The 144,179-nt window shown below is 31.7% G+C and overlaps 13 protein-coding genes and 1 long non-coding RNA gene across 25 annotated transcripts; 5 read left to right on the plus strand and 9 right to left on the minus strand.

The window, feature by feature from the left end:
• The first annotated feature begins 3,794 nt into the window (after window positions 1-3,794).
• On the plus strand, window positions 3,795-8,552 carry LOC114169718 (uncharacterized). Of its 6 annotated transcripts, none has more exons than XM_085669119.1 (6): window positions 3,795-4,033; window positions 4,138-4,255; window positions 4,466-4,583; window positions 5,042-5,107; window positions 5,238-6,433; window positions 6,482-8,156. In XM_085669119.1, the coding sequence occupies exons 5-6, from the start codon at window positions 6,149-6,151 to the stop codon at window positions 7,910-7,912; spliced, it is 1,716 nt and encodes a 571-aa protein (XP_085525245.1). In that variant the 5' UTR covers window positions 3,795-4,033; window positions 4,138-4,255; window positions 4,466-4,583; window positions 5,042-5,107; window positions 5,238-6,148; the 3' UTR covers window positions 7,913-8,156. The 6 variants fall into 6 exon arrangements, 2 of the variants coding, with proteins under 2 accessions (XP_085525245.1, XP_085525244.1); XR_014986568.1 differs by lacking the exon at window positions 6,482-8,156 and adding an exon at window positions 8,205-8,552 and having other exon boundaries at window positions 3,818-4,033; window positions 5,021-5,107; window positions 5,238-5,377; XR_003600996.2 differs by lacking the exon at window positions 6,482-8,156 and adding an exon at window positions 8,200-8,552 and having other exon boundaries at window positions 3,818-4,033; window positions 5,238-5,377.
• A 5,937-nt stretch (window positions 8,553-14,489) lies between these two features.
• On the minus strand, window positions 14,490-17,527 carry LOC114170407 (uncharacterized). Its single transcript, XM_085669396.1, has 11 exons — window positions 17,228-17,527; window positions 16,940-17,146; window positions 16,625-16,855; window positions 16,066-16,546; window positions 15,795-15,973; window positions 15,477-15,709; window positions 15,228-15,395; window positions 15,046-15,153; window positions 14,874-14,949; window positions 14,706-14,801; window positions 14,490-14,628 (listed from the first exon to the last, which is right to left on the minus strand). The coding sequence occupies exons 1-11, from the start codon at window positions 17,525-17,527 to the stop codon at window positions 14,536-14,538; spliced, it is 2,172 nt and encodes a 723-aa protein (XP_085525522.1). The 3' UTR covers window positions 14,490-14,535.
• Window positions 17,528-23,109: 5,582 nt separating this feature from the next.
• LOC114169616 (uncharacterized) lies at window positions 23,110-27,285 on the minus strand. Its single transcript, XM_085669113.1, has 6 exons — window positions 27,042-27,285; window positions 26,790-26,885; window positions 26,568-26,685; window positions 26,159-26,487; window positions 24,833-26,028; window positions 23,110-24,784 (listed from the first exon to the last, which is right to left on the minus strand). The coding sequence occupies exons 5-6, from the start codon at window positions 25,115-25,117 to the stop codon at window positions 23,354-23,356; spliced, it is 1,716 nt and encodes a 571-aa protein (XP_085525239.1). The 5' UTR covers window positions 25,118-26,028; window positions 26,159-26,487; window positions 26,568-26,685; window positions 26,790-26,885; window positions 27,042-27,285; the 3' UTR covers window positions 23,110-23,353.
• A 1,820-nt stretch (window positions 27,286-29,105) lies between these two features.
• LOC114168750 (uncharacterized) lies at window positions 29,106-30,125 on the minus strand. The gene has a single exon (XM_028053665.2). It carries the CDS (start codon window positions 30,078-30,080, stop codon window positions 29,424-29,426), a length of 657 nt encoding a protein of 218 aa, XP_027909466.1. The 5' UTR covers window positions 30,081-30,125; the 3' UTR covers window positions 29,106-29,423.
• Window positions 30,126-35,842: 5,717 nt separating this feature from the next.
• LOC114168131 (E3 ubiquitin-protein ligase BIG BROTHER-like) lies at window positions 35,843-40,448 on the minus strand. Of its 6 annotated transcripts, none has more exons than XM_085668499.1 (10): window positions 40,191-40,365; window positions 39,603-39,698; window positions 39,323-39,406; window positions 39,011-39,186; window positions 38,565-38,796; window positions 37,685-37,722; window positions 37,498-37,542; window positions 36,842-36,969; window positions 36,262-36,370; window positions 35,843-36,157 (listed from the first exon to the last, which is right to left on the minus strand). In XM_085668499.1, exons 4-10 carry the CDS (start codon window positions 39,149-39,151, stop codon window positions 36,104-36,106), a joined length of 747 nt encoding a protein of 248 aa, XP_085524625.1. In that variant the 5' UTR covers window positions 39,152-39,186; window positions 39,323-39,406; window positions 39,603-39,698; window positions 40,191-40,365; the 3' UTR covers window positions 35,843-36,103. The 6 variants fall into 6 exon arrangements, with proteins under 6 accessions (XP_085524625.1, XP_027908662.1, XP_085524624.1 ...); XM_028052861.2 differs by lacking the exon at window positions 39,603-39,698 and adding an exon at window positions 39,981-40,027; XM_085668498.1 differs by having other exon boundaries at window positions 39,286-39,406; window positions 40,191-40,363.
• A 5,792-nt stretch (window positions 40,449-46,240) lies between these two features.
• Window positions 46,241-48,831, plus strand: LOC114168847 (zinc finger protein WIP5-like). Of its 2 annotated transcripts, none has more exons than XM_028053808.2 (2): window positions 46,241-46,999; window positions 48,144-48,831. In XM_028053808.2, the coding sequence occupies exons 1-2, from the start codon at window positions 46,439-46,441 to the stop codon at window positions 48,585-48,587; spliced, it is 1,005 nt and encodes a 334-aa protein (XP_027909609.1). In that variant the 5' UTR covers window positions 46,241-46,438; the 3' UTR covers window positions 48,588-48,831. The 2 variants fall into 2 exon arrangements, with proteins under 2 accessions (XP_027909609.1, XP_027909611.1); XM_028053810.2 differs by having other exon boundaries at window positions 46,246-46,999; window positions 48,153-48,831.
• Window positions 48,832-56,061: 7,230 nt separating this feature from the next.
• LOC114170106 (zinc transporter ZTP29-like) lies at window positions 56,062-60,083 on the minus strand. Its single transcript, XM_028055592.2, has 12 exons — window positions 59,978-60,083; window positions 59,571-59,629; window positions 58,542-58,634; window positions 58,354-58,446; window positions 58,183-58,258; window positions 58,030-58,085; window positions 57,652-57,708; window positions 57,421-57,461; window positions 57,102-57,169; window positions 56,845-56,901; window positions 56,642-56,759; window positions 56,062-56,374 (listed from the first exon to the last, which is right to left on the minus strand). The coding sequence occupies exons 1-12, from the start codon at window positions 60,045-60,047 to the stop codon at window positions 56,335-56,337; spliced, it is 828 nt and encodes a 275-aa protein (XP_027911393.1). The 5' UTR covers window positions 60,048-60,083; the 3' UTR covers window positions 56,062-56,334.
• A 550-nt stretch (window positions 60,084-60,633) lies between these two features.
• Window positions 60,634-61,810, plus strand: G1 (transmembrane protein G1P-related 1). The gene has a single exon (XM_028053575.2). It carries the CDS (start codon window positions 60,817-60,819, stop codon window positions 61,549-61,551), a length of 735 nt encoding a protein of 244 aa, XP_027909376.1. The 5' UTR covers window positions 60,634-60,816; the 3' UTR covers window positions 61,552-61,810.
• Window positions 61,811-63,737: 1,927 nt separating this feature from the next.
• Window positions 63,738-68,072, minus strand: LOC114168483 (PI-PLC X domain-containing protein At5g67130-like). The gene is made up of 9 exons (XM_028053321.2): window positions 67,871-68,072; window positions 67,619-67,708; window positions 67,403-67,525; window positions 67,165-67,302; window positions 65,315-65,413; window positions 64,898-65,201; window positions 64,564-64,787; window positions 64,361-64,447; window positions 63,738-64,158 (listed from the first exon to the last, which is right to left on the minus strand). The coding sequence occupies exons 1-9, from the start codon at window positions 67,874-67,876 to the stop codon at window positions 63,967-63,969; spliced, it is 1,263 nt and encodes a 420-aa protein (XP_027909122.1). The 5' UTR covers window positions 67,877-68,072; the 3' UTR covers window positions 63,738-63,966.
• Window positions 68,073-77,456: 9,384 nt separating this feature from the next.
• Window positions 77,457-77,963, minus strand: LOC146881919 (uncharacterized). Its single transcript, XM_085668821.1, has one exon. The coding sequence runs from the start codon at window positions 77,873-77,875 to the stop codon at window positions 77,657-77,659; it is 219 nt and encodes a 72-aa protein (XP_085524947.1). The 5' UTR covers window positions 77,876-77,963; the 3' UTR covers window positions 77,457-77,656.
• Window positions 77,964-89,864: 11,901 nt separating this feature from the next.
• LOC114169568 (A20/AN1-like zinc finger family protein) lies at window positions 89,865-92,711 on the plus strand. Its single transcript, XM_028054792.2, has 3 exons — window positions 89,865-90,069; window positions 90,195-90,287; window positions 91,820-92,711. The coding sequence occupies exon 3, from the start codon at window positions 91,834-91,836 to the stop codon at window positions 92,350-92,352; it is 519 nt and encodes a 172-aa protein (XP_027910593.1). The 5' UTR covers window positions 89,865-90,069; window positions 90,195-90,287; window positions 91,820-91,833; the 3' UTR covers window positions 92,353-92,711.
• Window positions 92,712-97,942: 5,231 nt separating this feature from the next.
• LOC114168375 (uncharacterized) lies at window positions 97,943-99,680 on the minus strand. Its single transcript, XR_003600667.2, has 3 exons — window positions 99,572-99,680; window positions 99,388-99,457; window positions 97,943-98,197 (listed from the first exon to the last, which is right to left on the minus strand). It is a non-coding gene; the product is annotated as an uncharacterized LOC114168375 (long non-coding RNA).
• A 733-nt stretch (window positions 99,681-100,413) lies between these two features.
• On the minus strand, window positions 100,414-103,816 carry LOC114168923 (AP2-like ethylene-responsive transcription factor PLT2). The gene is made up of 10 exons (XM_028053901.2): window positions 103,623-103,816; window positions 103,341-103,507; window positions 102,859-103,225; window positions 102,670-102,752; window positions 102,525-102,533; window positions 102,318-102,406; window positions 102,162-102,235; window positions 101,761-101,811; window positions 101,553-101,629; window positions 100,414-101,447 (listed from the first exon to the last, which is right to left on the minus strand). The coding sequence occupies exons 2-10, from the start codon at window positions 103,480-103,482 to the stop codon at window positions 100,699-100,701; spliced, it is 1,641 nt and encodes a 546-aa protein (XP_027909702.1). The 5' UTR covers window positions 103,483-103,507; window positions 103,623-103,816; the 3' UTR covers window positions 100,414-100,698.
• A 21,438-nt stretch (window positions 103,817-125,254) lies between these two features.
• On the plus strand, window positions 125,255-126,842 carry UCNL (AGC (cAMP-dependent, cGMP-dependent and protein kinase C) kinase family protein). The gene has a single exon (XM_028053472.2). The coding sequence runs from the start codon at window positions 125,404-125,406 to the stop codon at window positions 126,679-126,681; it is 1,278 nt and encodes a 425-aa protein (XP_027909273.2). The 5' UTR covers window positions 125,255-125,403; the 3' UTR covers window positions 126,682-126,842.
• The last annotated feature ends 17,337 nt before the right edge of the window (window positions 126,843-144,179 follow it).

The following is a 144,179-nucleotide window of genomic DNA, read 5'->3' on the forward strand; positions in this document are numbered from 1 at the left end:
TGATGAATCTATAATAATAAACTTCCAGTGTGTGAAACAAGTCTTACTGCTAAACTTGCATTGCAAATGCGATTCTCTAATTAAATTGGTTGAAAGATTTAAGAGGGTAGAGATTAAATAAACTGCACAAGTTTCTTAGAAATTAAAAGAATATCAAAGGGAGAGTTATCTGGTAGGTAGAGAGACCATAATTGAAGTAAAGAAACATGTTAATATTTTGTACAGTATTATATTGGTCAATATGTTAGCAAGTTTGAGAAGCATGTCTTATAAGATGAATCAGTTTTCAAAGAGGATATAAGCATAAAATATGGTGATTGGGAAGAAAGAAACAAAACGAATTATAAAGAAAAGACATGTTAAATAAATCGGGCAAGTTTTGCATTTGACTTTATCACTTGTTTCACACTTATTATGCAATTCTCAAAAATGGCAAACGAAATAATCAGCTTTCTCTTCTTCACCGCCATCTCCTTCTCCTCCACAACCTTATGTCTACAAATTCCCACCACGCCATAATGGTATTATATGATTGCAGTAAAATACACAATAAAATAGAGTACTTTCAATTTTGTGCAATGAGAAAAGAATTTAAATGAAAATAATTGTCCACCAACAATGTCTAATAAATTCAATGCTGATTTGTTTAAATAACAGTTCTAAACAACTAACACATTCCTCCTTGTTTTAGGAATTGCAAACACCAAGTTTCAATCTCAGGATTTCAAATTGGTTTGTGGGTAAAGATTAGGTAAGTGTATCATCAATATACTTCTCTGTCTTGCAATGGGAAATGGTTATTGTAGCTTGATGGTCAACAAATATCTTAGTGTCTTTCTTCTGCTCAAGAATAAGATCACTCAATATCTTCCTAATCCATAAAGCTTGATTGATAGCAACAGTTGCAACAATAAACTCTGCTTCAGCAATCGATTGAACCCCTGTTTCTTGTTTCTTGGAACTCCATGAAAAGACTTCAGATACAAGATTAAAGCAATATCCTGAGGTGCTTTTCATATCATCAATAGACTCTGTCCAGTCACTATCAGAGAATTCCAATAACTTGAAATCCTTGTTTTTCTTGAACTTAATGTCAAAATTGGTTGTACCGTTGATGTATCTAAGCACTCTTCTAGCAACCTTCAGGTGCATTTCACTTGCACAATGCATGAATAGAGATAAAATACTTACAATAGTTAGATGCCTGGTCTAGTTGCTCTAAGATATATTAGACACCCAATCAAACTCTTAAAATATGCCTCATTTACTCTTTCAACTCCATCTTTCTTGCTCAACTTTTCTTTTATATTTATAGGAGTGTTCATAGACTTGCACCATTTCATATGAAACTTCTTGAGAATTTGCTTGAACTGTTTTTTATTTTTTATTTTTGACAAAAAGAAAAACTTCATATTGACATCACTTAATCTCCATTCCAAGAAAATAAGTCATCAATTAGCCATCTCAAACTCTTTCATCATTTCCATCATAAATTCATCAATTAAAACTGAATTAGTTTATTATCATAAATAATAACTATAATAATAATTTTATTATTTTATATTATCATAAATAAATTAAATATATATTAGTTGAATTTTTGCACACACACACACACACACACATATATATATATATATATATAGTTTTCGATAAAGATGAAAACTTTTAATTGAGTCCATACTAGAATTTTGTGGTCTATTAAGTCTTTAAAATAAGTTCAGATTGTCTACTGGTTCTTTTGATATTGTCCTCTGCTGAGCATTTAAAATACACTGTAAAATCTTAAAACTTTTCAATTGGATTCCTGTAATTAAATTTTAATATTAAATATGTATCACGTGACACAGTAATTCTGCTTAAATCGACACATAATACTTTATTATAGGAGAATTTAACGACGAGACAATGATCTCCCTCAAAGATTGACCGTAACGAAAATTATTCTCAAAATAAACAAAAATTAAAAAATATAAAAATATAAAATTAAAAGATAAAAAATAAATAAATTATTATTATTATTATTTAATTATATATATTTTATATTTTTAATTTGCTTTAAGAATATTTTTTTTAAAATACAGTATAGATTGTTGAAAGAGATCATCGTCATTAAAACATCTTGTAATAAAGTATTATGTGGCGACATTTAAGCAAAGCAAAACAACAGTCTAAGGTAGTTGTTGCATCATATCATAAATTTAATTAAATGTTACCAAATTTATCACGAACCCAAAATATAATTAAACCACACATATACTAAAAAACATATAGACATGAGTATATGCATTTTTAGATGTTTATAAATTGTTTAAATTTAAGATTTAAAAGTATTAATTAAAAGAGTAAAATTAGAAAAACAAAAATAGTATACAATTTATATATATATATATATATATATATATATATATATATATGTATATGTATAGTTATACACTAGAAAAAAAGAGTATTCTTTTCTTAGAAGTTATTTTGTAGAGGTTAAGAAAGATCATGAAAAAACATTTTTATTTTTGTTAGTTTTTTTAATTGTCACAAAATTTTTTATATTATTTTAAATTTAATCATTTTATTTTTGTAAATTTTTTATTGTAACTTTTATATTCAATGTTTCTTTTCCTTTTCTATGTATGCTTTGGCTTTATAGTTTTATCAATCATTCTTCTTTATTTTTCTATTTGTGAGGGTCCATTATGTTTTTCTTTTCTCGACCAATTTTTTCACTCAAATGAAGAAGAATGTAATACATAACTTTTTGCGAATCCTATATTCAAGCTCATTCGTCATGAAAATTTTTTATCTATATTCATCATGAATATAACATGTTTGTTAGTTGTTTTTTGTTTTACCACATTCAATTAACTCTATAAATATTGGAACCTTATAAGGTTGTCTTGACTTCAAATGAAGGTGACAATTTTTTATCTATTCTGTAAATTCTTGATGGGAAAGAACTATGATCATTTGATGATAATAAAATATGATCATTTGTCATGAATATAACATGTTTGTTACTTGTTGTTTTGTTTGACCATATTCAGTTGACTCTATAAATACTGAAATCTTGCAAGGTTGTCGTGGCTTCAAATGAAAGGTTAATTTTCTATCTATTCTGTCAATTCTTGATGGGAAAGAACTATAATCATTTGATGATAAGAATGGACACTATTTTTGATTATCAATAAATGTTTGTAACAATAAAAAAAGACATTCTAGAGAAAGATGATGCTCTAGCCAATAATAAAGATTTTAAAATTTATTATCTTTTCCATCTTTGTGTAGATTTTGTAAACTTTGAGAAGACTTTCAAAGCCAAGACAACTAAAGAAGCATGAAGGTGATTAAAAGATCAAGAAAATGAAGTTGCCATTTCTTAAAAGGATATATGAATTGTTATCCATTGCAAAGTACTTCAATCAACTCCAGCTATCGATGAATTCAACGAGAACTTCTGAAGAATAGGTGACAAACGAGAACTTCGGAAGAATAGGTGACAAATCATAATGGGTGAAGAAAATCCAAATAACACTTTCCTCTAACAAGGAAAGAAATATACATTTAAATACTTTATATATATATAATATTGTTAATTGTGTTTTATTTTTTGTTATTTTATTGTATATTAAAAATATCTACTAATTTATTGTATATTAAAAACATTATACTACGCATAGTATTTAGTTTATTAATCCACTGTATATTTGTCACTATTTCTTGAATACTTGTAAGAACATTATCTTATTTCTTTATTATTATTTGTTGTTTAATTATAATCGAAAACTCGCGTACATGTGTACGCGTGGAGAGAGGGAGAAGAACCTGTGAATGAGCAAATTTTCGTCATTGTTTTTAAATTAATTGTTTTATCTTAAAAAAATAAGTTTCACAATGCCATCACCAACAAAATCCAGCAGAGAAACTGAACATCATCGTACGTAGCTTTCAAATGCAAACAGGAAAATGAAAACCGAGAATAAAGTATGATATTAAAAGTATATTGGAGAAAGAGATTAAGGCCACGGATAAGTCTCAGGTTCAGAATTTGCTTTTCGATTCTTGCTTTTCTCGGTTTAGGGTTTTGGATTCCGATGTTCGAGCTTGCAATTAGGGTTTTGGATTGTTTTGTGGTATTCGCAGAATGTGCAGGATTACCAGGGGATCATTGATGCGGCGAAGACGAGTGCGAAGGCAAAACATTTTTCGCATTGGTAATTGCTATAACGAAAGATCTTCCTGATGTTGAAGGAGATTGCAAGTAAGTTTTCGTATCCAGTTGTATGCACATTGCAGGTTCTTTGATCTAATTTTCCTGAACTATTAATTTTTCTATTCACCTCTATTCCAATAAATATGTATTTTTCAATGTCTCTGTGTCTAATATAGATATGTGTATGTATATGATATGTATAAAGCATAATTTGCTCTAACACTTTAATATGGTGTTGCATATCTTAACTAACTTCAGGTCTCAAATATCAACCTCTGCTACAAAATTAGGAGTTCGGAACATTGCTTTCCTTGGTTATGGAATTTTGCTGATGAACTATATTGTTTCAGTATTGGCAGCGGTTTACATGCCTCAGGTGAATATCTACTTGCATCAAGTAGATAAAAGCAGTTTAGTGAAGTCATGCAAGTAGTTTTATAGTGCATATCTAACATGCACCCTTACGCAAGAGCCCTTTAGGCTTGAAGGGTGGATAGGATCTCTACCCATTTAATTCAATATTAGAAGAATCAGGGTGGCAAATATTGAGCTCAAAACCATCTAATCATAGAGACTTTGGTACCATGTTGTGAACCATCCTAAAATGTTTTAACTGTTGGGTGAAGGCAGGGGGATGCTTTTATATTATATATGTAACAATCTGCTTTTCTTCCACCTCAAAAAATAAATATATTGAATTGATGATGTTGAATATATTAAATGTGACCTGTATTTACACATTTTGATCAATTAAAACTACAACCTCCATGTATTTATCTATTTTGATGATATTGCCTGATGAAGTATTGACAGAGGATTATCTTATGATTGCAGGGAAAGAAGGGGATTTGGCTTAGATTGCCTTTAGAGAAGTCTGACCTTGTTCCAATAGCTAATAAGGTAACATAACTTCTTGATTAATTACTCAAAAGATAACTAATTGGCTATAAAAGTGTTTTTGTCATATATTCAGTTCTTCCTGTGCTATTAATTATAGAAGAGTTGTTTAATCTATGATTCCTGCTCTCAGGAAGGCTTTGGATACCACCATGCGGAACCAGGGTATGTCATGTTAACATACTGGATTTCTGAAGGACCTTCCATGCTTCAAGTCAATGGTTCACACATCATGTAGGAGTTGGGTGATCTGTCATCAATTACAGAAATGAGGTACTAACATCAAAGTCATGTAAGATGATACTGAATGGAAAACATAGAAAACAAACTTGAGTTGATTTTTTCCTTCTCTCTCCCCGCCCCAAAAAGAAATGATATCCTTATTCTGCATTTCTAAACAAAAAATGATCATTTTACTCATGCTGCTTAATTTTTTTCGCTTCTGTTATATGATTTCAAACTTATAGCGAAGTTAATTTATTTAAACACTTGTATTGATATGATTTCATGTTAGACATTTTGGAGACGTATACAAATTATATCTTGGAATTTTTTAAATTGATCTAATATTATTATAAATTGATGTTTGTTGGGTCTATTGTTCCACCCGCTATCAGTCGGCTATTAGAACACTCATTAATGTCTAGTCTCACGCACGAGATATATATACCTCGGCGTGAGGAAAGTGTGTTGGAAATGTCACATCGACTAGAGATAAAAAGCCCAACACCCGACAAATCTAACAAAAAATCTGAACTCCATCATAACATCAAAGTGCAAAGAGGAAAATGAAAACCAAAAATAAAGTATGATATTAAATGAATACTGGAGAAAGAGATTTAATACACATTTCTGAATTGACAACAATAAACAAGCATGGCTACAATATATCCAAAAGAAGGATTACTTTGGTGCATGCCTTATTATGAAGAAATTCTTCGCATTACAAATTAATGGCAACAATGTTGAACATAATGAAAAAATTGATATTGATTTAGCCGCAAGCTTAGTACACAGTAGGCGGGGGTGGAGACTTGTAGTAATATGGTGGTGGTGGTGAAGGAGAAGGAGGCGATGGTGACTTGTAATAGTATGGTGGAGGAGGCGATGGAGAAGGTGGAGGAGGGGAGTTATATACATACGGAGGAGGTGGGGACTTGTAAACATATGGCGGAGGAGGAGAGGGAGAAGGTGGAGGTGGAGACTTGTAGTAATATGGGGGAGGTGGTGAAGGTGATGGTGGGGGAGGTGACTTGTAAACGTATGGAGGTGGAGGAGAGGGAGATGGCGGTGGTGGGGATTTGTAGGCATAAGGTGGGGGAGGTGAAGGTGATGGGGGAGGGGGGGATTTGTAGACATATGGTGGGGGAGGAGAAGGAGATGGTGGAGGTGGAGACTTGTAAACATAGGGAGGTGGTGGGGAAGGAGATGGAGGAGGTGGGGACTTGTAAATGTAGGGAGGTGGAGGTGAAGGAGATGGTGGTGGTGGTGACTTGTACACATATGGAGGTGGTGGAGAAGGAGATGGAGGAGGGGGTGACTTGTAGACATAGGGAGGTGGTGGTGAAGGAGATGGTGGTGGTGGGGACTTGTAGACATAAGGAGGTGGTGGTGAAGGAGATGGTGGTGGTGGCGACTTATACACATATGGAGGTGGTGGGGAAGGAGATGGAGGAGGTGGTGACTTGTAAACATAAGGAGGTGGTGGTGAAGGAGATGGTGGTGGTGGGGACTTATACACATAGGGAGGTGGTGGGGAAGGAGATGGAGGAGGTGGAGACTTGTAAACATAGGGAGGTGGTGGGGAAGGAGATGGAGGAGGTGGGGACTTGTAAATGTAGGGAGGCGGAGGTGAAGGAGATGGTGGTGGTGGTGACTTATACACATATGGAGGTGGTGGAGAAGGAGATGGAGGAGGGGGTGACTTGTAGACATAGGGAGGTGGTGGTGAAGGAGATGGTGGTGGTGGGGACTTGTAGACATAGGGAGGTGGTGGTGGTGGCGACTTATACACATATGGAGGTGGTGGGGAAGGAGATGGAGGAGGTGGTGACTTGTAAACATAAGGAGGTGGCGGTGAAGGAGATGGTGGTGGTGGGGACTTATACACATAGGGAGGTGGTGGGGAAGGAGATGGAGGAGGTGGAGACTTGTAAACATAGGGAGGTGGTGGGGAAGGAGATGGAGGAGGTGGTGACTTGTAAACATAAGGAGGTGGTGGTGAAGGAGATGGTGGTGGTGGCGACTTATACACATATGGAGGTGGTGGGGAAGGAGATGGAGGAGGTGGTGACTTGTAAACATAAGGAGGTGGTGGTGAAGGAGATGGTGGCGGTGGTGACTTATACACATATGGAGGTGGTGGTGAAGGAGATGGAGGAGGAGGAGACTTGTAAACATAAGGAGGGGGAGGTGAAGGAGATGGTGGAGGAGGAGACTTGTAAACATACGGCGGAGGTGGTGAAGGAGAGGGAGGGGGTGGTGACTTATAAACATAGGGTGGAGGTGGTGATGGAGATGGTGGGGGTGGAGATTTATAAACGTATGGAGGTGGTGGTGACGGGGATGGTGGTGGAGGAGATTTGTAGACATATGGAGGTGGTGGTGATGGGGATGGTGGTGGAGGTGATTTGTAATAATATGGAGGGAATTTATCTACATAGGGAGAAGGTGGTGGTGATGGAGAGGGTGGAGGTGGAGATTTGTAGTAATAAGGAGGTGTTTGGTGTTGATATGGTGGTGTTGGGTGTGGATAGTTGTTCCATGGTTGGCCATAGTAAGGCTTATAATCATCAGCACCAACACTGATAGCCATAAGGCAAAATGCAAATGCAAGGATCAGACGAGGCCATTGCCTCGTTCCCATCTTCTTTGAATGTGAAAACTTAGCGATCTTCTTTTGGAACACTTGTTATGCTTTTTTCCTTTCTTGTTTCCCAAAGCATGGATTGGAAGCCTTTATATAGTTTTTGCCTTCTTCACTGATGGCTGGTTTAATCACAGACTGGCATCAACTTTGAAATAATATATTTATATTATCTGAACATTTCAACTTTATGTTGTGGTTTGCCATTAAACGATTTCGTATTTGGCAGTATAGATGGGTGGAAGCGAAGTCAAGAAGAGAGTTGGTAATGGCATTATGTTAGATTTAACCAAAGAATTGTGGAAGCGCGTCACAGCTGAGAACTTTTGCATTACATTCACCATCTGATAAAGTCAAACGCAACAACACTTGCCAGAAATCTTTGAGATGTCTTTTATTTATGTTTGGCCTTGGTTTCTTTCTTCCCAATTGCCATTTTTTATGCTTAAACCGTCGGTGTAGATTCAGCTTATAACACATCCTTTTCAACACCTTAACTAACGTGACTTGGTGAATTATATATGAGACTGTACAAAATTCTGATTGTGGCTTAAAAAACAAAAGTTAATAATTTCTGACTTAGTTTATAATTACTCTTTTCCTTTAGAACGAGATTAAACCTTTTAATTTTAAACAATATGACACGTTTCTCATCTATTGCCTTGCCTATGGATTTGTTTTAATTTCTAAGTTTGATCACTTCCTCTCCGTCACCATATTTTTTTCTTATGCAACCGCAGCAGACAAATATATTGTCGTCTTTAATTCATTCCAGATAGTGGTTTTGTTTGATAACAATTTCTGGATTTGGATGAATGTGTCGATTTTTTTTTTATGTAATGTGTTTTTTATTTTGTGTTGAACTTGTCCTATTTTACGTGTTGTTTATAAAATTTTATATATGCGACTTTTTAATACTTCGCTTAACTAATATGCATGTTTCTTCATAATTTCATTAGTTATCTACCCACCATATAATAACTCTTCCTTTTACTATTGCTTTCACTTCTTCATTTTTTTTTTAATAATATTTATTCTTTTGCTTGAATTATTGCTAAACATTTAGAAGAAAAAGTAATAAAAATTTGAAGAAGAGTAAAAAAGTTATTTTCTTAATATGAAATTAATTTCTACTCATCTATAGAAGTTCATATATTTAAATTTATATTTTTTTAATTTGTACATTTGTTAATTTTAATCTAAGAAACAAATTTCTACTCTAAGGTTGTTACTTGCTTTGCCACAGTATATATTGTCCCCAATTTTACAAAGTTACCGGCTACTTTTTTCATATATGGATTTCACCACTATCTCCGTTATTATTTCTATTTTCAGTTTGTGGAGCATAATCTTATAGTCTTCGTTAAATAACTTTGTTTTTAATGTGACAAGAGTGTCTCAATAGTTTATAGCGGGTTATGTTTAGAATATTTATCAATCATGGACTTATGTTAGACGTTTTAATTTGTTAAATATATTATACATGTTGAGAATGTCAAAAGATCTCTTGAAATAATTTTCCGAGACAGGGAAAATATAAAAAATAAATAAAAAATCTCTGGTCTTCTCTATATAAGATTAAAAAATCATTCACAATATTTTTTTCCGATTAACTGAACATACCCAAAAAATTTATTTTATGCATACACTATTTGCTTCCTGGGTGGATGTTGGAATGTATGTGTTGACATAATACACATGTTGGGTATTTTGTTCGTTATCATTTTTCTAATAGTTTTATAAAGGCATATATGGAGACAAACCATCATTTTATATTTTATATTTGTTTACTCCTCTGCCATTTAACTACCTCACTTTTGAAGACATTATTTTACACAGATAGAAAATGTTGTGTTATGTGCCATAAGTAGAAAACAATGTGTCGGAGATATTATATGATTAAAATAAAGTATATAAATGATGAAAAATAACATGCCATTCTTAAATCTTTTATGAACCTATGACAAAATATTAAATAGAGATTTTTATGTATATAAGAATTTTAATTTTAATATATAAATTAGTAAAAATTTAATAGTAAGTATTATTTACCATTTTAAAAAGAGTCTTACAATCTTTATCCACCAAATTCTTATATCACCCTTCATTATTAATATATTTGTCGCCTTAATAGTCACCTATCAAACAAAATAAATAAATAAATTATTATGAAAAGGGATATCTTATCACTTTTTGAAATGTAAAAATATAAAAACACTAATATTAATATTTTTTTATTAATGTTGATACATAAATTTGTCAAAAATTATTTAACCTTTTTAGTTATTTTATATAAATATGTATCTTGTAAAATATACAATAGTTGAATGACTGATGAAATTTTTTATAAATAAAGACCTCGTGTCTTAGTTTTAGATTTCGAATAGAGTAAAAATACAATGTTTTATTTATGCTTTATTATTTGGATGACTTGATCATTCATCTTATTTCACTAGTTTGGATTGAGTGGGAAAACTAACTCAAATTGTAGTCCAATCAAATCACTTCCTCTTTTGGATGCTAGGAATAATTGGTTAAAAAAAGGCATGCACTTAAGACAAAGATTATTAATTAGGGTTTGAAAATTTGCACCAAGTGTGAAGTTCTTTGGTTATAGAAGCCAAAGATGGATCTAGAATTATTTTAAGGTGTTAAGAAATAGACTTTAAGCTTAATTCAACCATACAAAACCAATTTGTAAGATGAGGTTTGCACGAGTCCAGATTCTCTACTAGATTGTTTGATGTTGTCCTCAGATACACTATATTGGTACTTTAAAAATCCTTTTAATATATTTTAAAATTTCAAAATCAATGGCCATAAATGTATTTTGAAGACACAACAGAGGAGCATTATAGAAAAACTCAGCAGAGAATCCAAATTCAGTTTGCACCCACTTATATACTCTAAATTGTCCTTATCTCTAGTCGATGTGGGATCTCCAACATAGAGCACTTTCCAAGACAATGAATGATTTGCACATTACACAGAAAAGATCAATCGTACTGCAATAGAAGAGGATGAGATGAAATTCAATCATTGCCTCCACTTCACTTGATCTATAAAATTTGTATAATATCCATATTTTTCTATAAAAATCCCAAAAACCAACTACTAATATATTTGCTTAATATGAAGAAAAAGTAATAAAAATTTGAAGAAGAGTAAAAAATTTATTTTCTTAATATGAAATTAATTTCTACTCATCTATACATGTTCATATATTTAAATTTATATTTTTTTAATTTGTACATTTGTTAATTTTAATCTAAGAAACATTATTTTTCTTTAAAAATATTTGTGGTCAAACTCATCATAACTAACCCATTTAATTTGATAATCATACTTTCTTTTTAAACGTTCAACTCATTCAAATCATGAATAATAAGATGAATGACATCCAATAGTACTATTGAGTTGTTTGGGACAGGAAAATGTAAGGCCCATTAAAAATCTTTTATCCTTTTTCTACCCTAAAGTTAGTGGGCTGCCCTTGTAAGTGGGCCTAAGGTCGGCCCAACAGATAAGGTCACTAGGTCTGCCCTAAAACTAACATTTCTCACATTTTCAGAAAAAATGTTGTCCTTGCATTAGAGCCGCAGCCGTCTTCTACCTCTGCTAGGGTTTGGGTACCATCGTGAGCACGCAAGTTCGAACCAGTTTCCCTTCCTACGTAAGTGCTTCCTCTGTCTATGTCTGTTTTCCACCACTGTTACTCTAAGTAACTAATGTTTTCGCTGTTGGTATGGTTTCCAGCTCTTGGAGTCGTCTCTCGAGGACTGTGTTCCGTTGTTTCGGGTCAAGATCGTGTCGGGTCTTTTGCTAGCTTATTTCCAGGTAGGGAAGCTAAGACCTTACTCACATGTTCCGTTTCCTTCGTTGTTTAACCGTTATTTCGAGTTTGTGTGGTTGGTGTGTAGCTATTTTGGTTCTGAACACTTGAAACTGTTGTATGGGTATGTTGTTTGGACTGGAGTGTGGATCTGTTGCAGGAACAGTGGCAAGACCTGTGAATCTCGCCTAGGCGAGATGAACAGGGACTCGTCCAAACTCTATTACGCGAGTGGTCGCCTAGGCGATCCGCTCATGAATTTTGAGCGAACGAGTATCTCGCCCAGGCGAGAGGGGTCTCGCCTAAGTGAGATCCCGCGTGGTTTTCCTGATGCCTTCTCGAGCCCTCGCCTAGGCGAAGGGGGGCTCACCTGAGCGAGCACGTCTCGCCTGAGCGAGATCCTTCAGCCTGAGTGAGGGATTGGGCGAGGCAGTACGCTACTTGGGTGCTTGTTTATTCTTGGATGATTGATATTGGTTTGGGTGTGAATTGTATGATGAGAAACATGTATATAATGGAGTATTATGCATGCTTGGCATGAATCATGAATTGTAGATGATGGGTCTTGTATGAAAGTTGGCATGTGAACTAAGTGAGTTGGTTATTGTTAAAGTGGCATGAAAATGAGATGAGTTGAGACCCTATGAGCATGAATGGTTTATGATGGATTGAAATGGGTTGGGCCTGGAACATGAAAGGCGTTGTTGGCTTTAAAGGTTGGTACAATTAACGTATACGTGCATGGTGAATATTGTTTTGGCTGCGTGATTATGTTTTGTATGTGTCAGTGCATAATTCCTTGGGGGTCTCTAGGTGAGACTTTCAGGGTCGCGCTTCAGTGGTCGGGACATAATTCCATGGCCCCTGTTAGTGGGTGTCCATGGTGGTGCCTCATCTGTATAACTAGGTAAGGATTCAAGGTAAGGTTGCATCCTGACACTTTGAGGAGTCAGTTAGTCTCACCTAGAGCGGACTGACTCCTGTGGTGAGAGTAGCAGGAGGCCTGAAATTCATTAAGGGCTAACCTTGTGGTGAGGGAAAATTGATCCATCGTAACACTTGTAACACATAGCTCGGGGGTGAGCAGAGGTATCCACCACAAGTGCGGGCATTCGCTGAATCCGACCAAGTTATACGTATCCGGATGAGTCGAATCGAGTCGTAGTGTATTGATTGAAAAGTCATAACATGCTTGGTTGTCGTATGAATATTGGATGGTGAAAGTATATTTGACTGTATGATGAAAATATTGTTGGCTCTAGCTTACCCGGTTTGTTGTATGGTTGTCTTGTATGTGGTTCTTCTTTCTTGCGATGATCATCAATTTGATTGATGGGAGCAGATGGACGAGGTTCCCGCGGTCAGCAAGAAAATGACGATTCCGCTGCTTAGCCATCTGGGCTGGACTTTATGTTTCTTTTCTACATGGATCTTCTTTAGGGCTACGACCCATGTATTGCTCTATGCGTTACGATTTTTACTCTCCTTTTGGTTAGACTTTTATCTGGTTTCCGTTGGCATCGTGGTGTGCCCAGTTTGTAGGGGTTGTGTTAGGACCCCAGGACTACTCTACATTACTATTTGTGATGTTTCTTTTAATTTCGCTTAATAATTAAATGGGACGTTACAGAAAACCAATATATTTTGTCCCATATGGTAATGTATAGGTCTAGTTTGTTGCATTATAATTATAATTCATCTTCTTCAGGTGAAATAATTATTAAATTTTTAGTTCAAGCCTTATTTGCGGTTACTTGTGATTTCTCTCGTTGATAACACTTGTGTATTGTTTTTCTCATTATACAAGCCTATCACACGCATTTGAAACAAGTAGTAGATGGATAGAACCTCAATCTTATGAGTTTTTCTTCTTATATAAGTGTAGTCTAACTCATCTATTTTTTCATAATGCATTTACGGTAAATAACATTGTCAAAGGAAGACAAAAAAAGAAGTTGGTGATAAGTGTAAAAATTAAGTAAATTTTTCATCTAAAATTGACACTTATCAATTATCAAATGATGTTAATCGTCTATAATACAAACCTCCTTAAGCTCACGATACAAAATGAGGTATTGAAAAATAAAGTTTTATGAATTGTAATGATACACTAGTGTAAAATAAGCTTTTTATACCGGTTAAAAAAGGCTTTTTATACCGGTTCTAGCATCGGTATAGATGCAGGTGGTATAGAAAGTTTGATCTTTCTACATCGGTTCCATAACAGGTATAAAAAAATTATTTTTTATACCATTTCTAAAACCGGTATAAAATGTTCTCTTGGAAATGGAAGGTTATGTAAGAAAAAATTACTTACTATACCGATTATAGTTCCAACCGGTATAAAAAGTTCCACATTTTACACCAAGTATGACCTCAGCCGGTATAAAAAGTGATTTATTATTTTTTTTGAAACATTCGTTTATGCTTCTTACCTCATAGCAAACCTGTATATAATTACCCAAAACATCCAGAAAACAAATCTCATTCAATCTAATATTTACGTGAAATAGAATCTAATGTTTATATGAAATATAATACTACTCCAAAGTGAATTACTATATAAGTCATAAAATACCTAACATCATCTTATATACTGTATATAATTACCCAAAACATCCAGAAAACAAATCTCATTCAATCTAATATTTACGTGAAATAGAATCTAATGTTTATATGAAATATAATACTACTCCAAAACAGATTACTATATAAGTCATAAAACACCTAACATCATTTTATATAAACACTCAAAAGAAACGAAGCCCACTGCTCACGAACTTCCTTCAAGACTCCTTGATCCATTGGAGATGTGTCATTGAAAATCTACACAATGAATAGTTGAGTCAACAATCTTTTAGTGATAAATACTTAAGATGTGATTTATAAATTGTACATATTACCATATCCCATGAGTCAACAATGTTTGCGGATATGATTCTATGCATGTGCCTCATGGTATAATATCCACACTCATAGCTTCCCGGTTGACGTGAGCACTACAAGTTAAATTCTTATAATATCATAAATATGATAATTGTATTTCAACAGTTTGAAGATTAACTACTTACAGTTGGCGCAATGAATTGCAACTTCTTTCTAGAAGTGATTTGTTGTCCCTGCAACCTAGAATGAGCCTCAACCGCTCTGTAAAATTTAATGTATATTGAAATTGTGCCTAATATGGAACTTAGTAAAATTAAATTATATAACACAAAAAATAAGTTAATAAAAAAAACTTACGCTTGTAAAGTACTTTTAATTTTCAAAGTGTTAGGCTTCTTGTGTAATGAACACAAAAGAACCACAACAAACTTCTGAGGAAGAATTATCAGCAACTGCCAGTGACCCCTACAGATTCAAATATCATTATATACAATTATGTTTTACATAAATATAATTTAATGTATAAAAGACATTCTTACTGCTGCAAATAAGGCGCTAAGTACACTTCTTTTTTCCCAACATCAAATGCCTCTAATAGGTACTTTTGAACCTCTTCACTTTTATTCCCAACGCCTTGAATGGCAATAGGATCAATAAATCCATATATGTGATCATTCTTCTTCTCAGTGCATCTACGATGTAAATACCTTAAACATTGAAAATAAATAATATAAGAATAACATATTGAATATATTCAAACTTCATAAAAGTAATAAAAGTTTACTTACAACAACCAAAGTTGTATTACTGATATACATAACATATCAGTGCCAGAGAGAACTTCAAAAATATCCTTTTGACATATAAAAAAAGGGGTGTTGAAGGTCCTATTTGTGGCTTGGGGAGGCATTTCTAATTGTATAGGTTGCAAGGTGATAGTCGCTGCCATTGCACCAAGTCGTTCTAGAATTGTCTGTTGTGGTAATGATTCATTCACATCTTCCTTTTTTTGTACTCTAATCTGCTTTACATATTTAAAGTAATAAATAACATTAGTATACACCGATGTAAATAAATGCATAATTAAAACAAGTAAGGACAATTACCTCCTTTGCAATTACTTTTGCTAATCTAACTGGCCAAAGGATAAAATTTCCAGGGGCCTGCCCCACTGTCTTAACCTCTTGAGTGGGCACTGGGACTCGAGCAGTAGCATCTCGAACATCTACAACCACTACTCTCATCATATCATCTGCAATGGTTGACCCCAATGCATACATTTTACCTAAGGTAACCAAATAATATTTGTAAAATAAATAAGACAATATAATTAGGCTAAAACAAATACATGCAAAACAATATAATTAGACAAATTACCTAAAGCCACCAAGGACTGTAGGAGATCATCAATGAACAGCTCGTAATCTGCATCAACAGTGAGAGAAGCCTCTTCAAGAGGAACATCACAACTCCCCTTTGTGCTTACACAAATAAGAGAAGGTTGTTGAGGAGGATTACAAGGTTGGGTTGAGGGAGAGGCTAACTCTACTCTCATGTCTGCTAACAATTGTGCCTTCATATCAAAGTACTCTTTCTTCATCTCCTTCTTAATCTCCTCCCTAATTTCCTCCCTCATTTGTTCTCTCATTTCTTCTTTGATGGACATGATGACTTCCTCATTGATATTTACTTTATTATGATTAGCTGATGGAGGACCAAAGAATTGACGGATGCCTACAAATTTTCCAACACCACGAACACGTCCAGGATGCTCTGGACGACCAATGGCAACTGCCAATATGTCCTCACGCCCTTGTGGAGTGAATGATCCTTGTGTGCTTTGCTCGACCAGCTCATCCTACAACACAAAAACTTTAAGTTAAGATTAAAAAAATATTAATACACATCTAAAAATAAATTAGTTTGAGTTACTTACAATACGCCTAGCTACACTTTCTGTTTCTGCAGATATGTAATCCCCTGTTGGTTTTTGACGAGCTCTTTTCCATTTATCATGGCGAGGAGGATGAGTAACAGTAGTCCGACTGGAATTAGAGGCAGATGCCTCTTTCATCATCTTCTGCTCCAATTTATCATAACCCCCACGAGACAATCTATGAGGGTGGACATTCTTTTTTGCTATCTCTTGTGCATCTTTCCTCTTAGCCTGTGAGCACCAAAGTATAAAGAATGATTTATGTTAGCAATATGTTCAATTAAATAGTTAAACCTACATATAATATGAATTTACCTGAAAGACAGGATTTAATCGCCTTTCCTTAAAAGCCTGCCATGTGTCTTCATCAAGGAATGGATACTTCTCACAAGGGTTTCTATCACTTAAGGGACCATAGATATAACGACTTGTAAGGTCCGTCTTAAAACCCTTCCATCGTTCCCCAGCAAATGAAATCCATTTCGTCCTCAACAGATTACTGTTCGGGACATCATATGTGACCTGTACAATAAGAATGGATTACATATGTTAAATATCAGTTATATATGTACGTAATAAATTATATAAGTTAAGATTTCATACTTGGACACTTAGCCAAATTTGATTCTTTACTGTCTCTGGAACATGGTCCCAATCATCTATAAGAATGGATGACTTACTCCTACCAAGCAAGGCCACATAGCTGGTGAATTTTGTGCTATTATCTCCCAAAGCTTTACCAGTTTGCATATCAAACTGGATAGGCAATCTCTGATCCGCACTACGACTGACTGTTAACTCTCTCAACCTAGTTCCACGCCTACCATTTTTTTGGGTACACGTATGAATCTTGTCCCCACCTTTTAAAGGTGGAAGGTCACCAAGTGGTGTGTCACCGGACATTTCCCTATTCAAATAAATAATAAATAATTATTAGTGAGAATTAATAAATAATTTCTATGAGCTATTCGACAAAATTAACAAGTGAATATGAATACTGTCTGTAGAAAAATTACTGTCTATTGCAGAACTATCCATATATGTTATAAAAGAAAAACTCAAGTCATAAAACAGGAAGAAAGAATTAATCAAAGATATCTGAAAAATATATTTAAAGCACAAACAGTTTATCTTGCAATGTATTTAAAATGTTTAGGAATTTAAGTAGCAATCACCTCAATCGTGAACAAATTTAACATGGAATAAACATTTCAAATATGGGAGAATCTGGAGTTCAAGGAATATATACAAAGTCAATCAATAAACTACTAAGTGAAAGTTATTCAAATTTCAAATATGATAAAACCTGAAAATTAAAAATCAAGGACAATAATGAACAATTTGTATATATATACACAACCACCTGCACTAACAGGATCACATCACCTATTTCTTTCTTTCTCTGGTCGTTCTTTCTCTTATACTTCTATGGTTGACTTAGTCATTTACTTTTCAATTCTTTTCTTATGTATCTTCTTAAGCCTTATATCGAGAAAACTAGAAAACACAAACAAGAAAGCCAAGGAAACACCTTATAAGATAAGTGAAGAATTGGACATAATCGAAGCATTCAGAATCACACTTAGAACAATATTTTCATCATACAGTCAAATATACTTTCACCATCCAATATTCATACGACAACCAAGCATGTTATGACTTTTCAATCAATACACTACGACTCGATTCGACTCATCTGGATACGTATAACTTGGTCGGATTCAACGGATGCCTGCACTTGTGGTGGATACCTCTGCTCACCCCCGAGCTATGTGTTACAAGTGTTACGATGGATCAATTTTCCCTCACCACAAGGTTAGCCCTTAATGAATTTCAGGCCTCCTGCTACTCCACCACAGGAGTCAGTCCGCTCTAGGTGAGACTAACTGACTCCTCAAAGTGTCAGGATGCAACCTTACCTTGAATCCTTACCTAGTTATACAGATGGGGCACCACCATGGACACCCACTAACAGGGGCCATGGAATTATGTCCCGACCACTGAAGCGCGACCCTGAAAGTCTCACCTAGAGACCCCCAAGGAATTATGCACTGACACATACAAAACATAATCACGCAACCAAAACAATATTCACCATGCACGTATACGTTAATTGTACCAGCCTTTAAAGCCAACAACGCCTTTCATGTTCCAGACCCAACCCATTTCAATCCATCATAAACCATTCATGCTCATAGGGTCTCAACTCATCTCATTTTCATGCCACTTTAACAATAACCAACTCACTTAGTTCACATGCCAACTTTCATACAAGACCCATCATCTACAATTCATGATTCATGCCAAGCATGCATAATACTCCATTATATACATGTTTCTCATCATACAATTCACACCCAAACCAATATCAATCATCCAAGAATAAACAAGCACCCAAGTAGCGTACTGCCTCGCCCAATCCCTCACTCAGGCTGAAGGATCTCGCTCAGGCGAGACGTGCTCGCTCAGGTGAGCCCCCCTTCGCCTAGGCGAGGGCTCGAGAAGGCATCAGGAAAACCACGCGGGATCTCACTTAGGCGAGACCCCTCTCGCCTGGGCGAGATACTCGTTCGCTCAAAATTCATGAGCGGATCGCCTAGGCGACCACTCGCGTAATAGAGTTTGGACGAGTCCCTGTTCATCTCGCCTAGGCGAGATTCACAGGTCTTGCCACTGTTCCTGCAACAGATCCACACTCCAGTCCAAACAACATACCCATACAACAGTTTCAAGTGTTCAGAACCAAAATAGCTACACACCAACCACACAAACTCGAAATAACGGTTAAACAACGAAGGAAACGGAACATGTGAGTAAGGTCTTAGCTTCCCTACCTGGAAATAAGCTAGCAAAAGACCCGACACGATCTTGACCCGAAACAACGGAACACAGTCCTCGAGAGACGACTCCAAGAGCTGGAAACCATACCAACAGCGAAAACATTAGTTACTTAGAGTAACAGTGGTGGAAAACAGACATAGACAGAGGAAGCACTTACGTAGGAAGGGAAACTGGTTCGAACTTGCGTGCTCACGATGGTACCCAAACCCTAGCAGAGGTAGAAGACGGCTGCGGCTCTAGTGCAAGGACAACATTTTTTCTGAAAATGTGAGAAATGTTAGTTTTAGGGCAGACCTAGTGACCTTATCTGTTGGGCCGACCTTAGGCCCACTTACAAGGGCAGCCCACTAACTTTAGGGTAGAAAAAGGATAAAAGATTTTTAATGGGCCTTACATTTTCCTGTCCCAAACAACTCAATAGTACTATTGGATGTCATTCATCTTATTATTCATGATTTGAATGAGTTGAACGTTTAAAAAGAAAGTATGATTATCAAATTAAATGGGTTAGTTATGATGAGTTTGACCACAAATATTTTTAAAGAAAAATAATGTTTCTTAGATTAAAATTAACAAATGTACAAATTAAAAAAATATAAATTTAAATATATGAACATGTATAGATGAGTAGAAATTAATTTCATATTAAGAAAATAAATTTTTTACTCTTCTTCAAATTTTTATTACTTTTTCTTCATATTAAGCAAATATATTAGTAGTTGGTTTTTGGGATTTTTATAGAAAAATATGGATATTATACAAATTTTATAGATCAAGTGAAGTGGAGGCAATGATTGAATTTCATCTCATCCTCTTCTATTGCAGTACGATTGATCTTTTCTGTGTAATGTGCAAATCATTCATTGTCTTGGAAAGTGCTCTATGTTGGAGATCCCACATCGACTAGAGATAAGGACAATTTAGAGTATATAAGTGGGTGCAAACTGAATTTGGATTCTCTGCTGAGTTTTTCTATAATGCTCCTCTGTTGTGTCTTCAAAATACATTTATGGCCATTGATTTTGAAATTTTAAAATATATTAAAAGGATTTTTAAAGTACCAATATAGTGTATCTGAGGACAACATCAAACAATCTAGTAGAGAATCTGGACTCGTGCAAACCTCATCTTACAAATTGGTTTTGTATGGTTGAATTAAGCTTAAAGTCTATTTCTTAACACCTTAAAATAATTCTAGATCCATCTTTGGCTTCTATAACCAAAGAACTTCACACTTGGTGCAAATTTTCAAACCCTAATTAATAATCTTTGTCTTAAGTGCATGCCTTTTTTTAACCAATTATTCCTAGCATCCAAAAGAGGAAGTGATTTGATTGGACTACAATTTGAGTTAGTTTTCCCACTCAATCCAAACTAGTGAAATAAGATGAATGATCAAGTCATCCAAATAATAAAGCATAAATAAAACATTGTATTTTTACTCTATTCGAAATCTAAAACTAAGACACGAGGTCTTTATTTATAAAAAATTTCATCAGTCATTCAACTATTGTATATTTTACAAGATACATATTTATATAAAATAACTAAAAAGGTTAAATAATTTTTGACAAATTTATGTATCAACATTAATAAAAAAATATTAATATTAGTGTTTTTATATTTTTACATTTCAAAAAGTGATAAGATATCCCTTTTCATAATAATTTATTTATTTATTTTGTTTGATAGGTGACTATTAAGGCGACAAATATATTAATAATGAAGGGTGATATAAGAATTTGGTGGATAAAGATTGTAAGACTCTTTTTAAAATGGTAAATAATACTTACTATTAAATTTTTACTAATTTATATATTAAAATTAAAATTCTTATATACATAAAAATCTCTATTTAATATTTTGTCATAGGTTCATAAAAGATTTAAGAATGGCATGTTATTTTTCATCATTTATATACTTTATTTTAATCATATAATATCTCCGACACATTGTTTTCTACTTATGGCACATAACACAACATTTTCTATCTGTGTAAAATAATGTCTTCAAAAGTGAGGTAGTTAAATGGCAGAGGAGTAAACAAATATAAAATATAAAATGATGGTTTGTCTCCATATATGCCTTTATAAAACTATTAGAAAAATGATAACGAACAAAATACCCAACATGTGTATTATGTCAACACATACATTCCAACATCCACCCAGGAAGCAAATAGTGTATGCATAAAATAAATTTTTTGGGTATGTTCAGTTAATCGGAAAAAAATATTGTGAATGATTTTTTAATCTTATATAGAGAAGACCAGAGATTTTTTATTTATTTTTTATATTTTCCCTGTCTCGGAAAATTATTTCAAGAGATCTTTTGACATTCTCAACATGTATAATATATTTAACAAATTAAAACGTCTAACATAAGTCCATGATTGATAAATATTCTAAACATAACCCGCTATAAACTATTGAGACACTCTTGTCACATTAAAAACAAAGTTATTTAACGAAGACTATAAGATTATGCTCCACAAACTGAAAATAGAAATAATAACGGAGATAGTGGTGAAATCCATATATGAAAAAAGTAGCCGGTAACTTTGTAAAATTGGGGACAATATATACTGTGGCAAAGCAAGTAACAACCTTAGAGTAGAAATTTGTTTCTTAGATTAAAATTAACAAATGTACAAATTAAAAAAATATAAATTTAAATATATGAACTTCTATAGATGAGTAGAAATTAATTTCATATTAAGAAAATAACTTTTTTACTCTTCTTCAAATTTTTATTACTTTTTCTTCTAAATGTTTAGCAATAATTCAAGCAAAAGAATAAATATTATTAAAAAAAAAATGAAGAAGTGAAAGCAATAGTAAAAGGAAGAGTTATTATATGGTGGGTAGATAACTAATGAAATTATGAAGAAACATGCATATTAGTTAAGCGAAGTATTAAAAAGTCGCATATATAAAATTTTATAAACAACACGTAAAATAGGACAAGTTCAACACAAAATAAAAAACACATTACATAAAAAAAAAATCGACACATTCATCCAAATCCAGAAATTGTTATCAAACAAAACCACTATCTGGAATGAATTAAAGACGACAATATATTTGTCTGCTGCGGTTGCATAAGAAAAAAATATGGTGACGGAGAGGAAGTGATCAAACTTAGAAATTAAAACAAATCCATAGGCAAGGCAATAGATGAGAAACGTGTCATATTGTTTAAAATTAAAAGGTTTAATCTCGTTCTAAAGGAAAAGAGTAATTATAAACTAAGTCAGAAATTATTAACTTTTGTTTTTTAAGCCACAATCAGAATTTTGTACAGTCTCATATATAATTCACCAAGTCACGTTAGTTAAGGTGTTGAAAAGGATGTGTTATAAGCTGAATCTACACCGACGGTTTAAGCATAAAAAATGGCAATTGGGAAGAAAGAAACCAAGGCCAAACATAAATAAAAGACATCTCAAAGATTTCTGGCAAGTGTTGTTGCGTTTGACTTTATCAGATGGTGAATGTAATGCAAAAGTTCTCAGCTGTGACGCGCTTCCACAATTCTTTGGTTAAATCTAACATAATGCCATTACCAACTCTCTTCTTGACTTCGCTTCCACCCATCTATACTGCCAAATACGAAATCGTTTAATGGCAAACCACAACATAAAGTTGAAATGTTCAGATAATATAAATATATTATTTCAAAGTTGATGCCAGTCTGTGATTAAACCAGCCATCAGTGAAGAAGGCAAAAACTATATAAAGGCTTCCAATCCATGCTTTGGGAAACAAGAAAGGAAAAAAGCATAACAAGTGTTCCAAAAGAAGATCGCTAAGTTTTCACATTCAAAGAAGATGGGAACGAGGCAATGGCCTCGTCTGATCCTTGCATTTGCATTTTGCCTTATGGCTATCAGTGTTGGTGCTGATGATTATAAGCCTTACTATGGCCAACCATGGAACAACTATCCACACCCAACACCACCATATCAACACCAAACACCTCCTTATTACTACAAATCTCCACCTCCACCCTCTCCATCACCACCACCTTCTCCCTATGTAGATAAATTCCCTCCATATTATTACAAATCACCTCCACCACCATCCCCATCACCACCACCTCCATATGTCTACAAATCTCCTCCACCACCATCCCCGTCACCACCACCTCCATACGTTTATAAATCTCCACCCCCACCATCTCCATCACCACCTCCACCCTATGTTTATAAGTCACCACCCCCTCCCTCTCCTTCACCACCTCCGCCGTATGTTTACAAGTCTCCTCCTCCACCATCTCCTTCACCTCCCCCTCCTTATGTTTACAAGTCTCCTCCTCCTCCATCTCCTTCACCACCACCTCCATATGTGTATAAGTCACCACCGCCACCATCTCCTTCACCACCACCTCCTTATGTTTACAAGTCACCACCTCCTCCATCTCCTTCCCCACCACCTCCATATGTGTATAAGTCGCCACCACCACCATCTCCTTCACCACCACCTCCTTATGTTTACAAGTCACCACCTCCTCCATCTCCTTCCCCACCACCTCCCTATGTTTACAAGTCTCCACCTCCTCCATCTCCTTCCCCACCACCTCCCTATGTGTATAAGTCCCCACCACCACCATCTCCTTCACCGCCACCTCCTTATGTTTACAAGTCACCACCTCCTCCATCTCCTTCCCCACCACCTCCATATGTGTATAAGTCGCCACCACCACCACCTCCCTATGTCTACAAGTCCCCACCACCACCATCTCCTTCACCACCACCTCCCTATGTCTACAAGTCACCCCCTCCTCCATCTCCTTCTCCACCACCTCCATATGTGTATAAGTCACCACCACCACCATCTCCTTCACCTCCGCCTCCCTACATTTACAAGTCCCCACCTCCTCCATCTCCTTCCCCACCACCTCCCTATGTTTACAAGTCTCCACCTCCTCCATCTCCTTCCCCACCACCTCCCTATGTGTATAAGTCCCCACCACCACCATCTCCTTCACCACCACCTCCTTATGTTTACAAGTCACCACCTCCTCCATCTCCTTCCCCACCACCTCCATATGTGTATAAGTCGCCACCACCACCATCTCCTTCACCACCACCTCCTTATGTCTACAAGTCCCCACCACCACCATCTCCTTCACCACCACCTCCCTATGTCTACAAGTCACCCCCTCCTCCATCTCCTTCTCCACCACCTCCATATGTGTACAAGTCACCACCACCACCATCTCCTTCACCTCCACCTCCCTACATTTACAAGTCCCCACCTCCTCCATCTCCTTCCCCACCACCTCCCTATGTTTACAAGTCTCCACCTCCACCATCTCCTTCTCCTCCCCCACCATATGTCTACAAATCCCCCCCTCCCCCATCACCTTCACCTCCCCCACCTTATGCCTACAAATCCCCACCACCGCCATCTCCCTCTCCTCCACCTCCATACGTTTACAAGTCACCTCCCCCACCATCACCTTCACCACCTCCCCCATATTACTACAAGTCTCCACCTCCACCTTCTCCCTCTCCTCCTCCGCCATATGTTTACAAGTCCCCACCTCCTCCGTATGTATATAACTCCCCTCCTCCACCTTCTCCATCGCCTCCTCCACCATACTATTACAAGTCACCATCGCCTCCTTCTCCTTCACCACCACCACCATATTACTACAAGTCTCCACCCCCGCCTACTGTGTACTAAGCTTGCGGCTAAATCAATATCAATTTTTTCATTATGTTCAACATTGTTGCCATTAATTTGTAATGCGAAGAATTTCTTCATAATAAGGCATGCACCAAAGTAATCCTTCTTTTGGATATATTGTAGCCATGCTTGTTTATTGTTGTCAATTCAGAAATGTGTATTAAATCTCTTTCTCCAGTATTCATTTAATATCATACTTTATTTTTGGTTTTCATTTTCCTCTTTGCACTTTGATGTTATGATGGAGTTCAGATTTTTTGTTAGATTTGTCGGGTGTTGGGCTTTTTATCTCTAGTCGATGTGACATTTCCAACACACTTTCCTCACGCCGAGGTATATATATCTCGTGCGTGAGACTAGACATTAATGAGTGTTCTAATAGCCGACTGATAGCGGGTGGAACAATAGACCCAACAAACATCAATTTATAATAATATTAGATCAATTTAAAAAATTCCAAGATATAATTTGTATACGTCTCCAAAATGTCTAACATGAAATCATATCAATACAAGTGTTTAAATAAATTAACTTCGCTATAAGTTTGAAATCATATAACAGAAGCGAAAAAAATTAAGCAGCATGAGTAAAATGATCATTTTTTGTTTAGAAATGCAGAATAAGGATATCATTTCTTTTTGGGGCGGGGAGAGAGAAGGAAAAAATCAACTCAAGTTTGTTTTCTATGTTTTCCATTCAGTATCATCTTACATGACTTTGATGTTAGTACCTCATTTCTGTAATTGATGACAGATCACCCAACTCCTACATGATGTGTGAACCATTGACTTGAAGCATGGAAGGTCCTTCAGAAATCCAGTATGTTAACATGACATACCCTGGTTCCGCATGGTGGTATCCAAAGCCTTCCTGAGAGCAGGAATCATAGATTAAACAACTCTTCTATAATTAATAGCACAGGAAGAACTGAATATATGACAAAAACACTTTTATAGCCAATTAGTTATCTTTTGAGTAATTAATCAAGAAGTTATGTTACCTTATTAGCTATTGGAACAAGGTCAGACTTCTCTAAAGGCAATCTAAGCCAAATCCCCTTCTTTCCCTGCAATCATAAGATAATCCTCTGTCCATACTTCATCAGGCAATATCATCAAAATAGATAAATACATGGAGGTTGTAGTTTTAATTGATCAAAATGTGTAAATACAGGTCACATTTAATATATTCAACATCATCAATTCAATATATTTATTTTTTGAGGTGGAAGAAAAGCAGATTGTTACAGATATAATATAAAAGCATTCCCCTGCCTTCACCCAACAGTTAAAACATTTTAGGATGGTTCACAACATAGTACCAAAGAACCTGCAATAGAAAAATCAATAGTTCACGAAAATTAGATCAATGAACCTGCAATGTGCATACAACTGGGTACGAAAACTTACTTGCAATCTCCTTCAACATCAGGAAGATCTTTCGTTATAGCAATTACCAATGCGAAAAATGTTTTGCCTTCGCGCTCGTCTTCGCTGCATCAATGATCCCCTGGTAATCCTGCACATTCTGCGAACACCACAAAACAATCCAAAACCCTAATTGCAAGCTCGAACATCGGAATCCAAAACCGTAAACCGAGAAAAGCAAGAATTGAAATGCAAATTCTGAACCTGAGACCTATCCCTGGCATTGTTGAGCTGCTCCCCGTATTCGTAAAGCTTCTCGATGTAAGCAGTCTCTTCGGCGGGGCCAGTCATCGGAAGGCTCTGCAATTGCCGCAGCGATTTGGAATTGCAATTGCAACGGCAATTAGGATTAAAAACAAAATAAAAAAATAGCATGAAACAAAAATAGAAAAATAAAAGAGGGTTTTGTGCAGTGTTATGTTAAGGGTTGGAATAGCGAGAAAGAGAGTAACTAACCTGAAGCGTTGAGTGAAGAGTTGCTGAGTAGGGAATGGTTCTGTGGGTAAGTGAAGAAAACCAAAGCATAAACCAAAGCATGACAACCTTGTACAGTTCTAGTCTTTCAGCTCAAGCTCAGGATATTCTTGAAAAAATGGAAAAAAAAAAAACAGAGAAATTACATAAACAATACCTCTATGTTTCTATCAAAAATTACAAAAGTATACAATAAAGACTTTTTATAGTGTCAACCGAATGTTGTAAAACAAAACAACAACTAACAAACATGTTCCTTGAATTAACTACAATATCTACTTCCTACTTATTTAATCATGTTTGATTTGAGTAGCATATAATTTACTTTTGGATTGTTTTTGGCCAACTTCAAGATGGTAAATAAATGAAGAACACATCAACAGGAACCAATTCTGTCTCTCCAAGTAGTTATCACCGTAGATGTTGAGAAGCTGAGATTCCAAAAAAGTTTATGTATATTTATTGCATATGTTCATGTTTCTTTCCGTTTTCACTTTCTAAAAGATAAAAAAGTGAAAAAATAATTCATGTGTGCATGTTGCATAAGCATAGACTTTGACACAGTAGACAAGCCTTAACATAATATATTTCTGCTTAAATATTACTCATGAGACACTGAATAAACATATTTGGAGGCAGAAGAACTCTGATAATAATTAAATAGAAAATGATTTTTTAACAATTTTTTCTTACAATATTAAGTATTATTTTTTAGATAATTTCTCTTTTTTTATTTTTTAAATCACATATTAAAAAGAAAATTGTCAAAATATTATCGTAATTAAATTGATTATCAATGTTTGATGGTGATTTTCACTTAGATTTTGTTGGTTTCTGCTGATGTATTACAAGAGGGACAAGTATTTTTTTTCTAGATTGGTTGTGCAAATAGCAATTGGCATCTTGTTACTACGTTGTTTGGCAACTTAGTCTTTTGTAGTTGTCAATCCCAGTAATGTCTTCATCTTCTTTTTAAAAAACTTTTGTTGTATTTGACTTTTTATGTTGGAAAATGACATTGTGCTGTATGATTTACCCTTCTTTCTTAACAATGTTCATTTTGCTGACAGAAGAATGTTGGTTTCACCTTCTATATTTTTCTTATTAATAATGAGTTTCGCCAAAAAAATTATAATAAAACTACTTTTACAACAAAAAGAATTTATTTCCCTCACAAAAATTTCAAAATAAGAAAATAAAGGTATATTCTTTTAGAAATTTATATTTATCATTTTAAACCATTTTTTTATTTTGTATGAAAATAAACCTTGTGAGAGTTGTTCTCTTTAGTATTTGTATTATATTTTAATTTTACTTTTTTCTCAAGATTAAAATACAAATATTTAATATTCATAATATATATATATATATATATATCATATATATATATATATATATATATATATATATATATTTATCATTTTAAAGGCAATATAGACATTCGTCTATAGTTCATAACTTTTTTTTTCGTGAATAATGTTGTTCTGGTGAAATTTTTTGTTGTTTAAACTTGAGAAAAAGAACAAGATAATAATGACAAGTATACAGAAGATAGTGTGTGAAAATATGAAATTATTCTGTATTTAAGCTATTAAAAGATTAAAAATATATATTTGCTATGTTTTTCTTTATTCAAACCTCATCATTTTTACTATCTTTCTATTAACATTTATAATTTTAAATATTTTCTAAAAACTTACAGACTTCTGTCTCAAAAATACATAAAATACTGTCAAATATTACCAGCTGTTGTAACATAAATCCATTAATTACAAAAATTCAATACACCCCGTTAAATCAATAAAAATATCCAACATCCACCTTTAAATTCATAAATATATTTTCTTTTAATTACACACTTTCAAAAAAAAAAAAAAAACTAAAATGTCAGTTAAGTGTATAGATGTATATGAGATTGGTGTAAACACTGCAATATTTCAAAGGGGATTTGTAGAATACATGCATAATTGAAGAGAAAGCTTTTGGTTACATTTGAAAAAAATCAAGATTTAAAGAAGTCACACAGAGAAGGAAATGGAAACACAATAACAAAATATGAAATTGGATAAAAGAAATCGAAACAAAAACTTAATTCTGAAATAACACAGATCACCGATACATATATAACAGTAAAACACGAGTACATCCATAACATGCAACAAACTGCAACAATGTTGAATCTTATTGAACTGAAAACTTCAAATAGCTTAAACCCCTAGCTTCATACACAAGTGGCAGGGGTCAGGTAATATAGACGTCAAATAATAGTTGTTAAAGATTCGTCGGTAAAGGATGGAAGGAGAGGAGTTGAATTATAGACGCAACGGTGGAGGCGGCGAGAGAGATGGTGGTGGGTGGAGATTTCTATTTATACGGAGGAGATGATGGTGGTTTGTATTCATACGGAGGAGAAGATGGTGGCTTGTATTCATAGGGAGGAGACGACGGTGGTTTGTATTGATCATATTGTGGAGGTGAGTAGTTGTTGTATGGGGGTTTGTAGTAATTATAGGGAGGTGGCTTGTATTCATATGGAGGAGGTGAGTAGTTGTTGTATGGAGGTTTGTAGTAATTATAGGGAGGTGGCTTGTAAACGTAAGGTGGTGGTGGAGGTGGTGGAGATTTGTAGTAATAATATGGAGGATATTTGGGTTCATAATATGGAGGGTATTTGGGTTCATAGTAAGAAGGAGGAGGAGGTGGTGGAGATTTGTAGTAATATGGAGGGTATTTGGGTTGATTGTAATAAGGAGGAGGAGATGGTGGTGGTGGAGATTTGTAGTAATATGGAGGGTACTTAGGATCATAAGAAGGGTATTTAGGATCATAAGAAGGGTATTTAGGATCATAATTAGGAGGGTATTTGGGTTCATAGGTTGGTTTGTAATATGGATTGTTGTAGGGTTGTCCTCCACCGTAGTAGGGATAATCATCAGCAGCAACGATGGTAGAAACTATGCAGAAGATTAGAGCATAGATGAGTCGAGGCAAGTGCCTCGTCTGAACTGAGATTTTTTCCATAGTCTACTTCACTGCTCTGTGCCTTCAAAGATAGACTTATGAATTTGTGTTTTACTTGGTACACAAGTTAGGATTGTAGTCCCTTATATAGTAACTGCGATGGTTTCTTTATTATTAGTTGGATTTGTGTAATGTGTTAAACAAGATTTTTCTATCAGTTTTTTTATTTCAACTTGCACAGAACAAAGTCAATAAGCTTGAGGAAGTTGGTGATGTCATATCTGAACAAGTACTCGCAAGATTTGATCAAACATTGGAATAGCGCGTTGGATCAGGTTATTTAATATAGGCAGAAAATCTTGTGTGAAACAGATTATGCAGTGTTGTGTTAAACCAGCCCTAGTTAATTATATAATCTATCTTTTCCTTACTGTATATATAGCTCTGTCGTTTTTCCAAATGTCAATTACGTGACTGTAAAATGTGCGTCTCTTTTTAAGTGTGTGATCTCCGACACATTCCTTCAATATATTCAGACATGCACATCTTAAGAACAACGATATGTTCACGTTTCAAGAGCAACTATAGACTATAAATTACGCTAACACTATATTAAGAAATGAACTTCACGCAGAGATATATATATTTCGAGCGTGAGAGTAAATATTAATAAATGGTTCGATAGGAAATGAAATTATATATCTAATAAACAACAAATCTCACTAGAATAGACTCTAACTCGTAGTTTTGATATCATGTAAGAATTAGACTTTAAACTTAACTCAACCTTACAAATCAGTCTGTAATATCAGGTTTGCATCTATATATGATAAACTGGCCTTATCTCTGGTCGACACGAAATCTTCAACAATTTTGAAAAGATACTTCCAACCAAGTGATTTTATATTTTAAGCCATTATAGGAAATGGATTTTGGACTGAAAGCTCAGGCATGTTTATTGTAACACAAAATTGCCGAGTCTAGAAATTTAGATTGACTGAGTAAATTTGTGTAATGTTATATAACCTATTTACTTGTTTAATTGGCTTACTTGTAACATATATATCGGATTTTGTTAATAATCCAATAAGACTAAGGCAACTCGTTGATTACTTAAATTAACATATTGCTTGCTTGACTTGTGTTTCTTCCTCATCTGATTAACCTTTCTAACTACCAGATCTGAATCACTCACGTTCTCCTCATTCTTTTTCTCAGTTTTAGTTCATTAGCTATATTAGTCAAAACTCGTGTGATTAATTTCCAGTGTAGATTTCCTGTTACATTGGCAAATTCAGCAGTTAATTAGAACTTCTTTTCAGATTGTTTGATCAATTCATATGCAGTAATTTTTTATGGTATCTTATTGATATATTAGGTGATTGATGTTACAATTGTTAGTTTATAATATGGCGAGGCAAGACATTTTCTTAGATTATCAAAGTCGTGTGATTTTGGAGCTCAACGCTTGCACCATTTGCTGCACTTGCTGACTTAAATTCCTTACGTCACAAGGGCAATATATCATTACATTATGAGACGAACGAGCATAATGGTTTGAAAAAGTCCTTTAGTTACATTTTCAACTTATTTGCCCAAAACTAAAAAGGACTTTCAAATGATCTCATATTAATATTTAATTATATATATTTGCCGAACATCGTTGATTTTATAAGAAGTTAGGGATTTCAAGATATTATTGTAATTGTCTTGTGGCAGAGGTAACGTGGATCGAGTCATAATTGAATCGTGATACTTAAACGGTTACACTTTTCAATAAAAAAAGTTTCATGCCGACTACTAGCTATAATTTTTGAAGTGTTAAGCGTTCGATCCTAAAAATTGGTACGAGGGTTAAGGTCACGAGTTCGATAAGTGGCACGTGGAAGCAATGGTATTGAGCCATTATGGGCTTTTTTGTATTTGAGGGTCTTTTTGACCAAAATATTGTAAAATAGGGTTCGTTGAATTTTTTTTTGTAAAATTGGGTTAAATCGTTATTGGGGAGGACGACTTTCAAGGTGAAACCGTCCTCCCCCAAGCCGGTTTTGCATTTTTTTTAAAAAAAAATAGTGTCGTTATTTCTTATAACGACTTCTACTAAATTGAAAAGTGAAGTCGTACTGTAGCATGACGACTTCACTTTTCATTTCTTTTTTTTTTAACTTTTCAGTTTTAATTTTTTTTTAGTTTTTCACTTTTCATTATTTTTTTTTTAAATATTTCAATTATTTTTTTCCTTTTTTTTAATTTAACTGTTTTGATTATTTTTTGTTTCATTTTTGATTATATTTTTTTAATTTTTAGTGTTCGTTATTTTTTTTTAATTTATAAGTTATCAATGTTTTTTAAATTTATAAGTTATTTGTTTTTTTAAAATATATTAATTTAAATTTAATTTTTATTTTATTAAATTTTTACTGTTTATTTTTCCAATAAACTTAAATTAAAAAAATAATGAAAATTCATATATTATGAAAAAAAAATAATAAAACAAAAACAAAAAAAAAACAAACAAAAAAATTTTGGAAAGGTGAAGTCGTTATGCATAACGACGACTTCACTTTTTTTAAAAGCAAAATCGTTATAGTACAGTACGACATCACTTTTGAAAAAAAAATAAAGAAACCGGTCAGGGGGAGGACGACTTCACCTCCGATGTCGTCCTCTTCCCTGACGACTTGACCCATTTTCGCAAAAAAAAAATTAACGAACCCATTTATACAAATTCAACTTCTAACAGACCCCAAAATACAAAAAAGCCGCCATTATGTTTGTAGAGGAAAACAATTTATGATTCTGCTAAAACAAATTTTAACAAGAAAAATGAACATGGGTTTGCTGATAAAATCGTTAAACAGTTCTATTTTATGGATCTTAAATATTGCAAGGCTCTGTTCCTCTGGCAGAAGTTTTGGGGCAAAGAGTGGTAAAATGATAAAGGGAACTTGTGGAAGAAGTGCGGCAAGAGATTTTAGAAACACCAGTTACCAGAAGAAAAGAGGAATGCACCTAAGCATCTTCTAACAATGGAGGTTTGTCCAAATCATAGAAGTTAATTTAAGGGTTGGTGTATAATTTGGCTGTTTCTAAGGATCACACCAAGTTATTTTCGTGTATGGATAAACGATAGATAATTCTATTAAGTTAAGGTGAGCTGAAAATCTTACACCAAATTCAGTATTATATTAAATTTTAAAAGAGTTAATTTTTTTTTAACTATTACAAAAAAAGTGTGTTTTGTTTTTAAATTAAATTATAAACTATTTAATCTTTACAATGAAATATACTAAAACATCCTCCTATCAAGTGGTATGGAGAATATTTTTCATAAGAAATTTCACATTGAACTATAATATAACCTATATATATATATATATATATATATATATATATATATATATATATGAGTCTATTAAATTTCAAATTTCAAATAAAATAGTTTATTTTTAATTCAGAGTCTGTTAAACTTTTATGTTATGAGTAACTCAAGAAAAATTATATTTTTGAACTGAATTCTTGTCATTTATTTCTTTTGTTAATGGGATAGTTTGATTTTATCGTACCTTAGTTTCTTGTTTCTATGTATTAAAAAAATATGAGATTTTGTAATTAATATGAAACAATATAGTAGTCATAAAAATCATATCATTTTACATTAACTACAATATTATTCGATATTAATCACAAAACTTAATACTTTTTTTAATACGTGAAAATAGGAAAGTAATATGTTACAAATAATAATCATATCACTCAAATAAAAAATAATAATAAAAACTCAATTAAAAAATATAAATTTTTGAATATTCAATATATAAACAAATTTAATAAGAACTTAATAAAAAATATACAAATTTATAAAGTACTTAAAATTTAGTTAAGTTTTATTTGTAAGATTATTTTGAAAAATCATTTATTCCTTTTTATAAAACTCCTTTTATAATAGTTTGATGTATTGTTTTTTTTTTCTAAAATATTCTTAATTAAATATTTGATATAAATTAAAAATACTTTATTATATATATAAAGATATTTCTCAATTATTCTAGTATTAAATATACGAGGGTGATATATAAAGATATGACAAATTTATTGTTTTTAATTAATTTAACTAATTTTCTAAAGATTGTGAATTAGTTGAAAATATTTTAATCCTTAATGTTGCTAGTTATAAATAATGTGGTTCAATTAAACTATTAACTTCAAAGGACTCACTAACTATGCATAAATACTACAACTTAAAGTTATAATTCCTATTTATACAACATAACTAACTTCCATAAAGCGAGACTAGTGTTATAGTATTGAATAACGGAAAATATCGACAACCCAAAAATCTTTTATAAAGTTATATCGAAATTAATAATGGATTATGGCAGAAATATGATAATGTTTCCAACAAGTGTCACTTCTATGAAATATTCTTGAAATATCATGATCATTATTAGAAAATAGGTATATTATTTGTAAAATAATTATAATGAAAGTAGAGAAATAGAAAAAAAAATGAAAAAAAAATGGTAGTGACCACCGCCGGCGGTGGAAACTGACGACGGCCAACCGTGACAGCAACTAGGATTGGTGTCTGGCGACAGTAACTGCAGGGGTGAAGGAATAATGTGCTTTGGACTTTTGGGTCAAAAAAAAGTAAAAAAATTTAGGGTAAACAATTTTTACTGTTGTGTGGCTGCAGTAACGTAAGTGAAATAATAAAATAGGGTAAAAATAGAGTGAATGGTAAAAAATTTGCAAAGGTTTGTATTTTAATGGGTCAGGCCCAAATTATTAAACACTAGAAGAAGGATAATTTAAGGTTTCAACTTATCTTCTTCCTCCTCCCACATTGCCGACATCGCCATTTTTCTGCTGCGATTCTTCACCATTCTTCCCTTCTGTTCACGATCATGGTTTTTGCTTTTGGGTCCAAATTTTTCGCCACAACCGCTACGTCACAGTCACTCGCCATGCCAAAAGCGGCTATCATAGGCCGTCATGAAAAAACCAATTCACCTCCGCCTTGTTGTTGCAAAAGACTGATCAATTTCCACCATGGCGCCAACATGGCCAAAATTTAATAACACTGAGCAACACCTAAGTAACCACTCCAAATAATACTAATTTTGATAAAAGTTAAAAGAACTAAATGTTTTACTAATAATATTCATCACAAATTCAAATATTAGAGGACACATCACTACAAATAACGGAAAACGTATATCCTCATGACATTAAACCATCTACAAACTTTAACAAATTTTGAATGATCAGATTTTCATAACGTTTATACTCCATTATCATTGAATTCATTCCGAACATTATCTGACGTAACTTCTTCAAACATTAAATTACACAATTTAATTTTTCATTTCTTACCCTATTAAGTGTTCATTAATTTTTGAACCCAAACAACATTAATTTTCTGGTAACAAATATTTGCCATGATAGCAATAGTTAAAAGGTTGAGAGTTGCTACTTGAGTGAATATTAATTACTGGCAATTGTAATCATAAGTGAAAGTTTGTCTGAGCAGACAGCATTGATTATTTCCGTCACATTTGTAGCATGGCACAACTCAAACATCGGGAGTAAATGCCTAATCGTGCCAAAACAGTATTTGTCTACAAAGATGGTTTGCGGCTTTTCTTCTAATAATCTAAATAAATGGTGGACTATATAAAGCAATCTACTTCATCACTATTATAATGGCCAGGTGCTGCAAAGTCCAAAGACCTGACGAACTCGGTAATTCTCTAAAGAAGCTTTCATAAAAACGGCGAATGCCTTTCCAACAACACTGTATCAGTAGCACGAGGGAATAATTATGTGAAATCATAGCACACTGTATTAAACATTATGAAAACATACCGTAATCCAACCTCTTCAGTACAACCATGATAATTGATACATGTTCATTCATATTCTTTTATAAAACTTTAGGATTCTCTCTGTAATAATTTTTCTAAAACCCAGGGCTTACCTCACTAAGAAAAGGTAAAAACAAATAAAAATGTATTTCTATGAAAGACCTCCACATTAAAGGAAAAACAGAAACATATGCAGGTCACTTATCCTCTGCTAGATTATTTGTGCTTTGACTTGTCGGCAAACACTTCTGTGTAACATATTGGGCAAGCCTGAAAATATAAGCCCAAAAGGAAAAGAAAAAGGATATCAGCAGACGTGAAAATTGGCACTAAAAGCACTTACTGAGTTTATTAAAAATTGGTAAATATCTTACCTTATTGATGCTGAGCCATCTGTTCCCACAACTAGCGTGATAAAGATGTTTACATGGCAAGGTGATACGCTTGTCCCCTCTTTTATATTCCATCTGGCAAATCACACATCTAAACAAGAAGATCCAGTCAGATCAATTAGCTTGGAGAACGCACGTTATAACTTCAAAGCACGCAACAGACATAATACACGTAGTTTTTAAGTTAATTCCCATCTGGACGTTTCCATTTCCAAATTATATTGATGTAGATAGATTGCTGAAGGAAGAATGCTGTACGATAGTCCACCCTTTATTCCTTTTATTTTACACGGAATATCAATTTGAACCAAGAAATACAACTGTTTATAAAAATTACTCAATCATGTACGATAGTAGCAACAATCTAAAAGTCTTGAATATCAATTTGGACCAAGAAATACAACTGTTTATAAAAATTACTCAATCATGTACAAGTGGAGTTCAAGAATAACAAGCAGAAATAAGGATTTTGAAAGCTAGACACTCGACAATATATAATAAATCATAGGAGAAGAAAAAGAACAACTGCATTAAAACATAGTGTCCATAAACCAAATATTACCTCTCACCCCGTGATTTCTTCCTCAAGAAGAACCCACATTTGAACTTCGACACTGGGAGTGAGGAGATCTGTTCTTGGGTGAGACCACGGCTCTGAGTTCCGACAGCTTCACCTAATTCAAGTAGTTCCTGCAATAAATGATACTTGATGTTGAAAAATAATAAACTCAAAAATGTAGGGAATGTTTTACTTCCACCATTTTCCAAATTGCCATCTAGACAGATGTTCACATACTATAATGATTTAAGATCACACAACCATTTGACCCATTTAATTGAAAAACACGTGCAACTGATACAATTTTCTATATAAATGTTACCTTGTTTAGCTTTTACGAATTGCAATTAAAACATGTAATGTAATCAGCTCATAAGGACGCACAATTAACTGTGAGAATTTTATAAAATGATTTGGCCTACCAATGCTTTCCAAAGGTAACAATCTCCATGTAGAATAATGTACCGTGAAGCATAAAATAACCGAAGACATAAAACTAAATGAGTAACCCAGGTCCGACTCCTTAGACAAATAATTACAACATTGAGTTTGTATATGTCTTGAAGATTGACTCCGAAGTAATCAAATATATAGTAGTTGTACTTAAGGAAACACTATAATGCCTAGAAAAAGAAGTAATCTGGGACTTTCAATCCAACCTCATAGGTCATGTTGTCGGGATCAATATTGTCTTGCCAAATGACCTGCACAATTTCACAAAATGCCTAGTCAGATAACCATTTATTGTGCTTCAAACTGATGAATGGCTAAAGGTACTGTATAAACTTCTTAGATGTTCGTAGCACTAAACCATTTCAGGCTCCAGGAATCTTGAAGGAAAAATACCTGATAATCACTTGAATTACTGTGATGTCTTCGAGGACCTGAAACAAATGAAACATTGGTTTAAATTGTGAGCGAACATTTTATATGTAGGATGAAAGGACTTGACTATCAAATGACAGATCTGCAAAAGGGGATTTTGCTTGGATATAAATGAAGAGGCCATTAACAGAATCTGCAGCCTTATCTTTGGAACGCAAAAAAAAAAAAGCTCTACAATAGCTTTTAAGGGCAAGAGCTACCATATTTGGATGTCTAACAACACGGGACTTCTTATTTAACTGATTTCTTTCTGTCTCTTTAAGGAGTTGAACAGAGTATTGATAGAGGACCAGAGACAGATCCAAAGAGGTGAGTCTCATTAGTTTATTTAAAATCTGTATGTTATGTAACTAATGTTTACTAGGCTTTTGTCACTAATACTCAGTCTCATACTTTTCTCACTTCAATTTTAGGCTCATCATTTTTTTACTTCTACATGTGTCCCCACAGAGACCCAAATCCATACTTTCCTTAAAACAATAGTTAAAAGTTTCAGTATTTTCCTTCCAAGCAAAAAGACAGGATGAAGATTAATATAGAGTTGTAGAGGAAATGTGAAAATTAAGTTAGTCTATAATTTAGAGAAATATCCATAGTCTAGTTTTGGACAAATCGGCTAAATTATGACTAATTCTAAGGATCATATTAAGTGCTTCACATCATGGCATTGAGATGACTAAATTAATTACTGTACTTCAACAACCACTTAAGTTTCTACATTATGATGCTCCCAATAAAGAATCAAGGTGTACTGTATCAAGTGAGCAGTAATGCAAAAAAACTGCTGTTCATCACCAAGGAATTTACAAAAAATATTTTTAGAAGAAAATCACAAACGTACATTCAATAGAATTGTCTCGTGTGTCAGTGTTTCCACCTTCAACCCATTCTGTGTTTACTGCTGCTGTCTGTTCATTGATTGTCAATGAGTTCTCTGAAGGTCTCCTATACTCATCCACCAGTGGTTCGTGATGATTTACCTCATAACCTTGGCTGTAACGGTAGTATGATGAATTCTCAGGTTCAGATAATCCAAACTTGTAAAAGCTTGAATTTGAAGGGTATGAACTCTCCTGCGTATATGATGGAATATCATGTCTTTATCAGAATATTTCGCATTTCTCAACATTAATATTTAAAGAACAACAAAGTTTCGGATAAAATAATGAAAAACAGCTGCAGAAGCAGATCTACGTTAATAAAACAAGAAAATAAAACATATCCCATCAAACTAAGGCTTACATAAAATATCTTAAACAGGATATAAATGACAATGTTTGCAGGCACCTGAGCATGTGATGCACCAGAAAAAATGAAGTTGACATGTTCATAGGTAAGACCTTCAAAATATTCGATAAAGCTTCCTGCTGTATTATAGGGATAGCTAATGCTATTGTAATGGACATCCATGTGTGGGTTCCAACTCATTTTGAATCCTTTCTGCCAGACAAGTAATCTGCAGTCTGCAAAGTCAATTCAGAGCAAATTAAGTTATAACAATCAGTGCAAAGACAATGAAGCACACAAACACACACAAAAAAAAAAAAAGCTTCAGCCCTAACATATATGCAACTCTATCTTCAATCTTAACAGATTCACCAAGGCAGATTTGTCAACAAAAGTTGAAGTAATGAGCAGAAGACCATCCGCCTCATATGATTCAGCTACTCCTAAAATGCAAACCTGCAAAAAAGCAAATTACACAGATGATGTGAGGGCAATTCGAGTAATTCCACCAATTATGGTTTTATCTTCGATCAGTAATTGCTTAAATCCATTCAGTCAAAAAGCAAGAGTAATCCAGAATGCCTAATCTAGAATTTCAAATCAAGAATAAAGAATTTTCAGAACTAACAAATTCAGTTCAAAAATGACTTACAACATTTTAGCCAGGAATCGGCCATAACAATAATGTAATTATATCAAAATGAGTTTCACAGTTTCGTATCAGCTGATCAGAATAATGCAGCCCAGCCTAAGATCACATAAAAGTAAAAATTAAACAAAAATACGCGAGATCTCTCGGACAAAAGAAACAAAGATTCAATGACGAGGATAAGAAGCAAGAGAGAGAAGAAATTTGCCCTCGCATCTGAACCTCTATGATTTGACCTTAGCTAAAAAAAATTCAAAACAACGCAATGACGACCCGTGCATTCCTCAACAAACCAGAAATCATTTAGCTCTATTTATTTTAATTTTTTGGAAACCAAACAAGGCACACAAAATCAAAGGAGTAGAACAGTTGGTTACATACAAGAAGAATCACGTGAAGTGTGCAATCGAGGCAGAAGAATCTCGCAGCTTCATAGATCGCAACAACAGAGAGAAATGTACGAATCAAAACAAGAAGAAAACTAGGAGTGCGAAGATGAGGAATGAAAATTGATTTAAAGAATGGAATGAGAAGGAGCAAGAGAGAGAGAAGGATTGGATTCGAAAGGTGAAATTGAAGGAAGAGACTGACCTAGAGCTTCATTGCTTTTTGCGAGACCAGTGATAATGGCGAAATGGCTTCTTCACTCTTCATTTTGTAACTCACTCATCTCTCTCTGCCTTTACGCACTGCTCTGAAGCTGGTTTCACCTACACGCAAACTCCGTTAGATAGACCATGATCAGCTGCATCGCACCTTTTCACCAAACGGTACGCATTTTTATTTTTATTTTTTTCCAGCCCCTGATAACTGGACAAACGGATTAGGTAGGTAGATGGAGCAAAACACTGTATTTCTCATCTCACACTCTCACATATCATAAATCTAAACTCTCTTGTATTAATTTAGGTATTGTTGAAGCTTGAAGGCTTTTTTATAAAACTAATAAATTATTATACATATTAATTAAAATTAAACCACACTATAAAGCTATTTGCACTACTAATGTAAATTATAAATTGATTTTACATGTCATTGTATTACTATGTGCTTTATTATTAGTTTGTTACTATTTTAAAATTCGTGTCAAATATAATTTTTACTATAAAAATCATCATGAAAATATAACAAAATTTATACATATAAAATATAGTTTATTGTAATAAAAAATTTTAATTAAAGCATTATTAGTTTACTTACTAAAATCAAGTTAATATAAGAATATAGGTACTTTTATTTTATGCAATATTTTTCTAGAGTGAAAAAATCAGTATGTTTAAGTGAATTATAAAAAAATTAAATAAAATGTAATAATTGTAATGTTTTGTTGTTGTCTAGATGGTTTGAAATAAAACAACTAAAAACGTGTTTGATATTTCATTTTCAACTATCCAAATAAAGAAGTACAGTACCGAGTGGGGTTTTTTTATTACTCGATCACATTCTATTTTATATTAAAAATGTCTCGAAAATCAAATAATATATTGTTTTTATTTCTCCATAACTCATCCAATATAAAAAGAAAAACAAAAAAAGACACATTTGGATGAATGTTTGGTGTGTTTCTTGATGTTATTTACTGTTTTGAAACTGATTAGAAATAAATAATAATTAATGTATAATTAATATATTTTTTTCATTTTAAACTTTTAATTATTACTTTAGATAAAAATAATTATTTTGTCAGCTTTATTATTTAATGACCATTTTTTAAAATTGATATTTTTTTAATTCATCCATTATTTAAATTAAAATAATTATCTATAATAAAATTATAAAAAATATTTTCATTTATTTTTATAATTATAATAACAATAATTTTGTTAAGTGCGCGTAGATGTATTTACTATTATGAAATAATAAAGTAAATTAAGTGAAATTAGTGTAATTCTTGCTTGTTGGATAAGAGAAGCATCAAAGAGAAATGGATAGAAAGAACTTTTGTTTTATTTTATTTTTAATATTAATATTAAAGAGGTGATGAGATGCAGACATCCGAAAAATTAGACGTGGAAAGGGTTGTTTGATAGGGACAACCTTAGTTGTTGGCCAATGTAGAGAAATGGAATAATGTGAAACATAAAAATGGTTGAAGAGAGGTGACCAAACAAAACTGATCCGATTAAGTTGGTACCAGTTATGGTTAGTTAGCAATCAACCACATTTCTTTACCCTCTTGGAGTAATGTTAAAATAAAATTACATAGTCTTTTCTTAATGAGGTGCCATTTCAAACAGGGACTTTAGTTAAAAACATAAAAGGCGTTTTTGTTTTAAAACATAATTTTCAGGATAGAATGTATTTTTTTTTTTACAATTTTTAACATGTTAAATATTTTTCAACAATTTTTTTATCTAAAAAGTAAATGTATTTTTTAGATTTTAACAGTGACGGTTGACAAAATTAATGTGAATATAACAATTTTAACGTTGAATCTAATCATTATAATTTCATTCAAATATAAGTAATTAATACTATGGGAAGACACTTATTTATGTAGATTTTCTTTCTAACATTAATATTGTTACCAAATATCGTTCGCATGATTTGGATCGATTAGTCTATATTATACATATGTAAAAAATACTCTATGTGTATAATTTATTTAAAATAATATTTTACATGATGTATGGACTAAAATTTTCATAATTTAGTTTAGAAACGAAACATGTTTATTTTATTATTGTTTGAAGACGAAAAGAATATTTACCTATAAATTTTATATGAATATTTTTCATTTTTTTCGCAAAACACATAATTTTATTATAATCCTCATTCCCTACAAGAAGCAGTGAGGCTTTTAGTGATAAAAAATACAAATTTAAGAGTTAAAACTACTTCAATAATATGACTTATATCAAATATAAATTGTGAACAAATGTAATTTAATAAATAAAGAATTTAAGAGTTAGTAACAAACTTGGTGGGAATTAGCATAAAAAAAAAACAAGAATTCTGACCATAAAAAAGAGTATGAGAAAAAAAAAAAAGACTAAAAGCAAATTATAAAAAGTATATTAAAAAACTTATTCTCGTATCTTATGGACTAAGATAAATCATTCTCTCTACTATAAGTTATATGATAAATTTTAAAATATTTATAATAATAATATTCTTAACTTAGAAATTAATATATATATATATATATATATATATATATATATATATATATATATAACTTACATTAACAAAAGCAATTATCCTCTTTATCTTTTTGGAAATTAAAGAAAAAAAAAACAAGGAAAACCTAGCGACCATCACAAAAATGGACACTCGGAGGGAGTTAGCACGTGTTATGATATTTTTTTTAGATAATCATTTTCTCCAAAGTCATAGAAGTTTGTTGAAGACTTCAATAGAAGTGATATTGATAGCAATTAAGTTATATCATTTTAAAATAATAATTCATTTTATGATAAATTATATCAAATCAAGGAGTAGTTTTATTATTATGATCATACTTTTTTTTCTCAACTTCTAATTATTTTAAAAGGCTAAAACAGGCACATACAACTAAAAAATGTTATTATCATTTAAAAATATAATAAATTAAAAAAAAAAAAACTTAAAGCAGCCGGTCCTTAACTAATCAAGAAAATATGATAAATTAAGTGAATAAGAAAATTTCAGCTGCTCAATATGTTTGGATTATCATTCTTAAGTATCCAAATTATGATTAAAACACAAAAAATTTACTTATGCTAAAGTGCACTCAACTGTTACCAACGTTATTATTATTATGCTTATAAAAGTATTAAATAAATACATGGATACATTACAATAGATTGAAATACTGTTGTATCTCTACAATTCAATAACATACTTAAAAGGGTGGTTTTGTGTAGCTTTTCTCAACCAAAATCCTTAATGAGTATTATCTCTCCCACTAAAGAAAATTATGTTATATTTCGATATATTAAGAATCCATTGCCAATTTGCGTCTCGTATATTAATTTATTAGAATGTCCATATTCTTTGAACACACTAGATTCCTATTGATAGAGATTTTGGATAGTATGGATGAATAATTAATTTTCCCTTTTAAAAGAACTTGATAGAGATTTTTTATCACATAACTTTTATGATCTTGACCAGTGATAGGTTCTGAATAAAAGATAATTTATATTTTAACAAGTGATAAATTCAAATTTTCAAATTTTGACATGCACACTTTTAATACGTAGTAATTATAATTTAACAAAAAAGCTAAATATAAAAACCTAAAAAAAATAAAAGAAGGAAATTACTAATTAAATTTTGATAAAAGATCAAAACTAATCGAATTGTCCCGTGAAACATAACTAGAAAAACAAGTATTAACGCGTTAAATAAGTAATACGAACCGCAAGAAAATTAAAGAGATGTATGGTAAGATTGAAGAACCGCCCATGCTTGGAAAAGACAAAAAATAAATAATTAAACCTGAATTAAAATTAAAAAAGATTCGAGTTAGAATTTAAAAATATTTTTATATTAGTTATTAGGATTAATAATTGTGAGAATGAAGAAGTGGAAAAAGAGCAGCATGTGAGGGAATCACGGTGAGAACACGCACAACATAATTGAGAAGCGAATGATACAAAAGCCCGGCGTGCAAGTGAAGTGAGGAAAGAAAAAGGTATCATTCATTATATTTATAAGCGCTTCACACCCCTTTTTGTCTGCAACCAACGCCATCTAATCGATTACTTTGGTTTTTTCTTTTACTTAAATATCATTTCGTAATATAAAAAATTAATGATATAACTCTCAAACTAGTTGATGACAATTGCATCAACATTAGTTGCACTCATAAAGTCTCTGTGCTAGTTTTGTACTGATATGAGATTTATGTTAATTTTGCGCTAATTTAAGTGAGAGACAGTCAAAATTTATTAAAAATAGGTTAAGTATCAGTTAAAGTTCCACATTTAGATAGAATAGACAAAGTTAAACACTGTATAAAAATAAAAATTTATAATATTATTGTTTTAAGATATGTGTAAGACCAATATTATATATATATATAAAATCTGAATCCAATAAGTTCCATGCTCCACTGGCCTTAACCCAATATACCTATATACCTATAGTTGTTTGATGGGCTGAGCCTTGAAGCCCAGAATACTGCATCCTTGGGCTATCCCTCGCGACGGTGGATGGAAATCATATCAAGTACCACCATAGTCTATATTTCCTTTCAAAGTAGTAATACATATTTTTTGTAAGGGTATTTTTACAATTTAAAACTTGATGTTTCAAATTTTGAATATAAAATAAATAAATTTCAGGGTAAAAGATTATGTAGAAATACGAATATGTCATCTGAGATGCTGGTGCAATTTTAGAAAACAATAATATATAATGCCATATGCTTTCAATGTTTAATTAGGATTAAAATTGAATTTTCACTAATAACGTGGCAACCATTGATGTGGTCTTTTGTTGCACAAGTTATCCAAACAAAATGTTAACCCAAACTATAACAACATCTACAAGCGTCTCTTGCCACAGAATTTTCTTCTTTATGCATACAAATCAAACCCAATATCTTTCGGTTAAATAAATTATTCCTTTGAGGTTTCAAAAAGTGGAAGTCTAACTTAATTTTCTAGAAACCATATTTAAGATGAATTTGCATGTATTTATATATTATAATTTTCCGATGTAGAATTTCTAAATTTTATTTGCATTAAGAAATATGTATTTTGAGGGTGAAACTATACATTAATAAATGATTTGATAACAACATAATAACAGTGACATGATAGATTCAATATATAAAAAATTTTACTAAAATAAATTTTAGATAATTCTGATACCATCTTAAAAGGTGAACTTCAAATTTAACTCAACAATATAAAGTCGATTTGTAAAGTGAGCAAATTTGTTGTATCTTTATGCGATGTGAATATGTAAATATAATTATACAAAATAAATTCAATCTACCTATATAAGTGCAGAAAATTGAAAGAAAAAAGATTCTTGGGCATTTAATTAATTTTTAATATAGTAATACTAATTTGGAAAAGCTTGCTTTAGTGTTGTGAACGAGGAAGACATGGTTGATATGGAACAGTGAACAATTGCATGCAAGAGTATTGGAGACAGACAAAACCTGTGTGCTTTGAGGAGCCAGGTCGACCACAGCGTGCAAGCCAAAGCAAATGCTTCTTCAAATCCATTAAAGTTTTTTTTTTTCCCGATGATGTCAAACAAACAAACTATGTCTTCCTCGGAAATACTAATTACCAGCACTTCTTTCAATTGCTTAATATCATACACACGGTTACATTCTCAAACTTCTTATTTGATTATTAACGACAACATAATAATTTTTTATGCCAATTTAAAATCATAGCTATCTTCAAGCAGTGTAACAAGAACACAGTATGAAAGGATACTGTGGTCATAAAATTTTGGTAGAGAAATATTGGTGAATGTTAATTTAAAATATTAAAATAACGCATGGCACTCATCTCCCATTTATTGTTTTAAAACGAAGCATCATTATGAAAAGGTAAATGATAATTGCATATTTTTGATAAACCAAATAGTTTTCCTTAAAATTATTTTATATTGAATCTGAACCTTCTTTTACCAAGTGATTTCTTGTCTCCCTCAACTTTATTGGTCTTGCTTTACCAACATTGAATTAATTTCTTCAAATTCTTGAACCCTTCACCTAACTCTTTCATTGTTGCTATTTTGCTTGTTAAAATCTGAAACTATCTTCTGCACATCTCTATCCTCTCACTCCACTACCCTTTCCCTTTATTCTGTGCACTCAGTTGTGTATAATTAATATCACAACCCTTTCTATAGCTGATCATATACCTTTTTCTTTTCACCCCCTCATCATGACCAATTCCTACAGATCCAATGACCTTAACTTTTGGTTGGACCTCAATTCACCATGTCTTCTCTCTTCTCCTTCTTCATCATCTCCTCCCATCACTCCATCATTATATTTTCCTTCCAATTATCAAACCTACACAACCTCTCCTCAAACAAAACTCTTTCCTTTCCTTCATCATCAACAACAAGAACAAGAACAAGAAGAAGATGAAGAAGAAGAAGAAGAATATCTTGAATCTTCATTCAGTGGCATGGAAGTGGACAAGAAAAAGAAAGAGCCAAGTACATCATCAAAGTGCTTAGATGAAGAAGATGCTGTGACTGTGGCTTTACACTTAGGGCTTCCAACCACTGCTGCATCTACTGATTTAGCTTCAAGTCTATACTCATCAGAGGTTTCAGACAAAGGAGAAAAAACCAGTGATGCTTCGGGGTTACTACTGTCAGATAGAATTAACAGAGGACAGTATTGGATCCCTACTTCTGCTCAGATTCTGATTGGTCCAACACAGTTCGCATGCCCTCTTTGTTTCAAGACGTTCAACAGATACAACAACATGCAGGTTTGTCACCTTTGCTCATTTTGATCATCAATTCCCTCGATAGAGGAGAATAATAAAATAATCAAGATAGGATAATTAACTGTGAATAGAATTATAGAAAGAAAGAGAATATCTTTCCTTTTCCCAGCTTTTTCCTGTTTTTCTTACTCTCCTATACCCCTACTTTCTCAGATCTCGTTTTCAGAAAAGTTGTCCCAAAAAAATGAATTCTTCTTAGTTCTATCTACAGTACCACTTCAAGTTTTCACCTGAAATATTCCTCTAAGGAGGAAGATTTATCCGCCAGAGTGTGTGTTTGCATTATAAGTTAGGGTTTTCCAAGTTAACTTATTACGTTTCTTTGACCTTCAAACTACTCGATCTATCACCATTTTTCTGTTAAGATCACTTCTTCTGTGAAGATCAGTGTCCAAATATATGGTTCAATTGTATCCTTTTTGCATCTACAAGGTTTTTCTCTCTCTCTGGCATAAGTTTATTAAGTGTATTTAGTTTATACCAAAAAACAAAAACACACCGACAAGGGAGACATAAATTGAAAAGACATCAATTGAGTTTCATAAAAATGAATATAAATATAATTAACTGTACAAATATTCTCTTGCTGGGCTCCCGAACTTTTTCTTTAACAGGATGCCCTACTCTTGCACCTATATTTCTTTAATCACACAGAGCGTGGTTGATGAACAAACTCCAAAACTTGTTCAAAAGGAAGCAGTTCCTAGTTAGCATGTCTGAGTGTTAATTAAGATTTGTAAAGAGAGAGAGAGAAGAAAGTACAAATTTTTCTTCTTTGATAAATATTCCAAATTTAATGTTTTCTAAGAAATGAGCACTATAAACTTAACATGTTATTTATTTATTTATTTTATATAATTGTACAAGCCTCCTTTCTCCATCAAATTCCTACTGAAAAACCTGGCCGACATATGATCAAGTAATTCAAATTCAAAATCTAAATTTTGTTCATAACAACATGCAACAAATTAAAGACCTAGTTTCAAGTTTTTTTCTCACTCCTTGGTCAAAACTGGTATTTTTATAGTTTATTTTTCTATGCGTGTGTCAGTGGCTTCCATAATATCTATTGTTCGTTTCCTTTCCAACTATTCACTATTTGTTCTTATTACATGATTGATGCAAGAATTTTCAGATGCATATGTGGGGGCATGGATCTCAGTATAGAAAGGGACCAGAGTCTCTAAGAGGAACACAACCAACAGCTATGTTAAGGCTTCCATGTTATTGCTGTGCTCCAGGATGCAAGAACAACATCGACCATCCGAGAGCAAAACCACTTAAAGATTTCAGAACCCTTCAAACACATTACAAGAGAAAGCATGGGACAAAGCCTTTCGTGTGCAGAAAATGTTGCAAAACCTTTGCTGTGAGGGGTGATTGGAGAACTCATGAGAAGAACTGTGGGAAACGCTGGTATTGTTCTTGTGGCTCTGATTTCAAGCACAAAAGGTCTCTTAAAGATCATATGAAGGCCTTTGGATATGGACACACGGCTCATGGAAATGACTGCATGAACCTTGACCAAGATGATGATCAAGCAGGTTCTGAAATTGAACAAGAAAATTAATTAATGCAACTTTTCTAGTTCTCAGTTTATATGATGATGTCAATCTATGTAACTATTGATGGTTTCTCATATCTCATCACCTTTATTAATTCTCTCATTGCGTCTTGGTATTTCATATCAGACTGTAACAAATGCTTCTGTCGTGTCATTTTTTGTTTTGGTTTAAGTTTCTATCTCTCTGTAAACATAAACGAGAAGTAATTTGTATTACATGATTCAATATCCATGATCTACCAGGATTCTACGTCGTTGGTTTAACTAATACCAGACAGAATGTTCATTTAAGACAGGCGTACGAGGAGATTTTTCCAAGTTCCAACACATATGTTCTAATCTTGTCGTTGCTTTCCAATTAACCTTAATTAGATCGGTATAACTTTCAAACTTATCTGCGAAAGAGATAGATAAAAATGCACACTCCAAGAAGGTGTGTATGTGATAGAAGATAAAAGAAAAACGACAAATGTGAAGTATATAGAAAAAGGAAAGAGAAAGAGAAAATGAAAAAAAAAAAAAATGATGGATGAGAAAGTAAAGTACATATCGCTTGAATGTATTTTGAAAAACGATAGGGAAAACCTTTTCTAAATGACACCTAAAGATAGAACGAGAGATAAAATGTAGTAAGTGATAGATTGTAAAGATGAATATACAAGTATAAAAGAGATATAAATGTGATAAAAAGAGGGGAAGGGTTTAATTAATAAAGAAATGCATGATTACATTCCGTTCTTTCTTTTTATCATTTTCTAAACATGAAGGTGAAGGAAAATGTTGTTTATATCGAAATTTTAAGTGTGAATTCAAGTCTAACGTGTAAAGAAGAAAATTCATAAAATTATTGTGTTTGAGCTTTGCATTCGAGATAAAGTTAATTCTTTATTTGGAATGAGTTGATGTTGTTAAGAAAATAATTTTAAATTAATTTCACAAAACTAATTTGTACGACAGTTTATATATTATAAATTTGTTTTATTATTATAAAAAATACATTATTAATAACCAAACTAAAAGTTTAGTCACTATAGTGAGTAATTTAAATATCAAATTACAAAATAAAAAATGATTGATTACTAAAATAATCACTTTTATAAATAAAAAATTATAATTAATTTTTAAAATTTAGCTACCAAAAGAAATCGGTCACTAAATATAGTTATCAAGATTTTTGCTACCAAATGAATTAGTTGCTAAATTATAATCTCTAATTAATTAATGATCAATTTACCGACTAATTATATTGTTTATTTGTGATTATTTTAGTAATTAATAATTTTTTATTTTGTAAATTGTGATATAAATTGGTCACTAAACTAATAATCTTTTATTATTAAAATTGGTTGGTAATGAATTTTTTTTTTTAATGTATCATGTAAGATCTTCTGTTCAAATTTCAATGATATTGTGTTTTATGTTGAATCCTAGGTCTAAATAGTCATTAGTTTGACATTTGATATTTTCAATAAATTAATACAAAAAGTATAAACAGATGTATAAAAGAATAAAGAACTTGAATATGAGCACACTAATAATTACCATTAATTAAGGCATTGTATGTATGAGGCGTAGGTAGTTGTTCCAGCAACAAAAGTTAGCAGTGTAAATGGCGAGGAACATGAGGGCCCCAGTGAAAAGGATTAGTGTGAGGTGACGGATATTCATGAATCCATACCCTTTTCCCTCTTCCACTCGTGCAAAATTGCTGAGAAACTCTACTCAAACTCACAAAACTTCTTACACATATATCCACGTTACGCTGCAGATATAGTTTTTTCTTATACCTAAGTGCATGCAACGTTGCATATAAGGTGTTTGATTTAATGAATTAGTGAGAGAGTGGTGAGAATTAATATAATAATATGTTGGAAGAGTAGGTTCGGGGAAGCTTTAGAAGCTGTCATGGTTCAGCCTTATGAGTCGCATGATGCTGCTCTCCCACTTTTGTTGTGTCCTTCATGATGGACAGATCAAATACTATGTTTAGACTGACCCTAATCATTTCTCTACCAAGGGTTTTTAATCACACAGCACCATTAAAAAAAGTTGATTAATGCATTGATAATACGTTTGGTATAGCAGAAGGAGATGTCATTTCAAAGTTGCAGAGATGCAGAGTTTGAATGATGGAGTCTCTCGAGTCCATTCCCCTGAGCCAACAAAATCGGGATTCCACGTTGATTGTCCCCACTTGTTCTGCTTTTGTTGTTTATTTTTTGTTTTGTTTGGGGTAAAGTGTGCTTGAAGGTTTTTCCCCTGGACTTGAACATGTTGAATAATGGCAGTGTGTGACTGTTAACAGGGTTTCTTTGTATAGCGGCACTATAGTTGTAGATTTAACGTAACAGTAAAACAGGTGATGAAAACGATGGCTAATTATGTGATTCTTTGCTTGGTATCAATGGAATCCAGTGTTACGTCAATCTGTCACAACATCCCCAACCTGTCAATGAAGATGTGATGGAACATTGTAGACTTTAATATATAACAGTTTTTCTCTTTTCTCTTTTCTCTTTTCTTCCAACTTTTCTATCATACACTTTACTCCACACTCCTCATAATCACTCACACATTTGGATTTACCCTATACAATGAAATTATTTATTTTTCTATTTAACAATTTATATGAATTATTAAAATAGTATAAAAGATCATAACAATCATTAAAAAACAGTAATAATAATAATAATACAAATAAAGCAATGCCTATGGAGCATTAGATCGTCACACACGTGCAAAAAGAAATATACTTTGTTTGGTGGATTTTTCAAAACACAGTTTCATGCAATTATGACACTCACATCACACATATTAAGTAACGTTCAAAAAGTGTTGCTGTTAAAGTTGAACCTGTGTCTTTTATCTTTGATAAAATTTGTAACCCAACACAGAATCAACAACTTTTCTCGATCAAGAAATAGCAGTTTCCATAAATATTGTTTTTTCATAAAAAAAAAAGAAAAAAAGAGAGAAGATAGCCAAGGTGATAATTACAATTCATTTAAATTTTCTTTCTGTCAAACAAAAAAAAATTATATTCTATAAGAGGTAAACAAAGCGAAAAGAATATAGAAAAGGGATTATTTTGTATTTATATCCAAGAGACACAAATATGCAGTAACCATCACCTTTCCCAAAAAGACTGGATCACAAACCAGATATAAGAGACATAAAAATTACTTTGTTGTCATTAATTAGGTATGCTAAATCTGTTGAGAACCTGCATACTTTTGTTGAAAATATAACTCCAAATTTTGATAAAACCAAAACCTATATTTTACATAAACAAAAATTAGTTTTCTTTGCCTTTATTATTAAAAGTAATTTTACATCAACTCAATGTTATTTTATATTAATTACATAATTTCATATATTTTTTAATATATAAAAATAAATAAAATAACACAATAAAATAATAATCATGACATTTAGTAAAAATTAAAAAAATATATACTTAATTTTAAAAATATAAAAATTTTAACTACTCAAATTTATTAACAACTTAAAACTCAATTGAGAAAAAAAAAACATATATATAAAAAAAGTTACGTTAACAATGTAAGTTATTAAGTTTGTTGGGATAATTAAAAACAATTTTTTAAAAGAATTAGTATGAGATAGGTAGCAAGAAAAGGGGTACACTGCCAAAGGAACCCTTTCAAAGTAACTAATATAGTTTAAAACTTTTTAAATCTAAATAATAGCGAAGTCATATGTGTAAAGAATAAATAAAACATATCATTTTGTTTGGATAAAAAGAGTTCTACAATTTTAAGGAATTGCAATGCGTGATATTTTTTAAATAATTATGATTGAGTTCTCTTTATTTTTTTAAACTATTTTATTTAGATATAATAATTAAAATTTCTTATATTTTATTTTTTTTAAGGATGAAATAATTGAATTTATCTTTTAGAATAATTTTTCATTTTAAAAATATTTATTTTTAGATATAGAAATTTAAAATTAAAATTTATTTAAATATTTGTCAAAATTAAATATTTAAAATTTAATGTTTCTTTGTGTATTAAAAGAGAGTGATCAGTGAATTTTAAATTCCATTTTGAAATGCCTTTTAAAATTTTGTAAAATTCATTTTTTTTCGTATCCAAACAACTATTTTAGTCCAACAAAATTTAATTTAATTTAATAAATAAATTATCTCATTCAAACATATAAAATTCAATATTTTATTACCACAATTGTTAACATATATTATTAATTAAGGAAAATTTTAAAATTGATCTCAATACAAGAACATCTCTCGTTAACAATTAATTTTAGTGACCAAAACTAGTTAGATATTATAATGATCAATTTAGATAACAATTTATAAAATAAAAAAATGATTGATTAATAAAATAATCACTACTATGAATAAAAAATTATAATTGATCACTAATCAATTAGAGACCACCTTTAGAAATTAATTTCTTTGGTAACAAAAATCATGGTAGCTAATGTTTAGTGATCAATTTTTTTTGTACCTAAAACCTTGGTAAATAAATTTTAGAAACCAATCTAGAGATTAATTATAATTTTGACTATTTTAGTAAGGAATAATTTTTTTATTTTGTAAATTGGTATTTAAATTAATCATTATAGTTATTAATAACTTTGGATTATTAAAATTAGTTGTTAATTGTAAGACCCTAGAAAATGGCGTTTTAAAAGTGATAGTGGTTTAAAAATAGTGAGACTCGATTATTTTAATATTAAAAGATTTTAGTATAAATAGAATTGTTATAAACTAGTTTCATTATTTTAAAACACACCATCTCTCTAGAAACCACTTTTCTAGAGTTCTCTGACTTCTCTCTAGAGGTTTTGTCTCTCTGGTCGTCTGATTGAAGAACCGAGACCGTAGGATTGATCCTCTCGGCGAACTCTTCAAATTGGACCGATCAGTTTCTCCGTTCGCGTAAGTTGAGTTTTCGCTCTTTATTTTAGTCTTTTTCTGTTTTCTGTTGCATGCAGGCCCTCTTCCGCTTGCATGCAACGTTTTAATCATCAGTATGAGTCTCTGCTGATCAGTGATCATAACGGTATGTCCTGATCGTTCTTGTGATGTTTCTATGTGTAGATAGAGCATCCTGTGGAGTTAGAGGTGTTGACGTTTTTAAGGCGTTGACATTTATAAAGTTGTCTAAACATGATAACAGGTAAGGGAAGCTAACTGTTTTACTTGAATTTCGTATAGAAATCATTCTGATGACTTTGAATTGCATGATTGATTGTTGTATGAGTGCTTGAACTGTGTAATTGAGTGTATGCTTGGATTGTGCTAGATTTCTTTACTGTTGCATGTGAGAACAGATTGGGAATCTGGTATTTTCGCCTAAGCGAGCAGCTCTCGCCTGAGCGAAAACACCAGAAATTCATCTCCTATTTCTGCGCGAGATCTCGCCTAGGCGAGCCAGTCTCGCTTGAGCGAGAGTCACTCTCGTCTAAGCGAGACAGCTTAGCCTGAGCGAGAATTCGCCCAGAGTTTGGGTTGTTCTCTGTTTCGAGCCTCGCTTAGGCGAGAATGACTCGCCTAAGCGAGAGAGCCCTTTTCGCCTGGGCGAGACCTTCTAGCTTGGGCGAGAAACCCTGCAGTTGAGTGTTATTTCTTTGTTTCTAGTGGATGAAGCTATGTTTGAATGTTAAAATATGAACTTAGTTATGATATGCATGAATTGTTATGACTGGTAATATGTGCGGTGAAATTGCATGAAGTTGGAATATGAGAAGAAGTGGTTGAACTAGGATTTCAAGGGAAATTCTAAGAGGAATGTTTTAGTGTATGTAAGGACATAAGGACTTAGTTTTGGTTGGTATCCTGACGCTCCTAGTAACCATTAAGACTCATGTAGAGTATGATGGATTACGTCGGGGGGAGTAGCAGGAGGTCCTGGTCTATGGACCCGATCCGCCATAGAGGTGATGGGACTTACCCTGGGAGTGGTTGGGTGATAACCCCTTGTGTCCAAACTCTGCAGAGTTTGGGAACCACCGCAGGTGCAGGCCACCAAGAGATCCGATGTCGCTTACATAATCCGGATATTGAGTCTAGAGTCATGTAAATGTGTTGTGGTGGTCTATATGATTCTGGCGATAATGAGAAAGATTGTGTGGTTTCTGTTTATAATTGAACTGCATGATTCCTTAATCAGATTAGCTTACCCTTGCTTTTTGTGTTCTTGTCTTGTGTTGTATGTTTCCTTTTGCGATGATCACCTATTCGGTGGGAGCAGATGTGGTTGCAGTGTCAAAGGCACTTCTGGAGGATGAAGAGCCATCGTGTTAGTGTTGAAGAGGAGGTTTCCAGTGGGAGCTTTAGCAGTGGTCAGTAGTACAGAGTTTATTAGTTTAGTTTAAGTGTATAAGTGATATATTTTTATAGTCATACCTTTTGTAAGACTGTATTAATATATTGGGTACACTGGATTATCTGTTTTGGAACTATGATGAAACTCCCTATTTTTATTAGTTTTAAGCTGCTGAAATTGGGATGTTACATTAATGATACATTTTCTTGTAGTATATTGATTTAATTAAATTCTAGAAGTAAGTTACTATATACAAAGTAGATTTATTATTTAAGTGTTTAGAAATATTTCTTTATTTTATTTTTTTTGAATGTGTTGGTTATATGTGTATTACACATTTGATAATAAATATATAATTATATTAATAAAGAGAAATTAGACTCTTTTTTTTCTAAATTTATGTTAAATAACATCCGCATTTATTTTAATTTTAAAATATATTATATTTTTATGTTTTTAGTAGAAAAATACTTATATATTTTCTTTAAATTTTAAATAAATTTTGTTATACTTCTAGTAAGTGAAACTTGTCTTTTTAGACTCGCTTTTCGTGGTTATCTAAAATATCGTATTAACTAAAAGTTAAATAAAAATTTATAAAAACTACAATATAAAGTTAAAAAAAACATATAAAGAAAATAAGTATTCATTTTATTATAAAAAAACAATAGTTTCCTTTCTATTAAGCTTTTTTTCGTTATAAAAGCTGCTTTTGGGTTGTAACATGTCTTGTCAAACTCCCCTTAGAGTTATAAATGTTATTCACTGTAAGTAATGAATATCCCCTTTTTATTTTAAGTTCGTAACTAATTTCGGGTCTGGATGAAGAAATAGTACTTTTCTTTTTTCTGTACGACATAAAATATGAAAGATTTTTCTTTATTTTTTCTTTCCACTCTGAACAAACTTGTTGGAACCACCTGTGCATACTACACAGGGATATCTCTCTTGATAAGAATTCGAACTCTGGTGCATCACATTCTAAATTTTTCTATCATAATCGTAGGATAATGTTCTTGCTGCTAAATAGAAATGTAGTCAAGATACAGAGATTCATGTGAAAGTAGAGATAGAAAAGTGAGTTGTGAAACGATTTTTTTTCAGAAAATGAGACTTTTGTCCAACGAAATTTACGTGGTATGTTGTATAAGTTCAAGAACTAGTAGTAAATAAAGAACACCAGTTAAGATAACAGAAGAACATTAATTGCAAGTTGCTTTTGTTTGTACATATATCTATAGAGGGGAACCATCATTACAGATGAATGGCTCCTACCTGCTTCATGTTCAACTGCTATATCTTCCTGCTCTACATTAATGTTACTGGAAATTTTCGAGTCTCGTCTCAGAAGCCATCTTGCTGATTACAGCAGCAAGAAGACAGTGAATAATGATACTCTGAAATGCAACTCATTAAGAAAAGAAAGAGATTGTTCCCAGTTACATGTCCTCTGGTAAGCTCATACGTAGAAAATACAAGCTGCACAGCCAGCAATACTCTATGTTATCAACTCTTGTTCACATAAAATGTGGTAAAATACTGTGAAACTATTATGATAGATTGTAACCATTTAACTATTTCTTAAATGTTTGTTAGAGAATATTCCTCAGATGTTGTCCACTAAATGAGAAAAGTGGTGTTGTGAAATTGAAAATCACACTTACTTTTGTTGTCACCTTAGTTTGCATTAAAACAGTTACAATAGAAACTAAATGCAGCATGTCTTTCAGACGTTTTTTCAAGTACCTTGCAGACATGAAAGCCATGCCACAAAAGACGGCCTTAACAGATTGTTTTTGTCCTGCATACTCAAAAGCCAGTGGTATCATTTCGTGAAGGGTTAGAAAAGCCATGACTCCACCAACTGTTAATCAAATTAGAACCGTCATCAGAAAATATTCATACAAAAGTTCCCACAAACAAATTCTAGAAATCGTGTTTGTGCTAACCTGCTCCAAGAATACCCTCAAGAATCTCAGGATTTAGGCTGGTAGGGAATAAACAGGCTACAGAGAAGGAAGAAAAAAATCATCGCACTAAGTTCAAAATTATTAACTCGCACACATGTATAACTTCAAGAGTGTTAAATATATATCTTTGCAAGAAAACCATTAAACAAAACTCTGGATTTGAGAGAAAAAGGGATCCAATGTTAATTATGCCTAATTATTTGTATGATGCGAAGCAAAGAAAGCACATCATTTACCTACAATTACCACACCCAGTGGCTCAGCAAAGCCGGATAGTGATGCCAATTTGAATGCCTCCCATTTACTACCACACATTCACAAATGAATACAGAAAGTTATCATTCAAATTTCCAGTTATTGGTGAAACACACAAACATAATAAACAACAGAGGTTTTATGATCAATAAATTGTTGTATAACAAAAGAAAGAATAACGCTTTGTTAATGACATCGTGTGTATGGAACATCTTAAGCATCTGATTCGTATTCAATACTCTTACGAAATCAACAATAAACTTTTACAATAGAGTATACAGAATCCACGAAGGTTCTTACCTTTCTGTCGCAAAATACACGGGAAGTGCAACAGCAACACCCTGAAAAAATAGAAGACTGTCATAAATAATTGTTTATGTGAAACGCAAATGATACTACAAAAATAAACTATAACATTGAGAGAGATATCAACTTTTTATATGAGTAAGATTAAAGTTTCATTTTTTTTCCCATGAATTATTTCCTAGACCCATCAATTATAGCATATAGTCACATGACAAAAATTCATACCTCTGGGATGTTGTGCAGTGCAATGGCCAGGGCAAGGTTAAGACCAACACGAACTCCCTGTTAAAAGAAGACACAATCATCAAAATTGAAGTGAAATTAACTATCATTCATATACTAATATATATATATATATATATATATATATATATATATATATATATATATATATATATATATATAGTAATACTTGGCCAGAAAAATTAGATATTTGTAAATGGTACGACATGAATTCAATATATCTTTAAGTCTATCTCAAATAAACAAAAATTTATTTTTACATCAAAATTTGTATCTATTTGTATATTAAATTTACAAAATGTAGGTTATCTTTGGTCCAAAAGTAGGATCCTTGATGAAAATTTCAAACATTTGTATCACCTTCATGGATCCAAGGTATACTGCCATTCCTTCTGGAAAATTATGCAGACTTATACCTGTAGGTAAAATGAAAATGAAAAGCTAGAAATCAACTTAACTTATATGATGAGAAGCAAAATTAAAATTTGTTCCACTCCCTAATGGAAAGTGTACCTATGGCTGTGATAACACCACTGAGTAAAACTTGACGGCGACGCCTTTTCATAATGCCTTTGTCTCCTTCATGTTTCTATTTTCAAGAGTGTTACACATTCATTATTAGTATTTTTATCTGTGGAAAATAACTTAGCAACCCCAATGCCATTTTTAAAAGTTCATTCAAACCTTCGTGCGCTTCTCATTTGAAATGGGAGGAGCAGGTTCTGGTTCTGGTATGAATTTGGCAACAACAGCAAAGAATATGACACCAGCAAAGAACTAGAGAAAAAGAAGTGAAAATTTATGGTGAGAAAAAGTTTGAAGGAACATTGTAGATTAATCGAATTATGATGGAAGAGGAGAGAAGAACATACCCAAAGGTTCCCTCTTAGGAAGCCAAGTGAGTTCAAGGCATTATGAGTGAGATCAAAGAATGATATACTCAGCATCAAACCAGCAGCAAAACCCTTCATGGAATCAAATGCTTTTAGTTACTATGCTTCACCATGCAAATCAACCAATTTCAATTATAGACTTCATCAAACAGTTTATAAATCACACAGCTTTGAGTTTTGCTATTATTTTTCAACTTTAAATGAAAGTAGCACATGCATTATCAATAAGAATGTTGAGTAAAATACATAAGAAAGGAAAATTCTATGAACAAGTCTTTAAAGTTTTATGTTGAAAATAAGATAACTCAACTCAAAAATGGTATATCTCCTTGATCTATCCTAATAAAAAAAATCTCAATAATATGAGAACCACTTGAGAGATAAAGTGTACATTGAACCTGAGGGATATATATAAATATATATATATATATATATATATATATATATATATATATATATATATAATAAACTTTTTATGTATATTCATATATTTAAAAAGTACTTTGTAAAGTAAATTTTAAAAACAATTCAAAATATAAATTCATTTTTGAAAATATACTTAAAATAAAAGTTAATATGTTTATTTTATTATAAAAAACATAAATATTAAAATGATAATTGATATCTTTTGCAAAGCATACTAATTATTTTCATATACATTCTTATAAGAAACATCTAAGTCATCAAATTTTTCTCTATTTTTGTGATGTTTTATCTTTTCAATCCTCAATTTCTATACTTTTTTTTTCTTTCTCTAGATCTTTCCTTTTTTTAGAAATAAACTAAACTAAATAAGATTTTATATTGAAAGTTATATAAAAAAAATGTATATTAAACTTTAAAGTTTTATGTTAAAGATTTGTCTTTTTTATCTAATTTGACTAGTGAGAATTTGAAAAAAAAAAAGCCAAAATATATCTTAATAAATTTATCTGTTTTATCCTTCAAAACATATGGAATTTCAAAACAGATAAAACAAAGTTTTCGAGTTGGAACGACAAAATTCACCTGCAACAGTCCAAGCACCTTCAAACTTGGAGCTTTACTAAGGATTACGAAAAGTGCACCTGTTCCATATACAAAACTCACAATAACAATGAATATATTTTTGGACATTTTACTTAAGTGTTTAAACGCAGTAGCGTAACCAACCTAATACATTATACATGCAATGCTTTTAAGTTTGTCAAAATCTACAACTCAGAAAAGTTACAAATATTTTTGTTTCTTCAAATTTTAACTACAAATATAGAGGGGATTGCATTGAAAACATATATCCAAATAAAAACACGATCTTGAATTAGGTTTATAAACTCAGGCCTTCATAAATTAAAAACATGGGTTCGTATATTTTGAAAAATATGATAAGAGGGTGATGGAATGATGAATGAAAGTCGAGAGAAAAGAGGCAGCACCGATGGAAGTGCTGAAACCACCCACAGATGAAAGTGCAACACCTAGCAACACTTGAGAATCCATGAACATGATAGTAATAATAATAATAAGGAAGATTAATTGATGGTGAAATGAAGGGGGAGAGAGCAGTATATTTATACATTCATGGTATTTATTATTATATTATTTTTATTTTAATGAAAGGTGTTGGAGGAGGGTTTGAGTATTCCAATAGTGGAAGGAAGTGCAACTCAAATAAATTAAGAAAGAGATGAATTGCGTCATTGGTCCACGAAAAGTACTTTTTTATCTCTCCCTTCAAAATATCCCAATTCTTTCTTCTTCTACTCTTCCCTCACACCACAGATTACTCACTTTTCTTCAATTTTGATGGAGTAGGGGTGGTGAATTGAAAAACAATGCAATAACATCTTATCTTGCATATCTTCTTCTTATAAATACTTCTAGTAATCTGTGGGGTTTGAAAAGAAATACCCTATATTAGCCCACTTTACAATTAAGGCTTTGGAGGCCCATGTCTTCTGGGCCTGCACTCTTGATGCGCTGCCGCAATATTGTGAACGCTGTATATATTAAAAAACATATTAAAAAAGAAATTAAAAGGGAAGTAATTACTGTAAAATTAAATTAAGTTGGGCAGAGGGACTATTCACTCTAGTATGATTCTATTTGTCTTTCTTTTCCTCTTTTTCATTTCATGGGCACATTCAATAGCACGAGAAACTTCTCCGTTACATCGCGTTGTTCCGCTTCAGCTTCAGCCATGGCGGCTTAGTCTAATTCAAAAATCCTAATTCCAACAATAATTTTTCTACTCTCTTTCACTTTACCACTGCAAATGGCTTCATCACTGGCCCTGCGATTCAGATCCCATCTCCTTCGCACCGCCTCACTCCTCCCCTCTTCCCTCCGCCGCCCTCCATTCCAACCCTCGCCGCCACTCCTCTCGGCCCAACGCCTCCTCTCCACGGCGCGCCGCGCGGCGCCACGCCCGCGGAAGTCGGTCGACATCGGCGCGCGCGCCCGACAGCTCCAGACGCGGCGCCTCTGGGCCTACGCCCTGACTTTCAGCGGCCTCGCGGGGTTCGTGGTGATCGTGCTCAACAACTTTCAAGACCAGTTGGTGTTCTACATCACTCCCACAGACGCGCTTGAAAAGTACGCGACCAATCCCTCCAAGGCGCGGTTCCGGTTGGGAGGCTTGGTCCTCGAAGGCAGCGTGGTTTACCCGGCGTCGAAGCCGGAGGTGGAGTTCGTCATCACCGATCTGATCACTGACATCGTGGTCCGGTACGAGGGGTCCTTGCCGGATTTGTTCAGGGAAGGGCATTCCGTGGTGGTGGAAGGGATCGTGAAACCGTTCACGGAGGAGATAAAGAAGGAGGTGTCGACGAATAACGTGTCCGAGAAGGCGAGGAAATTAGAGTGTTATTTTTGTGCCGCGGAGGTTCTCGCTAAGCACGATGAGAAGTATATGCCGAAAGAAGTTGCCGCTGCTATTGAGAAGAATAAGAAGATTATTGAAGAAGCTGCCGCTGCCGGCGTAGCGGCGGAGGCACCCAAGACCACCTAGATAGGATATTCACGGTATTGATCAATTTTTGAAATTACAGATAGAGTGTCGTCATTTTTTAGGGATGTGGATGGATTATTTAACTATAGGATGAGAATTTTTATAGAGTAATAATTAGGAAGGAATACGGATTAAACAGAGGAATTTTGATTGATTGTTTATTACATGAGGCAATTGTTTCCTGTTGTTGTAATGCATTATTGTGCGATTATATTTCTCAATAAATGTTTAGCCAAATGACAATGAAGCTCTTTTTAAACGTCGCTCTGAAAATAGTTTTAGTTACTGCTGGTTGTATAATTTGGTGACATGTTTGGGTTAAAGTTGGGCCCTTGGATTGATATGGTTTAACACTGGTAATGGATTTGTGCTTTCATTCCCCGATTGTTAGAGTTGTCTCAGAAGTGCATCTGATTCTGCTAAGCTGAAGTTTGTGCAGTGTTTTGGATCATGATGTGAATGCCTGGAAATGGTGTCTAGTTACATAAGCCAAGATTGTTGGGATCTTGAACTAAATTTGATGATTTTAACCTATTGCCATTTAAAAATTTGAATTCCACTTGGGGCTTAAGTGCTTAACCTTAGTAAATTTTGTGCTGTGACATAGTTTATTTATGGACATAGGCCTGAGTTCGTTTTTGCTGGTCTTAGCGTGTAAGAGGTTTTAGGATCCAGAAGATTAACCTTCTTTGTATTCAGAGATAAGAGGGGTGCAATGTTAAAAGATGTAGCCATGGTTAAGTATTCAAATTTCAAAACATCCGATACAACTTTGATATGTACTTCCTTGTTATTTTCATTTTCCATCTTGCCCTCATTATGTCTACAATGATAAAAACGAGAATTAGGGCCTTAAAGCAATAGATCATGAATGAAGAACTGGGCAACCTTAAAGCAATAGGGTAACTGGGCAACCTTAGCATTGCATTTGGCTTTGAATAGTTCTGCAATGGACCATATGCAGTGTATGTATCTAAGAAGCATTGATATTTCACTGATACTTTTTCTTTACCTTTGGACGCCTCTATCTTGTTTCTTTTTATAATTTCTAAACATCCATACAAATAAAAAATGGGATGCCGCAATGATTAGATAAATAATGGCATTAATTGCATCTATACTGAGTAATGCTAACTTGCAGAACACTGATATCTGTATTTTATTTTAGCATCTGTGGTTTTAGTTAATAGTATATCAATTTTCATGTAACATAGAAGTTACTTATTATTTAATAAATTTGCTGCATCCACGTTTTGGTGTCTAGTCTAGTCCTGTTCTGTATCTTTGCTTCCATGGTGTTTATAGTCTAATGGAGCTACTATCGTACTACGGTCCCTGTTACACTCTTATATTCACCAGTACTTAGGCCTACATCAGTGATCACTTCATTTCACTGCTTTTTCTTTCGCAAAATGTGACACGAACAGTCTTTCTATTCTCCCCTGCCTCCACTTACTAAAAGTCGAATGGTGATAAAGAAAAAATAAACAAAAACGAAGCTTTACCTGTGTCTAGTCTTCATTTTTTTTTTCCAATTTATATACGATTATTAACTTGTGATACGTGTAGAATTAAAATTTCCAGCTCTCGTGGTAAGTGCTAAGTGCCTGCCAGACACAAACGAATGAGTGAATGAATGAAGATGGATCCTTTGGGTGGCAATTTTCATATTTTTTAAATTTGACTTAAATTCTTATGTGTGTGTGTATAATGGGCATTGTCGATCGGTTGGGGCGGTCTAGTTTCTACCACAACAAACAGCTTGCTACTTTGCAAGCCTGCATAACTTTTTGGAAGTTCTTTTTAAGCACTCAGTGTAAAATGCAAGTCGGATGGAATATAAGAATTTTTGTTTAAAAAGTTATAATGAACTTTACGTTATAGTATGGGCAATTCACGGGACGATGAAAGTCACTTCCTTGCACAGATGATGAAAACCCCAAAAAAAAAACTGTACTTTTGAAATTCAGGATAAAGCTTAACCTTAAAATTCAAACAGTAAGCTGAAAAACTGACTGAATATATTTTTCTTGATAATACTAATTCAGGAAAACATGAACTGTTGCACCAACTAATGAGTTTCACAGAAAAACTAAGGGGAACTGTTTCCTTTCAAATGTTAGACGGGTACCACGATATTCTTAAAGCAAGTTACCTTAAAATTAATGACCTTTGAGAAACAAGTGTTATAGAAGGAGTGCTTTCACGAGCAAGATTTTGATTAGTATTTTAGGATGTCAATCATCAAACAAACCGAGTCAGAAGACAACCATAAAGTGTGTCGTGTGATGAAAAATGACCCAGATTCCATACAATACTAGGAATCAAATTGGCCGAACCATTTTGAACTACGTTTACAACATACATGCACGCATATCTTCAATGATAAGAAACTACTCAAAACTAATAACATTTCTATAACCATGCCAACGAAGTTATCGTAGCCAAAATCACCACAACCGTTTGCATGAACTTGGTTGTTCTACCAATATAAGCATTGTTTGCATGATTATTATTTTCGGACTGCTGGTTGTCGGAGGGTGTTTCTGACGCAGGAGGAGGTGGAGAAATGGGAGGAACATCGCAATTGCCAAACGTAGCGTTTGCCTGCATTTCATTGATAGACAGTTAAATACTAGGTTAGTTTTGAGAGCTAAGGTTTCCGATGAACATTTTGCTAGAGTTTAATACTTTAATCTCTCTACATTTCGCAATATAGGATCAAAATTTCGTTACTTTACATAGGTAAAAATGGAGTAATAAGTAGTAACTACACTACACATGAGGTGAAAGAAAATCGAAACCAAACCTTGCAATAGGCAATGTTGCCACACCCACAAGTGAGATGGCCGTTTGCTTCATCAACTGCTTCTGGTGCTCCTCCGCCATCACTCCTCTTTAAAACATCATTATTATCATCAATAAATTTCGAATGTTTTTTAGGCTAAGTGGAGAGTAATTAATGATTAAACTGATGAGTGATTTGATAAGAAGTTAGACAAGTAAAACTACCTGGTAATAATCAACAGCAATGAAATTTGGCCAACGATTGTCGGCTGCATCATGACAAGTCTTCATCATGGAAAGCAGTGGAGCCGAATTATCAGCACAGGCTTGAGTTCGATTAGGAGCAGAATGAAAATAGTTGACCAAAACTAACGATCTAGACTTCGTGTTCATCGCAGGTGATTCTGCACGGCTTGGACAAGAACCATTTTTCATCCCCCCATCTCCATCTGTAATTCCCACGCATAAGTTAACCATGATTAATAATCAACACTCAGAAAAAATGTGTCTTTAAAACATGTTTCCAACAAAAATGCAGAGGCACAGGTAGGGAACTTACATTGGTTTTCTACAACGTATGTCCACTGATAAGCAATGCCCTCGGAAGCTTCCTTGGTTGATTTGGAAGTGAAGACCACTAGGCGCTGATTCTTCTGAACCATGTCATCAATAGTTGGCCAATCTCCACCGTTCTTGGGCATGCGAGACACTGGGAACATGAACTTGCTCAGCCCCGAAGCTTTGAACAAGTTTGTTAGACCCTGAGAGGATTTGACGTAGTCCTCAATGAAGATGGTGATAATTTCAGATGGATTTGCATCCAGAAATGACCGCATGTCTTTAAGCACGTTTATGGCAGGTTGCTGCACATTCGTATGGAAATTTCAATGTTACAACACGACAAATATTTTCGACCAAACTTCTATGTCGTACATTATAAATTTGAACAAAGCAGGGTCCCTTTCCACGCACTTACAAATGCAGTGAAGTTGTAACATGTGCCTTGGGCGGAGTGACATAACCACACATCGTTCAGGAAATCATACATATCTAACATGAATCCTCTCACGCCGTTCTGTCGTAGATCCAATAAAAAAAAAAGTCAACAAGCAAAGAGATTGTGAGTAAAATTACAAAGGATTCATAATCGTATATCAAAGCATCAAACATTAAACTATTCTAATAATGTTAGTGCTTTGTTTTTACACTACCTCCCTAAATTTAAAGGAACATTTTCACATTTTTTTTTCTCAAATTCATCAAGATCTTTATCTTGAATTTAACCGGTCGAATAATTCAAATGGATTATACTACATTGCTAATGTGATTAATTCATTCATCACATCAGCAACTAAACTTAAAGTGTACTACTTATTTGTTAAAAAATGCATACCCCTCCAAGACTTTTTCTCTTTTTTTTCTTAAAAAAAAAAAGTCAAAAAGACAAGACAGCTAGTGTATGCTTGAATTATTTTGCAAGTGGCACATGATTCACACTGGCCATCTATGTTTTTCAAACAAAAAGGGCCACTGTGTTTAAAAGTTACAAAATTCATTCTGCACAATTTAATAAAAATATGATTAAGATTAATATTAGTTCACATAAAACTTTAAAATTGAATTTGTTAAAATCAATACTGCCATAAGCAAATAAGCACTTAAGCATCCATTTGTTTATGCAGGAAAACTGAGTGACAGTGATTTATTTTCTAATAGACAAACGGAGGTTGAGTACCAATTCCCAAAGCAAGCTCTATATATGCTCTGTGATAATTGTATTTTTTTTATATCCAAAAATAAGATATTCGATGTTTCAGTTATAATTTATACAATACAAATTCATAATTTATAGAATACAAATTGATAAATTTATCCAACAACTACTGGCGCGTTTGGCTTCTGACTATACCAATTAAAAAATGTTGATTCACATGGTAAACGAATGCAAACAAAGACAAAAACAATAAAGGGATGAAACCCGCCCAATGCATGTCGATATGCCCAGAAGCTTAGTAATCCTTGCAAAATGCATAAATTCCTTTCAATTTATTTTTGTTGGTTTTAAGGAAATTAAAAAAAAAATGTTAAGATTACTACTTTTAGAAACAAGCCTCTTCAAATAAATTTAAAACCCTTATTATTATTATTATTATCTTTTTTTGAAAGAAAAGTGTTAACAGCATAAATTTTACGAACTTTATAAATTTATTTTTATTATTTATTTCTGAGCTTTGCCACGTAGGTTTGTTATTTACGTATCTTCCCGTAATATTTTTTAATTTTCACAATTAATGATGCATCCCAAAAAAATTAATAACATAATTTTGGCGTCAAATTTTTCAAAACAATCTTGTTGACTTTGTATTATTTTTTATAAGACGTCATTAGTTTACTAGAAATCTAATAACCCATGGATAAAATATGAGGTACAAAACATAAATAATAAAATTCATAAAATGATGATAGTTTATAGATAAAATGTAAAATTGAGGTTATTATTTATATTTTCTTAATTAATAAGTATTTATAGAAAAGTTATATATACGCAATCACCCTTTGAGAATTGCGAAACCCAAAAAGATACCCTTCTGAAAATTGCTGAGTATATTTTTTTTCTTGGTTGTCGTATGCCATATTCCAAATTTACTAATTAATCAATAACTTAATACCTGTTAAATAGAATCCAAGTTTCAATCCCTGAGCAATTAGCAAGCGCAAGCAAATAATCGCTATTCTCTGTTTTGTTTAATCCGTGGCTGCACATTATTATTCCCTATTCCCATTTCCAGATTATTATGATTAAAAAACAGGGACAGAGAATCTTACTTTGAGTTGTTCAGCAACAGTGTCATCTTGGTTCATCGGTGCTAAAATGACGGAACCGGTGGCCGATCTAGCTCCGGCAAGAGCAAAAGAATTATGAGTTGTGAGCCATGAATACCGGTTAAACGGTAATCCATTCACCTGAACGGAATCCAAAATCCAAAATCCAAAATTCAAAACCCAAAACCATTAACATTGATTCGAACTCTGAAACAGAAAAATTGGGAAAAGGACCCCTAACCTTAGAACTGGGATTCAAAGGTTGTATCCGCGAACATCTTGGTCGGGTATTTCCATTCGCGGCACATGTCTGGCAGCTGAGTCCTTCATCGCATTTGTTGTCCGACCCGCAAGTTTCTCCGATCTGCTACCTCGGACTCAGTTACAACAACATAAAAAATAAATCTAATGTACTTTTATTAGAAATTAGAAATTCAGCCTTTATTAGAAAAACGACCTTGGAGGCAGACGAACAGGTGAACAGACAGAATGCGATTAGCACAAGCTGCGGTCGGAAATCACGGATTCCAATGCTACTGTGTAGCCTCTGCAGAAAATGAAACATCATATGGATTTTCGATACACACTAGGAAATGATGGATTAATGTGCGAAATTGAAAGGATTCAGAAAAACGATGAGGCAATCATATGAATATTTAATGTGAATATTAATGTAAGAAAGCAAAGCAGGCATATAAGTTTTGGTTACCTTCATTCTGAGAAAGTTTTTGAGCAGAGAAACTTGTTTTTTGAAAGAGGAAAGTTTTTACATCAATAAAAAGGACAGTGGATTTGGTAGAGGGAAGGTGAGGGTCGGAAACTAACAAGGTAAACTCTGATATTACACAACAACTCGATTAGGTATAGTGCACACTCTATCTTACTATTCTATTCTCCTGCGTTGCCTTTATGCATTGTTTTTATTTTACTGTTTTTTCTTGTCTTTTAAAGATCAATAAAAGAATCATATTTTTTCCTTTGAAACGCGTTTATCAACAATTTATTGACATAGAGAGCAGAAAAAAAAATGTTTTTAAAGTCCCCAAGAAGTAACAGGAATAAAAAAGATAAAATAAAAGCTAAAAACGTTTGGTTCAAGAAAAATATAAAATGAAAGATAAAGAAGAAATAGAACAATTAAAAAATAAAATACAATGTATTAATAGAATCTATTCATTTTTAGTTTTTCTTTCTATTTTCTTCAACAAACAATTATAATTAAATTCTCCTAATTTATTTTTACTTGGTCTTCTTTTAACCCAAGAAGCTAATGGTCCTGTAGTTGTTGATAATAATCAATGAGTGCGTACAGCAATAATTGAATGAGTAAAACTTTAGACGATTAAACATGTTGGATGGTTCAAATAATTTTATGCTGACCAAAATCTCAGTGCCTTTGTTTATTCAACGGGTGACTTGTTACATAATAATAATAATAATAATAATAATAATAATAATAATAAAAGTAATTTTAACAATACTGGGGACATCTACTATTTTGATGTGATTAAAAAATTAATTTCAATTCAGTCGCATGGTACTTGAATTATAGGATATAATTAAAATACATTGGAAATAATTTATTGTTTTATCTTCAAATTATAAATGATTGTGTATTTATGTATGACAAAATTATTTTAATTTCATAATAATTAGTTTACCATCATACTTGACATCACTTCTATTTTATTAATGATGTAAAAGTTATGTCGTGACTCGTAACCATGAACTATAAATAATTTCCTAAAAGTTATATTTCCTTATATAAAAATTACTTTCATCACGTTAAAAAAATCAAATGGCTTGAAGTTGAATGACGCGACGAGATTTGCTTTTATACTTGAAGGCTATATTTAGGTTTAATTTAAAGGTAAAACTTGTATTTATTTATATTTATACATTATCTGATAGTTATCCAGTAGTATCTTATATCATAAATCCAAAAAATTTAACTAGATAACTTTTTAATGATAATATATAATTAGATTTTATTTTAAATCTTGTCTCATAAAATTGATTTGATTTTTTTTCATTAGTTGATGTGGGATTCTAATACTTTACATGAAATGTATTCTAATTAAAGTTTATAGTAAATAATATTTTTATGCAACACATATTAAATAAAAATAACCACATATATATAACAAATAATTCATACTAACATTATTTATTTAAATTTTTTATTATTTAGCATGATTAAAATTTTAGCATTTATAAGTTGTTTAAAAAGGTGTTTATAAGTAGGTAAAAATATACTGTAAATATAACAAATAAAAATTGGTTTATTATTTTCTGAATATTAGTCACTTTTTTTCATTATTAAAGTATGTAAACAAATTTATAATTTTGTGTCCAAAAAATATCATTGGTTTATTTTGTATAAAAAAATTGTCACAAATTAGTGATGAAAAACTATTTAAACTGAATACGGAGTTGATCCATTTGCGGCTAAAATAATCTCGTTATATATATATATATATATATATATATATATATATATATATATATATATATATATATATATATATATATATATATATATTATTTATTTGTTACAAGATGATCATCTTTTTCAATTTCTAAATTAGTATGATATACTTGAGAGAAAAAGCATTTTAATAACCCATTTTTCAACCGCTAAATAACTTAAATCGATCAATAATATGTTAAAATTAGAAACCGAAATTAAATGATAACAAAAACTTTTTTAAATAACTCAATCTAACAAAATAAACTTATAATATACTTATAATATGATATTTATACATAGTTAAATATTATTATTTTATTTTATTTTTAAGTTAATGTAAAATCTCCGACATTTCATATAAAATAAATTATAATTAAAATTTATAGTTTAAAATCACCCTATATGACAAATTTTGTATAAAAGCAATAAAATTTTATCGTTTGTATCTTTTACTAAAAAACGTTAACTTATAACATTCACTTACAATATTCACTAATTATATCAATCTAATTATTTCCAACTTTGATCTCGAAGTATCAAATTTAATTTATTAAAATAAAAATATATCAGATTTTCATTTCATACCGTAATATTACATCAAATAAAAATCTTTAAAAATTCTGCAAAATTTTTAAAATTAATTTCACGTGTTAATTCGCTAACAAATTCCATAATCTATAAACAAGTTATAAACTTAAAAAAAAAATTAACATATCGATTGAATTTACTTCATTTTAAAATAAAGCAATTTCATTGGTTCTAAGAAAATTAAGATGATAGGATTACAAACAATGAAAAGTATGTAAGGAAACAAAGTCAAATTATTATTCTATAGTAGATGGGGATGGCAACGGGGCGGGGCGGGGACGGGTTTCGCTATCCTATACCCATCTTCGCAGAAAAAATTCATCTTCATCCCTATATCTAAACCCAACGGGTATTAAACTTCTGTCTCATCTTCATCCCCACCGGATAACGGGTATAATCTCGTACTCATACCTGTACCCGTGTTCTAACAACTTCAATATTAATTTTTATAAGAGAAAAAAATTACGGTAAAGAAAACATAATATTATCAAATATTCAATATTAGGATGATGATTGTTTCTTCCATATCAAATACTTTGAAATAAATTATAATTGTCTATATTTTATATTAGAATACCAAATAAAATTTCATGAGAACCAAAACATTTATTAAATTTGCAAACTACAACATTAATGAAACTTAGTTGATAAAATTAAAAAATATTTCAAAAAAATATAAAAGGAAAACAAATATTCAAATTAAAATATATTTTAAATGTTTGTTTATTTCAATTTTTTAAATTCTAATGAATCTCTTTTTTATCTATAACAATATATAAAGGAGATTCTCCTTTTTGTGTCCACATTTCAAAATATCAAGTTTACCCTTTAAATATAATAATTTATTAAATTTTTAAAAATTGACCATTACTTTTATAAGTTTTTTATAAAATCGGCTATCTCTGCTTCTTCTTTTCTTTTTTATTTATCAATGGTTATTTTTTCATCTGTTCTGATATACTTCACTTTATTTTTAATAAATATAATTTTAATTTATATATTAACTTAATAACATTACAATATTATCATCTACTAATATTATAATTTTAGTTTATATATTAACTTAATAACATTTTAGTTTAAAAAATGCATACACATAGGCGCGATAACGCCTGTGTTTACACTAGTACACTAATAAAAGTTATAATACATCACTTGATCAAAATGACACAAAGAACAAATAATAAACACAATAATAAAATTTTGACATAGATTTTGTATCTTTTGAACTTGATAATGACAAAAAAATATTCATAGCAATTACATTAAATTTTTATATTATAATAAATAAAAGTTATTTATACAATTAAAGTGAAAAAATTACAATATGATTAATAATGAGTTATAAAATAAAAAAAATAGATAGAATATATTGAAATATTATTCTACATGATGAAAATAAACAATAAATAAAAATATTAAAAAACTAACAAATGTGTGTTTTAGAAATAATTTAAGAGACTATCAAAAGAAATCGCACAAAGGAAATCAAATGTATAATTAAGGTATGATAAGATGAAAAATACCTTAGAGAACAAATTATTAAATTATGTTTGAAGTGGTTAAAATTAAAAAGAAATATCATTAGTGCCCAAAAAATTTGTCACTAAATTACAAATAAATTAGTAATTAAATTGGTCACTAAATCAAGTATCGATTCGATCATTGAATCGGTCATTACTTTAATCACTGATCCAGACAATAAATCAACTACTTTAACCAATGACGAAAAATAGTGATTGATATGAGTTAATGACTAAATCAGTCACTATTTCATGTTTTTCTTGTAGTGAATTATCATATATTATTCCTAAATATCATTATATATATATATATATATATATATATATATATATATATATATATATATATATAATTTTAACCACTTCAAACATAATTTAAAGTGAAAAAATTACAGTATGATTAATAATGAGTTATAAAATAAAAAATAATTAGATAGAATATATCGAAATATTATTCTACATGATGAAAATAAACAATAAATAAAAATATTAAAAAACTAACAAATGTGTGTTTTAGAAATAATTTGAGAGACTATCAAAAGAAATCGTACAAAGGAAATCAAATATATAATTAAGGTATGATAAGACGAAAAATACCTTAGAGAACTAAGAAAATTTTTCAAATATCAACATATATACTCAATAGTTGAAAAATAACGAAAATTATTTTAATGAAACAAAAGAGTTCTTCAAATTAAACAAAAATTAATAATAATAAGTAAATAATTTTTTTTATATTACCTTAAATTGAGAGTATAAACATTCTTATGTGAAAGGAAAATATATAATAAATAAAAATATTAAAAAATAATAGAAATATTCAAATGTAAGGCATAAAGTTTTTTTTAATTAACATACATCATTTTAACATAATTACATAAAGGTTATGATAAAATAAAAAATATATTGGAGATGCGAATGAGTTTCATGACAAACCAAATAATTAAAAGAAATAAAAAATAGAAAGTATATATATATATATATATATATATATATATATAGAGAGAGAGAGAGAGACTTAATTAATTATGAATATTTTAATAATTTAAATGGAGACGGAGATATGGCGGGGACGGATATTATGACGGGGATATGTACATCCCCATACCCAATTGAAAAAGTCGTATGCAGGGATTCTCCGTTAAAACGGGAACGAGTTCGGATAATACCCACGGGACGAGTTTATTTGCCATCTCTAATAGTAGATATATAATAAAAGAATATCAAATAAACTTTATTTGGACATAACAAATACTATGGAACATATGATTTGAAAATTCGTAAATCATTGATATCAAACATCAAAGGCACACGTTAAGATAACAAAATGCATTAAAAATTGCGTGGAACATTCCATGAAAAAAAGAAAACAACTACGTGGAACATTTCTGAAAAAAAAAATTGCGTGAACACGCTTGTATTTGAATATTATAATATAATATTAAATATTAGATTAAGATGTATAGTTATCTTATTATTGTTCTAATACATCCAATAAATTTTACATTGTTTAGAAGTTGAAGTAAAACAAAGTCTAAATGTTTTTATCTTCCTACATCTTTTAAGATAATAAAATTGTAACAGAACTTAAACGTTCCAAAACAATTTGATAATTATTTCTAATAATAACTTCCGAACGAACTTCTTCAGAATCGAAACAACTATAAATAAAAATTCAAAATCACAATGCTTCACGGATCATTCAGAGAAGTGAAAGGACACAATGTGTAAATATCTGAAGCCAATGGTAATAGACAAATAAAAATATATTACTACTAATGTCTCTGCATGTGCCACTTCATTTGCTTAATTAAAATAAAAGGTTTATAATTTCAAACTTTGCTCTCAGTTTAATCAATATTCAAAGCTCAGAATAGCCATGGAGAATATTTTAAAACTCCTAACTCAATGCTTATCTCACAATGCCACGTTAATGAAGAATTTGTTTAAGAAAAAATATAGAACAGTTCAAAGCATGCTATTAACTCAGAAAAAGTTCAACCGAGTAATCAAGTTGACCAGAAAAAGTAAATGATAAAAAAATAAATAAATTAAGAAAGAAAATAAAAGCTTGTGAAGAAATTAAGTTGCATCAAAGATTAATAGTAGTTTGTAAAAATTAAATGGACTAATTGGAAAGATAAAGGGAAAACAGCTAAGTGTACAAGCAAAGCGAAATCAAATCAATTTAAAGCATGTTAAAGTATAAAGAATATAAGGTGCTTTAGATTAAAAGGAAGATTAAACACACCATGATATAAAAGTAAAATAAATGTAATTGAATATAATTTGTATTAAACATTAAAAGATAAATTATAAGAAATATTAAAACATTAAAAGTGGAATTGTTCTCTCTTTTGACATTTGTAAGGATTTTGAATGTTCTATAATGGGAATTCAAAATGATCTTGGACTTTCTATGTGGCATATTATAGACTTAAAACATCATCACTAATGTCCATAATTTATTGCCACCTGCCCTAATTTACTAAATAACATTTACTTTTAAAATACCAAAATTCAACATATTAATAACTATGCAAGAGTAGGTAGTTTCTCCAATAACCCCTTTCCATATGTTTAAATTGTGGCAAAAAGCTTTCAATTATTAAAGAATAGACTGTGAGTTAATATATTTTGGCTAATAAAAACTAAGATATTAACAATATACATGCATCATATATCGATAAAAATAATTGTACAACTAAATTAGGAATCTTATTCTTTTTTCAGAAAGAAAATAAAAGTTTTTTCATTGAACTATCCCATAATTTTTTCTTTTACATCAACTTGGTTCTTCTTGTTAAGCGACCAATTATAGAAAACTTTGAATCAAAAGCTTTCTCTTTTGTGTTTGGTGTTAATAAAGTCCAAACAATTTATGAACTACATTAAATGATACTATATTGTATATAGCTTGTATATTTTATGCAATGTCTATTTGTCAACTACATAACATTTAGCCTTTATAAATGTCTTGTAAATTTGTTTCAGGTTAACTGCTGGGTATGGAAGAAAATCTTGTTAATTGTTAACATTTTAGATAGATTGACTAATAAATTTTCAAAATTCTTCCAAAAATAAATTTACACTTTTATAAATTGAAGTTTAAATTTAATTTAATCCTATAAAGTTGATATAATATATATATATATATATATATATATATATATATATATATATATATATATATATATATATATATATATAAGGTAAAATTTGTATCACTTTATATATTATAAGTGTATTTGATTTTTTATTGATATGGAATCGTCAACACATATCTTTAAGCTGAGACATGTAAATATTTTTTTGAGAGATTAAATATTCATAAGTGGTCTAATATCCAATAATACAATAAATTTAAAAAATAACAAATATAGTTTATAATAAATTTGGAATGAATCTAATATCATTTAAAAAAATATATTTGTCTAATTTAATTTTACAAAATTGAATTATGAAACGAAGTTTGTATCCACTAAAAAAATATATTCAATTATGTAATAACATTAATTCATCATATTTTTAGTTAATATAAAATTTTAAAAAAATCACATCTTCTTGAAATAAACACTCACATCTTCATATAAAAAAAGTAAATTCTTTTGCATATTCAGAATTTCAGTCTGTACCCATAAGTTTTTGTATTTTGAAATGTTCTGAATCTAATTTTTTATATTCTAAATTATATATTCTGAAATAAAAAATAAGAAAATACATTTTAGATTGGATAATCTTAAATACAAATTATAATCTAAAATATAATTTTTATATTCCAAAATACAAACAATTATATTTTAAAGTATAAATAAAAAATATATTTTAAATTATGTATTCTAAAATGCAGAATTTAAAATTTTAAATCCAATTTATTAAGATGCAGGAAGAAATTTATGGATATAGTTGAAGACACTGTAAAAAAAAATAAAGGCCTTACTATAGAAGCAACTTGATGCATGGGTTGACATGGTGAAGTTATAGACGGCCCAAAATCATGTCTTTAGAGACTAATTTGATTGAGTTTTTCCTCAACCTAATAATTACTTCTTCCACTCCAATATCTTATAAGAAACGCTCAATGTATCTCATCATAACAACGTCATATAATTAATGTGAAACTATATTTTAAAATATATAATATAAGACATTTTCATATTATGTGATTTGAAATTATCTAAAATTGAATTGCGTGTTCATGAATTACATTTTATTTTAATCAAGCGATCTATAATATTGTTTTGAATTATTTAATCCAGATTGTAAATGTTTGTTCTAATTTTTCTTTTAAATTATGTAATCTAAAATATTTTCTGGACTACATAATTCATATTTTAAATTTTATTATGACAAGTTGTATCTTCGCCATAATTTAACAAAAAAAAATTATTATATTTTAATTTCTAAGTCAACCAATTTTCTTTTGTTTCGATATTTTTTTATTTCACATTTGTATTCTTAAGCCAATTTTTTCCAGTTGAAAATATTAATTTTTAAGATAATAAAATCATTTTAACCGGTCATATTTTTATTTTAAATTCATTTTCTCTCATTGTTTAAATGTATGGAAATCATAATAAGGAATATTGTAATATGAAAAAAAAAGTCAAAGATAAAAGTTTTTTTTAGGATTCTATCCAATGTTATTCAAATGGAAAAAGAATAATGATGTTTTAATAAAGTCAAAATGAGATAATAACATTATGGTTAATTATTATAATTTTTAGTAATTTAAACAATATTATGTTATATTTTTTATTCAAGAAATATTTAATTTTGATATATTTATTTGATGCAGTACTTAATTTTATTTTAATTTTATTGTTAACATACCAACAATAATATTAGAAGGAGTGACGTGATCCTACTTTTGTTGCCCAAAATGACACAAACACCCAAAGTTTTTTATGATGTCCAAAGTATACATGTGTGATAGTTAGAGTAAGGTCAGTTGTATCTAGATTAGTTGTAATTGAATTTAAATATGTTATAAATTAAGCTAGAATGTCTTTAAAATTAATTTAATTTCATCGTAATTTATTAAGAGTAATCATAGTGTGTAATAGGACATTTTCAAATATATAACTCTCTCTCAGGATTTGTTATTAGCATCAAATCTTTATCATTAGATGAAAAACTATAGTTATTAGTGAGATCTCTTTATCCGAAAGAACCTCCTCCTTCTTATACCTAACACCTTTGATCCAAATAGACATGCCTACATATATATTTTGTGCGTCTCCAATCTTAACAATTTAATCCTCATTGATTATTATGATCCCGTTTTGTTGGTTTTCTAATCTTTCATATCAAAACAGATTTTTACTCTTTAGGTGAACAAAATTGTCTTTTACACGGTTTAGCGTTAGCTTTCAACTTGTGAATATAAGAAAGCCGATGAAGCACTTCTGAAATCAATTCAAATTAATAGAAATTTCCTTGAAGCGCACCTGACTGGGGTGTCTATCAACCTTATTATGCTGATAGATTTGGTGCATTTTATTTCAAGTTATAGGTTTATAGCTGTTCTGTTTTATCACTTTGGTTGCTACTGAATGTGTGCCGTTGGTAGTTAATCAGCATTTACCAGTCTTCTGTTCATAATTAATTGTCTATTAAGTATGCAACTTGTGTTGATTAGATCTACTAATTATCATCTATCACATGTTTGACCATTATAATTATCCGCTGATAATGCAGGTTAATGTAACGTCTGAAAATCAAAACTCAATGCTGTATATTTCTCTCATTTTCTTAGCAGAGAAGCTCAAGTAAGAATTAGGGAAGAAGAATAACATAATACAACAATATCAATAAGCACTCACTTGCAGAATGAGGATAGATGTGAACAGAATCTGGGAAAAAAATAAATTGAATACATATATATAAGCTTCACTCCTTGCAGATTGAAGAATTAATGGCATAGAAGGGCAAGGAGAGATAGAAGCAGTGAAGAGAAAACAAATGCTCCAGAGTAAGTCACCAAAAATCCAGCTCCGGCGTCCATGGTGGGTGCTGGCGCCGGTGCTTGAGGAAACTCACTGGTTTGTGCCCTCACTCCGGCAGCAAACACAAGCCCAACCAAGAAAAACATGAAAAACAACATTGTTCTGCTCTTGCTAACGCATGCCATTTTTCTCAGACAAAAGAAGATGTGGAGAGACAGAGAAAAATAATAATGATACTAACTCGTAGATAGCTTGTGGTGTTAGTGAGAAACAAGATCACTGATTTATAGGCTCGATCTGATAAAAGAATTCATATTTAAAGTTAGCGAATAATTAGGTTAATTTGAGTTTCGATGGCAACGTTGTGGTTGGTGTAGGTCCAGAGCAGACAGATCATGTTGTGGTCCCTTCATACAGCAGGCTTCAAACGGCTATTCCATGCTTTTATGTTTTTGGTGAAAACTCAAACCGCTGTCAGGACATGTGTCACCAACATCCACCGATGCGCCCCTCCATGATTTGTTTCCTTTCCCAATTTCAAATTATGATTGTTGGAATCTGCGAAAGAAAAATTCAATAAAATATAAGCAAAAAGACAGGTAGAATACGATAGACAATTAAATAATCGATACAATGAACAGAATAGTAGTGTGTAAATATTTGTTTTGTACTCTTAAAAGGTTCTGCATGACCAGGTAGGGTAAGGTTTCACAGATCTTATCACTGTTTCACAGTAGACGAATCATTTATCCTCAACTGTATGAAACATATATTTTCGTTTTAATTTGACTTTTGACTGTCAAACAAAAGAGGGAGAATAAAGGGTAAAAGATGAATGAACGGACAGTTTTTCAAATTCTGATATGTTTCGGTCAAAATTTAAGTGTAACTTATAGTAAGCACAAATGCATCGACATCTTTAATATAAATTTATCTAATTTATGTAAGGGTTCACAGCGGGTCTGGCCCATTAGACCGGCCCGTTATGTCTGTCTGCCGATCCCTCAAGAAAAAAAAAAGTAAGTTTAGTTAAAGTTTTTAATCGGTTAATCTATTTTGGTTTAGTTTGTCTAATTCACTAAATTAGTAGATCAAAGATGAGTCAGTTCGTTTTTTGTTTATTGGTCTGTTTTTATTAATTTATTTATTTTTATAATTAAAAGAATATTAAAAAATTAAAATTTTTATATTATTTTTTTGTACAAATATAAATATGTAATATTATTATAATTTAAATAATTGACATTCACAAATCAAATTACGATTATTAGTTATTATAAAATAATTTAACATGTAAATATAATAATTATTTTAATTTATGCAATTAAAAATACTAATTGATCAATTAAAATTTTAAAAAATATTTATATGGTAAAATATACTCTACTTATTATATATATATATATATATATATATATATAAACAAATTTTATAAATAAAAATTTAACAAAATTTAAAAAGAAAAAGTGGCAGACTAGTTCATTAGTCCACCGACTCATCTTGTAACAAGACAAACTACAATTTCTGATCTATTTTTCAATAGGAAAAAGTTACTTTTACACCACTATTCCCAAATAAGTACCATTTGACAACAATTTTTCTTAATAAAATATTATTATTTTAAAAAATATTAATTTATATGAGTGTCAAATGGTAGTATTGATGTCAAACTACTAGCGTCCTTTTCAATAACGAACCAGCCCGATCTATCAAAGACGGGATAAGCCAAAATGGGTCAAGCTGAGCCATTTTATAACTCCTAAATTCATGTAATTTATTTTATGTAAAAAATATGTGTTCTTAGAACTGGGAAAAATCTCGTTGGTTTTGTATGCGATTCTTTATTTTTAAATACTTATTTTTAAATACGATATCAACAACATAAAGTAATTATTACTTTTAGTTTAATTGATTGTGTAGGTGTTATATTTTTATTTCTAGTTCATTTAGAACATTTTTTTTTTGTTGACAAATAGTATAACTTGGTGTTGTTTATTTTATATAGTTATAAAAAGTTGATATCCATACTTTTCAATAAAAAAACGTCATAACGAAAAAAGATATGCTTCAAGTTAACTAATTACATAGTAACTATATTCAATTATTTAGAAATAATTTCATTAAAAATGTAAAACCTGTTCTATTCAACATAAAATCAAATGACTCGATCATTGGCCAGTGAATATTTTGAACTAAAACAGCTCGAAAAATGCTGGAAATGAATGTGCACCCGCACCTTTCTCGATCACAAGCCAGACATACTAATAAATCATGTTTTAATCCTCTACACTCTTTCTATATAACCCACATTTAACATTGTTTTCCTTATGTTGATTCTACATATTTCATCATCTTCAAAACTCAAGTTCTGGTATATATATCAACAACTTCCTGAGTATATGGAAATGATGAAGACTGTGGTGTTCAGTGACAAATCTCACCTTCCATTTAAGAAGCTAATTTTGAATACTTTTATATAGTTTATATCCAAATGTTCAACTTCTTATGGTTTACATATAAAAGAAAAGGCTAATTTTACATTCATATTAAAACTACGTACATTTGACACTCTTTTTAATAATGTAATAATATATATTATAAATGTTAAATTAAAAAATAATATAAATATAACTGAAATATTATTATTTTAGAGTGTTATAAATGAGCATGTTATGTCCTTTTGTGGTGTCAAAGTGTCACAATTCTTTATTTTATCACGTTCACCACTTTACTTGAATTTTTAAAGAAGGGTAGCGTATTAAAAGCAAATTTGATTAACACCACTCTACTTCAAAATTATAAATGTTTCCTATGTTTCCTTTTTTTTCATCTCTAGAGTCCCTTTTTAAATTTTATATAGATTACAAAATTGTTAGTTTGGATCTTTCCAAATAATATCATATTAGACATCATTATGAACTTGACATGTCAAAGTTTATCAATCATTGGCTATCATATAAATTTTTTTTTTAAAAAGGAAAAATAAAAGAAAAGAAAATAAAGCATGAAGGACCACAATAAACCCATGATAGAAAATATACTTCATGAAACATAGACAAATTATACCAATTATGAAAAAAAAATCTAAAAATAAATATATGCAAGTAAAAAATTAAACTAATTATTTTGTTCTCTATTAATGAAAGTTAAATTAGTTAACTTATCAACACAATGATTTTCTTCACGAAAAACATGAGAAACTTTGAACTACATATGCTTACAAAAATGCAAACATCAATGTCATTTTCCTCTAAGACTTCAAGAAACCACTCATTGATCCAAAAAAATTTATGACATACTAAAGAAATCTCATTTTCCAATAAAAGCCTTTGAAAACCCTCCCTCCGAGCATGTTCTAAAGCATAAATGACCCCATAAACTCTGCATAAATAGAAGTTTGTACACCTAAAAAACTTGAAAAGCTACCCACATATGTACCTCGACTTCCTTTAGAAATACCATCACATGAAGTGAAATCATAACAACTCCTAGTAGCACCATCAATATTACCTTAAGCCAATTAGTATATGGAACTTGTCATATTACATCCATAAATGAAACCACCCTACCTTTCCTAGTTTGAATATTGCAAATTTTCAGTACAAAACAAAACCAGAGACAATATTACTCATACGCTTCTTAAATTTATTCTAAACCATACACACTAACTCCTTAATTTGAAAAATAGTATAAGGAAACGCAATTGGATCTTGAAATCTACTATGATTCCTCATCCTCCAAATCATCCAAATAACTATAGTAATTACAACCATTTTAGTTACTTTAAACAAAGAACTACAAGGAGACTTCATGAACTTAATAATCAAATTCAAAGAAGAAGACTATAAATCCTGAAAAACTTCCTTCAACTATTCCCACAATCGTATAACAATAGAATAATTAAAGAACAAATAAGAGAACGATTCAAAATTATTACCACCCAAAGAACACATAAAGCATAAAACCACTCATTTTTTAACCTCCAAATCAATAGGTAAATGATCATATAACAATTTTCAAATAACCAAAGTTTTAGCTAGTGGCATCTCATCCAACCAAATCATGCTTCCCAATCCAAACATTTCATACCAGAAAATAGAAACTAAGATTTTGCAAAATGTAAAAATGAAACTTCACAACTATACAAACCCAATATTTACCAGGTATGTACGTATTTACAAAAAGAATGGTTAGAAATACCAAATACTTGAACTAAATTCTTGACAACAATGCTAAAAACTTGATGGGGGTAAACTTCAATTAAGAATTTTAGTCCATTAGGCTTCAACCGCAAAAGTCACAACATTTTTAGCATATTGGGCTTGAGGCACAAAAGTTGCAATAACTTGTTGTTCATTGGGCTTGAGCCACGAAAGCCATAACATCTTTTAGTCCCTTGCGCTTAAGGCCCAAATCTCCAACATCACACATAATCAAGTTTTAAGAGAGTTATCCAATTGTGTGACCTATTAGCAAGTGCACCAAGTGAATTGTAGAACAATCGAATGAGGGTTATCGTATCCACAAGGATTTAACAAGTGTATTCATAGTTACTTTTTAGGTTTTTGGATTTTTGAATAAAGAGTACATGCAAATATAAATAGTAGTAATTATATAGATTGAGTGGAGTAGAGACTATGATTGAATTTCATCTCATCTTTTTCTACTGCAGCATTACTATCATGTCTACTTAATATTCAAATCATTTAATGTCCTGGGAGTACTCTTCAAGGTAGATCTAGGTTCATTCCTGAATCACCAGAACCTAAGAACTTCAAACCTAATGCGATTCCTCCGATCCTGGTTGAATGAATTTTTTGCCTTAAGTGCAAGACTCTCTCTCTCCTCTAACACATCCTCTAGATCTTGTGGGAGCCTCTAACAAGAGTGTGATGATTTGATTAAACCATAATTTGATACCACTTTTTCAACTCAATTCAAACCAATTAAATAGAAGAGTTGTCAATTCATCATTAAGCATAAATCAAACCACAAATTATTGAATGAAAGCATAGATAAATATCCAAGAAATAGAAGTACATAGAATTAGAATTGATTACATCAAACCTGGACACGAGAGAGTTCAACTACTCAAAGAATATTGCAATACAACTCCAGAAGCATCTAGACATATATTTTACAATAAGATCACCTATTTCTAGCCTCACAGACCTATTCCTACTCTACTATTACATTTCAAAATTTCCACTCAATGCTTAAAATGAGGACTTGAGGTCTTTATTTACAGAATTTTTTTGGCAGTGCTTAGCCAACTTTTGGCACTCAACCATGGAGGTTTCCTTCTCTAAAAGTTTTTTTTTTCTGTCTTTGCTGCCTCTATGGCTCAGCACCACCTTTTTATGGCTTAGTCATGAATTGCCTCAAGTGCTAAACATCATTCTCTTGTGGCTTAGCCATGTACTACCTTAAGTGTTGAACACCATTTTGTTGTGGCTCAACTCCAAAAGTCACGTATGAGAAGGAAATTGTATCTCCTGAGGACCAACAATGAGAAGCATAACCTTCTTAGAAATAATGTTTGAAACACCATTACTTAAAACCTTCTCAAAAAAAAAAAACAAAAATAAAGGAGAGAGAGAATCTCCCTCTCTAACTCATGTACCACAAGTGAAATAACTAGTCAAACCACCATTAACATGTATAAAAAGATGAGCATATTGCAAGATATGAAGAATCCATATCAAAAAGCTTTCGTGAAAATCATAACAACACAACACTTGAATTAAAAAAAAAAAAGAGTCAATTTATGGTATAAAAAGTCTTGGTTATATCAATATTGATGACTACATTACCACCTTTGAAAAAGATAGAAAATCAATAGTTTCGGAAGTAAAACAAATACAATTTTTAACATTCATCCATTTACTAAAACCATTTTAATTAGAGGAACCATTACTTCATTTAAATTAACCCATAAAAAAATTATTTGATTGGCAAAGTTTACTTTTTTAATATTTATGTTAATATTTCATACATCTTAATTAAAACTAAGAATAAATAAAAACTTAACAAGTTCCACTAGACATATAACATTCAATTTAAATATAGCACACTTAATAAAATAAATGATAAAATTTCTCTAAAGTATTCTATAGAATCGCGTTGCTGGTTATAATGTGATGATCAATTTCTTCTTTCTGCTTAATAGTTATAGTCCTAGTGCTAGTAGTAGCCATTCAATGAGTTTGGCTGGTGGGTTTTTCTTTTGTTGTTGATAGGAATTGAAAAAACGCACAAAGAAAATGATTGCAAAACGCACTACGGTAAAAACCTCATTTTACGTAGTTAATGATATTGGTGGTGGACAAACCAATATAAAAATAAAGTTGGTGATAATTTTAGATATTGAATTTTCATTTTGTATGGGTTGACATCCAAATCAATATAGAAAGGAAATTATGCATTGATTGTAAAATTGTATAAATCAGTAACAACTAGAATTTTCTTAAAGTAACACTCTTTTCAATAAAATTTTTAATTTTTAATGAGATATTATTACAGTATCTATCTAAATAATCCTATATATATATAATATTTAAATAATCATATATATATATATATATATATGAATTTTTTGTTTATATTTTTTTTTCAAATTATCTTTTAAATAAAAATGATTTTAATATTTTAGGCTTAAATATTAATTTCGTTTTAATATTTGTTTAATTTTTTCAATTTAGTCTTAATATTTTTTTTTAATTTGATCATAATATTCGTCAATTTTGTTTAATTTGGTTATTTTTGCTAACACATGTTAAAATAATTAAACCAATTATGAACACTAACTATCATGTGTCAATTCGTAATTTTTTTTAATCTTTTTTTAATTTTTTTTAATTTTTTTAATTTTTTTTTTAGTTTAGAAACAATGACCACATGTTAAGCTAATATCATGTCACGTGTTAGTGTTATTTTTTTGTATTCAATTTAGTCATAATATTCGTTATTTTTGTTTAATTTTGTCCAAATTTTTCTTAAAATTAAGCAATTTTGTTCTTCTTCAACTTGAGATCAAATTTAATCTTTTGACCCTAAACATAATATAAGTAATATAATTGATTAGTATAATGTTATGAGATTTTTAATATACTTTATGTGATTTTTAATAACTAAAAGATTTAAAAAAAAACCACGAAATGACATGTGGATAGAGATGTCAACAAAAATTTGTACTTGCGGGTATCTGCGGATAAAACCCGCAATGGGTAGGAAATGAATATTGAAAATGGATACACGTGGGTAACGGGTATGAGTATTTTTTATACCCGCATGTTAACGGGACGGGGTACGGGTATCATAATATCCGTACTTGTGGATACCTGTATCCACTTTACTCTAATTTAAATTAAAAAAAAGGTTTAATTACTCGTATAGTACTCAGTTTGAGACTAGTGTGTCAAATAGGTACCCGATTTTAAAAAAATGTCAATTGCAACCCAACTTTTGAAAATTGCTTCAATTAGGTCCCTTTCGGACAGAGTTGACTAACGTCGTTAGTCAACGTGCCACGTGTCAATATGTGGTTTTTTTTTATTTTTTTTAAAATTTTAATTTTTCTTTTTAATTTTTTAATTTTTTTTTAATTTTTTAAAAAAAATGCCACGTGTCAAGTCCCTGTGTGTGACACGTGGCATTGTCAGTGCCACGTGGCATTGCAATGCAACGTGTCAGTATCACTATCAGATGTCATTGTGTTGATTTCGATTTAGTCCCCATTTATGTTTTTTCGTTTCAATTTAGTACCTACTTATATGTATTTGATTCAATTTTGACCTAATATTTTTTAATAATTAAAATAATTTTTTATAAAATTAAAAGTAATTAAGTATAAAAGTTTTACAAAAATTAAGTATTTGATATTTATATTAAAATTTAGTGATAAAAGTCATTTTATTAAGTCATTTTTAATAAAAAAAAATTAGTATAACATTCATACCAATAGAAATTTTGATTTAAAATTAGTAAGAGACAATATTGTTCTATTTTGAAAAAAAAAATACAAAACATGAGTACTTAATAAAAAAGTAATTAATAAAGTAATATGTTATTTTTTTTTAAATATTAGTACTTAATTTTGTAAAAATATTTATACTTAATTATTTTTAATCTTATAAAAAATGGATTACAAAAATATTTTAATTATTAAAAAAAATTGGGACAAAATTGAATCAGATATACATACTTAGGTACTAAATTGAAACAAAAAGACATATATGGAGACTAAATCGAAATCAACACAATGACATTTAATAGTAACATGGACACATGACATTACAATGTCGTGGCACTGACAATGTCACGTGTCACATACAGGGACTTGACACGTGGCATTTTTAATTTTTTTTAAAAAAAATTAAAAAAAAGTAAAAAAATTAAAAAAAATGGAATTTAAAAAAAAACAAAAAAGAACCACAGGTTGACATATGGCATGTTGACTAACGGCGTTAGTCAACTCTATCTGAAAGAGACCTAATTGAAGCAATTTTCAAAAGTTGGGATGCAATTGACACTTTTTTAAAATCGGGTACCTATTTCACACACTAACCCCAAACTGGGTACTATACGAGTAATTATACCTAAAAAAAATGATTAAAACATTACTACATTGATTTTGAATGAATTATTTTTTATCAATTGGTTTAAAAAAATCTCCATTTATTTGTAGATTTTCATTCAAAACTATTTAAATGAGTTATTTTCATTTTGTTTGAAATTTATAAATGTTATGCATTGTATATTTATTTAAAATTATGAATATAAGTTGTTGTTAAATATTAAAATTTTATTTTTATAAATATCCGTGGTACCCGTGGATATTAAAAAAAGATGCGGGTACCCGAACAAATATAAGTATGGGTACGAGGCAGATTTTTGTCCTGCGGGTAGGGTACGAGAGCTACTATCTGTATCATATCCGCCCTGTTGACATCCCTACACGTGGACAGAAACAATTGATAATCTTTTAATTATTTTAACGATATTAGCAAAAAAGACTAAATTAAACAAAATTAACGAATATTATAACTATATTGAACAAAAAGAAATATTAAGAACAAATTAAAAAAAACCAAACAAATATCATAACCATATCATTATTTAAGCAATTATTTTATTAGCTTTACTATTTTTTAATTTAGTTAACTTTTTTAATTTGATTGTTTCTTTAAACTTAAGTATTTTTTTAAAATTATAAAATTATCTAAAAAATAAATAAAAAATCTTTATAACAAAATTGTAAAAAAGGTTTTTATATTTAATTTAATAATAATTTTATTATTTTGTATTGTAAACAAAAATTGAACACAAATTTTTCACTGGTCATTTGTAGTTAGAATTTGATTATCTTTTAAATAACATGGTCTGAATTTTTTTTTAGATGGCGCCAAAATTCAATTCATGCAAAATTAAATTTGACTTACTTTTTCGGTACAAATATAACTTAAAATGGAATGAAATTAGTTTCTATTATTAATATTTTGTAATAATATAAAAATAATCTAACATTTAATAAAGATAAATGAATTCAACATTAGCATATAATATGAAACGATGTTAATATAGAATAGCCCTAACAATTTAAGTCGGTTGCAAATATGATGTGATTTGAAAGTTTAGATAATAATGGATTGACAAAGCGACAAACAAATATCTTTCCATTATACTATTGGTCAACAAAAAAATTAATAACACACCACATCCTACTAAAGTGTTTTTTTTCCTATTCCATCTATGTATGATAAGAAAAAACCAATGAGCTAGTGACTTGCTTTGTTTGCAAAGGCTATTTTGAAAAATAAAATAAAACAAAACAATATTTTAAATCTTTTGTTCTTGAAAATGACATGCTCCTACCTCATTGATATTTCCGTTTCTGACCAATGAAAAAACTTCCTAGAAAGTTCTGTTCTCTGTTAACATTCAAAATTTCATTTATATCAATTTATTATTGCTGAAATTTTTTTTTAACTTATCAAGGCTTAGGAGGAATTAAAAATTAATTACAATTGTGAATGCTTTTTTTTTTCTTTCTTAAACACCTGATCAATTTTTTTATGAAGTATTAATGGAATAATGTGAATCTGTACACTTATGCGTGTATAATATACGAATTTTCAAACAAAGAAAACAATACAACATCTACATCATTCTTATCATTGTATTAACAAAAACAACAAAAAAATAGTGATCAAGTTCTTAAAATTTAGTATAATTTAGCATTTGACATTTTGTTTATAATCTGGTTTTTAGAAGATAAATTAAATTAATCTAATTATCAATATAAATATAATCACAATCTAATTGATACGTTCACAAAAATCACATATTATTATTAAATATTATGTAACGTTAATGATGGGCTAAAGACGATGTGAACCTTTGAATAAAAAATAAAAATATAAACATTCAGCACACTTTCAAAATATTGAATATAACTTAAAGGTTGAGAAAAAAAAAAACTCTTTTGATAATTTAATAAAATAACATTTTTTCAAAATTTAGTGATAAAATTAAAATGACGTAAATCATTTGGAATACAAGTGAATTTTCTTTTTACTCTAATAATATAATAAAATATTTGTATTTAGTATGTTACATGGTTTTAAATATTAAGTTTTCAGCCATTTATAACTGATATATTGGGCTTGGATATTGGGTCACAAAATTGCTATAATCAAGATAAACCTTTGTGATATACTATTGTTATCTAAACATATTATCTATATTAATATATGATAATATATATAGCAATCAAGTATCATATATAGCAATTGAATATTTTTATAACCTATTTTCACAGAAAGTATATATTCAATCGTCATATTCAATTTTTTCATTCATATATTATATATTTTTTTACTGATTTGAGGATCAGAGAATTTTTATAAATGTTTTATTGTTTTCTTTAGAGTTGAGATAAATATTGACAAAACAACGGCAATTTAATTCTTAAGAGTTCATTATTAACCTCAAAATTATTTTGATGAAATTAGGTAAGAACAAGTATATTATCATAATTTTAGTTTTGTTTATCATATCTTTAACAAATCAATCTTATACTCTATTTTATTGATCTATGATGATGAGTTATATTAAAACTTAATGCACCACATTATATTAACAAAAAATCAAACTCAATTTGTGTATAATTCGAAAAGAAGATACACATGTACAGTAGTGATGTATTTCTACTGGTATTAATAAAGTAACTACATATTTTATATACGAACAAGGTAATGCTATATTTTTAACAATTTTAAGTCCTTCTATTATTTTACTAAAAATACTAAATTATTTCGGTGGAGACTAAATAATTTCTAATCAAATTTTATTCAAATTTATATTTTAGACTTCGTATATCTTCTGGACAATAACACTCTGTACTGATTTTTTTCATACAATTGATTTTTAGTGACAATACTTTTAATATGAAATTATATCAGGTTTAAATTGCAAGAACTATCATTTTAATGTATAATTTTAGTTTATATTTATGATGATTAATTTGCACTACTATACAATATATCTTTGGTTATTATAATTTTTATTTTTCAAAAACATTGAAATTTAAGTTAAAAAACTATAAACATTAAAAATAATGGATCGAAAAGGAATAATATATTAGCAAAAGAATTTAAGGATATTTTCGATAAAGAAAACCAACTAAAGATATTTCTATAAAAATAATTTCCTTAAGAAGATATTGTACAAAATAATTGTTCATTTAGACAGATATTAGAGAAAAAAAATGGTAAGGCATTTATCTCATTCTATTAATGAGTTCAATAATGGACAAAATATTAAATAAAAATAAACAGATTTAATGTTATTTTGTTTTTGTATTTTAGAAATAAATACTTGTTGAGTTGAAAATATTATTATTGTGACAGTTGCAGTGCACCAGGAAATGTTGATTAATTAAGGTAATAGTAATGTATGTCTCTTCCTATTGGAGCGTGACGTAGCTGTGAGCATGCTCCCTGAAACACAAGGAGATGTTAAAATAAAACATTTGAATGAAATAAAATTGGGAAGCTGGCAAAAGTGTTAATAGTAAACGAGAAAGGGACAAAATAGGGAATGTCAGAGTAACACGCGCAGCCAATAGTAACTTCCCACGTCGCCTGAATTCTCAGTAAACGGAGTTCGTTGGTACACACATAGAGAGAAGCAACAAAAGGCCCTTTTAAATACCAAACACTGACACACACAAACGACGCATCTCTCTCTCTCTCTCTCTCTTCTCTCTCCCTTTCTCTTTCTCTCCTTCTCTCTCCCTTTCTCTCCCTCTCTATCTCTCTCCTCTTCCTCCTTCGGCTTTGATTTCTCTCTCCTCATTCACGATCCCAATTCCACTAGGGTTAGGGTTCCATTACCCTTATCTCCTTCTCAATTATCGTTTTCCTCTTTAAACAGCTATTCTATTCGATTATTAACCATTCTTTTCCGTTTTGTCTTTTTTCTTTTGTCATTCGGTGAATCCAGGATTCATTTCCGATGCGATTCTGAGCTTGTTAGATCCACGACGAGGTTTCGTTTCCCAGATTCTTTTGTAAAAATTCTTCCTCTGGCCAACAGGTTAGATTATCATTTATATATTTCTCTTGCAATTTTCACTTCTGCGACGTGTCTCCGCGTAGATTATTAGTTCGTGACGATTTCGTCTCGCTTTAATGGTTTCTTTTGTATTGTGTGAAGAAATTTGAGTTATAGTTTGGAGGTGGAAATAGTTAGTTGTATTTTTGCAGATATCTACAGCGAATGTCCTTTTTCCTCACAGGCCATGACGATGTTTTTGTTGAATTTTAATCTAATTTATTAGAATTTTCAGTGACGAGTGTTAATGGTATGATGTATTGATTTCTGGCCATATCATATGGCGGTGTATTACTGTTCCGGCTTTGGCTTCTGTTCCTAATTGTAGAGGCTTGAATTGGGTTTTGTTCTTTTTTTTTTTTTGTATTTCTCTGTTCATGTTTATGAACTTTTGGTCAAAGTTTGGTGGTTAAATGATGTGAGGTTCAATGTTTTCAATATTTTCTTAATTCTAGTTAGATGTTTCGCTTTTTGTTGCGATGATTAGTTATGAGGTAAAACTTTTTCAATATATGTGACCACTTTAATTGTGTATTAATTTCTGGGAAGATTATGGTGTGATGCATTGACTGAGCAGGTATTGGACACTAGTTTAACTGAGGAATCATGTATGCATGTTTGAAAAAAAAAAATCTTATAATGCTGAAAACAGGGGTAGCTGCTAAAAAGGACCGTTCTACTCCTCACTGCTATAGCATTACAACTTGAGCATCTTCAACTATCTTAATATTTTAACAATATTGAAATGAATTTATGATCGTGAATATATCTGATAGTAGCCTTGATATCTTTCGCATTGTGTATGGTTCATTTTAATTGAAATGGATATGCAGCAGGACTTTTACTTCCGCATGTTGTGTCAATTTGTAATCTCTAAGTGGTTAAAATTGAATCAGTGCTGTAACTTTTTCTATCAGGGATAGGGTGGTTTAACTGTTGTAAATTGCTCTTTTTTATATGTCTAGGAAGGAATTTTTTGCAAGATTCTGAAAGTTCATTGGTCAAATAATGTTTGATAATGTTACTGCCTGGTTTATGGTTTATTTTCAATTTGTGCTTGAGAAATTGAGAAGTCGCATGATTCCTTGACATTTTTTTCCGGGTTCATTTTGAAACTTTGGGATTTGTCTGTTTATGCAACCCAGCATGTTCATGCCTAAAGAGGAACAACGCACCATCTCTCTGTTATTTCTTGTTTAAGTGGACATGCTCAAAAGCTTGTTTCGTCAATATTTTGCTTTGGGAAAAGGATTTATACTGTTGTCTTACATAAGTTTGATAATAATAATAGTTGCGTTCTGGGTTTGCTCTGATGTGGCTTTTTGTTTATAACGAAATTTGTGATGAAGTAATCTTAGAGGCTCAAAGCAAAAGGATCTATACTGTTGTCTTACATAAGTTTGATAATAATCATAGTTGCGCTCTGGGTTTGCTCTGATGTGGCTTTTTGTTTATAACGAAATTTGTGATGAAGTAATCTTAGAGGCTCTGTATTTTGAATAACATCGGTGCAGGAAAGTTGAAAAGGATGGACCATGACAAGACTGGGTGCCAAGCTCCTCCTGAAGGTCCTATACTGTGCATCAACAACTGTGGATTTTTTGGAAGTGCAGCTACCATGAATATGTGTTCTAAATGCCACAAAGACATGTTGCTGAAACAGGAGCAGGCCAAGCTTGCAGCATCGTCCATTGGGAATATTATGAATGGGTCATCTAGCAGCACCGAAAATGAACCTGTTGTTGCTGCTAATGTTGAAATCCCACTTATTTCAGTAGAGCCTAAAACTGTCTCTGTGCAACCTTTATTTGGTTCAGTTTCAGAGGGGAGTGAGGAGGCAAAGCCGAAGGATGGTCCAAAACGTTGCAGCAACTGCAATAAGCGAGTTGGTTTGACAGGGTTTAATTGTCGATGTGGCAATCTTTTTTGTGCTGTACATCGCTACTCAGACAAGCATAATTGCCCGTTTGATTACCGCACTGCTGCTCGGGATGCGATAGCTAAAGCAAACCCAGTTGTCAAGGCTGAGAAGCTTGATAAGATCTAAGGTTTAAAGTCGAAGTTTCATACTTGAGATGAAGTTATGCACAATTTCATCATGAAATGACCCGAGTTTCCTTCACATTTTATTGGTGTTCTTATTATATTGTTATATGTGGTATGTGACTTGGAGTTATAGGACATCTCTGCAATTTGAAGGACTCTTTCATGTGATTGGCGAAAATATATATGTTGGCCGCAGTGTTTAAGCTTTTAAATTTTTGCTGGTTTGGTGAAAGTTGGTGTTGTTAGCTTTGTAATGCTTCTATCCTGTATCAGAATGGTATGTGCAATTTGAAGATGGTACCGAGAGCATTGATAGATTGTAATTGTGGTGGGCTTTCTATGAATTTATTTTCGATAAAACTTTGGACCCCTTTTCATGTGCAAGAATTTTTAGAATTTATTCTACTCCATAACTTATTCAATATAGTAAGTACCAAAAGGAAAAAAAATGATTAAGTTGGGTTAATATTTAAGAATTTGTCACCGACTGGACCCGTTGACGAAAAAAATTAATATCGGGAGTAAAAGCAACCTTAAACTAACTTAGTTCTGAATATTTTGTCAAAAGTGTTTTAACAATTTTCTCTAGATCAATTTAAAAATAAAATTGATCAATCCCATTCAAACGGTATTATACATGCACTGGTTCGTTTACAAGCTTAAAATTCTCATGCAAGACTCGCACCGGCAACTGTTTTTGTTCAACTTCATATTCCCTTGTAAATTTGTCCCCATGTATCATCTACACCATCTGATGGTTCAGCTAAATAGTATGATATCCATCTTTTTAAAAGAAATATCTGGTTAAAATCCAAAGGGGACCAGAAACTTATCCCATAGATTGTGAAAATCCCGTTACTAAAGCTCATGCCCCAATGTTATTCTTCTCAATTCCTAATCGAAAGACGAAAAAAATCCCGTTTCTAAAGCTCAAGTTGCATCAAGATCTTCTCATCAGCGAAATTTTTTGTTGATTCTCTATTACAAGTCTGTGAAGAGGTAGTGAGAAGATGGTGTTGTCACAAGAAAGATCGATATGCCTGCAAATCTGAAGTTACTTGGATCATACAGAGCCCATTTGGTTACACTTTTTGCAACAGCCAGACAGAATGGACATCAACAAATTTTTGGTCTCATCAAACTCGGTTCCGTTTCCACCGTATGCCAGACAGTTTCACGTTCAATGTATTTGTGCAATGCAACTATGCTTTCATACAGCCCAACACACTCATATACGGTACATATCTCAAGCCCACAACCTAACTAATAATCCCACCTAAAGACCACAACCTAACCAATAATCCAAGCAAATATCCCAAATTGAAAAGTCGGGAAATCAAATCATTGAAAATAAAATTCAAAAGACTTTTTTAAAAAAGATATGCACATATTGTAACCATAGTATTAGTATGGCAATGCATCGTGAACCTCTGTATATATCGTCTGCTAATACACGACCAATTAATGTTTGTGTCCAACTACTTTCCGGCATCGTTTCATTCTGGGTATTTACTGAAATTCCTCGAATGGTACCACAATCTGTTCGACGTATAACAATATGTTGAACCACTTCAACAAGTCTACGTGTAAGATATCCAGCATCTGATGTTCGTACAGCAGTATCTACAACCCCTTTACGAGCTCCGTAGCAAGAAATTATATATTCTGTTAAAGATAGCCCTTCGCTCCATTGTTGTAAGCCCCATTTCAGTTTCTTTAATTGTTTGGGCCTAGCCATTCGTGGGCCTAAGACCAGTCCAATAAGGGGACCCCAAGACCCCCTTCTGCTTTCTCATTTTCACTTGTCTCCGTTTCTGAAGCTGTCCTCTTGTCCCCTGTCGTTCTTCTGCTAGGAACTCTGCTAGGGCACAAAATTGTCCGTCTCGGAGCTAGCAAGACTCGTACTTCTCCAGCTCACTGCCTTGGCTTTGGAACTGAAGTAACCCTTAGTTTCGAGTATTGTTTTCGTTTGGTTAGCCTCTGAGCAAGGTAAGGGGAAGCTAGGGTAATTGTCTTCTTGAATGTTTTTACCTATTCTGAACGAATCTTGTGTTTTGGTGTTTGAATCTTGTGACTTGATGTATGAAGTTGGTTGCTGGGTGTGTGTATTCGATTAGAATGAGAGAATGCATGCAATGGCAGGTGAGAAACCTGCTAATCTTGCCCAAGCGGGTAACCCTCGCCTAAGCGAGAATAGCAGGGACTCACCCCTGAATTTCATCTCGAATGGTCGCCTAGGCGACAAACATGATTTTTGAGCGAGGCACAGTCTCGCCTAGGCGAGACGCTGTCGCTTGAGCGAGAATTCGATGAAATTCTTGCAGTGGTCACTGTTGGACCCTTGCTTAGGTGAGAAGGGGGTCGCCTGAGCGAAAACGCCTGGGCGAGAATCTTCAGTTTAGGCGAGGATTCGTGACAAGGGCTGCTGTGTTGGCTGATGCTACTCCATGCTGATGTTAATTACTTTCCTTATTCATAGTATGTGATCATGCTTAGTATGTGTACTTGATTTGAACTGAAAAGTAGTCATTGTTATGTAGGATTCATGCTTTGAATGTTGGAAGATATATTGTTATGCATGAAATGAACATGAGTACGGAAACATGATATTCTTGAGTGTCCGAATGCACTGAATTTGGATGATAGATAGGCATGTGATATGTGTTGAGAGGGAGTTTCATGGGGAAAACTCCTAGTGATATATATATATATATATATATATATATATATATATATATATATATATGTATGTAAGTATGCATAAGTGCATGTCTAGTGTATACCTTGATATAGGAGATGTCTAGATAAAGGAAGGTATCCTGAACTCTGATAGACCTTCACGCTCACGTAGAGCAGAATGGTTTATGTGGTGAGAGTGGCAGGAGGTCCTAGTCTTGGGACGGTTTGGGCCCGAGACATTAATGGATTAACCCTGTGTGTGGTTGGATGATAACCCCTTGCGTCTAGACTCTGCAGAGTTTAGAAACCAGCACATGTGCATACTTCCTTTAGAATTCTATATCAAGTGTATGATCCGGATATCGAGTCATAGGAACTTGCATTTGTCTGCCCTTTCACGATTGGAATGTTTATAAGTTTATTAATAATGATCTGCTTTGTCTTGTACCATGTTTTATAATATGTTAATGACGTTTGCACTAGCTCACCCCTTTGCATTTTGTGTATGTTCCTGTACTGTCTTTCCTTGGCGATGATCACCTCTTGGTGGGAGCAGATGGGGCAAATCCTGGCGGTAGACCCGATGGGGGCAGCGGTGCTGCTTAGATGAACCTGTTTCTTGTGACCCCTAGGAATGAAGTTGGCTCTAGGGCTGCCATAAGAACTCTTATCCTAGGACTATGTCTCTTTTGAAAACTATCTTTTCCTTTGACTTTTAATTGTGGATAAGGCACTGTGTTTCTGCCTAAGGCTTTTACATGTTTAAGGATGACTGTAACGGTGATTTCCCTAAGTACTTCTTTTGATTCCCCTTATTTGTATGCATATAGCTATGTCGCGTGGTTATTGGGTAGAATTAAATTCTCTTAAATGGGACGTCACATCCATCATGTATGAGTATTTATTATTTTATTTATTTATATCTTGGATTAATTTTTGTAGCCATTTATACATTTTATGATTGATTTTATCTTTTTATAATATAAATCAATTTATTATTTTACTGTTTGAATTTTATTATTATTTTTCTAAAATTGATTGACTACCTATCATAATAGATTATCTTATAAAATGATTAGTTTTATATTTATTTTTTAATAATTATGATAAAATTTATTTTTTTATTAACATAATAAAAAGAGTAGGTACATGTATTTTAAGGAGTTATAATAAAAAAATAAAAAAATACTATTAGAATAAAAAAATAAAATAAAAAGTAATTTTTTTAATTAATATGCACATATATAATACATATATATGACACGTATTTAATATGTATGTAATATGTTGGTACACTTATTTTGAAAATAATAAAAAACGTGATATATGTATATTGCAAAATGTTTATAAATCCAAATTAACATAAAATGTATTAAAGTTGTTAATATAAAAAATTTATAAATTATTATCATAAAAAAGTATTACTACTTTGTATACTAAATCTTTTATTGATAAATATCAGTAAAATATTTTCTAATTCCAAATACGTACACATATAAGATACGAATACATTATAACAAAATTGAAATATTAGTGCATATAGGTTACACCTATTATAAACTTTTTACTCTGATTTAATTTTTCTTTTTTAATCTATTTTCTCTCCCTTAATTCAAGTAACCTAATTTTTGTACTTTTTTTTCTCTTTTCTTTTCCTTTCCACCCACAGCTCAATCCAAACAAAAAATAAATATTAGTAACGTAAAAATATTTATCTATAAAATAAAACAATACATGTCACCCTGTAAATCATAAGGAATTTGCTTCGGATGCAAATATTAAATAAAGACTATCAATTTTTTCAGAAAAATAATACTTTGACAAAGTTTTATTTAGCAAATTTTGACAAATAATAATTTTTGGTAAAGAAAATTCTAAAACTTTTATTACTTTATTTTTATAATTTTTATAAAAAAATAAAAAATATTCTATTTAGTAACTTAGTCAATAAATTTGTGAAAAAAAATATTTTCGTATAATTAATATAATATGATATAACAGAAACAATTCCTAAGAATATATATTGTTATTTATATAAAAATCTCGAGACATCTTAAATGATTACAAACAAGTCTAACTGGGATGGGACCTTTATATGTTGAAGAAGACAGTTTTTATCTTTTTATACTATTAATAAATTCATAGTAATTAAAATAGATTAAGTATAATTTATTAAAACAGTGATGTATAATAACTTTATTAAAATGGGTGTTACATATGAAAAAATAAAGTATATGGTATATTTAATTATATATGAAAACTAATACTTTTATCGTAATAAAAAAATTAAGTTAGAAAAATAAGATAGTCGATCTTTTGTAAGAATAATTTTATTAAAAATGTAATAAAATATTTTCAAAAATATTTTATGAAAAGATATCAATTTAAGATTTCATAAAAACTGTTTTTTCAGAAATTTAAAACCCCTAAATCTTAAAACTTGTAACTTTATTACACGCTCCTTTTTCTACAAGTAAAATAAAACATCCATTTATTTTTAATATTAAACTGAAAGGTAGATATTTATGTTATTATTTTAAAATTTAAAAATCTTCCTCTCTTTTAACAAAATAACGTACGAGTAATCATCTAATTTTAAAAATATATATTTAAACATAATTCGTTTGTTATCTCAATTTTTCCTGTTCCTTTTTCAAAACACGATCGTGAAAAATAATTATTAATAACTAGGGAACGTATTGATGTTGTTGTATATTGGTATTTGTATTTTTTTAATTTTGTTAAAGATTTGAGTTAACATTAATAAAAGATATATAATTAATTTATAAGATAATTATTAGATGTTAATTAAAAAAATAAAATATATACAAAAAAAGTTTTTAAAATAACAGGTTGAAAAAAGAATTTTAAAATAATGGTTTGTGACATCCTTTTTAAATAGAATCATCTACTTAATAAAATCTCACATAATCATAATAATGAGAAGCAATCAGATGGACAGAAAACGATAGAGTGTATTTGATACAGTCATCCAAGAGTATTCAGGAACATTGAAACTTAGGCATATCACAGTGCCCTAACCAGAAGGAAATTTAAACGAGAGGGACATTAAAGCCATAACAACTACTATTAAGAGCTACAGGTAACTGGTCCAAACTATGCAGCACCGCTACCACCAGCAGATCCACCTCCAGAGCTCTTTCCATCTGCTCCCACCGTAAGGTGATCATTGCAAAGTAAAGGAATCAAGGCGAGACATACACAACAAAGAGAGGGTGAGCTAGCGTAATTTAAAGTTAACATAGTATAGTAGATAAGTACTTAAATAGTTCAAGCATTTTAACATAGTGTGTGCAGAGAATCATGTTATTGCAGACAAACAGGACACCATGACTCAATTATCCGGATACATATACTAAGATCGGATTCACTGGACGCTTGCACTTGTGGTGGCCTCTACTGCTCTGCAGAGCCATTGCCAATGGGTTTCACCCTACCACGCACAAGGTTAGCCTTTAAGCATCTGAGGCCATTATCCTGCCAGAGACTAGGGCCTCCCGCTACTCTCACCACTTGGGTCAGTTTGCTCTACTTGAGACTCACTGACCCTTTAGAGTTTCGGGATGCAATCCTTACTTGAATCCATATCTTAATATATACACTACACACCACCATGAGGTCTCCCACGAGACTCATGGAATTACGCCTATCACACACCAAATTCATGTTTGTTACCATATCCAACACCTTTATCTCAAAACATCCAATTCTCATGCAATGTCTCAACCAACCAAAATCCATGCGTTATTCATGTCAACATACCAACTTTTAGTTCAGAGGATTCAAGCAACCACATATATTCACATGCTTTAGATTTGAAAGAAAAGGGGTAGATAAATAACTCACACAATTCACCCATCAGACAAAGAAAGAAAAACAGAATTGAAACCACCCGCTGCAGCAGCCTCGCTCAAGCTAGGAGTCGTCGCCCAGACGAGAGAAGTTGTCTCGCTCAGGCGACGGGCTCTCGCTTAGGCGAGCCTACAACAGTGGGTCATTGGAGAGTTTCACGATCCCTCGCTTAGGCGAGGCTGTCTCGCCTGGGCGAGCTGTGCTGTCGCTCAAAACGCAGCCCCTCGCCTGGGCGAGTGCTCGAGGCAGAACCCTGAGCGAGCTGCTGATATTCTCGCCTAGGCGAGAGGAGCTCGCCTGGGCGAGAATATCAGTTCTCCCCCACTGTTCCACACATGCAAGGCAGAAAAACGACATAGAGCAACATCCAAAATATATGCCAACCATTTTTACACGATTCAAACACCATTCAAGCACCCATAACATGGAACAGAACATAAGCATGCCACAATAACTTTAAACTTAAAAACCTAGCTCCCCTTACCTTGTTATACGCTAGCAGAAAAAAGTAGTAACCCAAGAAAAGTAGTGGAGCACAAGAGCAGGGTACGGAGCTGAAAACAGACCCACACAGAGTTGAGAAAGGGTGCTAGGGAGAAAGGGTGCTAGGGAAAACTATTAGCCTCTAAACTGGTGAAAGAGAAGGACAAGGTTGGAGTTCGACTTACCTGGAAGTACAATGTCCTTTGCTATCTCGAAACAAGGAGAGAACCTCTATGCCCTAGCAGAGCTCTTACACTAGATGAGGGGAGGGAACAAGGAGCTGCTTTCTGAAAATGGAACAGAATGAAGGGGTTAGGGGCTGGCAAGGGTATTGGGTCCCCTTATTGGGCCGGCCTTAGGCCCACGAAGGCTAGGCCCCAAAACTCAACTGAAAAGGAAAAAAGGGCTTACACGGTTAAAAATAAATTATTTATAAAATAATTCTTAAAATAATAATTAAAAATAAAAGTAAAATTATAAAATATGAAAAAAAAAATTCTTTATATATTATTATAATTCATGAAAAAAAAAATAACGTTATTATATTCTCTTCTGCAGGACTATCTCGTTTTAGTCTCCTTAAAAAATGGTTGACGTTTAGTAAATTGAGGTTTGGTCCCAATAAAGTTATTAAATAATGTTCATTTTCTCCGATAGATATAAGTGACCATATAAATTATTCTAAGTAGTATATTATGAAACTGAATATTTATCAGGAAAATGTTAGTTTCACAAAAAAATTTCTAACAAACTTTGACCAACTACTAATTTAGATAAAAAAGTATTATTTTATTACTTTATTTTGTTTAAAAAAATAAAAAATCAATCCATTTTAATTCTATTTTTATAAAAATTTTGTCAACTTTGTGAATTTTTTTTTTGTCAAAACATAATTTTTCTATTTATTAAAGCTTAAATATTTTTAGAATAGAGCGATTGACTAACTCTAATCAGGGCAAACATAGATTAATTAAGCAAAGTGAGAAACTTTTTTCGTTAAAAAAAGGCTTAGAGAGGTTAGCACCAATGCTATGCAAATAGAAGATTAGTAAGTGCTTGAGTAATTTACGTTAATCAAGCAAAAGTCTCACAAACATTGGGCATAATAAGAGACATAAATAATAGATATATATGGTCTTTGCTCACTTTCTTAGTGGTCAAATGTCTCAGAAAATCAGCACCTATTTTTCTTTTCCAATTGCGAGAATAATAAAAACCAAAGTAAAAAAAAAAAATTAAAAAAGCATAACAAAATTGTATGGTGACTCGTACGTTGTCTTGTCCCATACACTTGGAAATAGCTTCCCTTCCCTCACTCATTCCACATTGTGAACACCCCACCATTTGACGTCTGCATGGATTCCGCCGCCGCCGCCGACCAACCGCCGTAACCTCCGGCTGGCATGTCATAGTCAACCTTCACCAAGCCAAGTTCCTCCGCCGCGCCCACCGCGTTACCCGACGTTGCATTCGAAGCCATACCAAAACCACTCCCTGCAAACCCACCAACATTGCCATTATTGTTGTTGTTATTCTCCAACACAGATGAAGAAGAAGAAGAAGACCCCATGTTCATCATTCCCTGAAGCAATGCAGGGTGGTTCTGGAGGTAGCCGCCGTAGAACTGAGGATTATTGTGGAGGTAAGAAGAAACACCACTCTGCTGGTGCAACTGAAGCTGCGTTTGGATGTAACCCTGGTGTAAAGGGTCTTGGTGAGAGAAGTGAGAGCTCATGTCATGGTTTTGCAAGGTTAGCAGAGGCTGAGGTTGCTCGAACTGGTGGTGCTGCATTAGAGGGTAAGCGTGTAGCCTAGAAGAGCTTGAGGTTCCATATTGGAAGGTGGATGAGCCCAGTGCAATCATCTCTTCACGTTTTCTAGAAGATTCTAGAGCTTGAGCTTCTTTCAGACGTTTTGCAGCGCCTCCTCCTATCGGGAGAGTGTTGCTTTCGAGAATCGCTTTCACGTCATAACGGCTCATGTCAAAGTTTGTGACGGCGTTCAGACCTCTGAACTTTATCGCTGCTATGTCGTAAGCTTCTGCAGCCTCTTCCTCAGTACCTGCAACCACAAGTAATGTATATTCACTGAGACTTTTTCCTCATAAATAATTTTTCACGTTGGTTAATTTGAATATCTGATTAGTGATTTATGTGGGTGGCTTACTGAAAGTTCCCAAGTAAAGATCTTTGTTTCCTGCAACTCTACCAATCCTTGCTTGCCATCTTCCATGTTGGTGATGCCTAATCAAAGAATAATGATATTCTGCTAAGAAAATAGTAGAAAGAAAAGGAACGAATGCATGGGATGAGAGGAAGAAGAAGAAGAAGAAAAAGAAGAAGAAGAAAGCATTGCTGCTCCATTAATTTGACACCTTGTAACTCCGCGATACATTGATGCACCTCTAGAGAAACCACTACTTTTCCTGCAAAACACCACCACAATATGTCTAATAATAAGCATTTGAAAGTGTTGAAAGAATATTATGAATGCGTGTTATAAACTTTTTAACCTATTTCGATAACTATATCAGGCAGAAACTCATCATAACGAAGCCATTGTGTGTTTAAATGACTGCCACAATGAAGTTCTTAATTTAATCGCGTTCTCAGTTATCAAAAGTTTAGCAAGCGACTCTAATTAAACTATACTAGTGTGTTTGTGTAACAAAAGGGACTAGATTTAAAAATTGGTTTTACTTGTCTCCGTTATTGCACTATTGTAGACTTGTATTGTACATGTTTTATATATGCACGCTGTCTTTGAATTAGTCACCTTCTAATAGCGGCAACAAATTCTTGTCTGGTCATGTGTTTCATTTCATCCAATTCCTTCTCGTAGTTGCTAATCTGTGGAAAAAGTAAAGTAAAACCAACAAGATTTCCTTTGAATCAGAGTCTGAGAAGCATTGAGAAAGTACCATTAACTTACTGGAAAGTTGGTAGTGGTGGATGTTCCCCAGTACTTCAGTGCTGCTAAATCATAAGCCCTAGCTGCTTTCTCTTCTTTATCATATCCACCTGCCATTAAGTAACAAAAGGAAAACAACACATTTTTGTGTGGTTTGATTTTCTACCTCCATGAACTTATATAAATGAAAAGGGGTTGGAAAAAATAGACTGAAATGGAAACACTTACCCAAATAAACTGAAGAGAAGTTGGTGAGAATATGAGCAAAAGCAAAACATCAAGAGAAATGTGTTAATAGAACTCTCAACTAATAATATCACCTAATAAACTTGAAGAATAAAACTCTGAATGAATTGAAATGAACTTTAATCACCTTGGCGTCCTTTTCTTGATTGTCCTTCCCTTCTACAGCTATTATCCCAAAGGTGAGCTTCATATCTTCCAGTCCACCTATGTCTGTTTATATATATTCATTCATTTAATTAGAACAATAAATTATCACAAACCCTGCAAAAAACAGAAAAAAAAGTTGATTTAGTGAAACACAGAATGAGTATCCAACCGCGTTACTCCACGATATATGGATGTTCTCTGACCGAAAGTATCCAAAGTTCTTCTAGGTGCAGCTTCAACAGTGTTTGTACTATTTTCACCACTGGTTTCACATGTAGAATCCTTACCACTTCCCATGGATAATGTCAGCGATTGTAAGTTACTGTTAGCATTTTCTTGATACTCATTGCTCGGTGTGTCCACCACAGGGTTCTGCAGAGGCACCAAACTGTTGTTTGTGAACAGATAATCTGAATCATTTGACTGAATTTCGTTTAAAGCAGCAAGCTCTGACTGATTTTCAGACTTGCTCACTCCAAGAAAATCAGCCACTTTTGGAACCTCGTTGCTGCTATGAGTGTTAATCAGATTCCAATCTGTGGAATTAATTAAATAGCGGAAAAGAAACATTAGCAATATAGAATGAGAGACAGAAGAAGAGAGAGAAGAGAGAGAAGAGAGAGAGAGAGAGAGAGAGAGAAGGTTAATTACCATGATTTTGGAAAGGGTTTTCCATGGTTTCGTTCACCAGCCCAAGGGAAAATTGATGGTACTGAGTTGCTTGAAGATCATGGGATGATGGTAAGGAAGAATGAGTGGGAGAAAGAGGGAAAGAAAGCCAGTTGTTGTTCATTGAGCCCTTATTCACTTTGCTTTACCTTTCAACAAAATCAAAAACAGCTATAACACATTAGATATGAAGTATATATTTGCAAAAGGGAAACCAAAGATGTGGAAAATAAGAGAAGAGCAAAGAAACATATATAGGTTTACCAAGGGTTGTATTGTAGCAAGGGGTTTAAATCAATGAACACACACTTTGAATCCCCCAAGCCTTTCAACTTCCAAGCTTAAGACAATGGAAGAGGAGAAAAGGGCTAAGAAAGGAACATTTTAACATTATTTAAAGCTCTTCCCTTCTTCCTCGTTCTCTGTCCTACAAGGTATAATAGTTAAAATGGTGTGTGAGTGTGGCACCCCCTCAGCTAAGGTCGATTTTGTAGACTCTGACTCTTCTCCCACCAGTTTCCAACACTAGCAAACAAAGTTAAAATCTGCCTACAATGATTATTAAATAATTAATATCTATGTAATAAGATATTATCAGGGACACGAGTGTGTTATTAAACTATTATCCTTCAAATCCTTCAGTCTTTGACCAGAGACAATACCACCATTCTAACTGGAAAAATTACACTCTCTCTCCCTCTCTCTCCACCCACTTGGTTTATTGGAACTCTCGTCCTCGTTCTGTGAAAACAATGACTCCCAAAAGCCCAGCATTCCCACACACTACAAATCATCTCTCGGTCTCAAAATCAACGACTCTACGTAAAGTTAGACTACCGACCTCTCTCTCTCTCTTTGTGTATACAAGCCACATGAAGGAAACCAAAATAAAGATCTGAAACGGGATATTTAAACACCAGGTAGAAGATCAAGTCCATTGTAGAGAAACTCTCGAATTCGGTATATAGATTAAGAAAGAAAAACCAATCTATGGATTCCCGAGTCCTGCATGTGTTAAAGATGCATGAGTACGGTCATGCATTATTATATGGTGAAAATCCGACATATTAAAAATTAAAAGTACTGAATGAAAGAGTAAGAATTACTTTTTGTTCAAAATGAGACCAAGCTGTATTGCATATTAATATTATTTAATTTAACGTGATTCAATTCAGCAGTAATTAAGAATTATAATTTGAAGGGTTTTTTTTGTTCCCCCAAGTAAAAATCTGTTGACCACCTACTCGATTTCCTCACCCGTCAAAAGGCCACTAGCTTCAAATTAGTTTAATTTAACTTCAAACATATGCTATCATTTATCTGCACTAACACCAGAAGCTTGTATTCTGCTATTAGGTTAAGTTTCGTCCTAAAAGCCCCATTTCTAAGATAAAAACAAAGTATAAAAATATCTACCCAACCACCGTCTATGCTCAGTGCCTTAACCTGCCCGCACTCACCATCCTATGTTAGCCCTAATGCATCTTCACGTATCCGAATGAATAATAATCATTACTGAACATGGCACAAATATTTCATATTTTATGGAATGTCCAAGTTATCACTCAATAATTTATAGTATATTCAGCTAGTAGAGATAGGGAATAATATAAGTTACTACTAGCTATAGGCAAAGCTTGGATCTCGTAATATACCGCAATTACAGCACAACACACGCACACGCATATCTTTTATGAACATATACTTGGTAGCTTAAGCACAACGTTAAAATGTTAGCACTACAATTATGCACACAAATAATGATTTTTATATCTCTGATATCATGTAAATGTGGCATACAATAATATGTTGTTGAGAGGGATGAAATTAAAATGCTAGGATAATATTACATATGCATGTATTTACTTTTGATTTATGAAGATACACATAAAAGGAACATCTCGTGAGAAGGCTATAAGCTATTCTTGTGGATAATATTAAAATAACTTCGGCTGTTATATATTTTTTTCTCATAAGCTTTCTTCTTATATAAGCTATACCATGGCTATCACATCTGTTTGATGCATGGAGACAGAAGATTAAAAGCGCAGCTATATCTATAGAAAATAATATACAATTTTCAGAGCATAAACACTAATCAGTTAGTCAGTGCAAGAGCGAGGGGATCCATGCATATTTTCTATTTGTAAAACATGATTTTAATTTCTACCAAATAAATTAGAAACCTTGGACCAGACAATCTCAGATGTAATTCACCAGTTAGTCATGAGATGAATTCGAAGAATCTAAACAGAAAAATAAGATTACTATATATAACATATTGATTAATGCAGCAGCGATATTACCAACAATAACACTGAGAAGCACTGGCAGTGAAGAATAAACAATTCCAAATACCTGCCAATGTTGATGATGCACTGCTACCGCCAAATTGTTGTGCATAAACAATAGGCGATTTTGACCGAAGTGAACACAATAAGGGAGCAAAACCCCACGTCTCTCGCTGTTCCAATTTTTATACCTCAATAACTAAACCAAACCAAATCTAAAACTAGTTCTTGCAACAACGGTGAACAACACTCTCTATTCCAAACGCGAAAACTGTATTGTTTATATACCTAAACCAAGCATTTCCTTAAAGCTTGAACATGCAAGAAGACAGAAAACAATGAAGCATAAAAAAGAAAGGGAAAAGGGAATAAATAGGAATGAAAATGGAACTAAAAAGAAGAAAAAGAAGTGCATGCATTGATGATATGAGGAATCTGTTTCTTCTCTCACAGTGTGAACAGTGTTAATTGATTTTAATTTTTTTTGTCTTGAAAAATGTGGAAGAGGAAGGGAATAAATAGAGTTTAGCGAATGGAAGGAAGAAAGGGGTGCATGGTGGCGTGGTGCTGATTCGCCATTCGCCACCGGTCATACGCAGTCAACCAGAAATTAATCTGGTTGTCACGCCGTTTCAGGTTCTTGGGCCAAATTCAGAGTCAGGGGAATGTGACTGACACGTGTCCATTGTCCCTTCCTGCTTAGGGTTCTCTTTGTCTTCATGCTTTCACTTTCAAACTTTGCAGCCAAACCAGCCAATAATCCTGTTTGCATGCCTGCACTAAAAAACATGAATACCTAAAGAACTTTGACCACGTTCTCACCACCCTACCCATTACTATCCCTTCATTATTATCATCCCCACATTACCTCTATATCCTTCATATCCCTTCAACTTCACACATACATAGTCAAAAAACCAAAACATATCAGAAAACAAACAACACTGTATCTGTTCCATCTAGTAGAATCAATCTTAAGATTAATAAATATTTAGTTATTTAAATGGAGTCTCTTTTACTGATATTAAACAATTTGAGATATTTATATGTCTGTTTGGCATGATGATGATAATGTTTTTTACAAGTATTTAAAGAAGGAGTTGAGGGTAATTGGATGAAGGGTTGAAGGGCATTTAAGGAGAAAGGAGGTCACGAGGATCCATAGAAAATTTTGAGAATTTCCAAGAGATGGGAGGAAATGCCGGGAAAGTGCTCGTGTCGCCTCGAAATGAAACACTGGAAAAGGTTTATGTTTGGAGTGAGTCTCTCTTCACCTAAATTTGAACCACACAACACAACCTTAGCTTCCTAGGTAGGTTTAGGTTTGTTTCTAAAGCACAGGACTCATCAGATACCATAACCAATCAGACAAAAAACACATACCATTATAGTAAACAGTAAAATCAAATTCCCTGCATATAAGCAAACACTTCTTGTGCATGTATGTGTTTTCCTGTGGGATTCGGAAAACTGAGAAGTTTATAGGAACTTGGCTTTTGAAAAAAATAAGGGAATTAATTCAGTGCACACTCATTAAACATATACACTCAATTCTTACATCTATTTCTGAAACATGCACATCAAAATAACATGTTTTCTATTTCATTCAAAAAACATAAAAGGTTTTCTTCCATATTTCAAAATATTTTGTGTTTTGTTCCAAAATATTTCAGATGCATATGTATCTGTGACATTCACTGTTACACTTTCATCTATGAGGGTTAACGAGCTCCACACATGTGCATTATAAATATTCTCATTCTTTTAAAAATCATTTTAGCACGTTGCATCATAGGCAAAATCTATATCCACAAAGTTTTTTGTTTTTAAATAGTGTGAGAAATTTAATTAGGGTATACCATTTTGGGTATCAATTAGGATACAATAAATTAACATTAAATTAGAACATACATACAAGCATAAATTCTCATGATGTGTAAACTCGTATCATTTTCATTATATAATAGGAAAAAACATTAAAATTAATAAAATTTATGTAAGAAAATATTTATACAAATAAAAAAAAAAAAACTATAATTAAGTTCATCTACCCTAACTATAACGACACATTGTGAAAGAAACATATGGTATGTTTGACAAAATTAACTGTGGTGAAGATCCTAACTTTTAAGTTTTAAATTAATAAACAAATTTATGTGAGTGTAGATGTTTAGTAGATTAGTTGATAGATGTAAATCACTTTAAAATATTACTACATAAATGAAATGAATATTTCTAAAAATATATTACTATGTAATTACTTCTTTTGGCTTTTTAAATAATTAATTTTTTAATACTTCTTTTACCTTTTAAGATATATATATATATATATATATATATATATATATATATATATATATATATATATATATATATATATATATATATATATATATATATATATATATATAAAATTTATCAATTTAATTTTTAGAAATTTAAATTGCTTTTATTTTGTGTAATTTTATAAAACATTTGTTACTTTAATTTGTAACGTTAAATTTTTTTAATTTGCACTGTATAAAAAATTAAAAAGTAATTTTCTTTATAAAATGAAAATAGATAATGATAGGTAAAATGGAAATTCAGATTACAAAAAAATAGTCTAAAATATAAAGGATAATAGAAAAGCAAAATTAAATAAGCTATAAATTAACTAAAGTAACTTATCACTTAGAGGAAACTCTTAAATTAAGCTATTTTAAGTATTACAAACACTTTTATGTTGATCAAATTAATCATATAAACCATTGGTTAATTTATTAGTTTTATCAAAATAATCATGAAACAAAATAGTTAATAAGTTCTTTATATTTTCAAAATCCACTTTCAAAGTATTGAATATTGTAGTTGAGAAAAATGAGTGATGAGAAATTTTATCTTGACCTACTTTTAATGAGTCTCGGAAAGAGTTCCTATAGCAACTATAAGTCCGACTCATGTAAAATAAATAAATATATATTTAATACTACGTTAAATGTACATAAATTAAAATATTTTGAAAAAAATACCTATACATGTAAATTGTGTCAGAGAACACGATTTCAGACCAAGAATTCATGCTTTTAACCACGATTTCGGTCTGTAATTTTTAACCACCTTGCTCTATTTTTTATTGTGTTTTATCCACGTTTTTTTATTTATTTTTAAAGTGTTTTAGAAGAGTCGTATTTGGAAGCACTCTATTATTTTTGTTTGTAAAATTTCTTAAACCATGATTATGAGAACAAGTTTAGGATTTAAAATTTGTTAGACTTTTAGTTTCTTACTATTTTTTTAAAATGTGCACGTTTTCTATATTTTCAAGTATTTTTTTTAAATCCAGCAAAATAAAAATCTAACTAAATCCAACTGAATAAAATTTCAGAAACATATTCAACAAAAAAACAATATTTTATAAAACTCATGATTTTTTTTTTAAATTAAGAAAAAAAAACAGAAAAACCTAGGACAATTTCAAAAAGAAATTAAAAATAAATTACTAAATCTTACACTATTTTTCCTGGTTTAAAAATAATAATAAAAGTATGGTTATAAGTACAACTCTTTATAAAAACAAAGCAATGTGACATAAAAATATTTAAAAAAAAAACTTTCAAAAAATGCTTTAAAGCAAGACTTAAACACAAAAAAAAAAGAAAAGAAAAAAACTTTTTTAGAAATCTAAAGTAGGTATACGGCACTCGTTAGCCGACATATTTTATTAAGAGAATCTTAATGTTTTTAACCTATTTGTAACATCTTATAATTTTGTAATTTCTGATTTTAATAGCATAATTTTACTAAAATAAAACATCTTATAATTGATATTCACGTAATAGTAGAGAACAAAAACTATGATTATTCCATTACAATTATCCTAAAAGATGAACAAAATGGAGTAGATTCATATATGCAAAATCAACCTAAACTATAAAAAGAATTATGAAATTACATAGTCTCTCAAAAAGATTTAACACTAAAGGGAAAATAAAGTTGGTGACTAAATTACTTCATTCTCTCCTTTCTCAGATGGATCAATTTCTGCTTGCTCATCTCCTCACATCAATAAGGTGATTATTACAAAATCAAAATACATAACAAGAGAAATAAATAGAACAAAAGGGTAAGCCAACTAAAATAGTTGATAACATATTTATGTATATAAATAGTATCAAGACACCTAATAGTATATAAGATTTCACCACACATATTTCACACATTCATATATGACATCAAACTTTTCTAAACTCGATTTATCCAGATAAATGCAATTGAGTCAAACTAATAAAGCCATGCACTTATAGTGATGTACCATGCTTGCCCACCCAAGTTATCACACACAATGCTAGTCCCTTATTGTACACATTCATAAGAGACCTGGAATCATCCTTTATACATGAGTCATATAGCTTTCAAGAACACAGACTAGCTTTTCTTACTTGGTGTGACAGTTCAAAAACATTCATATGATCTCATACAAAAAATGTACTTACTCATTCAGAGAAATTGGCTAGACAGAAAAAAATAACAGAATAACTCGCTAAGAGGATCTCTCATATGATCTCATATCTTCAAAAAGTGAGAAAAAGTAAGAGAAATTAGAGAATTCTAGAAAAAATATTTTTAAATTTTAAAATAATAAAATTTGGTTATACTAAAATATTTTATTTTATTATTAAAATAATTGAATAATATTTTAATAACACCATTAATCCTAAGATACTATTTTATATATCTTACACACATTTTTCTGGTAAAATTTTGACTAATTTCGCAAATTGTTCATATTTCACTCGATAAACTTTATGGGCGGAACTTCGAGAAATTTACTACACAATCCAATTCCATTTAGCAAATAAAGTTCTTGGAGGGATCTATCATCTTCATTTTTTGAAATGAAGTCTTCATCTTTCTCCAATTTAAAAGAATATTCTCAATTCTCATGTGATATTTGAAATAAAAATAAACAAAGCTTAATGACTTTACATTTGCGGAACACGAATTATTCCAAATAAGAAAAATTATATAACTACAAAAAAAAATCTAAATAAGCTATTATCAATTATCTATCAATACTTGACAGAGCATATAGTAAAAGACTTTATCTTCTTAAAAAAATTATAGTTTAATAAAAAACAATTTTTTTTAATATTAATAAAACAAAGACTAAAACATTATGGGGTGAAATCAACAAACTTTAAATTCTGACAAAGGGGCAACAAATGAAACCATTTAAAACTACTCTTCTAGATTTATTAATCCATCAACCACACTTGATTATGTTTCTATAAATTAGTCTTAGATTCATGCGTTTATTTCTTTTAATTTGTATTAAGAAAATTAATTAATTATTATTATATTTAAAAAAATAAGTTATTTTATATTTATATTTAAGTGTTATAATTATATATAGTTATAAATATACTATTTAAATACAGAGTTAGATAAAATAAAATAAAGTTAAATAATTATTTATGGGTATATTTTATAATAAATTAATTAAAAATAAAAATTATTATTTTAGATTCCTTTGAATTAATGTAATAGATCAAAGAATAAATTATTCAATTATAATGTTTGAATATAATTAATAATGTAAATATAGTAATTAAATAAATTTAATTTTAATGTAAATTATATCAAAACTGTATTTATTAAAATTAGTTAAAATAATGAAATTGATTGATAGTTATCACATGTTTAATTCTTTCTTATTATATTGGAATTATGTTGTAAAATAAAATATGTATTAACTGGAATTAACATTATATAGCATTGATATTTAATGTTTAATAAATATTCACTACAACACTTTTAAAGTGATTATTTACTACTAAATCTAATTTTACATTAATAGCAATTATAAGGAAGAACATACGATTACAGTTTTGAAAGGGTTAAAATTTAAAATAATAGAGCATGTACAAAAAAAAATGTTCGCATCTAGATTTGTTAATCCATCAAGTACACTTCTTTCTTTCTCTGTAAATATCAGTTACAAAAAGTCACTAACTCTATTCAGAGCGCAACAACAATTCTAAAAAGTTGGGCAGTGTAAGAAATTTTCTCGGTCAATCTTTTGTTTTTGTCCAGTTTCTGTGGAGAAGAATCGTTAACAAAAAAAAAAACAAGCTTAGGCCTGCATCTAAATGGCATTGTGGACCCAAAAGTTCGAGTAGATACTGATATCCTTTGGACCTAACAGTAACCTTCAAGCCCAAAACAAAAATCTGGAACTACTGCGAGTTTCTTATATATTCAATTATTGGTAAAAGCAGGCCAAAATGCTTAGCGGCCCAGCAATGAATGTTTGCAATCTGAAAATCTTACAGATATAAATTTTTTTTAAAACCTGCTTCGTTCAAAGACACCTCACAAAATTAAGGCAGATTATAAATTATTTAAAAATTGAGATTAAAAATAATTTAAATATATCTTTTTATTTCAGTTACTTTTTAAGAATAAAATGGTAATAGATCTCTGCAAACCATTTATCTCATCGGACTTTTAGTTTGAACGTTCTCTGATAACAGATATTTTAGTCCATTTGTTATGTTATTTTCTTATTTGCTAGAAACCAAAATAAATAACAATTCAGAATGAAAATGTCTTTAAAAAGATAAAAGACTTTCTCTTTAATATTTATTTGATTTCTTTTGGGAAATTGAATAAGCATGTAAATACTTTAACCCTGAGTTGGGTTGTTGGAAACCAAATCTAATCCACCACATTGGAAAGCCCGAATCCTAAACCTCATCAACACCGAATCTCCGGCAGGATTCTGACATCGATCATTAACCTCGGTTTCCTCGCGCATTATGATATGGATTCATCTTTTAAATCAAATGCAGTTTTACATTTCTCGGAGTATGTTTCGAATCTTCATTTTTCACACTTCATTTCTTTTCTTTTTCACTTCAACAAGTTGGTAGCGAATAAATAGCAGATTTGAAAACGAATAATGAAATGCCTACTATAAATGATTTAAAAAACCCTGATGCATGCAAAGTGATGTCCATGTTGTTATAATGATGGACGAAGGAAAGATGATGTTATAATTGGTAGAACATGCATATTAAGCAATTAATACACAGCAGTGGATTCGCATGCTGACATGCATGGGATACTGAAATCTGAGATGATTAGGTTTCAAGTGTTTAACCAATACCTGAGCTTATAAATGAGTTCCAAGATATCAGATTCTGATAACCCTGCATCTTCAAAATAGACTTGTCCCTACCATGTCACACTATGCAAACCATAAGACATTGATTTCAACTTTCCAAGCTGTCCTTGTCTCCCTTAATCAATCCATGCAACTGCTGAATTTCAGACTCCATATCTCTATGTGTTCACTCACACAGATCAAGTAATTTCCATTTCCTTCACTTTTCCACCATTATCTATCATTAATAACCTACTTTTGTATTGCAAGGTAGAATGAAATTCAGGTTCATCAAGTTTCACTCTCATTTGGTTTGTGATATCTCTGATGTAAACAGCTTATATGATCTACTCATGCATTGCAATTTTTGTTTTACATCACATTATTGTTAAAAAATTATGTTTGACTTTATATTAATGAAAAACTTTAAACCACTTAGAGTTTTATATTTTCTTAATTTAGACTTCAAAAAGTATAACCTTTATTCCTGAAAATATATCTTTATGTTTAGCAGTTGCTTAAATTCTTTTTAGGCTAGAACATTTTCACATGATATTTGAAGTTGCTTGAAAAAAAAAATCTTAGTTAATGAAGGAAGTATATATTCAAAAAAAAAAAAAGGTTTCATTAACGTTCATATCTGGTTACAAAAAGTTATTACTCATTTTAGTAACTAATTTAGATATCAATTTATAAAAGAAAAAATTATTGATTACTAAAATAATTATAATTATAAATAAAAAATTATAATTGATAGTTAAATTGATCACTAATTAATTTGAGACTAATTTAAAAATCAATTTCTTTAGTAGCAAAAAGTTTGATAACTAATGTTTAATGACCAATTTCTTTTGGTAGCTAAAACCTTAGTAGTTAAGTTTTAGAAATCAATTCAAAAACTAATTATAATTTTTTTTTATTCATAATAGTGACTATTTTAGTAATCAATAATTATTTATTTTATAAATTAGTATCTAAATTTGTCACACTAACTCACCACTATTGATTACTAAAATTAGTTATTAATGAAACATTTTCTTATAGTTGTAACTATTATTTCAAAATAAAAAATAATATTTTACCCAATTATATATATATATATATATATATATATATATATATATATATATTCTCCAATCATATAACAGTTTTAATTACACTCTTTTGTTTTCATTTTTTTTCAAAATTTACAATCTCTTCTTTATTTATCTGACCACAAATTACTATTGTTGGTAACAACTGAAATTAAGCTCGGTCTTTTTAGAGTATTTACATAGGATTCAATATCTTAATACATTATAGTTTCATGTTGAAGAGTTTATTTTTCATTTTTTTGCTATTGATGACTGAGTTATATACAGCAGCAGCAGGTATTAATTATATTTCATATTTTTTTTCATACCCATTGCATACTCAAAATATTAATTAAAACTATGTACTCTGTTACATTTACAGTTGTTGTTTTTTAGTTCTGTTACATTTACGTCAAACATAAATGTTTAGTCCCTGATTCTTTTTCATTCTTTATATTTTTAAAATTTATTTTAGTCTTTCATCTTTGAAACTTGGGTCACTGTTCTTTTGTGACAATTATCGATCTCAATTTTATTATAATACAATTATCCTTTTTCATTATTTAAAAATTATTGGAATTTTATCATTCTATATATGTACTTACTTGAAAACAAGCCCAAAGTAAAAATAACTCTAAACATGATGGAAATGTTATACAAATTACCAAGCAACAAAAATTGAAAAATGGAAAATAAGTTTTTTGTTATTTTTCTATAAATTTTATCTTTTTTATGTTAGGATCGATTGCTTACCACTAGATTAAAAGCTATAGTCCTTAGTCAGGACGCAACTCTTTCTATTTAAGAGTGTAACACAAGTCCAAACGTTACGATTCATTCGATTATGATCCGACCCACTTAGTCTCTGTCATGGGACAATTGATGCCACCTATAACAATCTTTCCTTTAGCAATTATCCTAGGAATCTCATTTGAATTGTGACTTGGTCCACCTGACCTCTGCCATAGTACAATTATGCAACCGGCAACATTTTACCTTAAATATTGGTTATAAATTGGATCTCCTTGATATTTTTGTGATTACCCATGAAGTTTATCTAGGTAAAGAGAAATTTCTTCAATTAGCAATCTCTTTAAAAGCGCTCCTGATATGTTACGGATCAATGATATGTAATGAAGAAAATAAATAGCTACAGGCAATCATTTACCTTTGACTCCAATAAATAGTCACTTTTAAGTAGGAGCGTATGTGTTATCTATATAGATTTTAGATAAAAACAAAAATTATCTTATCCTTTTAAATTATTATGTGGAGTATTTATTAGTTGTCTGAGGAAAAATCCAATTGGCTCAGTAAATTATTTACATTAATTGTTTTGTTCGTACAGAAAACTTAATTTAGTTAAAGAACTTAAACTCTGATTATTATCCACTTTGATTATAAAAGAAAACTTGCAGAGTTTAGTTTGAAAATAGTACAAACTTCAAATCAATATCATTTTACTAATGTAAAATGGTCTGAATAAGTGATAGTGCACTCACACTTACGTGAGAAATTTCAAATTATTTGATAATGAAAAGTTGTTTTATGATATCACACAAAACTTTCGTAACAAAAGCTAAATAAAAATAATGGCAAATGCTTTATTCATCTTATCCCACTTTGCTTCCACTCTATATTTGTCCTTATTGTTAGCTTTAATATATATATATATATATATATATATATATATATATATATATATATATATATATATATATCCCAAAAATACATGTATAGCTCAAGCAAATTTGTATTTGAGGGTGTATTCGTAATCAAATTTGTAAATATGAGTCTGTTAATTTTTTTTTGTCAAATAGGATTAAGTCGTCAAGATGGAGAACGACAATACAGTTGAAGTTGTCCTCCACCCAATCGATTTTTGTTTTCCTTTTTTCAAAAAAGTAATGTCATTCTCTCTAAGGACGATTTCTGTACGGGAGAAAAGTGAAGTCGTTCTCATACATGATGACTTTACTTCTCAGTTTTTTCTTATGTAATTAATGAATTTTGATTAATTTTTAATTTAAATTGATTGGAAGAATAAATAGTAAAAATAAAGTTGTAAATAAAAAATTATAAAAGTGTAACGTAATAATAAATGGAAAGTGAAATTTTTTAAAAAAATACATAAAATTGCAACGTTAAAAAAAAATTGAAATTGTTATGTTAGAGGACAACTTCACTTTTCAATTTTCAAGTAAAAAAATCATTCTCATGTAGGACGACTTTACTTTTTTTTCTTAGAAAAAAAAAAACCGTAGAGGACGACTTCACCTGTGATAAAATTTGAAGAGATCCAAATTTATAAATTTAACGTGAAATGGATCCTGAAATACAAATTTGCCGTATAGCTCATTATGCCCTCAACCATAACGTGTAATGATAGTATAGTTGAAATTTGTTTATGCCAGCAATAAATAATAAAGAAGTTCAAGCCAGAAGAATATATAAAAGAAAGCTGAACACATAAAATGCAGAATCAGAAGTTGAAGGATTTGCGGCAACGTATAAAGAAAAACCTTGCTTTGTATCTTGTTCATGATGAGATGCAGGTGAGGGTTCCAGGTGGATGCAACCATATATGATATATCTATCACACATGAAAATGCACATCATCATCAACATCATTCTAAAATAACTCACTTCTGCACTCTTTTCTTCTTCTTTTTTCTGACAAATGATACTAAATGGTCCTGCTATGCACAGTTTATCCAAACCTCATAATTGGTTGTGATGAAAACTTAGGGACACCTTTATCAAAGAAAACTTAAACGCAGTTAAGCTTCAATGATCACAACCGTGTGCAGGTCTCACAAAAATATCAGAATAACACAAGTAATAATTATATAATTAATATATCATCATGCTAACTCACTCACCACTCATAGTATGAATAACAATTCCTTATTTATTTTTCTCTTTGTTTTCTTCATTGCAGAAAAGCATGGTAGAGATTTATTGTATTAAATAGTTTCTCTATGTCATCCACCATCCTTGAGTCAGCTTTTCGGTTTTGCTTTTTATCTACTTGGACAAGGTGCGGTAAGAAATCAAATTTTTCTTACAAGATCTTATTAAATGTATAATATTTCATCATCACTAAATTAAGACCATAGAACGTGGAACTGACTACACATGCATTAATGTTTGTCCCATGCATTAGCTCAATTATTTATTAGAAAAAAAATTAAAATTCTTAAATAATGTAAAAGATAGGTTTAGAAACTAATTCATTTGAAAATCAAAATTTTTTTAACAGCTAATATTAGTTTTTATTATGAATTGATATCTAATCCGATTATTATAGTCACTAATTATTTTGTACCATTATAATTAATCATTATTTAAGAATTTTTTTGGTAATGTTAGTTGATTTGAGTTTTTTTTATAAATAAATATTAGTCGTTGGTTTTTATTGGTAGAAGAGTTCAACTAACAACTTCTCTAACCCTCTCTTCCAAATCCTTCAAAACAATCTTATATCTTTCAAATATTAGTAAGAAAATTGAATTTACGACTTCTCTCGTCATTCTTTTCAACTTTTATCAATAAGCCAACTTGATAACTTTTGATGATTTGAGTTGAGTCGAATTGAAAGCTTGTTGTATTGTAGAAAATAGGTGAAAATAAACACGTTGGTGTTGTTTGATACATATGTATATATACACAATTAATGAATAGTATAAAGTGGTATATTTTTCCTTCTTCCACCTAACATAGTAATTTTTAGTAACCATATGATGTAGATTTAATTTAAAAGGCACTTCCCATATTAATATTAATAGAAGCCTAAAGAAATAATTTTGTAAAGGATTTGTTTTGGGTGGTTGGATGATGGCCGACAATGGCATCAACAAAGTGTAAAGAGCTTTTCTCTTTAAAGTACAGAGATGTTCCAAAGTTTGACATGGGTGGAGGAATATAATTACTACCAGTACATTTTTATATCTCTGTTTCTTTTTCTTCTCTTTATACTTGAGCTTAGGTGGAAGCTTATATTTTCTCCCTGCGAATCATGACCGACAGGAAAGCATATGGTGAAACTTCAAAGTTAATGTAAAGTTATGTTTCAAAATTTGGAGTGGGGCTATTGTGTCTCCAACATGTATGAGCTCAAAAGATAGACCAAAAATAAGTTAGTATATAACATCTCATGTAACCTAAAGTTCCAAACACCTCTTCCTTAGGTTGCATACTTTCTAGCACCTAAGTCTTATATAGGACTAAGCTCCCACAAATTGCCCTACAACATCGCATCACAACTTGGTTAACTTTCTAATAAACAAACCAAAACCCACCTGCTTTACTTTAATCTAACCCATTAAAGCTCTCATTAAATAGAAACTCCAAAAAGATATGTGAGTGTAGAAAATTAGTTTATCTTTTGGGAACAGTTATATTATATGTATATATAGACTTGTTATTAGGGTTTCTTAATATATGAAATTTTTATACCTTCTCTCCTTAGTTAGTTATTTCTTTTAAGAAAATTTAACACTAGTGTTATATGAGTTCGAGTAATATAAGTAAATGACATAACTAATAATTTAAAATTTAAAAAAACGAGTTATGGATTTTTTGCTTCGTCGGATATAAATCTTCGATTCTCTTGAATTTTCATCTATTGTGAACAACTAAATTTCAAGATACTACTGTACTAACTTTAAATTCGACAATAAAATCTCTATATGACATGCAATACAAAAAATTCCTAAATAATAACTAATTTTAATGATAAAAAATAATTAATCATTTTAATAACCAATTTACATGCTAATTTATAAATTAAAAATTATTATTAATTAAAATAGTTTCTAAATTGGTCACAAATTTTTTTATAATTTATATTAATGATCATTATAGAGACCAATTCATTATAATTTAGAGTCTAATTTAAAAATTATTTCAGTTACTAATATTTTTAGTTTATAAATTGATATATAAATTTATCATTATTGTAACTAAATATTTTTTATTATTAAAATTAATTATTATTTAGAGATTTTATAATAATGTTACTCGGACAAAGTTTATATAATTATAAGTAAGATCATATTAATTTTCTTATAAATTATGTGGTGGCTTGCTTTAAATTGTCTATACTTATTCTATCAAATTATTATAATATGAAACAGGTTAAGAATTAATCATTATAATTCATTTAATTCTTCAAGATATCAAGATAATGCAAAGGTATTTAATTAATGAATTAGGTAAAGAAAGTAGCTAGGAAGCTAAGAAGCTATACCTATCTATCAAATGATGATTCCTTGTAATAATACAAGGCACTTTCTATTATATAAACACCTTAATTAATTATCACTGTTCAATACGACATCAAAGATTCAAGATATATATATCCAGGATTTATAGACATTACAATAATAGATTCATCTATCCATCAAGATTTACACGTAATTTCAACTACTATATACCAAAAAGTATATAATTGAAATATATATATATATATATATATATATATATATATATATATATATATATATATATATATATATAACAATATATAAAGAGATTTTTTCGTTTATGTCCACAATTCATAATATCAATTTTATTCTTTATAGTATAATTATTTATTAATTCTTTTAAAAATTAACGGTTATTTTTACTTATATTTTATAAAATTGTTTTTCTTTTTTTTTTATTCATCAACAATTAATTTTTCAAATCATTTCACTTTGTTTTTAATTTTTAAAAAATATAAATTTATTATATATATTAACTTAATAACATTCTATTATTTAAAAAATTATATACGCTCGTATATATCTATAAAGTACTATGTAGTACCTGTAATGGGCGTAATTAGTTAGATAAATCATTATTTAGTTTTCAGTATATTGATTGATCCAATTCATCACAAATATAATAAATTCCTAGAACACCTTTAGAGTAGTTGGTTAATTTTACAAAACTTCACTTCATAAGTTTTCTTTTTTTTTTTTTTATTGATGAGGCATTATTTGTTTATTCAATACTAAAAGGTAATATATTTTTCAATCTTGTTCAATTAATTAATTTAATGTTTATCCCTGATGGCGATAGTAAAAACGTCTAAAGTAAAATAGTAAGAACCATACAGAGTTTATTTAACTAACTCAATAAATAATTATAAACGCATTGTGAAATATCTTGTAGTTACCCTTTTAAAATATTAATTCAGAAAATGAGACTTTACTGAGAATTATTGCCTAGACTTATTGCATGTTAGGATACGATTAATTTTTTTGGGAGGGAAAAGCAGCACTTGTAGCAGAATTATAAAAGTAATAAAATTTATTAGTAAAAGCATAAGATTAAAAAAAATCAAGTTACTTTATTAGTAATTTCTATTTTCTTATTTAGTTTTCATTAAAATGTGTTTTGGACACAATATATATATATATATATATATATATATATATATATATGATGCACTGATAATTCAATTTGGGTTACATATTCATGTCTGACACGTGTTCGTGTTCAATACTTTAAGATATTTTATCGATAAAGTATCTCATTTATAAAGTCGTAATACAGTACAATAAAATATTTGAATAATGATCAATTTTAGAGAAAAAATAATTAATCATTATATAGTGACCAATTAAAGATCAATTTAAAAATTAAATTTATTGGCAACTAAAACAATTCCAAAACATTATAATTATTCTCTAAGTTGATAATTAAAATAGTTTTTGTTATGAATTAGTTTCTAAATTGGTCACTAACATTAGTTAAGGTTTTGACTACTAAAATAATTGGTCTCTAATGAGGAGATTGATCTCTAACATATTTTTTGTTACTAAAATTGGTCATTATTTGAGAGTTTTCTTATAATAGTACTTTTACAATGACAATCATTTATATTTTTTTATGTTAACAACTCTCGTACATATATCATATATTTATTATATTTTTAAGAATTATAGTTCACTTTTCAATATTCATATATCACGTATTTATCCCATATCGTATCCAATTATTTTCAAAATAAACATATTGACATATCGGATACATGTCGTATCTGATACACGTATCGTATATGTGCATTATATATATATATATATATATTTGTGTGGATGGACGCAATAAAACACTGTGTGCTACTCAGGCTCCAAACATTCGATAACGCCAATAATGCATGATCCCTGCCTGCATCTTCGCTCTACCTAATTGTTTTTTCCTCATTTTAGATGTTTTCTTTGTCTTTTCTGAAGGATATATATTTGGTTTAACCTTTTTCTGCACTTTCTGATTAAGAGACTAATCAGTTCTCTTCCTTATTTGATGAAGAAAAAGTTGTTTACATTTAAATTTAAGATATTTATAATGGTATGATTTTATAGGGATGATTCGTACACTACACGGGGATGAAAATAAAGAATGGAATCAATTGTGTTGAAAAAATATCCTTATGCTTAAATTTATAGCAAGCTCTAAATAATGCATAACAAAATAAAGAACAAGATAGAACATTAGTCATGAATATTATTTGGTGTAACAAAAACATAATTCGTTATTGTGATGAGAGGAGTTTTTTGAACGAATTTTCTTAGAAATATCACCGGTTAGAAACAAAAATAATGAATAATTTTTTTTATATAAACTTGTAAATAGATTGAAACACTTTACATTTTTTTATTATAAAATATATTTTATAACTATAATAAAGTATTTAGGGTACTCCAAGCCATTTAATTACAGAGTTGTTTCTGAATTCATGTGCATATTGAAAATATGCATCCAATTTCTTAAAATTAAAATTTGTTAATTTGCCTAATAAATTACAATTTATAATTGATAATACAAAGAAAAAAATTAACAAATTAATAAGTTAAAATAATAATGGAGATCTCCACTATTATTTTCTCATTTGATAATGATTAACTCCATTATAGTGAAACCTTGATTTTCCTTATATATTAACTTCTTTATCATTTATTTGACGTGTATACTTGCCACTCTCCAACAATAGTAATACTAATCATTGTTGAATATCCTGTGTACTAGTAACACATTGGACCTATATAATGAATTTGATCTTTCAACCCTTTTTTGCTAATTCTTTTTCAACCCGAACTCACCCGAATCGAATTAAGTTAGGTCAAACAAATCCAAGCTCCTTTTTTTCTTCCTTAAAACATTAAATAAGAAGCTATACTTATCTTTAAAATTGATACGATCCGATTAACATTCACCAATAAAAAAATGGATCATCTATAATAAAATAGAACCAAATTTAAATTTTTAAGTTAAATCTGAATAAATTATAATTATATATATGTAGTTTTTACAAGAAGATTAGAACACTTTGTTAGGAATTTAAGTGTGAGTCTAAGTTCCACATTGATAAAAAATGAGAAAGTAGAGCACTATATAAGAATAAAGACTCATCAATCTATTGTCTTAAGGTTTTGAGTTGAGAGTGGTGTCAATGCCTGATGTGGTTGGACTCAAGTCTCATTGGTGCTATAACACACCTGAGTGTTTCATAATCAATATATTTTTTTGCTCATAAAAATGATATATATATATATATATATATATATATATGAATAAAGTTGCATGTTATAATAATGAATTGTTTAATAAGTTAGATTTTTTTTCTTTCTATCTAAAACTCACAATTTGAATAGAAAAGTTTGCAAATCAAAAGGTTTGTCAAAGGAAGCATGATGATTATGTCCTCCACTTGTCTACAAAAATATTAATCTCTCGTTTACTTAACCACATCTTAATTATAATTTATCTTTTATGTTGGCATAAAGCCCACACTTTTGACAAAGGCATCTCTAATTCAGAACCCACCCAATGCATTATCAACATGGTCATGGATTAATCCAGATTAATTAGTGGCTTTTCATATAATTACCACTGTGAAGTGCAATACCAGTTGTCACGTAAATTCTAACTAATGGAATATCAAATACGTGAAACTCCATTCACAGTGTTATCTTTTATTCTCTGCAAATAAAGTGAAATTTGTTTTTATCTCCCAAAACTAAACAATCGTAAAATAAATATTTTATTTTGAAGCTCAACGTGATGGCTGAATAGCTCGTTAGCATAAAGAAATAGCATGATATGTGAAACGGCGAAAATAAAGACAAAAAACAATGAATTCGTAGCCGTTTTTGTTGTACTAATGTTCAAAAGCAATTATACGAGACAGTATTTTATAAGTATATATGTATTCCTCCGGAGCTAAACCCTAAAATGATTGTAGAATATTATTAGGACAAATTTATGTGTTAGTTTAATATATAAAGAAATGGAAGACACATGGCAGTGGAATAATTGAAAGGTGTAATTTATTAATTAAGGTGATTATAATTTGGAGTTTGTTTATTATTAGTTGGAAAGAAAATGGAATTAAGTATAAATATATAGTGTTTTATTTATTAATAATTAAGGAAAGAAAGAGTAGTGAAATGATATCGGATGCACGTTTCCCCTTAGATTAGGGGAGCCCCATGTGATAATCGTAACACTAATCTGTGTTTATCATTTTTGTTTGGCTCTATGCGTCTTTTTCTTTTTGGTCTTGCACGTGTGCCTTTTCTTCCTTTCATTTCTACAAATTAAATCACCCTCTCATGCCACCCTAACTACTATTCTACACTCATGCTTCTCATTTTATTTTATTTTAATTCTATTAGGAATCTAAGTGTGAGTTTAAGTCTCATATTACCTTAAAGTTTTGAGTTGAAAGTGATGTCAATATTTTATGTAGTTGGACTCAAGTTTTATTAGTATTGTATGTCTCGAGTGAAATCTCTTCTATAAAGACAAATTTATTGTTGTATACGTGCATTGTTATCGTTAAAAATCAAAATTTCTGTTTCACACCATGCTTCCAAAAGTATTAGTATTTAGATTTTAATTGTTTACACAAACAGTTTAATACAAAAAAGATAAAGATGATATTTAATTCAACATAACAAAAAATTATATTTTCATCTAAAATAATGCAACAAAAAACTAACTTCAGTAGGTTATCAAAATTATAAAGGAAACAGGTGAAGAAACTATCCAGATTACTATTATCTTAAAGAAATAATAACACATAAATAATTCTTTGAAATTTAGTAAAGACAAAATTGGATAGAGATTGAGAGATTGTATTTTTCCCTTCAATTACTTTATTTTGGTCCACTTATCTTCTAATTTCGTGGTTTGTTGTCCTCATTGTATTTGCATCTATTTATATACTTTCCTATTTCATTTTTACTGGGACCATCTGGGTTGCACATAATTAAAAGACTAACAACGCCAAAATATTTTTTAGAAATATTTACAAATTTTATAATTTTTTAGAAAATAATTATCTATAAAAAAATAACTCGACCATTAAAATTTTTAGAATAAATAGAAAAAAAAAATCTTACAAACTTTTATAATAAATTTGTAAAAAATATTTCATAAAATATGAAAAATTAATCTTTTCATTATTATTCATACCAAAATGAAAGTATCGTGTGATATATCTATGTCTAATTACACCAAAAGTGTTTTGTTTATCCTAAGAAATCTCATCATATGCTAAAACATTATCTTGTCCAGATATCACATTAGGATCATCCCAAAAAATGGGTCTTTAGATAAAAAAACAAAAACAAAAAAAGTGGAATATATGAGCAAAGTTACCGTAAAACTCATGAGTTAATTAGTTTAATTCTTCTTCATCTTCTTGTATCTCCCACTTGGTGGTGGTTTTAGTTAAGAAACATGTGCTGAATATTTTGAATTGCTTTATGTACCGAGTCCATCAAAAGTCTTTTCGATTGTTTTACATTTTGAGTTCATTGTCGTGATAGGTAAATCAATCAATACATATAGTATATATTTCTTTATGTTTTATTTATATTTCATTAATAATAAAAATATTATTATTATTATTATTACTTTTGTCATTATTCTAATTGATACGTGGCGCATTATTATTCTAATAAATTAATTTAGACGCATCTGAATTACGTTACTTAAATGTCATGCCACCCTAAATATTTTTAAAAGAAAGCAAGGCCCCTTGAGTATTGTAGAAGTGATTTGCTCACCTCATCTGCAAGAAATCCGTAACACGAAACAGTGTTTGTGTTCTAGAATACATTATCAAATTAAAAAAAAAAAAAACACTTATTTGACATTGTTTTTTCTTGATTTCATATATAGGTATTACTTGACATTGTTGTACTTATGAAGGACATATATCTCAAAATAATGTGTAACAACCAAAAGAGACAACGAATGTGAGGAAAGGAAAAAACAAGTTGTGAAACAGAACCGTTGTAGAAATGACCAGAATTAAGGTTAAAAATAGAATAGTAATTCTGTTATGGTAAAGTTGACCGGAAATGACTTCGGCGAAATGAATAAGATTGGAGTAAGAGTGTGATTGATGAGAATAAAAAACAGAAAGGAAAGCGTGAGAAAAAGAAAAGAATGGGGGTATATCTATAAAAAAGAAACTCGCCATTCTTGAATTCACAACCTGAACCATTAATCTCTCTTCCTCCGATTCCCGCTAAATGGATTCAGCGACAACAGCTCCTCCCACGTTGCAGGAGCTGGAGCTCGACAACCTCAAAGCTCTCAAAGTCCTAGGAAAAGGTGCCATGGGAACCGTCTTCCTCGTCCACGACACCACCACCAACAACGCCCCCCTCGCCTTGAAAGTCGTCGACAAAACCTGCGTCCGCGCAAAACTCGACGCCGAACGCCGCGCGCGTTGGGAAATCCAAGTCCTCTCAACCCTCTCCCACCCCTTCCTCCCTACCCTCCTCGGAACATTCGATTCCCCACAGTTCTTAGCGTGGGCCATACCCTACTGCCCCGGCGGCGACCTCAACGTCCTCCGCTACCGCCAAACCGACCGCACTTTCTCCCCCACCGTCATCCGCTTCTACGTGGCGGAAATCATCTGCGCGCTCCACCACCTCCATTCCATGGGCATAGCATACCGTGACCTCAAACCAGAAAATGTCCTCATCCAAAACAACGGTCACGTCACCCTCACCGATTTCGACCTCTCCCGCAAACTCACCCTCAAACCTAAACCCCATCTTCCTTCAATCCCCGTCCCCAATCCCAAAGTCAAAGAACCCCGCCGCAAACACCGTCGCAACTTCTCCCGCTGGATCCCCCTCCCTCCCCTCGACGGGAACCGAAGGAAGGCCACCACCAACGCCCTCAAGAAGGCCAAGTCCGCGCGAGTCAGCCCCGTGAGTAGACGAAAACTGAGTTTCTCCAACGGCGAGCGCTCCAACTCGTTCGTCGGAACCGAGGAGTACGTCTCACCGGAGGTCGTTCGAGGCGACGGCCACGAGTTCGCCGTTGATTGGTGGTCCCTCGGAATACTCATCTACGAAATGCTCTACGGTACGACTCCGTTCAAAGGCAAGAATCGCAAGGACACGTTCCGCAACGTCCTCACCAAGGCGCCGGAGTTCGTCGGGAAGAGAACCGCGCTCACGGACCTCATCGAGAAGCTCCTGACGAAGGATCCGACGAGGCGGTTGGGATACACGCACGGCGCTGCGGAGATCAAGGAGCATGAGTTCTTCCGAGGGGTGAAATGGGACCATTTAATTGAGGTTGTGCGGCCGCCGTTCATTCCGTCGCGGGACGACGGCTCCGCGGAGTCGTTGGAGAAGCTTTCCGCCGGGAATTCTGGCGTGGATATTAGGGATTACTTTCAGAATCTTAGATCGGTGCCATCTTCACCGTCAGCGTCAGCGTCAGCGTCAGCCTCCCCATCATCGCCGCGGTGGCGGTTTAAGAAAAATGTTTCTCTAACGGAATTCTAACCCACGTGCATGCGCACTGTAGCACGTGCGAGTTAGTTATTCTTTTGAGTGATATTGCAATATTGTGTGTATAGAATAACGGTAGATTGGTTAAAAACGGAATTAGCAATGTTAGTTAGTACAAACTTCAAACAGTTAAGAGTTGCAGAATACGATTTTTATGAACCTTTTTCTCTCCTCCCATCGTCCTGTTTTGTAACAGCTTTATGAATCACCTCAATAGCAAAAGGGGTACAACAACAATGGCAGAAAAAAAATAAGAACATCACTTTTCATCAAAAGAAAAAGGTAATTAATTTTTAATCTTTCAAGAAAAGATCATCAAAAAATATAACACTATGAATCCAACTCATACATAAATTATTTGACAAGCGTGTAAAAAGAGATCACTTTTTACAGCGACTGATCTACATGCAAAACTATGGGACAATTGCCTCTGAAACAACTTTACTTTTACATAAATCATATTCTCTCAAGAAACATTTTTTAGAATGAAGACAAATTTGTTTATATATGAGGTAAAAGAAAAAAGTTGATATTAATTTTACCTTTTTAATTTTTATAGAAGATAAAATATTATGCAACATTTTTAAAATATAAAAATGTGTAGAACAATTTGTAGAATCCTAGATTATTAGTTACTTTTGTCAAAATAATTTGTTTGGCCGTATGAAAAAAAAAAAGGTTCCTGGTTTCTTTGTTGCATGTAGATAATGAATGGTTAGAATGTTGGGTCTGGAGCGTAATGAATGAATGAATATTGTTCAAAAACTGACATCATTGTAGTGATTTTGGACGGTAAGAAAGTGGTCATAAAATTAAAGAGTTTAACTGTAATCTTCAAGTTGCATCGAGTGCGAATTATTACAAATCATGGCTTTTAACAAGTTTACCCGTGTAAAGTTTATATTACCTTTATTATATTTTATATTTTCATTTTTCTTTTTCTTTTTGAATGTGATACCCATGTTACATCGAGGGAGCCATTTGATGCCTAATTGCCTTTTCAGTACGTTTGTTTAGGGTAATATCATGTCATCATCACAATAATTAATAACACTCTCAATTAGGTAAATGCTTGAGTAATTAGTTTAAGTAAATTATGTGGGACTCTCTTTAAATACATCAAGTTCATTTTGCATCTTGTCTTAAAATCAACTTCCATTTAACTAATTTTACCATGCTTTAAGTGTCCATAACATAACTTTAGGATCCTTCCTACGTCATTATGAGATACTAATTAAAAGTATACAACTTTTTCTCACGTGCTTATCAGAAGTTTTATGTTGCAATTTTATCATAAATATTTGATTTATTTTAAAGTTAAACATGTAATTTCTAAACTTGATATCAAATTGTAATTTGTCTTTGTCTCAAACTTTAATATATTTTTGTCCACAAATTTAAAATAAATAAATAAATATAATTTCTTAATAAAAAGTATTTTAAGTTGTCATTTGAGTTAAAATGTATTAAATTTAAATAATTCAAATATCAATCTAAAATATCATTTAATACGTAAAAGAAAAAAGATTAACACAATTAGATTAAATGGACTATATTTATCTATTTGTAAAGTTTGAGATCAATTTGTATTAAAATTTAAAATAAAGAAAAATTTCAATTTTGCACCAAGGTTTAATTACTAAAAATATATTTATATATTTTTTAAATGGATTCCACCCATATTAAAGTTGTTCTCATTTATATAAAAGATATTTTAATCGAGTTAAACCAATTTTTATACGTTTTTGCATTAAAAATGTGAAAATTTTGGTACGCGATTCATATAGAAATAGATATAGTATTATGTGTAATTTTATTTTAATGGCTATAATATTTATTCTCTTTTCTTCCATACTTTTACTTTATTTTATGACACAGAAACATAACTAATAATGAAACATACAAAGTCCAACATACACTATAAACGCCTAAATTTGTTAAGTATATTGTCGTGTACTCGATAAATGGCCGTGTATATGAAGAAAACATTTGCTATGAAATATATAGTTTACTTCAGCAATCTCAAAAATGGTTTATGATATCTCTTGAGATAAAGTTTTGTGAAAATAACAAAAAAAAATAGTAATATCTATACTATTTATAACAATATATAAAGATGATATCATCTTTTGTATCCACATTTTATATCCACTTTTATCTTTAACCACTATTCTAAAAAACTCTTCTTAACTGTCATTTTAAAAACATCTTTTATCTTTAACAGTTATTTTAAAAATTTATTTTGTGTATATATTTTATTTTTTTAATTAACATCTAACAATTATTTTAAAAATTATTTATATATTTTTTTATTGGTCTTAACTTAAATATTTATAAAAATTAAAAAATACAAATACACCGATAGAATAGTGTTTATGTGTTCACTTGTATTATATAAAGAAATTCCATCGTGTACACATTTTATTTTCAAATTTATTTTTTAATTACTTTTTAAATCAAAAGTACTTATTTTATCAATTTTATCCCAAATGATTTTTTTTTTTTTAAATTTAACCGTTGTTTTTTTTGATTTGACAGTTTTATTCTAAAAGTTAATTGAAATTAAAATAACTATTACAATAAAAAATTATGTAAAAGAATAAACATTACTTATAGTAAAATTGTGAAAAATATTTAAATTTACTTTGATAATTACAATAATAATAATAATGATAATAAATTTATTATTTTTTGTTATCATAAAAAAATGTAAATTCACATGTGTATAGTGCATTTGTTTTTATTGGTTATAAATAAATTAAAAGGAAAATTTATATTTATATTTTAAATAAACTAAACTTAATTTTTAAATTCAAGGGTTGAGGTAAATAATGTTTTTAATGAAATTTAAACTTCAACCATTAACGTTACATGAATCTGTATACAACGGATGAGTATGAAACTGATTGAAAATGTGTTGAAAAAAAAGTGGCCATAGAAATTAGGAAAGTCCATATGAATTAGGAAGGACATAGCCAATAAGATTGGGCTGTTACTTCCTACACCCCCATCAAATATTTTCCTGCACCCATCATTCTAGATTTTATTTTCTGGAATGCATTAAATCACTTACATAAAGATTTTTCCCGAAGACACTCACTCACTTTTATGGAAGACACTCATCCACTCCTATTATGAAAAAAAATTATCAAAAATTTTGATGGGATGCTGAAAAACATTGATAGAGTACAAGAAGTAACACCCATAAGATTGCAACTCAGAGTTAAATTGTAAATTAGCTTGCCGACCCAAAAATCATGTGCTGTTGTTGAGTTTTTTTTTTTCTTTCTGCAGGGCCAAAATCGGAATTAGAGTTGAGCCTAGAGTGTGATCCATTTAAAGCTTTGGCTTCCTGTACCCCCAGCATTACTAAATGCAGGTCAATATTAAAAAATTAAAAGACTAAAATACTTTCTTTCCATAAATCATATTTCAAAAATTCCAAAAATGCTTGTTATGGAAAATTTTCAGAACAAATAATCCATAAATTAATTTTTACAAATGATAAAATAATTATTTTGAACATTGGGGTTCACAAAGAAATTGTAAGAGTGCAGAAGAAAAAGAAATTCTTACTTCTATTTATCTATCTGAATTAGTCTTGTTAGACCATTGTTTAGTCGAGTTAAAGTGTATATTTAATAAAAAGTAGAATCCTTGTTAGAAATTAGAACATCAATAATTTAGATCTAATATATACCATAATTCTAAATTTGAAAAATATTCAGAACTAGCCAAAGGTTCAACAACTAGACTGTTTTACGTTGATTCAATGAATTGTACTGAGTTATATGATTGATCAAAGTCACCAGTAATTTTCAGGAATTACATTTATTTTTTCTTATGAAATTGTATTAAATAATACTCACTTGTTCAGTTATAAAACAAGCAACTATATTTCTTAAGTTTAAATAAATAGCAATTTACATCCCTTGTAGTTTTAGAAGTCACTCACTTTCCTTATATTTTTAATAAAATACCATATATATTTTCATATTTAATAAAACAATACTATTTTTTTATTTCATATACGTAAAAAGAACATATAAATATTATAAATATATATGTAAAATTAAACTATTTAATTATTATACACTAACAATATCTTAAAAACATTATAAATTGTCTCATAAAATATGAAAATTTATATTTTTAAGGAAATATGTTCTTAATACAAGTAAATTTCAATGATATATGAAATTATCAATTATCTCTGTTATGAACAAGGCAATAAAAGAAAAAATAAAGGAGAAAAAATAAATGATACGAAGAATTTAACTGGTCCAGTTTTCAATTGATGTTATTTGCGATTATCTCTCCCTCCCCTCAGCAATTGTCCTATATTCTTGAATTGTGACTTGGTCCACCTGGTTTCTACTACAAAATAATTGTGCAACCCGCAACAATCTCCCTCCTTAACCTTGACTAATAACTATAATTTTTGGTTAGATAAGTGCTCGATCCTAATATTATCACCTAACAAATGTGAACCTAAAAAGGATTAAAATAAAAGAGGAATTTCTTTCGACCTCCTATCACACCTCAGATGCAATAATTACAACAATACAAATACTTTGTAAAAAGAAGGGAGACCAGCCATAGATGCCGCAAGTAATTTAATTTCATATATGACAATGAAACTAACCAAAAGAATTCAATGATGTGCATAATGGTATCATTCTTAGACTTTTCAATGTTATTATTGTCTTTTTCATTGTCAAAGTAACTCAAAAACATTCATTATATGAAAGAATAGTTTTTACGCATACAATCTTCTGTCTCCTTTCTAAAAAAACGAGTAATGATTATAAGAAGACTGAAAGCAAAATGGGTGAAGATAAATTAAATACACTTGAAAAAGCTAGAGTTCTTGAAGTTGTTGGTTTTTCTCTTAACCAGATTTAGATGAATTCTTTTTTCACCAATGAATTAGTTGTTTAGTATTTATTTTGTGTGATGACACTTTTCTAGAGTTGGAAGAAGACAAAGAAAGTCAAGAAGAAAATGATGCAGTTTACAACATTAAGCCAATGGGGTTTGCATCATTCCTCCACAAAGAAGTGGTTGTTTGCACCACAATTTATACATTTCAATCACTTGAAAAAGATAAAAGTGGAGAGAGCAAAGTGACTGATGGATCTAGAGACCTCTTTGTTATGTTTTGTTTGATTTTGTCCATAAAATAATATACATTATTGTTTATGTTAGAAATTTCGTATCAATTATAGAGAGAAAATCAATTTATAATATACCTCTGAATCAAATCTTATCTTAATTAAATTAGGGTTAAAGTTTAATTTTTAACTGTTTTCATTATAATCTATTCATAACTTCGTCTGAGCCGGTATTAACCATCGGCTCTGATACTACTTGTCAGGTTTTAGAGAGGGAGTTTCATTAGGGAGAACAACACCAATGAGATCTGAACCTAACCACATAACATAAGATACTGACACCATTCTCAACCCAAAACCTTGAGGCAATGGGTTTATGGGTCTTTATTCTTATATAATGCTCTATTTTCTCATTTCTAGTCAATGTGGGACTTAGACTCACACTTGGATTCCTAACAAGCTTAACTTTCAACTTTGAATCGGTGTTTCATGATTAGGGTATTGAAATTGTTAGATGAATCTTTGATCATGGTAGTAATTTGAATGAGATTGAATTGATTACTTTTCAAAGTTTTGATGGACATTATGGAGTTGTGTTCCTCTTGTGGAGTACATTGAGATGTTTGGTCAGTGTGCAACAACATCCAATAAAAAAACCATATAATTCATAAACTATGATTTAAAATACATTTGTGATGAATGAAGATGAAAACACTTCATCCTTTTCTACCATAATTTATGTGTAGAATTTGGACATGGTATCTTGGATTCTTCAAGACAAAAAATGATGAGAATGTAGATAATGACTTCTACGGTGCAAATTTCTATGATATGGTTTGGGTAATTGTATCTATCTCAGGTTTTAATTAGTGTGTATCTGTGTGTAATCTACCTAATAAATGGATTGTGTAAAATCTTAGTGCGCATTCTTTTTAAAGTAAGTAATTATGATTTTTATTTTTTTTACTTTATGATATTTGGAGGTATTTTAATAAGTTTTGACTGTACACAGACCAGACATGAAATTAATTATCAGTTTGTATTTAGACATACGTAAAATAAATTGTCATTCTCGTCGTTTTAATTTTTACGTAACTCGTTTCATGAGTTTTAGTTTATCATTTTGAAGTATGTATGACATTATAAAATACAAATATATTTTTATTATTTTTTTAGTTTGTTTTTCCAAGTATAATATTTTCCGTATATTTTACTTGTTCATAATTTCTTCGTATGTTTTACTCTTGCAGTTTTAGGTTAAACTGTAGTTTTGTTCTACTTCAATTATTACATACAATTTGGATCTTTTTTTTTTTTTTGGTTTAATTAAAATTCAAAATTTTTATCCAATTCTTAATTTGATATGCGTTAATTTTTTTTATTTCAATATTTTAATTAGCTAAAAAAATTCAGTGCTACCTCAATATATTTAGTCAAGGTTTAATTAGATCAAAATAAATATGTAGAACAGATATGGAATTAAATATTAAACCAACCTTATGAATTTAAAAATCTGAAGACTAGAATCGTCAATATAAATAAAGAAATAAAAACTTCACAACTAAAATTGAAATAAAAAAGACGTACACATAATTTAACTTTTCTCAACTTAATTTATTAGAAATATCTAACAGGACGGCCCAAGGGTTTCGGAAAATTAAACAAATTTAAGAACAATGTCTTTTATTTAAATTTTGTTTCTTCAAGTTTTCTTTTATACAAAATTATTTATTCCATTGGCCTAATTAATTTCATTTAAGTTTTACGCTATTCTCCAATTTTAACGCATGTCTATCTATTTCCTTAAAAATTTCATTTTCATTATCCACTAAAAGGTTAAATCCTAACCTGATTAATAAGGTTACAATTTAATCCAAGCAAAATTTTCGATTGCTCATCAAAATATGTGCAAAAAAAATTTTGAAACTCATAAATAAAAAAATACTGAAAAAAAAACGAATAAAAAAACACATTTATAATCTTAATACAAATTCAACAAACTGAGTAAAAACATATTAATCAAAAATAAAAATAAAATCATTTGATACAAATCACCAGCACGAGACTAAAGGAATAAAATATGTCCAAACGAATAAAATCTACAAAAATTCTAAGAAGAAAAATTCTAAAAGAGAAGAAAGTAAAAAGAAAATTGATTATAAAAGTCACACTAAGATAAAAAAAAATAAAGAAGAAATTTGATTATAAAAGAATAAAAATACCTAATTATTCTATATTTTCCTAAACAAAATTAAAATTGATTGAAAAAATGTTTTAATTCATTAAATATAATTTTTAATATTAATAAAAATTAACCACACTAGTAATAATTTGATTATTTTTTATTCTCAAACATAGAGTTATAATTAATTTAGTAAAGGTATATTATTACTCAAAAAATTTGAGACTTTTATTTTCAAAACATAATTTTATAATTAATTTAATAAAAGTACATTAGTACTAAAAGAATTGATATTTTTTTTCATAAACAATTTATAAATAATAATTAATTTAATAGAAAAATATTAGTATTAAATTTTTAATAAAAGTTTTTTTATTCTAAAGTTAGTATTTTACTTAGAATATTCTTCAGTTTGATCTCTAGATATAATATATAAGAGAAATATAAATTTTATCTTATTAAATTGGTTTTATAAGATTGAATTAATATAAAATTCACTTTTAAAATAGTGTAATAATGATTGTAACAAAATTTGTTAGATATATCATGTCAACACAATCTCGTCTTAGAATTTTGTTTCTAATATTTTTATAACTGTTATTGAAATTAAATTCTCACGGTTTAATTGTTATGTAATAGAATAGTTTGTTGATTTTCCCATTGGATGTATAGAGAGAAAGAGGTTGGGTAGAAATAGGAAATGAGAAAGTTTGTGTAAAGTGTAAGAAGAATACGTTGAAATGGTACAAAATGAAAGGGTAATTAATGGTGTGGGGGTGGTTCAACGAATTTAGGATGAGTGCAAAGTGTGATCCACTTGCATATCAACATCATCGTATTAATTATGTGAAAGCAACATACATAGTTGTATTGTACCCCATCGCTTCAGCACCAACTACCCTCATCTTTTTATTTTTAGACAACCAATTGTGTCCGTGTGAAATTGGAATACCAACTCTAGTTAAATCTCCTTCTATCACCATATGCCTTATGCAACAAACCAATCACTCACTTGTGTTTCCCTTCAAGCAATCAACTACATATCTCTTATACTTCTTCTTATAGGATATCTCATCCGAGCTAGATACAAGATAGATTTACATTATATAGGTGTCTGTAAATTATTAAAGCTTCCATAAAAGCTAGATTAAGTAATAAAGTATCTCGTATTTTTCTTTCTATCTCTGGTTGTCGTGCAATCCCCTTTATAGCTTATCTTGCGACAATACCTTAACCAACCTTAGGTCCAATAGAAGCAAGTCCCACGACCAATCCAAAAGTAATAACATAAGCAGAAGAAATAATTGGACTCATGAGAATTTCCTCATAACTTACATATAAAAGAAAGAAATAATTAATTATATAATCAACTAATACATTCTGATTTCATTTTTCAATTACCAAGACTTTTTCAGTTAAAGTAATTAATAAAAATAAGAATTACAAATTGAAAATAATAGTTATTAAACGAATTACTTCGAGCATTACAAAGTCGGTTTTGTAAAGTTAAGTTATGATTAAAGTCTATTTCTTATGATGGTATCAAAATAATTTAAAACTCATCTTAAAATTTTATTTATTTGTTTAACATATTTTGTCATATGCTATTAAGTCACTATCAGATCACGTTCGAAATGTATATGTATCAGCATAAAGCGAAGAGTTGAAAATACCATGTTATTAAGTTAATTTTATAAAATTGAATTAAACTTAAATCTTACTCTCTTTTTTTTGTAAAAAAAAAAAATAGTTATCTAAAAGTACCTATAAATAGGATTAGATCTTCTAAAGAGGTGAGTTGAATACTCATTCATGATTTTAAAACTTTACTTCCGTATAATATGCGTTATTTTTAGGATTTTCTTAAAACTTTATTGATCCTCTGTTTGTTTTTTTTTTTGACATTTCTTTTCTATGTTTTCTTGATTTTATTGAGAAAATATGAATTGTAAAGCTTGACTTTCAAGTTCGTGCCCTATGAAGCTAACAGAGCCATTTATGGTAAATTTGCATGAGAATATAATTGAACCATATACGAAGTTTTTCTTGAAAGGTACCATTTTCTGTAGTGTTGCACTGATCAATCATGTGCAAACTTAAGCAAGAATTGAAGTTCCAAGGCTTAAATAGGTACTTTAAGAAATTCAGACCGATTTAGTTATCAAAATGTAACTCATTTCTAAAAGTTATAACTAAATCAATCACACTATATATATCAGCTCTAAAATCACTCACTGGCATCAGTTGTTAAAATGGTGACTCACTAAAAGTATTTGTTGAATGGGTTCACTCAACAATGAAATGTTAATATTAACAACTGCTTAAATTAGTTTCTAATTTAGTTATTAATTGATTCCATAACCTTCTCACTTATTTTTTGGGATAAAGGAAGTAAGGTTGTGAAGGTAATTAATTCTTCATTCAGTTCACGCAAAGTGTGTCATTGTAAATTAGGTCTGAGTCAAGTATAGCATCAGTTTTCTAGTTTCTATGCAAGAAACAAAAGTCTGACGCATATTAGCCTTATTTCATCGTTTTCCTGGAAATTATTTGCAAACAAGAAAATGTTGCTTTCCACAAAGGATTCCTTTTTCTTTCTATGGGTTGTAGTGTTACCAATAAAGCAATCATAGTGGACATTATTTCATGCCTTAGTAAGAAATATCCATCCCAAAAGTTCTTAAATTGTTAACCATAATTATAATTCACTGAGGTGAGGTGAGGTGAGATTTGGCCTTATTTCTAGTTGACGTGAAACTTCCAACACACACTCTTACATTGAGACATATTTATTTCGTGTGTGAGTCTAGAAATAGGTGGTTCGTTAGCAGTCCGATAATACCATATTAGAAGTAGGTTTTAAGTGTAACTCAACCCCATAAAACCGACTTATAAGGTGATGTTTGCACCTCACTTATATGTTATGAAATTGTTTTATCTCTAATCTAGTCGATGTGAAACTTTCAACACATATAATCAGATAATGTCTAGTCATGACTTGATTTACAAAAAATAAAATTTGATTTGTTACTTGTCCAATATCAATTTAAAAAATATTCACAAACTTTAAAAATACTGTAAGTATTTATCAATACTTGCATGTACTCAAAAGTAATAATTTATAAATATTTAAAATAAAATTGTAAACAAATATAAAATATAATATAATATAAATTATATTCATGTGTGAATTAGTAACACATAATTCGTTGATAGTGCCATATGGCTTTTACGAACAATTATATTTTATTATATAAGCTCTAATTTTTTGGTTTTGGACTTCTACTTAACTCGTCCAAACTCTACTGATGAAAGAAAAGATTATGAGGGAAAGCTGTTTTCCTTTTTGCTTTTTCTTGTACATTTCAATATACCCATTAACTACGTCTTTAGATGGATTCATTTTCAAGTCGCTCAGAATTAGTTATTTTTCCAGGGGGTCGGAGCTTTTAGGGGGTTAGGAGTGTCATGGCCCATCAAAATTTTGATTTTTTTTATATTATGTATATATTTTTTTTATTTTTTTATAAATTATACATAGTATATATTATAAGTTAAATAAAAATTAAATTGTGTATCTGTTTATTTCTTTAATAAAGCACAATAAAAAAAATTATTTATTAAGATATTTTTTATTTAATTTTTCATTGTTTTTTATATATTTTTTTTAATTTTATTCATCTTCTACATTTACTTGTTTTCTTTTTTGTTTTTTAATAAAAAAAAAGTTAGACACAAATTCATTATTTTTCTTCTCGCATTTATTATTTGCTCTTTTCTATTCTTAAAGAAAAAAGGTAAATTTCTTGTCTTACTTGATAATATTTATTTAATAGTTAACATTTTTTTTTATCTCAGGAGTCTTTTTGTATATAACTTTTTTGTGAATTAGAAGAACAAATAATATACTATGTGTTTTTTTCATATCTAATTTTTAATTGTAACTTGATTATTGTACAGTATGTCCAATCGGTCAATCGGTCATTCCTGACCCCCAGGGGACCATCGATCTCACGGGTAAGCGAACAACCGTGTAGCACCATTAAAGGACCATCGGTCAGACGGTCGAGCATAAGGATTTAATTGTACCCATGCCCATCGGTTCATCGGCAGAACAACAACGATGGACCCTCTGACCTCTAGAGACCATCGGTTCATCGGTAGAACAGTAGCGATGGACCCTCCAACCTTGAGCGTCTGTCGGTCCATCGGTAGAACAGCAACGATGGACCCTCTGACCTCTACAGACCATCGGTTCATCGGTAGAACAGTAGCGATGGACCCTCCAGCCTTGAGCGCCTATCGGTCCATCGGTAGAACAGCAACGATGGACCCTCTGACCTCTAGAGACCATCGGTTCATCGGTAGAACAGTAGCGATGGACCCTCCAGCCTTGAGCGCCTATCGGTCCATCGGTAAATTAACAGCAGCGGACCTTCTTGTCTCAAGGGTCCATCGGTACAACAGCGACGATGGACCCTCTGACCTTTAGAGTCCATCGGTTCACCGGTAAAACAACAGCGACGGACCTCATAAAAACACCTGACGGTCGATCGGTAAAACACATTACTAGCTTGTCGAGAACATCGTCATTTAACCCAGTCAAGCGACCATCGGTCGTACGGTCATATAACTTAAGCCAACGATTATGGGTTAAACGAGTCATTAATCGTCATTAAGGGATCATTGGGCCGTGATTAAGAAACCCTAATTACAGGCCCATGCCAAAAGCTATAAATAGGACCCAAAGGTAAGTTGGTAATGATCTTAATTGCGCATTTATTACGACGGGTAATCTGACACACCGATCGGTCCCTTCTAACTTAAGCATCGGAGTATTTTAGACAGGTACCCCGATCGCCATCCCAACCGATCGAGCTAAGGAGTGGACTTTGCTGAAGTCGTTGGAGAGGAGGAAGATATCGCGAAGTGGAGTTCTTTTAGTGGGCTCTTGGTCCCTACCCCGAAACATTTTGGCGCCCACCGTGGGGCCGAGCAGTCTCCTTTGAGAATATACCCATATGGTGACCACAAGGAACCGAAACAGCAACATGGACGGAGGGAGGTTAGCAGATGATCAAGCGGATACTAGGGAGATGATACGGTTGATGCAGCAGAGAATGGACGAGATGCAGAGGAACTATGAAGCGCAGATGCAGATTTTACGTGAGGAGAATGCCATCTTAAGGCAGAAGGAGGACGGAATCCCTTCGACGCCGACCGTACCCGACCCGAACAGGCTAAGTCGAGTACAACAGCATCGAGAGGCTGAGCGGGTGGAGAGCCGTCTTCCACCTACGGGACATGAACAATCACAGCCAGCTCGGGTTGATAGGACGCAGGCCTCAAGAGGAAACCCGTCACACACGGTGGCGGAGAGTTCAGGAGCGAACAACGGGGGTCGCCCGTCACGACAGCCGATCCCCGCGTCGGGGTCCTCCCCCTTCACCTCGTACATCTCAGAAACGCCGCTACCGGAGAAATGGAAAATGCCGACGTTTGACAAGTACGACGGCACGACCGATCCAGACAACCACATGCGGGTCTTCATGCACCAGATGTTGTTTCATGCTGTCAGCGATCCCATCTGGTGCCGAGTCTTCTCAACCTCACTCACCGGGGAGGCGCTGGAGTGGTTCTCTGAGCTACCGACCGGTTGTATCGACTCATTTGCTACTCTGAAGGCGAGGTTCAGCACACAGTTCGCGCCCCTGAAACCGGCCATTTTGACGGTCGACAATCTGGTGAACATCCGACAGGAGGATGGGGAATCACTGAGGAGTTACCTTGATCGGTATAACCGAATGTCGGTCAAGATAAAAGGTCTCAGTGACGAGATCGCGCGGCATCACTTCTCTTACGGACTCCAGCCAGGAGTTTTTGCGGACAAGATAAGCCGTAAGAAGCCGCAGACGATGGAAGAAATGAGGGAACGCGCAGCCAAATTCATACAAATGGAAGACATGCAGGAGTTCAGGGTGAAGAAGAGGGAGAAAGAGGATGCTGCACTCCCAAAGCCGATAGCTCCCAGATCGAGCAAACCGGTAGCCCGACCTACCGAGAGGAAGCCACCAAAGTTCACAACCTACACCCCCCTGGCTGTTCCCCGAGCTAGGATCCTGCAGGAGGCCTTCAGCGCCGATTCGCTCCCAGCGATTAGGAAGAAGCCTCCGCCGCCCGATGCAGACGGGAGCAAGCATTGCCAGTACCATCGGACTATCGGGCATACTACCGAAGAATGCCACACGCTCCGCGACAAGATAGAAGAGCTCATTCGATAGGGACACTTGAAGAAATACATTCGGCAAGATCGTCCCCAGCGGAGTCCGGTGAGGAACCAGAGCCCGAGGAGAAGAGTCCCCCCAACCCGATCGGAGAAGAAAAGGGAATCCGAGCGCGAGAAGCGTAGGAGAGGACCGTCTCGGTCACAACGGAGTCCGAGAAGAAGCCGCAGTCGTAGCCAGGAAAGACCCCTGAGGGGTTACATCAACACCATCTCCGGGGGGTTCGCCGGAGGAGGGTCAAGCTCCGCAGCCCGAAAGAGGCACGTTCGGGCGCTGAAGTCGGTCCATCTGGTCGAGAAGAAGATCCGATCGATGCCTCCCATCACATTCACAAACGACGACTTCAAGGCGCCCGATCCTGATCATGACGACCCGATGGTCATCTCGATAGAAGTGGCCGAATATCGGGAAGGTGTTGGTCGACCAGGGAAGCTCTGTCAACATTCTATACTGGAAAACTTTCCAAAGGATGAACCTTTCCGAGGACCTGATCGTGCCGTACAACGAGCAGATAGTAGGTTTCTCGGGCGAACGGGTGGACACGAGGGGATACGTAGATCTTCGCACGAGGATCGGCTCGAGGAAGGATGGCCGAGAGGTAAGAGTTAGATTCCTTCTTGTTGAAGCTAACACTTCATACAATGTGTTGCTAGGGAGACCCTGTTTGAACGCCTTTGGAGCGATTGTGTCTACCCTGCACCTGGCCATGAAGTTCCCATTGGACAAGGGGACAATATGCACGGTGCATGCAGATCAACAGGTCGTCAGGCAGTGCTATGCTGCAGGATTGAGGATCAGGCCTCACAGCCGACCGCGTAAACAACACCGATCGGAGGTAGCGATGACGAACCTAGATCCCCGAACGAACACAGAGGATAAGCTTCAACCAGAAGGAGAGACCAAGGAGATCTTCATCGGGAGCCAACCTGGACAACTCACGAAGATTGGGGGAGCCCTGAGCGCGGAAGAGGAAGAGATCATCGGCGCCGTGATCCTGGAAAACAAAGATCTATTCGCGTGGTCGAGCGCCGACATGCCAGGCGTCCACCCGGACGTGATGTCCCACAAGCTAGCCATTTTTCGAGAAGCCCGGCCGGTCGCTCAGAAGAAAAGAAAGATGGGAGAAGAAAGACGGCAGGCGGTCGAGGAGGAGGTGAGAAAACTAGAAGGAGCTGGTTTTATCAGGGAAATCAAGTACACGACATGGCTGGCTAACGTGGTCATGGTAAAAAAGCCGAGCGGGAAGTGGAGGATGTGTACTGACTTCACTGATCTGAACAAAGCTTGCCCAAAGGACGCATATCCCCTGCCCAGCATCGATCGGCTGGTAGACGGGGCCTCGGGGCACAACTTCCTGAGCTTTCTGGACGCATACTCAGGGTATAACCAAATCCCTATGTATGGCCCGGACAGGTCTAAAACGGCGTTCATCACAGATCGAGCAAACTTCTGCTACGAAGTCATGCCGTTCGGTCTGAAGAACGCAGGGGCTACCTATCAGAGGTTGATGGACCGGGTCTTCCGCGGGCAGATCGGTCGGTCCATGGAAGTCTATGTGGACGACATAGTCGTGAAGTCGCAGACTGCCGAAGACCATGTACGCGACCTCGGCGAGGTCTTCCGCCAGGTATGCAAGTATAACATGCGTCTCAACCCAGAGAAGTGTGTCTTTGGGGTGCCGGCGGGGAAATTTCTAGGTTTCATGCTGACCGCCCGAGGCATAGAGGCGAATCCAGACAAGTGCACTGCTATCGTGGAAATGAGGAGCCCTAAAAACCTGAAGGAGGTTCAACGGTTAATGGGGCGGCTGACTTCTCTGGCACGTTTTCTGCCCAGGCTGACGGAGAAGGTTAGGCCGATCCTAAAGATCATAAAGAAGCAGACCGCAGAGAAGTGGGATGACCAGTGCGAGGTGGCATTTCAACAAATAAAGGAGATGATCACCAGTCCACCAATCATGAGCCGACCGGTAGAAGGGTTGCCCCTGCAGTTATACCTGTCGGTATCTAACGACACGATCAGCGCGGCATTGATACAAGAAGCCCCGGAGCAGCGGCCTGTTTATTTCATCAGCCGAGTTCTACAGAACGCAGAAACGAGGTATCAGTTGATAGAGAAGATAGCCTTGGCGTTATTAACGGCCTCACGTCGGTTGCGCCAGTACTTCCAGAGTCACCAGGTGGTCGTCCGAACCGATCACCCTATAGCCAAGATACTCCGGAAGCCCGACTTGGCCGGTCGAATGATCGCATGGTCGGTTGAGTTATCCGAGTTCGGTCTCAAGTACGAACCTAGAGGATCTATCAAAGGGCAGCATTTGGCCGACTTTGCAGCCGAACTCCATGGACCGATCTCTTCGTCCGAGCAAACATGGATTCTGTTCGTCGACGGGTCGTCGGACAAACGAAGTGTCGGAGCGGAAATCGTCATTGAAGGACCGAACGGCTTCACAGTGGAGCACTCCTTGCAGTTCCAGTTTAAAGCCTCAAATAACCAGGCGGAGTATGAAGCGCTGATCGCCGGGTTAAGGCTAGCGAAAGACCTGGGCGCAACAAAGTTGAGATGTAACACCGACTCTAAGCTTGTGGTCGGACAAGTGCAAGGAGAATATCAGGTTAAGGACGACTTATTACTCCAGTACTATCACAAGACTGTTGAAGCCATGAAGGAATTCGAGGAGGTGACCGTCCATCACATACCCCGAGCGGAGAACGCTCGAGCCGACAGGCTATCGAAGTTAGCGGAAGGAAAAGAGAAGGGCCAATTAAAGACAATTATCAGGCAAACCCTGATGAGACCTTCAGCAGGAGAATGCGCCGTAGCAGGTCGATCGGTTGACTGGACCAGCGAGGTGCGAGAACTCTTAAAGAAGTGCGAGGCTGGAGAAGAGGTCAAGCCGACGGAGAGGAGACGAGCGCTCCGGTTTGTGATCATCGGAGAAGATCTATACAAGAGAGGCTTCACAACGCCACTCTTGAAGTGCCTATCAGCAGACGAAGCGGAATACGTCATGAACGAGGTCCACAATGGCATCTGCGGGATGCATACCGGTCGGAGAACGATGAAAGCAAGGATACTCCGAGCGGGATATTTTTGGCTGACCATGGAAGAAGATTGCGAAGCCATGATACGCAAGTGCGCAGGATGTCAAGCCCACGGAAATGATATGAAGAGGACTCCGACCGAGCTACACAGTTTGACAGCCCCGTGGCCGTTCGCTCAATGGGGCATGGACATCGTCGGACCTTTCCCAATCGGTCGAGCGCAGAAGAAATTCATACTCGTAGCAGTCGACTACTTCACTAAATGGGTCGAAGCGGAGGCTTTGGCTAATATCACCGCTCGGCAGGTTCACTCCTTCGTCTGGCGCAACATTATATGTCGCTTCGGCCTTCCCCACACGATCATCACTGACAACGGTCGTCAGTTCATTGACAAAAAGCTGAAGGACTTCTATAAGCAGGTAGGGATAAGACATGTTACCAGCTCGGTCGAGCATCCCCAAACCAATGGTCAAGCTGAGGCCATGAACAAAGTTATAGTGGCTGAGTTGAAGAAAAGATTGGGAGAGGCCAAGGGAGCATGGGTTGACGAGCTGCCACAAGTCCTTTGGGCCTACCGATGCACGCCACACGGGACGACCGGGGAATCTCCTTTCAACCTGACATATGGTACAGACGCCATGCTGCCGGTCGAGGTTGGGGAACCGACCCTTCGGCGGGAAATGCAAGACTTGGAGGTGAATTGTGGACGAATGCGCGAGGAGCTAGATTGGACAACCGAACGAAGAGAACGGGCGGTCGTGCGAGCTGAAGCGTGCAAGAGAATGGTGGCAAGAAGGTATAATGCGAAGGTCAAACCAAGAAGTTTCGTCAAGGAAGATTTAGTTTGGAGAAAAACCAACGACGCACG

The sequence above is a fragment of the Vigna unguiculata genome, chromosome 11, assembly GCF_037176805.1.
Source record: "Vigna unguiculata cultivar grain cowpea cultivar isolate G323 ecotype 2 chromosome 11, ASM3717680v1, whole genome shotgun sequence".
Classification (NCBI taxonomy): Eukaryota; Viridiplantae; Streptophyta; class Magnoliopsida; order Fabales; family Fabaceae; genus Vigna; species Vigna unguiculata.

Coding starts and splice junctions, on each gene's coding strand:
- G1 (XM_028053575.2), top strand. CDS start 60,817: ATGGCTTCATCACTGGCCCTGCGATTCAGATCCCATCTCCTTCGCACC.
- LOC114170106 (XM_028055592.2), bottom strand. CDS start 60,047: ATGTTCATGGATTCTCAAGTGTTGCTAGGTGTTGCACTTTCATCTGTG. Junction 58,635..59,570: donor AGGTGCTTGGACTGTTGCAG/GTGAATTTTGTC, acceptor GATTCCATGAAG/GGTTTTGCTGCTGGTTTGAT. Junction 56,760..56,844: donor TGAGGGTATTCTTGGAGCAG/GTTAGCACAAAC, acceptor TTTGATTAACAG/TTGGTGGAGTCATGGCTTTT.
- LOC114169568 (XM_028054792.2), top strand. CDS start 91,834: ATGGACCATGACAAGACTGGGTGCCAAGCTCCTCCTGAAGGTCCTATA.
- LOC114169718 (XM_085669119.1), top strand. CDS start 6,149: ATGGTGGTGGTGGTGAAGGAGAAGGAGGCGATGGTGACTTGTAATAGT. Junction 6,434..6,481: donor ATAAGGTGGGGGAGGTGAAG/GTGATGGGGGAG, acceptor GGGGAGGAGAAG/GAGATGGTGGAGGTGGAGAC.
- LOC114168847 (XM_028053808.2), top strand. CDS start 46,439: ATGACCAATTCCTACAGATCCAATGACCTTAACTTTTGGTTGGACCTC. Junction 47,000..48,143: donor ACAGATACAACAACATGCAG/GTTTGTCACCTT, acceptor GATTGATGCAAG/AATTTTCAGATGCATATGTG.
- LOC114168750 (XM_028053665.2), bottom strand. CDS start 30,080: ATGGAAAAAATCTCAGTTCAGACGAGGCACTTGCCTCGACTCATCTAT.
- LOC114169616 (XM_085669113.1), bottom strand. CDS start 25,117: ATGGTGGTGGTGGTGAAGGAGAAGGAGGCGATGGTGACTTGTAATAGT. Junction 24,785..24,832: donor ATAAGGTGGGGGAGGTGAAG/GTGATGGGGGAG, acceptor GGGGAGGAGAAG/GAGATGGTGGAGGTGGAGAC.
- LOC114168131 (XM_028052859.2), bottom strand. CDS start 39,151: ATGAGTTGGAACCCACACATGGATGTCCATTACAATAGCATTAGCTAT. Junction 37,543..37,684: donor GTAATTCAAGTGATTATCAG/GTATTTTTCCTT, acceptor GAAATTGTGCAG/GTCATTTGGCAAGACAATAT. Junction 36,970..37,497: donor CCGACAACATGACCTATGAG/GTTGGATTGAAA, acceptor CATTTATTGCAG/GAACTACTTGAATTAGGTGA.
- LOC114170407 (XM_085669396.1), bottom strand. CDS start 17,527: ATGTCCGGTGACACACCACTTGGTGACCTTCCACCTTTAAAAGGTGGG. Junction 15,396..15,476: donor GTAATACAACTTTGGTTGTT/GTAAGTAAACTT, acceptor TCAATGTTTAAG/GTATTTACATCGTAGATGCA. Junction 15,154..15,227: donor TTAGCGCCTTATTTGCAGCA/GTAAGAATGTCT, acceptor TTGAATCTGTAG/GGGTCACTGGCAGTTGCTGA.
- UCNL (XM_028053472.2), top strand. CDS start 125,404: ATGGATTCAGCGACAACAGCTCCTCCCACGTTGCAGGAGCTGGAGCTC.
- LOC146881919 (XM_085668821.1), bottom strand. CDS start 77,875: ATGGCATGCGTTAGCAAGAGCAGAACAATGTTGTTTTTCATGTTTTTC.
- LOC114168923 (XM_028053901.2), bottom strand. CDS start 103,482: ATGAACAACAACTGGCTTTCTTTCCCTCTTTCTCCCACTCATTCTTCC. Junction 103,226..103,340: donor AAACCCTTTCCAAAATCATG/GTAATTAACCTT, acceptor TTAATTCCACAG/ATTGGAATCTGATTAACACT. Junction 102,236..102,317: donor CCACCACTACCAACTTTCCA/GTAAGTTAATGG, acceptor CTTTTTCCACAG/ATTAGCAACTACGAGAAGGA.
- LOC114168483 (XM_028053321.2), bottom strand. Junction 65,414..67,164: donor CTGTTGCTGAACAACTCAAA/GTAAGATTCTCT, acceptor GATCTACGACAG/AACGGCGTGAGAGGATTCAT. Junction 64,788..64,897: donor ATACGTTGTAGAAAACCAAT/GTAAGTTCCCTA, acceptor TGGGAATTACAG/ATGGAGATGGGGGGATGAAA.